Here is a 144,179-nt window from a genome sequence, read left to right on the forward strand (position 1 = left end):
AGCAGAGAAAAAGTGTCTCCTGCAAACCGTTCCCTTGGTGCTAGATGAACGAACGTCTCTCCACTTGCTCAGTTCTGAGAGATAAGTGTGTGTGAAAGCCGTCCTTCAGCTAGCTTGTTGGGAACACAAAGTTTCTTTTCAGTTGCAAACTCCATTCCATACATATATATGGGAGGTAAAAGCTCCAACTCGGTTTTACAGTGAAAACTGCAGGAACTTCAAACCGGCACTAGGAAATAGACTGAGAAAGCAGAGAAAAAGTGTCTCCTGCAACCCGTTCCCTTGGTGCTAGATGAACGAACGTCTCTCCACTTGCTCAGTTCTGAGAGATAAGTGTGTGTGAAAGCCGTCCTTCAGCTAGCTTGTTGGGAACACCAAGTTTCTTTTCAGTTGCAAACTCCATTCCATACATATATATGGGGAGGTACAAGCTCCAACTCGGTTTTACAGTGAAAACTGCAGGAACTTCAAACCGGCACTAGGAAACAAACTGAGAAAGCAGAGAAAAAGTGTCTCCTGCAACCCGTTCCCTTGGTGCTAGATGAACGAACGTCTCTCCACTTGCTCAGTTCTGAGAGATAAGTGTGTGTGAAAGCCGTCCTTCACCTAGCTTGTTGTGAACACAAAGTTTCTTTTCAGTTGCAAACTCCATTCCATACATATATATGGGGAGGTACAAGCTCCAACTCTGTTTTACAGTGAAAACTGCAGGAACTTCAAACCGGCACTAGGAAACAGACTGAGAAAGCTGAGAAAAAGTGTCTCCTGCAACCCGTTCCCTTGGTGCTAGATGAACGAACGTCTCTCCATTTGCTCAGTTCTGAGAGATAAGTGTGTGTGAAAGCCGTCCTTCAGCTAGCTTGTTTGGAACACAAAGTTTCTTTTCAGTTGCAAACTCCATTCCATACATATATATGGGAGGTACAAGCTCCAACTCGGTTTTACAGTGAAAACTGCAGGAACTTGAAACCGGCACTAGGAAATAGACTGAGAAAGCAGAGAAAAAGTGTCTCCTGCAACCCGTTCCCTTGGTGCTAGATGAACGAACGTCTCTCCACTTGCTCAGTTCTGAGAGATAAGTGTGTGTGAAACCCGTCCTTCAGCTAGCTTGTTGGGAACACAAAGTTTCTTTTCAGTTGCAAACTCCATTCCATACATATATATGGGGAGGTACAAGCTCCAAATCGGTTTTACAGTGAAAACTGCAGGAACTTCATACCGGCACTAGGAAACAGACTGAGAAAGCTGAGAAAAAGTGTCTCCTGCAACCCGTTCCCTTGGTGCTAGATGAACGAACGTCTCTCCACTTGCTCAGTTCTGAGAGATAAGTGTGTGTGAAAGCCGTCCTTCAGCTAGCTTGTTGGGAACACCAAGTTTCTTTTCAGTTGCAAACTCCATTCCATACATATATATGGGGAGGTACAAGCTCCAACTCGGTTTTACAGTGAAAACTGCAGGAACTTCAAACCGGCACTAGGAAACAGACTGAGAAAGCAGAGAAAAAGTGTCTCCTGCAACCCGTTCCCTTGGTGCTAGATGAACGAACGTCTCTACACTTGCTCAGTTCTGAGAGATAAGTGTGTGTGAAAGCCGTCCTTCACCTAGCTTGTTGGGAACACAAAGTTTCTTTTCAGTTGCAAACTCCATTCCATACATATATATGGGGAGGTACAAGCTCCAACTCGGTTTTACAGTGAAAACTGCAGGAACTTCAAACCGGCACTAGGAAACAGACTGAGAAAGCAGAGAAAAAGTGTCTCCTGCAACCCGTTCCCTTGGTGCTAGATGAACGAACGCCTCTCCACTTGCTCAGTTCTGAGAGATAAGTGTGTGTGAAAGCCGTCCTTCACCTAGCTTGTTGGGAACACAAAGTTTCTTTTCAGTTGCAAACTTCATTCCATACATATATATGGGGAGGTACAAGCTCCAACTCGGTTTTACAGTGAAAACTGCAGGAACTTCAAACCGGCACTAGGAAACAGACTGAGAAAGCAGAGAAAAAGTGTCTCCTGCAACCCGTTCCCATGGTGCTAGATGAACGAACGTCTCTCCACTTGCTCAGTTCTGAGAGATAAGTGTGTGTGAAAGCCGTCCTTCACCTAGCTTGTTGGGAACACAAAGTTTCTTTTCAGTTGCAAACTCCATTCCATACATATATATGGGGAGGTACAAGCTCCAACTCGGTTTTACAGTGAAAACTGCAGGAACTTCAAACCGGCACTAGGAAACAGACTGAGAAAGCAGAGAAAAACTGTCTCCTGCAACCCGTTCCCTTGGTGCTAGATGAACGAACGTCTCTCCACTTGCTCAGTTCTGAGAGATAAGTGTGTGTGAAAGCCGTCCTTCAGCTAGCTTGTTGGGAACACAAAGTTTCTTTTCAGTTGCAAACTCCATTCCATACATATATATGGGGAGGTACAAGCTCCAACTCGGTTTTACAGTGAAAACTGCAGGAACTTCAAACCGGCACTAGGAAACAGACTGAGAAACCTGAGAAAAAGTGTCTCCTGCAACCCGTTACCTTGGTGATAGATGAACGAAAGTCTCTCCACTTGCTCAGTTCTGAGAGATAAGTGTGTGTGAAAGCCGTCCTTCAGCTAGCTTGTTGGGAACACAAAGTTTCTTTTCAGTTGCAAACTCCATTCCATACATATATATGGGGAGGTACAAGCTCCAACTCGGTTTTACAGTGAAAACTGCAGGAACTTCAAACCGGCACTAGGAAACAGACTGGGAAAGCTGAGAAAAAGTGTCTCCTGCAACCCGTTCCCTTGGTGCTAGATGAACGAACGTCTCTCCACTTGCTCAGTTCTGAGAGATAAGTGTGTGTGAAAGCCGTCCTTCAGCTAGCTTGTTGGGAACACAAAGTTTCTTTTCAGTTGCAAACTCCATTCCATACATATATATGGGAGGTACAAGCTCCAACTCGGTTTTACAGTGAAAACTGCAGGAACTTCAAACCGGCACTAGGAAACAGACTGAGAAAGCAGAGAAAAAGTGTCTCCTGCAACCCGTTCCCTTGGTGCTAGATGAACGAACGTCTCTCCACTTGCTCAGTTCTGAGAGATAAGTGTGTGTGAAAGCCGTCCTTCAGCTAGCTTCTTGGGAACACAAAGTTTCTTTTCAGTTGCAAACTCCATTCCATACATATATATGGGAGGTACAAGCTCCAACTCGGTTTTACACTGAAAACTGCAGGAACTTCAAACCGGCACTAGGAAATAGACTGAGAAAGCAGAGAAAAAGTGTCTACTGCAACCCGTTCCCTTGGTGCTAGATGAACGAACGTCTCTCCACTTGCTCAGCTCTGAGAGATAAGTGTGTGTGAAAGCCGTCCTTCAGCTAGCTTGTTGGGAACACAAAGTTTCTTTTCAGTTGCAAACTTCATTCCATACATATATATGGGGAGGTACAAGCTCCAACTCGGTTTTACAGTGAAAACTGCAGGAACTTCAAACCGGCAATAGGAAACAGACTGAGAAAGCAGAGAAAAAGTGTCTCCTGCAACCCGTTCCCTTGGTGCTAGATGAACGAACGTCTCTCCACTTGCTCAGTTCTGAGAGATAAGTGTGTGTGAAAGCCGTCCTTCAGCTAGCTTGTTGGGAACACAAAGTTTCTTTTCAGTTGCAAACTCCATTCCATACATATATATGGGAGGTACAAGCTCCAACTAGGTTTTACAGTGAAAACTGCAGGAACTTCAAACCGGCACTAGGAAACAGACTGAGAAAGCTGAGAAAAAGTGTCTCCTGCAACCCGTTCCCTTGGTGCTAGATGAACGAACGTCTCTCCACTTGCTCAGTTCTGAGAGATAAGTGTGTGTGAAAGCCGTCCTTCAGCTAGCTTGTTGGGAACACAAAGATTCTTTTCAGTTGCAAACTCCATTCCATACATATATATGGGGAGTTACAAGCTCCAACACGGTTTTACAGTGAAAACTGCAGGAACTTCAAACCGGCACTAGGAAACAGATTGAGAAAGCAGAGAAAAACTGTCTCCTGCAACCCGTTCCCTTGGTGCTAGATGAACGAACGTCTCTCCACTTGCTCAGTTCTGAGAGATAAGTGTGTGTGAAAGCCGTCCTTCAGCTAGCTTGTTGGGAACACAAAGTTTCTTTTCAGTTGCAAACTCCATTCCATACATATATATGGGGAGTTACAAGCTCCAACACGGTTTTACAGTGAAAACTGCAGGAACTTCAAACCGGCACTAGGAAACAGATTGAGAAAGCAGAGAAAAACTGTCTCCTGCAACCCGTTCCCTTGGTGCTAGATGAACGAACGTCTGTCCACTTGCTCAGTTCTGAGAGATAAGTGTGTGTGAAAGCCGTCCTTCAGCTAGCTTGTTGGGAACACAAAGTTTCTTTTCAGTTGCAAACTCCATTCCATACATATATATGGGGAGGTACAAGCTCCAACTCGGTTTTACAGTGAAAACTGCAGAAACTTCATACCGGCACTAGGAAACAGACTGAGAAAGCTGAGAAAAAGTGTCTCCTGCAACCCGTTACCTTGGTGATAGATGAACGAACGTCTCTCCACTTGCTCAGTTCTGAGAGATAAGTGTGTGTGAAAGCCGTCCTTCAGCTAGCTTGTTGGGAACACAAAGTTACTTTTCAGTTGCAAACTCCATTCCATACATATATATGGGGAGGTACAAGCTCAAACTCGGTTTTACAGTGAAAACTGCAGGAACTTCAAACCGGCACTAGGAAAGAGACTGGGAAAGCTGAGAAAAAGTGTCTCCTGCAACCCGTTCCCTTGGTGCTAGATGAACGAACGTCTCTCCACTTGCTCAGTTCTGAGAGATAAGTGTGTGTGAAAGCCGTCCTTCAGCTAGCTTGTTGGGAACACAAAGTTTCTTTTCAGTTGCAAACTCCATTCCATACATATATATGGGGAGGTACAAGCTCCAACTCGGTTTTACAGTGAAAACTGCAGGAACTTCAAACCGGTACTAGGAAACAGACTGAGAAAGCAGAGAAAAAGTGTCTCCTGCAACCCGTTCCCTTGGTGCTAGATGAACGAACGTCTCTCCACTTGCTCAGTTCTGAGAGATAAGTGTGTGTGAAAGCCGTCCTTCAGCTAGCTTGTTGGGAACACCAAGTTTCTTTTCAGTTGCAAACTCCATTCCATACATATATATGAGAGGTACAAGCTCCAACTCGGTTTTACAGTGAAAACTGCAGGAACTTCAAACCGGCACTAGGAAATAGACTGAGAAAGCAGAGAAAAAGTGACTTCTGCAACCCATTCCCTTGGTGCTAGATGAACGAACGTCTCTCCACTTGCTCAGTTCTGAGAGATAAGTGTGTGTGAAAGCCGTCCTTCAGCTAGCTTGTTGGGAACACAAAGTTTCTTTTCAGTTGCAAACTCCATTCCATACATATATATGGGGAGGTACAAGCTCCAACTTGGTTTTACAGTGAAAACTGCAGGAACTTCAAACCGGCACTAGGAAACAGACTGAGAAACCTGAGAAAAAGTGTCTCCTGCAACCCGTTCCCTTGGTGCTAGATGAACGAACGTCTTTCCACTTGCTCAGTTCTGAGAGATAAGTGTGTGTGAAAGCCGTCCTTCAGCTAGCTTGTTGGGAACACAAAGTTTCTTTTCAGTTGCAAACTCCATTCCATACATATATATGGGGAGGTACAAGCTCCAACTCGGTTTTACAGTGAAAACTGCAGGAACTTCAAACCGGCACTAGGAAACAGACTGAGAAAGCAGAGAAAAGTGTCTCCTGCAACCCGTTCCCTTGCTGCTAGATGAACGAACGTCTCTCCACTTGCTCAGTTCTGAGAGATAAGTGTGTGTGAAAGCCGTCCTTCAACTAGCTTGTTGGGAACACAAAGTTTCTTTTCAGTTGCAAACTCCATTCCATACATATATATGGGGAGGTACAAGCTCCAACTAGGTTTTACAGTGAAAACTGCAGGAACTTCAAACCGGCACTAGGAAACAGACTGAGAAAGCTGAGAAAAAGTGTCTCCTGCAACCCGTTCCCTTGGTGCTAGATGAACGAACGTCTCTCCACTTGCTCATTTCTGAGAGATAAGTGTGTGTGAAAGCCGTCCTTCAGCTAGCTTGTTGGGAACACAAAGTTTCTTTTCAGTTGCAAACTCCATTCCATACATATATATGGGGAGTTACAAGCTCCAACTCGGTTTTACAGTGAAAACTGCAGGAACTTCAAACCGGCACTAGGAAACAGAGTGAGAAAGCAGAGAAAAACTGTCTCCTGCAACCCGTTCCCTTGGTGCTAGATGAACGAACGTCTCTCCACTTGCTCAGTTCTGAGAGATAAGTGTGTGTGAAAGCCGTCCTTCAGCTAGCTTGTTGGGAACACAAAGTTTCTTTTCAGTTGCAAAATCTAATCCATACATATACATGGGGAGGTACAAGCTCCAACTCGGTTTTACAGTGAAAACTGCAGGAACTTCAAACCGGCACTAGGAAATAGACTGAGAAAGCAGAGAAAAAGTGTCTCCTGCAACCCGTTCCCTTGGTGCTAGATGAACGAACGTCTCTCCACTTGCTCAGTTCTGAGAGATAAGTGTGTGTGAAAGCCGTCCTTCAGCTAGCTTGTTGGGAACACAAAGTTTCTTTTCAGTTGCAAACTCCATTTAATACATATATATGGGGAGTTACAAGCTCCAACTCGGTTTTACAGTGAAAACTGCAGGAACTTCAAACCGGCACTAGGAAACAGAGTGAGAAAGCAGAGAAAAACTGTCTCCTGCAACCCGTTCCCTTGGTGCTAGATGAACGAACGTCTCTTCACTTGCTCAGTTCTGAGAGATAAGTGTGTGTGAAAGCCGTCCTTCAGCTAGCTTGTTGGGAACACAAAGTTTCTTTTCAGTTGCCAACTCTATTCCATACATATATATGGGGAGGTACAAGCTCCAACTCGGTTTTACAGTGAAAACTGCAGGAACTTCAAACCGGCACTAGGAAATAGACTGAGAAAGCAGAGAAAAAGTGTCTCCTTCAACCCGTTCCCTTGGTGCTAGATGAACGAACGTCTCTCCACTTGCTCAGTTATGAGAGATAAGTGTGTGTGAAAGCCGTCCTTCAGCTAGCTTGTTGGGAACACAAAGTTTCTTTTCAGTTGCAAACTCCATTCCATACATATATATGGGGAGGTACAAGCTCCAACTCGGTTTTACAGTGAAAACTGCAGGAACTTCAAACATGCACTAGGAAACAGACTGAGAATGCTTAGAAAAAGTGTCTCCTGCAACCCGTTCCCTTGGTGCTAGATGAACGAACGTCTCTCCACTTGCTCAGTTCTGAGAGATAAGTGTGTGTGAAAGCCGTCCTTCAGCTAGCTTGTTGGGAACACAAAGTTTCTTTTCAGTTGCAAACTCCATTCCATACATATATATGGGGAGGTACAAGCTCCAACTCGGTTTTACAGTGAAAACTGCAGGAACTTCAAACCGGCACTAGGAAACAGACTGGGAAAGCTGAGAAAAAGTGTCTCCTGCAACCCGTTCCCTTGGTGCAAGATGAACGAACGTCTCTCCACTTGCTCAGTTCTGAGAGATAAGTGTGTGTGAAAGCCGTCCTTCAGCTAGCTTGTTGGGAACACAAAGTTTCTTTTCAGTTGCAAACTCCATTCCATACATATATATGGGGAGGTACAAGCTCCAACTCGGTTTTACAGTGAAAACTGCAGGAACTTCAAACCGGCACTAGGAAATAGACTGAGAAAGCAGAGAAAAAGTGTCTCCTGCAACCCGTTCCCTTGGTGATAGATGAACGAACGTCTCTCCACTTGCTCAGTTCTGAGAGATAAGTGTGTGTCTAAGCCGTCCTTCAGCTACCTTGTTGGGAACACAAAGTTTCTTTTCAGTTGCAAACTCCATTCCATACATATATATGAGAGGTACAAGTTCCAACTCCGTTTTACAGTGAAAACTGCAGGAACTTCAAACTGGCACTAGGAAATAGACTGAGAAAGCAGAGAAAAAGTGTCTCCTGCAACCCGTTCCCTTGGTGCTAGATGAACGAACGTCTCTCCACTTGCTCACTTCTGAGAGATAAGTGTGTGTGAAAGCCGTCCTTCAGCTAGCTTGTTGGGAACACAAAGTTTCTTTTCAGTTGCAAACTCCATTCCATACATATATATGGGAGGTACAAGCTCCAACTCGGTTTTACAGTGAAAACTGCAGGAACTTGAAACCGGCACTAGGAAATAGACTGAGAAAGCAGAGAAAAAGTGTCTCCTGCAACCCGTTCCCTTGGTGCTAGATGAACGAACGTCTCTCCACTTGCTCAGTTCTGAGAGATAAGTGTGTGTGAAAGCCGTCCTTCAGCTAGCTTGTTGGGAACACCAAGTTTCTTTTCAGTTGCAAACTCCATTCCATACATATATACGGGGAGGTACAAGCTCCAACTCGGTTTTACAGTGAAAACTGCAGGAACTTCAAACCGGCACTAGGAAACAGACTGAGAAAGCAGAGAAAAAGTGTCTCCTGCAACCCGTTCCCTTGGTGCTAGATGAACGAACGTCTCTCCATTTCCTCAGTTCTGAGAGATAAGTGTGTGTGAAAGCCGTCCTTCAGCTAGCTTGTTGGGAACACGAAGATTCTTTTCAGTTGCAAACTCCATTCCATACATATATATGGGGAGGTACAAGCTCCAACTCGGTTTTACAGTGAAAACTGCAGGAACTTCAAACCGGCACTAGCAAACAGACTGAGAAAGCAGAGAAAAAGTGTCTCGTGCAACCCGTTCCCTTGGTGCTAGATGAACGAACGTCTCTCCACTTGTTCAGTTCTGAGAGATAAGTGTGTGTGAAAGCCGTCCTTCAGCTAACTTGTTGGGAACACAAAGTTTCTTTTCAGTTGCAAACTCCATTCCATACATATATATGGGGAGGTACAAGCTCCAACTCGGTTTTACAGTGAAAACTGCAGGAACTTCAAACCGGCACTAGGAAACAGACTGAGAAAGCAGAGAAAAAGTGTCTCCTGCAACCCGTTCCCTTGGTGTTAGATGAACGAACGTCTCTCCACTTGCTCAGTTCTGAGAGATAAGTGTGTGTGAAAGCCGTCCTTCAGCTAGCTTGTTGGGAACACAAAGTTTCTTTTCAGTTGCAAACTCCATTCCATACATATATATGGGGAGGTACAAGCTCCAACTCGGTTTTACAGTGAAAACTGCAGGAACTTCAAACCGGCACTAGGAAACAGACTGAGAAAGCAGAGAAAAAGTGTCTCCTGCAACCCGTTCCCTTGGTGCTAGATGAACGAACGTCTCTCCACTTGCTCAGTTCTGAGAGATAAGTGTGTGTGAAAGCCGTCCTTCAGCTAGCTTGTTGGGAACACAAAGTTTCTTTTCAGTTGCAAACTCCATTCCATACATATATATGGGGAGGTACAAGCTCCAACTCGGTTTTACAGTGAAAACTGCAGGAACTTCAAACCGGCACTAGGAAACAGACTGAGAAAGCAGAGAAAAAGTGTCTCCTGCAACCCGTTCCCTTGGTGCTAGATGAACGAACGTCTCTCCACTTGCTCAGTTCTGAGAGATAAGTGTGTGTGAAAGCCGTCCTTCACCTAGCTTGTTGGGAACACAAAGTTTCTTTTCAGTTGCAAACTCCATTCCATACATATATATGGGGAGGTACAAGCTCCAACTCGGTTTTACAGTGAAAACTGCAGGAACTTCAAACCGGCACTAGGAAACAGACTGAGAAAGCAGAGAAAAACTGTCTCCTGCAACCCGTTCCCTTGGTGCTAGATGAACGAACGTCTCTCCACTTGCTCAGTTCTGAGAGATAAGTGTGCGTGAAAGCCGTCCTTCAGCTAGCTTGCTGGAAACACAAAGTTTCTTTTCAGTTGCAAACTCTATTCCATACATATATATGGGGAGGTACAAGCTCCAACTCGGTTTTACAGTGAAAACTGCAGGAACTTCAAACCGGCACTAGGAAACAAACTGAGAAAGCTGAGAAAAAGTGTCTCCTGCAACCCGTTCCCTTGGTGCTAGATGAACGAACGTCTCTCCACTTGCTCAGTTCTGAGAGATAAGTGTGTGTGAAAGCCGTCCTTCAGCTAGCTTGTTGGGAACACAAAGTTTCTTTTCAGTTGCAAACTCCATTCCATACATATATATGGGGAGGTACAAGCTCCAACTCGGGTTTACAGTGAAAACTGCAGGAACTTCAAAACGGCACTAGGAAATAGACTGAGAAAGCAGAGAAAAAGTGTCTCCTGCAACCCGTTCCCTTGGTGCTAGATGAACGAACGTCTCTCCACTTGCTCACTTCTGAGAGATAAGTGTGTGTGAAAGCCGTCCTTCAGCTAGCTTGTTGGGAACACAAAGTTTCTTTTCAGTTGCAAACTCCATTCCATACATATATATGGGGAGGTACAAGCTCCAACTCGGTTTTACAGTGAAAACTGCAGGAACTTGAAACCGGCACTAGGAAACTGACTGAGAAAGCAGAGAAAAAGTGTCTCCTGCAACCCGTTCCCTTGGTGATAGATGAACGAACGTCTCTCCACTTGCTCAGTTCTGAGAGATAAGTGTGTGTGAAAGCCGTCCTTCAGCTAGCTTGTTGGGAACACAAAGTTTCTTTTCAGTTGCAAACTCCATTCCATACATATATATGGGGAGGTACAAGCTCCAACTCGGTTTTACAGTGAAAACTGCAGGAACTTCAAACCGGCACTAGGAAACAGACTGAGAAAGCAGAGAAAAAGTGTCTCCTGCAACCCATTCCCTTGGTGCTAGATGAACGAACGTCTCTCCACTTGCTCAGTTCTGAGAGATAAGTGTGTGTGAAAGCCGTCCTTCACCTAGCTTGTTGGGAACACAAAGTTTCTTTTCAGTTGCAAACTCCATTCCATACATATATATGGGGAGGTACAAGCTCCAACTCGGTTTTACAGTAAAAACTGCACGAACTTCAAACCGGCACTAGGAAACAGTCTGAGAAAGCTGAGAAAAAGTGTCTCCTGCAACCCGTTCCCTTGGTGCTAGATGAACGAACATCTCTCCATTTCCTCAGTTCTGAGAGATAAGTGTGTGTGAAAGCCGTCCTTCAGCTAGCTTGTTGGGAACACAAAGTTTCTTTTCAGTTGCAAACTCCATTCCATACATATATATGGGGAGGTACAAGCTCCAACTCGGGTTTACAGTGAAAACTGCAGGAACTTCAAACCGGCACTAGCAAACAGACTGAGAAAGCAGAGAAAAAGTGTCTCCTGCAACCCGTTCCCTTGGTGCTAGATGAACGAACGTCTCTCCACTTGCTCAGTTCTGAGAGATAAGTGTGTGTGAAAGCCGTCCTTCAGCTAGCTTGTTGGGAACACAAAGTTTCTTTTCAGTTGCAAACTCCATTCCATACATATATATGGGGAGGTACAAGCTCCAACTCGGGTTTACAGTGAAAACTGCAGGAACTTCAAACCGGCACTAGGAAACAGACTGAGAAAGCAGAGAAAAAGTGTCTCCTGCAACCCGTTCCCTTGGTGCTAGATGAACGAACGTCTCTCCACTTGCTCAGTTCTGAGAGATAAGTGTGTGTGAAAGCCGTCCTTCAGCTAGCTTGTTGGGAACACAAAGTTTCTTTTCAGTTGCAAACTCCATTCCATACATATATATGGGGAGGTACAAGCTCCAACTCGGTTTTACAGTAAAAACTGCACGAACTTCAAACCGGCACTAGGAAACAGTCTGAAAAAGCTGAGAAAAAGTGTCTCCTGCAACCCGTTCCCTTGGTGCTAGATGAACGAACATCTCTCCATTTCCTCAGTTCTGAGAGATAAGTGTGTGTGAAAGCCGTCCTTCAGCTAGCTTGTTGGGAACACAAAGTTTCTTTTCAGTTGCAAACTCCATTCCATACATATATATGGGGAGGTACAAGCTCCAACTCGGGTTTACAGTGAAAACTGCAGGAACTTCAAACCGGCACTAGGAAACAGACTGAGAAAGCAGAGAAAAAGTGTCTCCTGCAACCCGTTCCCTTGGTGCTAGATGAACGAACGTCTCTCCACTTGCTCAGTTCTGAGAGATAAGTGTGTGTGAAAGCCGTCCTTCAGCTAGCTTGTTGGGAACACAAAGTTTCTTTTCAGTTGCAAACTCCATTCCATACATATATATGGGGAGGTACAAGCTCCAACTCGGGTTTACAGTGAAAACTGCAGGAACTTCAAACCGGCACTAGGAAACAGACTGAGAAAGCAGAGAAAAAGTGTCTCCTGCAACCCGTTCCCTTGGTGCTAGATGAACGAACGTCTCTCCACTTGCTCAGTTCTGAGAGATAAGTGTGTGTGAAAGCCGTCCTTCAGCTAGCTTGTTGGGAACACAAAGTTTCTTTTCAGTTGCAAACTCCATTCCATACATATATATGGGGAGGTACAAGCTCCAACTCGGTTTTACAGTAAAAACTGCAGGAACTTCAAACCGGCACTAGGAAACAGACTGAGAAAGCTGAGAAAAAGTGTCTCCTGCAACCCGTTCCCTTGGTGCTAGATGAACGAACGTCTCTCCACTTGTTCAGTTCTGAGAGATAAGTGTGTGTGAAAGCCGTCCTTCAGCTAGCTTGTTGGGAACACAAAGTTTCTTTTCAGTTTCAAACTCCATTCCATACATATATATGGGGAGGTACAAGCTCCAACTCGGTTTTACAGTGAAAACTGCAGGAACTTCAAACCGGCACTAGGAAACAGACTGAGAAAGCTGAGAAAAAGTGTCTCCTGCAACCCGTTCCCTTGGTGCTAGATGAACGAAAGTCTCTCCACTTGCTCAGTTCTGAGAGATAAGTGTGTGTGAAAGCCGTCCTTCAGCTAGCTTGTTGGGAACACAAAGTTTCTTTTCAGTTGCAAACTCCATTCCATACATATATATGGGGAGGTACAAGCTCCAACTAGGTTTTACAGTGAAAACTGCAGGAACTTCAAACCGGCACTAGGAAACAGACTGAGAAAGCAGAGAAAAAGTGTCTCCTGCAACCCGTTCCCTTGGTGCTAGATGAACGAACGTCTCTCCACTTGCTCAGTTCTGAGAGATAAGTGTGTGTGAAAGCCGTCCTTCAGCTAGCTTGTTGGGAACACAAAGTTTCTTTTCAGTTGCAAACTCCATTCCATACATATATATGGGAGGTACAAGCTCCAACTCGGTTTTACAGTGAAAACTGCAGGAACTTCAAACCGGCACTAGGAAATAGACTGAGAAAGCAGAGAAAAAGTGTCTCCTGCAACCCGTTCCTTTTGGTGCTAGATGAACGAACGTCTCTCCACTTGCTCAGTTCTGAGAGATAAGTGTGTGTGAAAGCCGTCCTTCAGCTAGCTTGTTGGGAACACAAAGTTTCTTTTCAGTTGCAAACTCCATTCCATACATATATATGGGAGGTACAAGCTCCAACTCGGTTTTACAGTGAAAACTGCAGGAACTTTAAACCAGCACTAGGAAATAGACTGAGAAAGCAGAGAAAAAGTGTCTCCTGCAACCCGTTCCCTTGGTGCTAGATGAACGAACGTCTCTCCACTTGCTCAGTTCTGAGAGATAAGTGTGTGTGAAAGCCGTCCTTCACCTAGCTTGTTGGGAACACCAAGTTTCTTTTCAGTTGCAAACTCCATTCCATACATATATATGGGGAGGTACAAGCTCCAACTCGGTTTTACAGTGAAAACTGCAGGAACTTCAAACCGGCACTAGGAAACAGACTGAGAAAGCAGAGAAAAAGTGTCTCCTGCAACCCGTTCCCTTGGTGCTAGATGAACGAACGTCTCTCCACTTGCTCAGTTCTGAGAGATAAGTGTGTGTGAAAGCCGTCCTTCACCTAGCTTGTTGGGAACACAAAGTTTCTTTTCAGTTGCAAACTCCATTCCATACATATATATGGGGAGGTACAAGCTCCAACTAGGTTTTACAGTGAAAACTGCAGGAACTTCAAACCGGCACTAGGAAACAGACTGAGAAAGCTGAGAAAAAGTGTCTCCTGCAACCCGTTCCCTTGGTGCTAGATGAACGAACGTCTCTCCATTTGCTCAGTTCTGAGAGATAAGTGTGTGTGAAAGCCGTCCTTCAGCTAGCTTGTTGGGAACACAAAGTTTCTTTTCAGTTGCAAACTCCATTCCATACATATATATGGGAGGTACAAGCTCCAACTCGGTTTTACAGTGAAAACTGCAGGAACTTGAAATCGGCAATAGGAAATACACTGAGAAAGCAGAGAAAAAGTGTCTCCTGCAACCCGTTCCCTTGGTGCTAGATGAACGAACGTCTCTCCACTTGCTCAGTTCTGAGAGATAAGTGTGTGTGAAAGCCGTCCTTCAGCTAGCTTGTTGGGAACACCAAGTTTCTTTTCAGTTGCAAACTCCATTCCATACATATATATGGGAGGTACAAGCTCCAACTCGGTTTTACAGTGAAAACTGCAGGAACTTCAAACCGGCACTAGGAAATAGACTGAGAAAGCAGAGAAAAAGTGTCTCCTGCAACCCGTTTCCTTGGTGATAGATGAACGAACGTCTCTCCACTTGCTCAGTTCTGAGAGATAAGTGTGTGTGAAAGCCGTCCTTCAGCTAGCTTGTTGGGAACACAAAGTTTCTTTTCAGTTGCAAACTCCATTCCATACATATATATGGGGAGGTACAAGCTCCAACTCGGTTTTACAGTGAAAACTGCAGGAACTTGAAACCGGCAATAGGAAATAGACTGAGAAAGCAGAGAAAAAGTGTCTCCTGCAACCCGTTCCCTTGGTGATAGATGAACGAACGTCTCTCGACTTGCTCAGTTCTGAGAGATAATTGTGTGTGAAAGCCGTCCTTCAGCTAGCTTGTTGGGAACACAAAGTTTCTTTTCAGTTGCAAACTCCATTCCATACATATATATGGGGAGGTACAAGCTCCGACTCGGTTTTACAGTGAAAACTGCAGGAACTTCAAACCGGCACTAGGAAACAGACTGAGAAAGCAGAGAAAAAGTGTCTCCTGCAACCCGTTCCCTTGGTGCTAGATGAACGAACGTCTCTCCACTTGCTCAGTTCTGAGAGATAAGTGTGTGTGAAAGCCGTCCTTCAGCTAGCTTGTTGGGAACACAAAGTTTCTTTTCAGTTGCAAACTCCTTTCCATACATATATATGGGGAGGTACAAGCTCCAACTCGGTTTTACAGTGAAAACTGCAGGAACTTCAAACCGGCACTAGGAAACAGACTGAGAAAGCAGAGAAATAGTGTCTCCTGCAACCCGTTCCCTTGGTGCTAGATGAACGAACGTCTCTCCACTTGCTCAGTTCTGAGAGATAAGTGTGTGTGAAAGCCATCCTTCAGCTAGCTTTTTGGGAACACAAAGTTTCTTTTCAGTTGCAAACTCCATTCCATACATATATATGGGAGGTACAAGCTCCAACACGGTTTTACAGTGAAAACTGCAGGAACTTCAAACCGGCACTAGGAAATAGACTGAGAAAGCAGAGAAAAAGTGTCTCCTGCAACCCGTTCCCTTGGTGCTAGATGAACGAACGTCTCTCCACTTGCTCAGTTCTGAGAGATAAGTGTGTGTGAAAGCCGTCCTTCAGCTAGCTTGTTGGGAACACAAAGTTTCTTTTCAGTTGCAAACTCCATTCCATACATATATATGGGAGGTACAAGCTCCAACTCGGTTTTACAGTGAAAACTGCAGGAACTTGAAACCGGCACTAGGAAATAGACTGAGAAAGCAGAGAATAAGTTTCTCCTGCAACCCGTTCCCTTGGTGCTAGATGAACGAACGTCTCTCCACTTGCTCAATTCTGAGAGATAAGTGTGTGTGAAAGCCGTCCTTCAGCTAGCTTGTTGGGAACACAAAGTTTCTTTTCAGTTGCAAACTCCATTCCATACATATATATGGGAGGTACAAGCTCCAACTCGGTTTTACAGTGAAAACTGCAGGAACTTCAAACCGGCACTAGGAAATAGACTGAGAAAGCAGAGAAAAAGTGTCTCCTGCAACCCGTTCCCTTGGTGCTAGATGAACGAACGTCTCTCCACTTGCTCAGTTCTGTGAGATAAGTGTGTGTGAAAGCCGTCCTTCAGCTAGCTTGTTGGGAACACAAAGTTTCTTTTCAGTTGCAAACTCCATTCCATACATATATATGGGAGGTACAAGCTCCAACTCGGTTTTATAGTGAAAACTGCAGGAACTTGAAACCGGCACTAGGAAATAGACTGAGAAAGCAGAGAAAAAGTGTCTCCTGCAACCCGTTCCCTTGGTGCTAGATGAACGAACGTCTCTCCACTTGCTCAGTTCTGAGAGATAAGTGTGTGTGAAAGCCGTCCTTCACCTAGCTTGTTGGGAACACCAAGTTTCTTTTCAGTTGCAAACTCCATTCCATACATATATATGGGGAGGTACAAGCTCCAACTCGGTTTTACAGTGAAAACTGCAGGAACTTCAAACCGGAACTAGGAAACAGACTGAGAAAGCAGAGAAAAAGTGTCTCCTGCAACCCGTTCCCTTGGTGCTAGATGAACGAACGTCTCTCCACTTGCTCAGTTCTGAGAGATAAGTGTGTGTGAAAGCCGTCCTTCACCTAGCTTGTTGGGAACACAAAGTTTCTTTTCAGTTGCATACTCCATTCCATACATATATATGGGGAGGTACAAGCTCCAACTAGGTTTTACAGTGAAAACTGCAGGAACTTCAAACCGGCACTAGGAAACAGACTGAGAAAGCTGAGAAAAAGTGTCTCCTGCAACACGTTCCCTTGGTGCTAGATGAACGAACGTCTCTCCATTTGCTCATTTCTGAGAGATAAGTGTGTGTGAAAGCCGTCCTTCAGCTAGCTTGTTGGGAACACAAAGTTTCTTTTCAGTTGCAAACTCTATTCCATACATATATATGGGAGGTACAAGCTCCAACTCGGTTTTACAGTGAAAACTGCAGGAACTTGAAACCGGCAATAGGAAATAGACTGAGAAAGCAGAGAAAAAGTGTCTCCTGCAACCCGTTCCCTTGGTGCTAGATGAACGAACGTCTCTCCACTTGCTCAGTTCTGAGAGATAAGTGTGTGTGAAAGCCGTCCTTCAGCTAGCTTGTTGGGAACACCAAGTTTCTTTTCAATTGCAAACTCCATTCCATACATATATATGGGAGGTACAATCTCCAACTCGGTTTTACAGTGAAAACTGCAGGAACTTCAAACCGGCACTAGGAAACAGACTGAGAAAGCTGAGAAAAAGTGTCTCCTGCAACCCGTTCCCTTGGTGTTAGATGAACGAACATCTCTCCACTTGCTCAGTTCTGAGAGATAAGTGTGTGTGAAACCCATCCTTCAGCTAGCTTGTTGGGAACACAAAGTTTCTTTTCAGTTGCAAACTCCATTCCATACATATATATGGGGAGGTACAAGCTCCAACTCGGTATTACAGTGAAAACTGCAGGAACTTCAAACCGGCCCTAGGAAACAGACTGAGAAAGCTAAGAAAAAGTGTCTCCTGCAACCCGTTCCCTTGGTGCTAGATGAACGAACGTCTCTCAACTTGCTCAGTTCTGAGAGATAAGTGTGTGTGAAACCCATCCTTCAGCTAGCTTGTTGGGAACACAAAGTTTCTTTTCAGTTGCAAACTCCATTCCATACATATATATGGGGAGGTACAAGCTCCAACTCGGTTTTACAGTGAAAACTGCAGGAACTTCAAAACGGCACTAGCAAACAGACTGAGAAAGCAGAGAAAAAGTGTCTCCTGCAACCCGTTCCCTTGCTGCTAGATGAACGAAAGTCTCTCCACTTGCTCAGTTCTGAGAGATAAGTGTGTGTGAAAGCCATCCTTCAGCTAGCTTGTTGGGAACACAAAGTTTCTTTTCAGTTGCAAACTCCATTCCATACATATATATGGGAGGTACAAGCTCCAACTCGGTTTTACAGTGAAAACTGCAGGAACTTCAAACCGGCACTAGGAAATAGACTGAGAAAGCAGAGAAAAAGTGTCTCCTGCAACCCGTTCCCTTGGTGCTAGATGAACGAACGTCTCTCCACTTGCTCAGTTCTGAGAGATAAGTGTGTGTGAAAGCCGTCCTTCAGCTAGCTTGTTGGGAACACAAAGTTTCTTTTCAGTTGCAAACTCCATTCCATACATATATATGGGTGGTACAAGCTCCAACTCGGTTTTACAGTGAAAACTGCAGGAACTTGAAACCGGCACTAGGAAATAGACTGAGAAAGCAGAGAAAAAGTGTCTCCTGCAACCCGTTCCCTTGGTGCTAGATGAACGAACGTCTCTCCACTTGCTCAGTTCTGAGAGATAAGTGTGTGTGAAAGCCGTCCTTCAGCTAGCTTGTTGGGAACACAAAGTTTCTTTTCAGTTGCAAACTCCATTCCATACATATATATGGGAGGTACAAGCTCCAACTCGGTTTTACAGTGAAAACTGCAGGAACTTCAAACCGGCACTAGGAAATAGACTGAGAAAGCAGAGAAAAAGTGTCTCCTGCAACCCGTTCCCTTGGTGCTAGATGAACGAACGTCTATCCACTTGCTCAGTTCTGAGAGATAAGTGTGTGTGAAAGCCGTCCTTCACCTAGCTTGTTGGGAACACAAAGTTTCTTTTCAGTTGCAAACTCCATTCCATAGATATATATGGGAGGTACAAGCTCCAACTCGGTTTTACAGTGAAAACTGCAGGAACTTGAAACCGGCACTAGGAAATAGACTGAGAAAGCAGAGAAAAAGTGTCTCCTGCAACCCGTTCCCTTGGTGCTAGATGAACGAACGTCTCTCCACTTGCTCAGTTCTGAGAGATAAGTGTGTGTGAAAGCCGTCCTTCACTTAGCTTGTTGTGAACACCAAGTTTTTTTTCAGTTGCAAACTCCATTCCATACATATATATGGGGACGTACAAGCTCCAACTCGGTTTTACAGTGAAAACTGCAGGAACTTCAAACCGGCACTAGGAAACAGACTGAGAAAACAGAGAAAAAGTGTCTCCTGCAACCCGTTCCCTTGGTGCTAGATGAACGAACGTCTCTCCACTTGCTCAGTTCTGAGAGATAAGTGTGTGTGAAAGCCGTCCTTCACCTAGCTTGTTGGGAACACCAAGTTTCTTTTCAGTTGCAAACTCCATTCCATACATATATATGGGAGGTACAAGCTCCAACTCGGTTTTACAGTGAAAACTGCAGGAACTTCAAACCGGCACTAGCAAACAGACTGAGAAAGCAGAGAAAAAGTGTCTCCTGCAACCCGTTCCCTTGGTGCTAGATGAACGAAAGTCTCTCCACTTGCTCAGTTCTGAGAGATAAGTGTGTGTGAAAGCCATCCTTCAGCTAGCTTGTTGGGAACACAAAGTTTCTTTTCAGTTGCAAACTCCATTCCATACATATATATGGGAGGTACAAGCTCCAACTCGGTTTTACAGTGAAAACTGCAGGAACTTCAAACCGGCACTAGGAAATAGACTGAGAAAGCAGAGAAAAAGTGTCTCCTGCAACCCGTTCCCTTGGTGCTAGATGAACGAACGTCTCTCCACTTGCTCAGTTCTGAGAGATAAGTGTGTGTGAAAGCCGTCCTTCAGCTAGCTTGTTGGGAACACAAAGTTTCTTTTCAGTTGCAAACTCCATTCCATACATATATATGGGTGGTACAAGCTCCAACTCGGTTTTACAGTGAAAACTGCAGGAACTTGAAACCGGCACTAGGAAATAGACTGAGAAAGCAGAGAAAAAGTGTCTCCTGCAACCCGTTCCCTTGGTGCTAGATGAACGAACGTCTCTCCACTTGCTCAGTTCTGAGAGATAAGTGTGTGTGAAAGCCGTCCTTCACCTAGCTTGTTGGGAACACCAAGTTTCTTTTCAGTTGCAAACTCCATTCCATACATATATATGGGGAGGTACAAGCTCCAACTCGGTTTTACAGTGAAAACTGCAGGAACTTCAAACCGGCACTAGGAAGCAGACTGAGAAAGCAGAGAAAAAGTGTCTCCTGCAACCCGTTCCCTTGGTGCTAAATGAACGAACGTCTCTCCACTTGCTCAGTTCTGAGGGATAAGTGTGTGTGAAAGCCGTCCTTCACCTAGCTTGTTGGGAACACAAAGTTTCTTTTCAGTTGCAAACTCCATTCCATACATATATATGGGGAGGTACAAGCTCCAACTAGGTTTTACAGTGAAAACTGCAGGAACTTCAAACCGGCACTAGCAAACAGACTGAGAAAGCTGAGAAAAAGTGTCTCCTGCAACCCGTTCCCTTGGTGCTAGATGAACGAAAGTCTCTCCATTTGCTCAGTTCTGAGAGATAAGTGTGTGTGAAAGCCGTCCTTCAGCTAGCTTGTTGGGAACACAAAGTTTCTTTTCAGTTGCAAACTCCATTCCATACATATATATGGGAGGTACAAGCTCCAACTCGGTTTTACAGTGAAAACTGCAGGAACTTGAAACCGGCAATAGGAAATAGACTGAGAAAGCAGAGAAAAAGTGTCTCCTGCAACCCGTTCCCTTGGTGCTAGATGAACGAACGTCTCTCCACTTGCTCAGTTCTGAGAGATAAGTGTGTGTGAAAGCCGTCCTTCAGCTAGCTTGTTGGGAACACCAAGTTTCTTTTCAGTTGCAAACTCCATTCCATACATATATATGGGAGGTACAAGCTCCAACTCGGTTTTACAGTGAAAACTGCAGGAACTTCAAACCGGCACTAGGAAACAGACTGAGAAAGCTGAGAAAAAGTGTCTCCTGCAACCCGTTCCCTTGGTGCTAGATGAACGAACATCTCTCCACTTGCTCAGTTCTGAGAGATAAGTGTGTGTGAAACCCATCCTTCAGCTAGCTTGTTGGGAACACAAAGTTTCTTTTCAGTTGCAAACTTCATTCCATACATATATATGGGGAGGTAGAAGCTCCAACTCGGTTTTACAGTGAAAACTGCAGGAACTTCAAACCGGCCCTAGGAAACAGACTGAGAAAGCTGAGAAAAAGTGTCTCCTGCAACCCGTTCCCTTGGTGCTAGATGAACGAACGTCTCTCAACTTGCTCAGTTCTGAGAGATAAGTGTGTGTGAAAGCCATCCTTCAGCTAGCTTGTTGGGAACACAAAGTTTCTTTTCAGTTGCAAACTCCATTCCATACATATATATGGGGAGGTACAAGCTCCAACTCGGTTTTACAGTGAAACTGCAGGAACTTCAAACCGGCACTAGCAAACAGACTGAGAAAGCAGAGAAAAAGTGTCTCCTGCAACCCGTTCCCTTGGTGCTAGATGAACGAAAGTCTCTCCACTTGCTCAGTTCTGAGAGATAAGTGTGTGTGAAAGCCATCCTTCAGCTAGCTTGTTGGGAACACAAAGTTTCTTTTCAGTTGCAAACTCCATTCCATACATATATATGGGAGGTACAAGCTCCAACTCGGTTTTACAGTGAAAACTGCAGGAACTTCAAACCGGCACTAGGAAATAGACTGAGAAAGCAGAGAAAAAGTGTCTCCTGCAACCCGTTCCCTTGGTGCTAGATGAACGAACGTCTCTCCACTTGCTCAGTTCTGAGGGATAAGTGTGTGTGAAAGCCGTCCTTCAGCTAGCTTGTTGGGAACACAAAGTTTCTTTTCAGTTGCAAACTACATTCCATACATATATATGGGTGGTACAAGCTCCAACTCGGTTTTACAGTGAAAACTGCAGGAACTTGAAACCGGCACTAGGAAATAGACTGAGAAAGCAGAGAAAAAGTGTCTCCTGCAACCCGTTCCCTTGGTGCTAAATGAACGAACGTCTCTCCACTTGCTCAGTTCTGAGAGATAAGTGTGTGTGAAAGCCGTCCTTCAGCTAGCTTGTTGGGAACACAAAGTTTCTTTTCAGTTGCAAACTCCATTCCATACATATATATGGGGAGGTAGAAGCTCCAACTCGGTTTTACAGTGAAAACTGCAGGAACTTCAAACCGGCCCTAGGAAACAGACTGAGAAAGCTGAGAAAAAGTGTCTCCTGCAACCCGTTCCCTTGGGGCTAGATGAACGAACGTCTCTCAACTTGCTCAGTTCTGAGAGATAAGTGTGTGTGAAAGCCATCCTTCAGCTAGCTTGTTGGGAACACAAAGTTTCTTTTCAGTTGCAAACTCCATTCCATACATATATATGGGGAGGTAGAAGCTCCAACTCGGTTTTACAGTGAAAACTGCAGGAACTTCAAACCGGCCCTAGGAAACAGACTGAGAAAGCAGAGAAATAGTGTCTCCTGCAACCCGTTCCCTTGGGGCTAGATGAACGAACGTCTCTCAACTTGCTCAGTTCTGAGAGATAAGTGTGTGTGAAAGCCATCCTTCAGCTAGCTTGTTGGGAACACAAAGTTTCTTTTCAGTTGCAAACTCCATTCCATACATATATATGGGGAGGTACAAGATCCAACTCGGTTTTACAGTGAAAACTGCAGGAACTTCAAACCGGCACTAGCAAACAGACTGAGAAAGCAGAGAAAAAGTGTCTCCTGCAACCCGTTCCCTTGGCGCTAGATGAACGAAAGTCTCTCCACTTGCTCAGTTCTGAGAGATAAGTGTGTGTGAAAGCCGTCCTTCAGCTAGCTTGTTGGGAACACAAAGTTTCTTTTCAGTTGCAAACTACATTCCATACATATATATGGGTGGTACAAGCTCCAACTCGGTTTTACAGTGAAAACTGCAGGAACTTCAAACCGGCACTAGGAAATAGACTGAGAAAGCAGAGAAAAAGTGTCTCCTGCAACCCGTTCCCTTGGTGCTAAATGAACGAACGTCTCTCCACTTGCTCAGTTCTGAGAGATAAGTGTGTGTGAAAGCCGTCCTTCAGCTAGCTTGTTGGGAACACAAAGTTTCTTTTCAGTTGCAAACTCCATTCCATACATATATATGGGAGGTACAAGCTCCAACTCGGTTTTAAAGTGAAAACTGCAGGAACTTCAAACCGGCACTAGGAAATAGACTGAGAAAGCAGAGAAAAAGTGTCCCCTGCAACCCTTTCCCTTGGTGCTAGATGAACGAACGTCTCTCCACTTGCTCAGTTCTGAGAGATAAGTGTGTGTGAAAGCCGTCCTTCAGCTTGCTTGTTGGGAACACAAAGTTTCTTTTCAGTTGCAAACTCCATTCCATACATATATATGGGAGGTACAAGCTCCAACTCGGTTTTACAGTGAAAACTGTAGGAACTTGAAACCGGCACTAGGAAATAGACTGAGAAAGCAGAGAAAAAGTGTCTCCTGCAACCCGTTCCCTTGGTGCTAGATGAACGAACGTCTCTCCACTTGCTCAGTTCTGAGAGATATGTGTGTGTGAAAGCCGTCCTTCACCTAGCTTGTTGGGAACACCAAGTTTCTTTTCAGTTGCAAACTCCATTCCATTCATATATATGGGGAGGTACAAGCTCCAACTCGGTTTTACAGTGAAAACTGCAGGAACTTCAAACCGGCACTAGGAAACAGACTGAGAAAGCAGAGAAAAAGTGTCTCCTGCAACCCGTTCCCTTGGTGCTAGATGAACGAACGTCTCTCCACTTGCTCAGTTCTGAGAGATAAGTGTGTGTGAAAGCCGTCCTTCAGCTAGCTTGTTGGGAACACAAAGTTTCTTTTCAGTTGCAAACTCCATTCCATACATTTATATGGGGATGTACAAGCTCCAACTCGGTTTTACAGTGAAAACTGCAGGAACTTCAAACCGGCACTAGGAAACAGACTGAGAAAGCTGAGAAAAAGTGTCTCCTGCAACCCGTTCCCTTGGTGCTAGATGAACGAACGTCTCTCAACTTGCTCAGTTCTGAGAGATAAGTGTGTGTGAAAGCCGTCCTTCAGCTAGCTTGTTGGGAACACAAAGTTTCTTTTCAGCTGCAAACTCCATTCCATACATATATATGGGGAGGTACAAGCTCCAACTCGGTTTTACAGTGAAAACTGCAGGAACTTGAAACCGGCACTAGGAAATAGACTGAGAAAGCAGAGAAAAAGTGTCTCCTGCAACCCGTTCCCTTGGTGCTAGATGAACGAACGTCTCTCCACTTGCTCAGTTCTGAGAGATATGTGTGTGTGAAAGCCGTCCTTCACATAGCTTGTTGGGAACACAAAGTTTCTTTTCAGTTGCAAAATTCATTCCATACATATATATGGGGAGGTAGAAGCTCCAACTCGGTTTTACAGTGAAAACTGCAGGAACTTCAAACCGGCCCTAGGAAACTGACTGAGAAAGCTGAGAAAAAGTGTCTCCTGCAACCCGTTCCCTTGGGGCTAGATGAACGAACGTCTCTCAACTTGCCCAGTTCTGAGAGATAAGTGTGTGTGAAAGCCATCCTTCAGCTAGCTTGTTGGGAACACAAAGTTTCTTTTCAGTTGCAAACTCCATTCCATACATATATATGGGGAGGTAGAAGCTCCAACTCGGTTTTACAGTGAAAACTGCAGGAACTTCAAACCGGCCCTAGGAAACAGACTGAGAAAGCTGAGAAAAAGTGTCTCCTGCAACCCGTTCCCTTCGGGCTAGATGAACGAACGTCTCTCAACTTGCTCAGTTCTGAGAGATAAGTGTGTGTGAAAGCCATCCTTCAGCTAGCTTGTTGGGAACACAAAGTTTCTTTTCAGTTGCAAACTCCATTCCATACATATATATGGGGAGGTACAAGCTCCAACTCGGTTTTACAGTGAAAACTGCAGGAACTTCAAACCGGCAGTAGCAAACAGACTGAGAAAGCAGAGAAAAAGTGTCTCCTGCAACCCGTTCCCTTGGTGCTAGATGAACGAAAGTCTCTCCACTTGCTCAGTTCTGAGAGATAAGTGTGTGTGAAAGCCATCCTTCAACTAGCTTGTTGGGAACACAAAGTTTCTTTTCAGTTGCAAACTCCATTCCATACATATATATGGGAGGTACAAGCTCCAACTCGGTTTTACAGTGAAAACTGCAGGAACTTCAAACCGGCACTAGGAAATAGACTGAGAAAGCAGAGAAAAAGTGTCTCCTGCAACCCGTTCCCTTGGTGCTAGATGAACGAACGTCTCTCCACTTGCTCAGTTCTGAGAGATAAGTGTCTGTGAAAGCCGTCCTTCAGCTAGCTTGTTGGGAACACAAAGTTTCTTTTCAGTTGCAAACTACATTCCATACATATATATGGGTGGTACAAGCTCCAACTCGGTTTTACAGTGAAAACTGCAGGAACTTCAAACCGGCACTAGGAAATAGACTGAGAAAGCAGAGAAAAAGTGTCTCCTGCAACCCGTTCCCTTGGTGCTAAATGAACGAACGTCTCTCCACTTGCTCAGTTCTGAGAGATAAGTGTGTGTGAAAGCCGTCCTTCAGCTAGCTTGTTGGGAACACAAAGTTTCTTTTCAGTTGCAAACTCCATTCCATACATATATATGGGAGGTACAAGCTCCAACTCGGTTTTACAGTGAAAACTGCAGGAACTTCAAACCGGCACTAGGAAATAGACTGAGAAAGCAGAGAAAAAGTGTCCCCTGCAACCCTTTCCCTTGGTGCTAGATGAACGAACGTCTCTCCACTTGCTCAGTTCTGAGAGATAAGTGTGTGTGAAAGCCGTCCTTCAGCTTGCTTGTTGGGAACACAAAGTTTCTTTTCAGTTGCAAACTCCATTCCATACATATATATGGGAGGTACAAGCTCCAACTCGGTTTTACAGTGAAAACTGTAGGAACTTGAAACCGGCACTAGGAAATAGAATGAGAAAGCAGAGAAAAAGTGTCTCCTGCAACCCGTTCCCTTGGTGCTAGATGAACGAACGTCTCTCCACTTGCTCAGTTCTGAGAGATATGTGTGTGTGAAAGCCGTCCTTCACCTAGCTTGTTGGGAACACCAAGTTTCTTTTCAGTTGCAAACTCCATTCCATTCATATATATGGGGAGGTACAAGCTCCAACTCGGTTTTACAGTGAAAACTGCAGGAACTTCAAACCGGCACTAGGAAACAGACTGAGAAAGCAGAGAAAAAGTGTCTCCTGCAACCCGTTCCCTTGGTGCTAGATGAACGAACGTCTCTCCACTTGCTCAGTTCTGAGAGATAAGTGTGTGTGAAAGCCGTCCTTCAGCTAGCTTGTTGGGAACACAAAGTTTCTTTTCAGTTGCAAACTCCATTCCATACATTTATATGGGGATGTACAAGCTCCAACTCGGTTTTACAGTGAAAACTGCAGGAACTTCAAACCGGCACTAGGAAACAGACTGAGAAAGCTGAGAAAAAGTGTCTCCTGCAACCCGTTCCCTTGGTGCTAGATGAACGAACGTCTCTCAACTTGCTCAGTTCTGAGAGATAAGTGTGTGTGAAAGCCGTCCTTCAGCTAGCTTGTTGGGAACACAAAGTTTCTTTTCAGTTGCAAACTCCATTCCATACATATATATGGGGAGGTACAAGCTCCAACTCGGTTTTACAGTGAAAACTGCAGGAACTTGAAACCGGCACTAGGAAATAGACTGAGAAAGCAGAGAAAAAATGTCTCCTGCAACCCGTTCCCTTGGTGCTAGATGAACGAACGTCTCTCCACTTGCTCAGTTCTGAGAGATATGTGTGTGTGAAAGCCGTCCTTCACATAGCTTGTTGGGAACACAAAGTTTCTTTTCAGTTGCAAAATTCATTCCATACATATATATGGGGAGGTAGAAGCTCCAACTCGGTTTTACAGTGAAAACTGCAGGAACTTCAAACCGGCCCTAGGAAACAGACTGAGAAAGCTGAGAAAAAGTGTCTCCTGCAACCCGTTCCCTTGGGGCTAGATGAACGAACGTCTCTCAACTTGCCCAGTTCTGAGAGATAAGTGTGTGTGAAAGCCATCCTTCAGCTAGCTTGTTGGGAACACAAAGTTTCTTTTCAGTTGCAAACTCCATTCCATACATATATATGGGGAGGTAGAAGCTCCAACTCGGTTTTACAGTGAAAACTGCAGGAACTTCAAACCGGCCCTAGGAAACAGACTGAGAATGCTGAGAAAAAGTGTCTCCTGCAACCCGTTCCCTTCGGGCTAGATGAACGAACGTCTCTCAACTTGCTCAGTTCTGAGAGATAAGTGTGTGTGAAAGCCATCCTTCAGCTAGCTTGTTGGGAACACAAAGTTTCTTTTCAGTTGCAAACTCCATTCCATACATATATATGGGGAGGTACAAGCTCCAACTCGGTTTTACAGTGAAAACTGCAGGAACTTCAAACCGGCACTAGCAAACAGACTGAGAAAGCAGAGAAAAAGTGTCTCCTGCAACCCGTTCCCTTGGTGCTAGATGAACGAAAGTCTCTCCACTTGCTCAGTTCTGAGAGATAAGTGTGTGTGAAAGCCGTCCTTCAGCTAGCTTGTTGGGAACACAAAGTTTCTTTTCAGTTGCAAACTCCATTCCATACATATATATGGGAGGTACAAGCTCCAACTCGGTTTTACAGTGAAAACTGCAGGAACTTCAAACCGGCACTAGGAAATAGACTGAGAAAGCAGAGAAAAAGTGTCCCCTGCAACCCTTTCCCTTGGTGCTAGATGAACGAACGTCTCTCCACTTGCTCAGTTCTGAGAGATAAGTGTGTGTGAAAGCCGTCCTTCAGCTTGCTTGTTGGGAACACAAAGTTTCTTTTCAGTTGCAAACTCCATTCCATACATATATATGGGAGGTACAAGCTCCAACTCGGTTTTACAGTGAAAACTGCAGGAACTTGAAACCGGCACTAGGAAATAGACTGAGAAAGCAGAGAAAAAGTGTCTCCTGCAACCCGTTCCCTTGGTGCTAGATGAACGAACGTCTCTCCACTTGCTCAGTTCTGAGAGATAAGTGTGTGTGAAAGCCGTCCTTCACCTAGCTTGTTGGGAACACCAAGTTTCTTTTCAGTTGCAAACTCCATTCCATACATATATATGGGGAGGTACAAGCTCCAACTCGGTTTTACAGTGAAAACTGCAGGAACTTCAAACCGGCACTAGGAAACAGACTGAGAAAGCTGAGAAAAAGTGTCTCCTGCAACCCGTTCCCTTGGTGCAAGATGAACGAACGTCTCTCAACTTGCTCAGTTCTGAGAGATAAGTGTGTGTGAAAACCGTCCTTCAGCTAGCTTGTTGGGAACACAAAGTTTCTTTTCAGTTGCAAACTCCATTCCATACATATATATGGGGAGGTACAAGCTCCAACTCGGTTTTACAGTGAAAACTGCAGGAACTTCAAACCGGCACTAGGAAACAGACTGAGAAAGCTGAGAAAAAGTGTCTCCTGCAACCCGTTCCCTTGGTGCTAGATGAACGAACGTCTCTCCACTTGCTCAGTTCTGAGAGATAAGTGTGTGTGAAAGCCGTCCTTCAGCTAGCTTGTTGGGAACACAAAGTTTCTTTTCAGTTGCAAACTCCATTCCATACATATATATGGGGAGGTACAAGCTCCAACTCGGTTTTACAGTGAAAACTGCAGGAAATTCAAACCGGCACTAGGAAACAGACTGAGAAAGCTGAGAAAAAGTGTCTCCTGCAACCCGTTCCCTTGGTGATAGATGAACGAACGTCTCTCCACTTGCTCAGTTCTGAGAGATAAGTGTGTGTGAAAGCCGTCCTTCAGCTAGCTTGTTGGGAACACAAAGTTTCTTTTCAGTTGCAAACTCCATTCCATACATATATATGGGGAGGTACAAGCTCCAACTCGGTTTTACAGTGAAAACTGCAGGAACTTCAAACCGGCACTAGGAAACAGACTGAGAAAACAGAGAAAAAATGTCTCCTGCAACCCTTTCCCTTGGTGCTAGATGAACGAACGTCTCTCAACTTGCTCAGTTCTGAGAGATAAGTGTGTGTGAAAGCCGTCCTTCAGCTAGCTTGTTGGGAACACAAAGTTTCTTTTCAGTTGCAAACTCCATTCCATACATATATATGGGGAGGTACAAGCTCCAACTCGGTTTTACAGTGAAAACTGCAGGAACTTCAAACCGGCACTAGGAAACAGACTGAGAAAGCAGAGAAAAAGTGTCTCCTGCAACCCGTTCCCTTGGTGCTAGATGAACGAAAGTCTCTCCACTTCCTCATTTCTGAGAGATAAGTGTGTGTGAAAGCCATCCTTCAGCTAGCTTGTTGGGAACACAAAGTTTCTTTTCAGTTGCAAACTCCATTCCATACATATATATGGGGAGGTACAAGCTCCAACTCGGTTTTACAGTGAAAACTGCAGGAACTTCAAACCGGCACTAGGAAACAGACTGAGAAAGCAGAGAAAAAGTGTCTCCTGCAACCCGTTCCCTTGGTGCTAGATGAACGAAAGTCTCTCCACTTCCTCATTTCTGAGAGATAAGTGTGTGTGAAAGCCATCCTTCAGCTAGCTTGTTGGGAACACAAAGTTTCTTTTCAGTTGCAAACTCCATTCCATACATATATATGGGAGGTACAAGCTCCAACTCGGTTTTACAGTGAAAACTGCAGGAACTTCAAACCGGCAGTAGGAAAGAGACTGAGAAAGCAGAGAAAAAGTGTCTCCTGCAACCCGTTCCCTTGGTGCTAGATGAACGAACGTCTCTCCACTTGCTCAGTTCTGAGAGATATGTGTGTGTGAAAGCCGTCCTTCACCTAGCTTGTTGGGAACACCAAGTTTCTTTTCAGTTGCAAACTCCATTCCATTCATATATATGGGGAGGTACAAGCTCCAACTCGGTTTTACAGTGAAAACTGCAGGAACTTCAAACCGGCACTAGGAAACAGACTGAGAAAGCAGAGAAAAAGTGTCTCCTGCAACCCGTTCCCTTGGTGCTAGATGAACGAACGTCTCTCCACTTGCTCAGTTCTGAGAGATAAGTGTGTGTGAAAGCCGTCCTTCAGCTAGCTTGTTGGGAACACAAAGTTTCTTTTCAGTTGCAAACTCCATTCCATACATTTATATGGGGATGTACAAGCTCCAACTCGGTTTTACAGTGAAAACTGCAGGAACTTCAAACCGGCACTAGGAAACAGACTGAGAAAGCTGAGAAAAAGTGTCTCCTGCAACCCGTTCCCTTGGTGCTAGATGAACGAACGTCTCTCAACTTGCTCAGTTCTGAGAGATAAGTGTGTGTGAAAGCCGTCCTTCAGCTAGCTTGTTGGGAACACAAAGTTTCTTTTCAGTTGCAAACTCCATTCCATACATATATATGGGGAGGTACAAGCTCCAACTCGGTTTTACAGTGAAAACTGCAGGAACTTGAAACCGGCACTAGGAAATAGACTGAGAAAGCAGAGAAAAAATGTCTCCTGCAACCCGTTCCCTTGGTGCTAGATGAACGAACGTCTCTCCACTTGCTCAGTTCTGAGAGATATGTGTGTGTGAAAGCCGTCCTTCACATAGCTTGTTGGGAACACAAAGTTTCTTTTCAGTTGCAAAATTCATTCCATACATATATATGGGGAGGTAGAAGCTCCAACTCGGTTTTACAGTGAAAACTGCAGGAACTTCAAACCGGCCCTAGGAAACAGACTGAGAAAGCTGAGAAAAAGTGTCTCCTGCAACCCGTTCCCTTGGGGCTAGATGAACGAACGTCTCTCAACTTGCCCAGTTCTGAGAGATAAGTGTGTGTGAAAGCCATCCTTCAGCTAGCTTGTTGGGAACACAAAGTTTCTTTTCAGTTGCAAACTCCATTCCATACATATATATGGGGAGGTAGAAGCTCCAACTCGGTTTTACAGTGAAAACTGCAGGAACTTCAAACCGGCCCTAGGAAACAGACTGAGAAAGCTGAGAAAAAGTGTCTCCTGCAACCCGTTCCCTTCGGGCTAGATGAACGAACGTCTCTCAACTTGCTCAGTTCTGAGAGATAAGTGTGTGTGAAAGCCATCCTTCAGCTAGCTTGTTGGGAACACAAAGTTTCTTTTCAGTTGCAAACTCCATTCCATACATATATATGGGGAGGTACAAGCTCCAACTCGGTTTTACAGTGAAAACTGCAGGAACTTCAAACCGGCACTAGCAAACAGACTGAGAAAGCAGAGAAAAAGTGTCTCCTGCAACCCGTTCCCTTGGTGCTAGATGAACGAAAGTCTCTCCACTTGCTCAGTTCTGAGAGATAAGTGTGTGTGAAAGCCGTCCTTCAGCTAGCTTGTTGGGAACACAAAGTTTCTTTTCAGTTGCAAACTCCATTCCATACATATATATGGGAGGTACAAGCTCCAACTCGGTTTTACAGTGAAAACTGCAGGAACTTCAAACCGGCACTAGGAAATAGACTGAGAAAGCAGAGAAAAAGTGTCCCCTGCAACCCTTTCCCTTGGTGCTAGATGAACGAACGTCTCTCCACTTGCTCAGTTCTGAGAGATAAGTGTGTGTGAAAGCCGTCCTTCAGCTTGCTTGTTGGGAACACAAAGTTTCTTTTCAGTTGCAAACTCCATTCCATACATATATATGGGAGGTACAAGCTCCAACTCGGTTTTACAGTGAAAACTGCAGGAACTTGAAACCGGCACTAGGAAATAGACTGAGAAAGCAGAGAAAAAGTGTCTCCTGCAACCCGTTCCCTTGGTGCTAGATGAACGAACGTCTCTCCACTTGCTCAGTTCTGAGAGATAAGTGTGTGTGAAAGCCGTCCTTCACCTAGCTTGTTGGGAACACCAAGTTTCTTTTCAGTTGCAAACTCCATTCCATACATATATATGGGGAGGTACAAGCTCCAACTCGGTTTTACAGTGAAAACTGCAGGAACTTCAAACCGGCACTAGGAAACAGACTGAGAAAGCAGAGAAAAAGTGTCTCCTGCAACCCGTTCCCTTGGTGCTAGATGAACGAACGTCTCTCCACTTGCTCAGTTCTGAGAGATAAGTGTGTGTGAAAGCCGTCCTGCAGCTAGCTTGTTGGGAACACAAAGTTTCTTTTCAGTTGCAAACTCCATTCCATACATTTATATGGGGAGGTACAAGCTCCAACTCGGTTTTACAGTGAAAACTGCAGGAACTTCAAACCGGCACTAGGAAACAGACTGAGAAAGCTGAGAAAAAGTGTCTCCTGCAACCCGTTCCCTTGGTGCAAGATGAACGAACGTCTCTCAACTTGCTCAGTTCTGAGAGATATGTGTGTGTGAAAACCGTCCTTCAGCTAGCTTGTTGGGAACACAAAGTTTCTTTTCAGTTGCAAACTCCATTCCATACATATATATGGGGAGGTACAAGCTCCAACTCGGTTTTACAGTGAAAACTGCAGGAACTTCAAACCGGCACTAGGAAACAGACTGAGAAAGCTGAGAAAAAGTGTCTCCTGCAACCCGTTCCCTTGGTGCTAGATGAACGAACGTCTCTCCACTTGCTCAGTTCTGAGAGATAAGTGTGTGTGAAAGCCGTCCTTCAGCTAGCTTGTTGGGAACACAAAGTTTCTTTTCAGTTGCAAACTCCATTCCATACATATATATGGGGAGGTACAAGCTCCAACTCGGTTTTACAGTGAAAACTGCAGGAAATTCAAACCGGCACTAGGAAACAGACTGAGAAAGCTGAGAAAAAGTGTCTCCTGCAACCCGTTCCCTTGGTGATAGATGAACGAACGTCTCTCCACTTGCTCAGTTCTGAGAGATAAGTGTGTGTGAAAGCCGTCCTTCAGCTAGCTTGTTGGGAACACAAAGTTTCTTTTCAGTTGCAAACTCCATTCCATACATATATATGGGGAGGTACAAGCTCCAACTCGGTTTTACAGTGAAAACTGCAGGAACTTCAAACCGGCACTAGGAAACAGACTGAGAAAACAGAGAAAAAATGTCTCCTGCAACCCGTTCCCTTGGTGCTAGATGAACGAACGTCTCTCAACTTGCTCAGTTCTGAGAGATAAGTGTGTGTGAAAGCCGTCCTTCAGCTAGCTTGTTGGGAACACAAAGTTTCTTTTCAGTTGCAAACTCCATTCCATACATATATATGGGGAGGTACAAGCTCCAACTCGGTTTTACAGTGAAAACTGCAGGAACTTCAAACCGGCACTAGGAAACAGACTGAGAAAGCAGAGAAAAAGTGTCTCCTGCAACCCGTTCCCTTGGTGCTAGATGAACGAAAGTCTCTCCACTTCCTCATTTCTGAGAGATAAGTGTGTGTGAAAGCCATCCTTCAGCTAGCTTGTTGGGAACACAAAGTTTCTTTTCAGTTGCAAACTCCATTCCATACATATATATGGGGAGGTACAAGCTCCAACTCGGTTTTACAGTGAAAACTGCAGGAACTTCAAACCGGCACTAGGAAACAGACTGAGAAAGCAGAGAAAAAGTGTCTCCTGCAACCCGTTCCCTTGGTGCTAGATGAACGAAAGTCTCTCCACTTCCTCATTTCTGAGAGATAAGTGTGTGTGAAAGCCATCCTTCAGCTAGCTTGTTGGGAACACAAAGTTTCTTTTCAGTTGCAAACTCCATTCCATACATATATATGGGAGGTACAAGCTCCAACTCGGTTTTACAGTGAAAACTGCAGGAACTTCAAACCGGCACTAGGAAATAGACTGAGAAAGCAGAGAAAAAGTGTCTCCTGCAACCCGTTCCCTTGGTGCTAGATGAACGAACGTCTCTCCACTTGCTCAGTTCTGAGAGATAAGTGTGTGTGAAAGCCGTCCTTCAGATAGCTTGTTGGGAACACAAAGTTTCTTTTCAGTTGCAAACTCCATTCCATACATATATATGGGGAGGTACAAGCTCCAACTCGGTTTTACAGTGAAAACTGCAGGAACTTCAAACCGGCACTAGGAAACAGACTGAGAAAGCAGAGAAAAAGTGTCTCCTGCAACCCGTTCCCTTGGTGCTAGATGAACGAACGTCTCTCCACTTGCTCAGTTCTGAGAGATAAGTGTGTGTGAAAGCCGTCCTTCAGCTAGCTTGTTGGGAACACAAAGTTTCTTTTCAGTTGCAAACTCCATTCCATACATATATATGGGGAGGTACAAGCTCCAACTCGGTTTTACAGTGAAAACTGCAGGAACTTCAAACCGGCACTAGGAAACAGACTGAGAAAGCAGAGAAAAAATGTCTCCTGCAACCCGTTCCCTTGGTGCTAGATGAACGAACGTCTCTCCACTTGCTCAGTTCTGAGAGATAAGTGTGTGTGAAAGCCGTCCTTCCGCTAGCTTGTTGGGAACACAAAGTTTCTTTTCAGTTGCAAACTCCATTCCATACATATATATGGGAGGTACAAGCTCCAACTCGGTTTTACAGTGAAAACTGCAGGAACTTGAAACCGGCACTAGGAAATAGACTGAGAAAGCAGAGAAAAAGTGTCTCCTGCAACCCGTTCCCTTGGTGCTAGATGAACGAACGTCTCTCCACTTGCTCAGTTCTGAGAGATAAGTGTGTGTGAAAGCCGTCCTTCAGCTAGCTTGTTGGGAACACCAAGTTTCTTTTCAGTTGCAAACTCCATTCCATACATATATATGGGGAGGTACAAGCTCCAACTCGGTTTTACAGTGAAAACTGCAGGAACTTCAAACCGGCACTAGGAAACAGACTGAGAAAGCAGAGAAAAAGTGTCTCCTGCAACCCGTTCCCTTGGTGCTAGATGAACGAACGTCTCTCCACTTGCTCAGTTCTGAGAGATAAGTGTGTGTGAAAGCCATCCTTCAGCTAGATTGTTGGGAACACAAAGTATCTTTTCAGTTGCAAACTTCATTCCATACATATATATGGGGAGGTACAAGCTCCAACTCGGTTTTACAGTGAAAACTGCAGGAACTTGAAACCGGCACTAAGAAATAGACTGAGAATGCAGAGAAAAAGTGTCTCCTGCAACCCGTTCCCTTGGTGCTAGATGAACGAACGTCTCTCCACTTGCTCAGTTCTGAGAGATAAGTGTGTGTGAAAGCCGTCCTTCAGCTAGCTTGTTGGGAACACCAAGTTTCTTTTCAGTTGCAAACTCCATTCCATACATATATATGGGGAGGTACAAGCTCCAACTCGGTTTTACAGTGAAAACTGCAGGAACTTCAAACCGGCACTAGGAAACAGACTGAGAAAGCAGAGAGAAATTGTCTCCTGCAACCCGTTCCCTTGGTGCTAGATGAACGAACGTCTCTCCACTTGCTCAGTTCTGAGAGATAAGTGTGTGTGAAAGCCATCCTTCAGCTAGCTTGTTGGGAACACAAAGTATCTTTTCAGTTGCAAACTTCATTCCATACATATATATGGGAGGTACAAGCTCCAACTCGGTTTTACAGTGAAAACTGCAGGAACTTCAAACCGGCACTAGGAAACAGACTGAGAAAGCTGAGAAAAAGTGTCTCCTGCAACCCGTTCCCTTGGTGCTAGATGAACGAACGTCTCTCAACTTGCTCATTTCTGAGAGATAAGTGTGTGTGAAAGCCGTCCTTCAGCTAGCTTGTTGGGAACACAAAGTTTCTTTTCAGTTGCAAACTCCATTCCATACATTTATATGGGGAGGTACAAGCTCCAACTCGGTTTAACAGTGAAAACTGCAGGAACTTCAAACCGGCACTAGGAAACAGACTGAGAAAGCTGACAAAAAGTGTCTCCTGCAACCCGTTCCCTTGGTGCTAGATGAACGAACGTCTCTCAACTTGCTCAGTTCTGAGAGATAAGTGTGTGTGAAAGCCGTCCTTCAGCTAGCTTGTTGGGAACACAAAGTTTCTTTTCAGTTGCAAACTCCATTCCATACATATATATGGGGAGGTACAAGCTCCAACTCGGTTTTACAGTGAAAACTGCAGGAACTTCAAACCGGCACTAGGAAACAGACTGAGAAAGCAGAGAAAAAGTGTCTCCTGCAACCCGTTCCCTTGGTGCTAGATGAACGAACGTCTCTCCACTTGCTCAGTTCTGAGAGATAAGTGTGAGTGAAAGCCATCCTTCAGCTAGCTTGTTGGGAACACAAAGTTTCTTTTCAGTTGCAAACTCCATTCCATACATATATATGGGGAGGTACAAGCTCCAACTCGGTTTTACAGTGAAAACTGCAGGAACTTCAAACCGGCACTAGGAAACAGACTGAGAAAGCTGAGAAAAAGTGTCTCCTGCAACCCGTTCCCTTGGTGCTAGATGAACGAACGTCTCTCAACTTGCTCAGTTCTGAGAGATAAGTGTGTGTGAAAGCCGTCCTTCAGCTAGCTTGTTGGGAACACAAAGTTTCTTTTCAGTTGCAAACTCCATTCAATACATTTATATGGGGAGGTACAAGCTCCAACTCGGTTTTACAGTGAAAACTGCAGGAACTTCAATCCGGCACTAGGAAACAGACTGAGAAAGCTGAGAAAAAGTGTCTCCTGCAACCCGTTCCCTTGGTGCTAGATGAACGAACGTCTCTCAACTTGCTCAGTTCTGAGAGATAAGTGTGTGTGAAAGCCATCCTTCAGCTAGCTTGTTGGGAACACAAAGTTTCTTTTCAGTTGCAAACTTAATTCCATACATATATATGGGGAGGTACAAGCTCCAACTCGGTTTTACAGTGAAAACTGCAGGAACTTCAAACCGGCACTAGGAAACAGACTGAGAAAGCTGAGAAAAAGTGTCTCCTGCAACCCGTTCCCTTGGTGCTAGATGAACGAACGTCTCTCAACTTGCTCAGTTCTGAGAGATAAGTGTGTGTGAAAGCCGTCCTTCAGCTAGCTTGTTGGGAACACAAAGTTTCTTTTCAGTTGCAAACTCCATTCCATACATATATATGGGGAGGTACAAGCTCCAACTCGGTTTTACAGTGAAAACTGCAGGAACTTCAAACCGGCACTAGGAAACAGAGTGAGAAAGCTGAGAAAAAGTGTCTCCTGCAACCCGTTCCCTTGGTGCTAGATGAACGAACGTCTCTCCACTTGCTCAGTTCTGAGAGATAAGTGTGTGTTAAAGCCGTCCTTCAGCTAGCTTGTTGGGAACACCAAGTTTCTTTTCAGTTGCAAACTCCATTCCATACATATATATGGGGAGGTACAAGCTCCAACTCGGTTTTACAGTGAAAACTGCAGGAACTTCAAACCGGCACTAGGAAACAGACTGAGAAAGCAGAGAGAAATTGTCTCCTGCAACCCGTTCCCTTGGTGCTAGATGAACGAACGTCTCTCCACTTGCTCAGTTCTGAGAGATAAGTGTGTGTGAAAGCCGTCCTTCAGCTAGCTTGTTGGGAACACAAAGTTTCTTTTCAGTTGCAAACTCCATTCCATACATATATATGGGGAGGTACAAGCTCCAACTCGGTTTTACAGTGAAAACTGCAGGAACTTCAAACCGGCACTAGGAAACAGACTGAGAAAGCTGAGAAAAAGTGTCTCCTGCAACCCGTTCCCTTGGTGCTAGATGAACGAACGTCTCTCAACTTGCTCAGTTCTGAGAGATAAGTGTGTGTGAAAGCCGTCCTTCAGCTAGCTTGTTGGGAACACAAAGTTACTTTTCAGTTGCAAACTCCATTCCATACATTTATATGGGGAGGTACAAGCTCCAACTCGGTTTTACAGTGAAAACTGCAGGAACTTCAAACCGGCACTAGGAAACAGACTGAGAAAGCTGAGAAAAAGTGTCTCCTGCAACCCGTTCCCTTGGTGCTAGATGAACGAAAGTCTCTCCACTTGCTCAGTTCTGAGAGATAAGTGTGTGTGAAAGCCATCCTTCAGCTAGCTTGTTGGGAACACAAAGTTTCTTTTCACTTGCAAACTTAATTCCATACATATATATGGGGAGGTACAAGCTCCAACTCGGTTTTACAGTGAAAACTGCAGGAACTTCAAACCGGCACTAGGAAACAGACTGAGAAACCTGAGAAAAAGTGTCTCCTGCAACCCGTTCCCTTGGTGCTAGATGAACGAACGTCTCTCCACTTGCTCAGTTCTGAGAGATAAGTGTGTGTGAAAGCCGTCCTTCAGCTAGCTTGTTGGGAACACAAAGTTTCTTTTCAGTTGCAAACTCCATTCCATACATATATATGGGGAGGTACAAGCTCCAACTCGGTTTTACAGTGAAAACTGCAGGAACTTCAAACCGGCACTAGGAAACAGACTGAGAAAGCTGAGAAAAAGTGTCTCCTGCAACCCGTTCCCTTGGTGCTAGATGAACGAACGTCTCTCAACTTGCTCAGTTCTGAGAGATAAGTGTGTGTGAAAGCCGTCCTTCAGCTAGCTTGTTGGGAACACAAAGTTTCTTTTCAGTTGCAAACTGCATTCCATACATTTATATGGGGAGGTACAAGCTCCAACTCGGTTTTACAGTGAAAACTGCAGGAACTTCAATCCGGCACTAGGAAACAGACTGAGAAAGCTGAGAAAAAGTGTCTCCTGCAACCCGTTCCCTTGGTGCTAGATGAACGAACGTCTCTCAACTTGCTCAGTTCTGAGAGATAAGTGTGTGTGAAAGCCATCCTTCAGCTAGCTTGTTGGGAACACAAAGTTTCTTTTCAGTTGCAAACTTAATTCCATACATATATATGGGGAGGTACAAGCTCCAACTCGGTTTTACAGTGAAAACTGCAGGAACTTCAAACCGGCACTAGGAAACAGACTGAGAAAGCTGAGAAAAAGTGTCTCCTGCAACCCGTTCCCTTGGTGCTAGATGAACGAACGTCTCTCAACTTGCTCAGTTCTGAGAGATAAGTGTGTGTGAAAGCCGTCCTTCAGCTAGCTTGTTGGGAACACAAAGTTTCTTTTCAGTTGCAAACTCCATTCCATACATATATATGGGGAGGTACAAGCTCCAACTCGGTTTTACAGTGAAAACTGCAGGAACTTCAAACCGGCACTAGGAAACAGAGTGAGAAAGCTGAGAAAAAGTGTCTCCTGCAACCCGTTCCCTTGGTGCTAGATGAACGAACGTCTCTCCACTTGCTCAGTTCTGAGAGATAAGTGTGTGTTAAAGCCGTCCTTCAGCTAGCTTGTTGGGAACACCAAGTTTCTTTTCAGTTGCAAACTCCATTCCATACATATATATGGGGAGGTACAAGCTCCAACTCGGTTTTACAGTGAAAACTGCAGGAACTTCAAACCGGCACTAGGAAACAGACTGAGAAAGCAGAGAGAAATTGTCTCCTGCAACCCGTTCCCTTGGTGCTAGATGAACGAACGTCTCTCCACTTGCTCAGTTCTGAGAGATAAGTGTGTGTGAAAGCCGTCCTTCAGCTAGCTTGTTGGGAACACAAAGTTTCTTTTCAGTTGCAAACTCCATTCCATACATATATATGGGGAGGTACAAGCTCCAACTCGGTTTTACAGTGAAAACTGCAGGAACTTCAAACCGGCACTAGGAAACAGACTGAGAAAGCTGAGAAAAAGTGTCTCCTGCAACCCGTTCCCTTGGTGCTAGATGAACGAACGTCTCTCAACTTGCTCAGTTCTGAGAGATAAGTGTGTGTGAAAGCCGTCCTTCAGCTAGCTTGTTGGGAACACAAAGTTACTTTTCAGTTGCAAACTCCATTCCATACATTTATATGGGGTGGTACAAGCTCCAACTCGGTTTTACAGTTAAAACTGCAGGAACTTCAAACCGGCACTAGGAAACAGACTGAGAAAGCTGAGAAAAAGTGTCTCCTGCAACCCGTTCCCTTGGTGCTAGATGAACGAAAGTCTCTCCACTTGCTCAGTTCTGAGAGATAAGTGTGTGTGAAAGCCATCCTTCAGCTAGCTTGTTGGGAACACAAAGTTTCTTTTCACTTGCAAACTTAATTCCATACATATATATGGGGAGGTACAAGCTCCAACTCGGTTTTACAGTGAAAACTGCAGGAACTTCAAACCGGCACTAGGAAACAGACTGAGAAACCTGAGAAAAAGTGTCTCCTGCAACCCGTTCCCTTGGTGCTAGATGAACGAACGTCTCTCAACTTGCTCAGTTCTGAGAGATAAGTGTGTGTGAAAGCCGTCCTTCAGCTAGCTTGTTGGGAACACAAAGTTTCTTTTCAGTTGCAAACTCCATTCCATACATATATATGGGGAGGTACAAGCTCCAACTCGGTTTTACAGTGAAAACTGCAGGAACTTCAAACCGGCACTAGGAAACAGACTGAGAAAGCTGAGAAAAAGTGTCTCCTGCAACCCGTTCCCTTGGTGCTAGATGAACGAACGTCTCTCCACTTGCTCAGTTCTGAGAGATAAGTGTGTGTGAAAGCCGTCCTTCACCTAGCTTGTTGGGAACACAAAGTTTCTTTTCAGTTGCAAACTCCATTCCATACATATATATGGGGAGGTACAAGCTCCAACTCGGTTTTACAGTGAAAACTGCAGGAACTTCAAACCGGCACTAGGAAACAGACTGAGAAAGCAGAGAAAAAGTGTCTCCTGCAACCCGTTCCCTTGGTGCTAGATGAACGAACGTCTCTCCACTTGCTCAGTTTTGAGAGATAAGTGTGTGTGAAAGCCGTCCTTCAGCTAGCTTGTTGGGAACACAAAGTTTCTTTTCAGTTGCAAACTCCATTCCATACATATATATGGGGAGGTACAAGCTCCAACTCGGTTTTACAGTGAAAACTGCAGGAACTTCAAACCGGCACTAGGAAACAGACTGAGAAAGCAGAGAAAAAGTGTCTCCTGCAACCCGTTCCCTTGGTGCTAGATGAACGAACGTCTCTCCACTTGCTCAGTTCTGAGAGATAAGTGTGTGTGAAAGCCGTCCTTCAGCTAGCTTGTTGGGAACACAAAGTTTCTTTTCAGTTGCAAACTCCATTCCATACATATATATGGGGAGGTACAAGCTCCAACTCGGTTTTACAGTGAAAACTGCAGGAACTTCAAACCGGCAATAGGAAATAGACTGAGAAAGCAGAGAAAAAGTGTCTCCTGCAACCCGTTCCTTTGGTGCTAGATGAACGAACGTCTCTCCACTTGCTCAGTTCTGAGAGATAAGTGTGTTTGAAAGCCGTCCTTCAGCTAGCTTCTTGGGAACACAAAGTTTCTTTTCAGTTGCAAACTGCATTCCATACATATATATGGGAGGTACAAGCTCCAACTCGGTTTTACAGTGAAAACTGCAGGAACTTCAAACCGGCACTAGGAAACAGACTGAGAAAGCAGAGAAAAAGTGTCTCCTGCAACCCGTTCCCTTGGTGCTAGATGAACGAACGTCTCTCCACTTGCTCAGTTCTGAGAGATAAGTGTGTTTGAAAGCCGTCCTTCAGCTAGCTTCTTGGGAACACAAAGTTTCTTTTCAGTTGCAAACTGCATTCCATACATATATATGGGAGGTACAAGCTCCAACTCGGTTTTACAGTGAAAACTGCAGGAACTTCAAACCGGCACTAGGAAACAGACTGAGAAAGCAGAGAAAAAGTGTCTCCTGCAACCCGTTCCCTTGGTGCTAGATGAACGAACGTCTCTCCACTTGCTCAGTTCTGAGAGATAAGTGTGTGTGAAAGCCGTCATTCAGCTAGCTTGTTTGGAATACCAAGTTTCTTTTCAGTTGCAAACTCCATTCCATACATATATATGGGGAGGTACAAGCTCCAACTCGGTTTTACAGTGAAAACTGCAGGAACTTCAAACCGGCACTAGGAAACAGACTGAGAAAGCAGAGAAAAAGTTTCTCCTGCAACCCGTTCCCTTGGTGCTAGATGAACGAACGTCTCTCCACTTGCTCAGTTCTGAGAGATAAGTGTGTGTGACAGCCATCCTTCAGCTAGCTTGTTGGGAACACAAAGTTTCTTTTCAGTTGCAAACTCCATTCCATACATATATATGGGGAGGTACAAGCTCCAACTCGGTTTTACAGTGAAAACTGCAGGAACTTCAAACCGGCACTAGGAAACAGACTGAGAAAGCTGAGAAAAAGTGTCTCCTGCAACCCGTTACCTTCGTGATAGATGAACGAACGTCTCTCCACTTGCTCAGTTCTGAGAGATAAGTGTGTGTGAAAGCCGTCCTTCAGCTAGCTTGTTGGGAACACAAAGTTTCTTTTCAGTTGCAAACTGCATTCCATACATATATATGGGAGGTACAGGCTCCAACTCGGTTTTACACTGAAAACTGCAGGAACTTCAAACCGGCAATAGGAAATAGACTGAGAAAGCAGAGAAAAAGTGTCTCCTGCAACACGTTCCCTTGGTGCTAGATGAACGAACGTCTCTCCATTTGCTCAGTTCTGAGAGATAAGTGTGTGTGAAAGCCGTCCTTCAGCTAGCTTGTTTGGAATACCAAGTTTCTTTTCAGTTGCAAACTCCATTCCATACATATATATGGGGAGGTACAAGCTCCAACTCGGTTTTACAGTGAAAACTGCAGGAACTTCAAACCGGCACTAGGAAACAGACTGAGAAACAGAGAAAAAGTGTCTCATGCAACCCGTTCCCTTGGTGCTAGATGAACGAACGTCTCTCCACTTGCTCAGTCCTGAGAGATAAGTGTGTGTGAAAGCCGTCCTTCACCTAGCTTGTTGGGAACACAAAGTTTCTTTTCAGTTGCAAACTCCATTCCATACATATATATGGGTAGGTACAAGCTCCAACTTGGTTTTACAGTAAAAACTGCAGGAACTTCAAACCGGCACTAGGAAATAGACTGAGAAAGCAGAGAAAAAGTGTCTCCTGCAACCCGTTCCCTTGGTGATAGATGAACGAACGTCTCTCCACTTGCTCAGTTCTGAGAGATAAGTGTGTGTGAAAGCCGTCCTTCAGCTAGCTTGTTGGGAACACAAAGTTTCTTTTCAGTTGCAAACTCCATTCCATACATATATATGGGGAGGTACAAGCTCCAACTCGGTTTTACAGTGAAAACTGCAGGAACTTCAAACCGGCACTAGGAAACAGACTGAGAAAGCTGAGAAAAAGTGTCTCCTGCAACCCGTTCCCTTGGTGCTAGATGAACGAACGTCTCTCCACTTGCTCAGTTCTGAGAGATAAGTGTGTGTGAAAGCCGTCCTTCACCTAGCTTGTTGGGAACACAAAGTTTCTTTTCAGTTGCAAACTCCATTCCATACATATATATGGGGAGGTACAAGCTCCAACTCGGTTTTACAGTGAAAACTGCAGGAACTTCAAACCGGCACTAGGAAACAGACTGAGAAAGCAGAGAAAAAGTGTCTCCTGCAACCCGTTCCCTTGGTGCTAGATGAACGAACGTCTCTCCACTTGCTCAGTTTTGAGAGATAAGTGTGTGTGAAAGCCGTCCTTCAGCTAGCTTGTTGGGAACACAAAGTTTCTTTTCAGTTGCAAACTCCATTCCATACATATATATGGGGAGGTACAAGCTCCAACTCGGTTTTACAGTGAAAACTGCAGGAACTTCAAACCGGCACAAGGAAACAGACTGAGAAAGCAGAGAAAAAGTGTCTCCTGCAACCCGTTCCCTTGGTGCTAGATGAACGAACGTCTCTCCACTTGCTCAGTTCTGAGAGATAAGTGTGTGTGAAAGCCGTCCTTCAGCTAGCTTGTTGGGAACACAAAGTTTCTTTTCAGTTGCAAACTCCATTCCATACATATATATGGGGAGGTACAAGCTCCAACTCGGTTTTACAGTGAAAACTGCAGGAACTTCAAACCGGCAATAGGAAATAGACTGAGAAAGCAGAGAAAAAGTGTCTCCTGCAACCCGTTCCTTTGGTGCTAGATGAACGAACGTCTCTCCACTTGCTCAGTTCTGAGAGATAAGTGTGTTTGAAAGCCGTCCTTCAGCTAGCTTCTTGGGAACACAAAGTTTCTTTTCAGTTGCAAACTGCATTCCATACATATATATGGGAGGTACAAGCTCCAACTCGGTTTTACAGTGAAAACTGCAGGAACTTCAAACCGGCACTAGGAAACAGACTGAGAAAGCAGAGAAAAAGTGTCTCCTGCAACCCGTTCCCTTGGTGCTAGATGAACGAACGTCTCTCCACTTGCTCAGTTCTGAGAGATAAGTGTGTGTGAAAGCCGTCCTTCAGCTAGCTTCTTGGGAACACAAAGTTTCTTTTCAGTTGCAAACTGCATTCCATACATATATATGGGAGGTACAAGCTCCAACTCGGTTTTACAGTGAAAACTGCAGGAACTTCAAACCGGCACTAGGAAACAGACTGAGAAAGCAGAGAAAAAGTGTCTCCTGCAACCCGTTCCCTTGGTGCTAGATGAACGAACGTCTCTCCACTTGCTCAGTTCTGAGAGAAAAGTGTGTGTGAAAGCCGACCTTCAGCTAGCTTGTTGGGAACACAAAGTTTCTTTTCAGTTGCAAACTCCATTCCATACATATATATGGGGAGGTACAAGCTCCAACTCGGTTTTACAGTGAAAACTGCAGGAACTTCAAACCGGCACTAGGAAACAGACTGAGAAAGCTGAGAAAAAGTGTCTCCTGCAACCCGTTCCCTTGGTGCTAGATGAACGAACGTCTCTCAATTTGCTCAGTTCTGAGAGATAAGTGTGTGTGAAAGCCGTCCTTCACCTAGCTTGTTGGGAACACAAAGTTTCTTTTCAGTTGCAAACTCCATTCCATACATATATATGGGGAGGTACAAGCTCCAACTCGGTTTTACAGTGAAAACTGCAGGAACTTCAAACCGGCACTAGGAAACAGACTGAGAAAGCAGAGAAAAAGTGTCTCCTGCAACCCGTTCCCTTGGTGCTAGATGAACGAACGTCTCTCCACTTGCTCAGTTCTGAGAGATAAGTGTGTGTGAAAGCCGTCCTTCAGCTAGCTTGTTGGGAACACAAAGTTTCTTTTCAGTTGCAAACTCCATTCCATACATATATATGGGGAGGTACAAGCTCCAACTCGGTTTTACAGTGAAAACTGCAGGAACATCAAACCGGCACTAGGAAATAGACTGAGAAAGCAGAGAAAAAGTGTCTCCTGCAACCCGTTCCCTTGGTGCTAGATGAACGAACGTCTCTCCACTTGCTTAGTTCTGAAAGAAAAGTGTGTGTGAAAGCCGTCCTTCAGCTAGCTTGTTGGGAACACAAAGTTTCTTTTCAGTTGCAAACTCCATTCCATACATATATATGGGGAGGTACAAGCTCCAACTCGGTTTTACAGTGAAAACTGCAGGAACTTCAAACCGGCACTAGGAAACAGACTGAGAAAGCAGAGAAAAAGTGTCTCCTGCAACCCGTTCCCTTGGTGCTAGATGAACGAACGTCTCTCCACTTGCTCAGTTCTGAGAGAAAAGTGTGTGTGAAAGCCGTCCTTCACCTAGCTTGTTGGGAACACAAAGTTTCTTTTCAGTTGCAAACTCCATTCCATACATATATATGGGGAGGTACAAGCTCCAACTAGGTTTTACAGTGAAAACTGCAGGAACTTCAAACCGGCACTAGGAAACAGACTGAGAAAGCTGAGAAAAAGTGTCTCCTGCAACCCGTTCCCTTGGTGCTAGATGAACGAACGTCTCTCCATTTGCTCAGTTCTGAGAGATAAGTGTGTGTGAAAGTCGTCCTTCACCTAGCTTGTTGGGAACACAAAGTTTCTTTTCAGTTGCAAACTCCATTCCATACATATATATGGGGAGGTACAAGCTCCAACTAGGTTTTACAGTGAAAACTGCAGGAACTTCAAACCGGCACTAGGTAACAGACTGAGAAAGCTGAGAAAAAGTGTCTCCTGCAACCCGTTCCCTTGGTGCTAGATGAACGAACGTCTCTCCATTTGCTCAGTTCTGAGAGATAAGTGTGTGTGAAAGCCGTCCTTCACCTAGCTTGTTGGGAACACAAAGTTTCTTTTCAGTTGCAAACTCCATTCCATACATATATATGGGGAGGTACAAGCTCCAACTCGGTTTTACAGTGAAAACTGCAGGAACTTCAAACCGGCACTAGGAAACAGACTGAGAAAGCAGAGAAAAAGTGTCTCCTGCAACCCATTCCCTTGGTGCTAGATGAACGAACGTCTCTCCACTTGCTCAGTTCTGAGAGATAAGTGTGTGTGAAAGCCGTCCTTCAGCTAGCTTGTTGGGAACACAAAGTTTCTTTTCAGTTGCAAACTCCATTCCATACATATATATGGGGAGGTACAAGCTCCAACTCGGTTTTACAGTGAAAACTGCAGGAACATCAAACCGGCACTAGGAAATAGACTGAGAAAGCAGAGAAAAAGTGTCTCCTGCAACCCGTTCCCTTGGTGCTAGATGAACGAACGTCTCTCCACTTGCTTAGTTCTGAAAGAAAAGTGTGTGTGAAAGCCGTCCTTCAGCTAGCTTCTTGGGAACACAAAGTTTCTTTTCAGTTGCAAACTCCATTCCATACATATATATGGGGAGGTACAAGCTCCAACTCGGTTTTACAGTGAAAACTGCAGGAACTTCAAACCGGCACTAGGAAACAGACTGAGAAAGCAGAGAAAAAGTGTCTCCTGCAACCCGTTCCCTTGGTGCTAGATGAACGAACGTCTCTCCACTTGCTCAGTTCTGAGAGAAAAGTGTGTGTGAAAGCCGTCCTTCACCTAGCTTGTTGGGAACACAAAGTTTCTTTTCAGTTGCAAACTCCATTCCATACATATATATGGGGAGGTACAAGCTCCAACTCGGTTTTACAGTGAAAACTGCAGGAACTTCAAACCGGCACTAGGAAACAGACTGAGAAAGCTGAGAAAAAGTGTCTCCTGCAACCCGTTACCTTCGTGATAGATGAACGAACGTCTCTCCACTTGCTCAGTTCTGAGAGATAAGTGTGTGTGAAAGCCGTCCTTCAGCTAGCTTGTTGGGAACACAAAGTTTCTTTTCAGTTGCAAACTGCATTCCATACATATATATGGGAGGTACAGGCTCCAACTCGGTTTTACACTGAAAACTGCAGGAACTTCAAACCGGCAATAGGAAATAGACTGAGAAAGCAGAGAAAAAGTGTCTCCTGCAACACGTTCCCTTGGTGCTAGATGAACGAACGTCTCTCCATTTGCTCAGTTCTGAGAGATAAATGTGTGTGAAAGCCGTCCTTCAGCTAGCTTGTTTGGAATACCAAGTTTCTTTTCAGTTGCAAACTCCATTCCATACATATATATGGGGAGGTACAAGCTCCAACTCGGTTTTACAGTGAAAACTGCAGGAACTTCAAACCGGCACTAGGAAACAGACTGAGAAAGCAGAGAAAAAGTGTCTCATGCAACCCGTTCCCTTGGTGCTAGATGAACGAACGTCTCTCCACTTGCTCAGTCCTGAGAGATAAGTGTGTGTGAAAGCCGTCCTTCACCTAGCTTGTTGGGAACACAAAGTTTCTTTTCAGTTGCAAACTCCATTCCATACATATATATGGGGAGGTACAAGCTCCAACTCGGTTTTACAGTAAAAACTGCAGGAACTTCAAACCGGCACTAGGAAATAGACTGAGAAAGCAGAGAAAAAGTGTCTCCTGCAACCCGTTCCCTTGGTGCTAGATGAACGAACGTCTCTCCATTTGCTCAGTTCTGAGAGATAAGTGTGTGTGAAAGCCGTCCTTCACCTAGCTTGTTGGGAACACAAAGTTTCTTTTCAGTTGCAAACTCCATTCCATACATATATATGGGGAGGTACAAGCTCCAACTCGGTTTTACAGTGAAAACTGCAGGAACTTCAAACCGGCACTAGGAAACAGACTGAGAAAGCAGAGAAAAAGTGTCTCCTGCAACCCGTTCCCTTGGTGCTAGATGAACGAACGTCTCTCCACTTGCTCAGTTCTGAGAGATAAGTGTGTGTGAAAGCCGTCCTTCAGCTAGCTTGTTGGGAACACAAAGTTTCTTTTCAGTTGCAAACTCCATTCCATACATATATATGGGGAGGTACAAGCTCCAACTCGGTTTTACAGTGAAAACTGCAGGAACATCAAACCGGCACTAGGAAATAGACTGAGAAAGCAGAGAAAAAGTGTCTCCTGCAACCCGTTCCCTTGGTGCTAGATGAACGAACGTCTCTCCACTTGCTTAGTTCTGAAAGAAAAGTGTGTGTGAAAGCCGTCCTTCAGCTAGCTTGTTGGGAACACAAAGTTTCTTTTCAGTTGCAAACTCCATTCCATACATATATATGGGGAGGTACAAGCTCCAACTCGGTTTTACAGTGAAAACTGCAGGAACTTCAAACCGGCACTAGGAAACAGACTGAGAAAGCAGAGAAAAAGTGTCTCCTGCAACCCGTTCCCTTGGTGCTAGATGAACGAACGTCTCTCCACTTGCTCAGTTCTGAGAGAAAAGTGTGTGTGAAAGCCGTCCTTCACCTAGCTTGTTGGGAACACAAAGTTTCTTTTCAGTTGCAAACTCCATTCCATACATTTATATGGGGAGGTACAAGCTCCAACTAGGTTTTACAGTGAAAACTGCAGGAACTTCAAACCGGCACTAGGAAACAGACTGAGAAAGCTGAGAAAAAGTGTCTCCTGCAACCCGTTCCCTTGGTGCTAGATGAACGAACGTCTCTCCATTTGCTCAGTTCTGAGAGATAAGTGTGTGTGAAAGTCGTCCTTCACCTAGCTTGTTGGGAACACAAAGTTTCTTTTCAGTTGCAAACTCCATTCCATACATATATATGGGGAGGTACAAGCTCCAACTAGGTTTTACAGTGAAAACTGCAGGAACTTCAAACCGGCACTAGGAAACAGACTGAGAAAGCTGAGAAAAAGTGTCTCCTGCAACCCGTTCCCTTGGTGCTAGATGAACGAACGTCTCTCCATTTGCTCAGTTCTGAGAGATAAGTGTGTGTGAAAGCCGTCCTTCACCTAGCTTGTTGGGAACACAAAGTTTCTTTTCAGTTGCAAACTCCATTCCATACATATATATGGGGAGGTACAAGCTCCAACTCGGTTTTACAGTGAAAACTGCAGGAACTTCAAACCGGCACTAGGAAACAGACTGAGAAAGCAGAGAAAAAGTGTCTCCTGCAACCCGTTCCCTTGGTGCTAGATGAACGAACGTCTCTCCACTTGCTCAGTTCTGAGAGATAAGTGTGTGTGAAAGCCGTCCTTCAGCTAGCTTGTTGGGAACACAAAGTTTCTTTTCAGTTGCAAACTCCATTCCATACATATATATGGGGAGGTACAAGCTCCAACTCGGTTTTACAGTGAAAACTGCAGGAACATCAAACCGGCACTAGGAAATAGACTGAGAAAGCAGAGAAAAAGTGTCTCCTGCAACCCGTTCCCTTGGTGCTAGATGAACGAACGTCTCTCCACTTGCTTAGTTCTGAAAGAAAAGTGTGTGTGAAAGCCGTCCTTCAGCTAGCTTGTTGGGAACACAAAGTTTCTTTTCAGTTGCAAACTCCATTCCATACATATATATGGGGAGGTACAAGCTCCAACTCGGTTTTACAGTGAAAACTGCAGGAACTTCAAACCGGCACTAGGAAACAGACTGAGAAAGCAGAGAAAAAGTGTCTCCTGCAACCCGTTCCCTTGGTGCTAGATGAACGAACGTCTCTCCACTTGCTCAGTTCTGAGAGAAAAGTGTGTGTGAAAGCCGTCCTTCACCTAGCTTGTTGGGAACACAAAGTTTCTTTTCAGTTGCAAACTCCATTCCATACATATATATGGGGAGGTACAAGCTCCAACTAGGTTTTACAGTGAAAACTGCAGGAACTTCAAACCGGCACTAGGAAACAGACTGAGAAAGCTGAGAAAAAGTGTCTCCTGCAACCCGTTCCCTTGGTGCTAGATGAACGAACGTCTCTCCACTTGCTCATTTCTGAGAGAAAAGTGTGTGTGAAAGCCGTCCTTCAGCTAGCTTGTTGGGAACACAAAGTTTCTTTTCAGTTGCAAACTCCATTCCATACATATATATGGGGAGGTACAAGCTCCAACTCGGTTTTACAGTTAAAACTGCAGGAACTTCAAACCGGCACTAGGAAACAGACTGAGAAAGCTGAGAAAAAGTGTCTCCTGCAACCCGTTACCTTGCTGATAGATGAACGAAAGTCTCTCCACTTGCTCAGTACTGAGAGATAAGTGTGTGTGAAAGCCGTCCTTCAGCTAGCTTGTTGGGAACACCAAGTTTCTTTTCAGTTGCAAACTCCATTCCATACATATATATGGGGAGGTACAAGCTCCAACTCGGTTTTACAGTGAAAACTGCAGGAACTTCAAACCGGCACTAGGAAACAGATTGAGAAAGCAGAGAAAAAGTGTCTCCTGCAACCCGTTCCCTTGGTGCTAGATGAACGAACGTCTCTCCACTTGCTCAGTTCTGAGAGATAAGTGTGTGTGAAAGCCGTCCTTCACCTAGCTTGTTGGGAACACAAAGTTTCTTTTCAGTTGCAAACTCCATTCCATACATATATATGGGGAGGTACAAGCTCCAACTAGGTTTTACAGTGAAAACTGCAGGAACTTCAAACCGGCACTAGGAAACAGACTGAGAAAGCTGAGAAAAAGTGTCTCCTGCAACCCGTTCCCTTTGTGCTAGATGAACGAACGTCTCTCCATTTGCTCATTTCTGAGAGATATGTGTGTGTGAAAGCCGTCCTTCAGCTAGCTTGTTGGGAACACAAAGTTTCTTTTCAGTTGCAAACTCCATTCCATACATATATATGGGAGGTACAAGCTCCAACTCGGTTTTACAGTGAAAACTGCAGGAACTTGAAACCGGCACTAGGAAATAGACTGAGAAAGCAGAGAAAAAGTGTCTCCTGCAACCCGTTCCCTTGGTGCTAGATGAACGAACGTCTCTCCACTTGCTCAGTTCTGAGAGATAAGTGTGTGTGAAAGCCGTCCTTCAGCTAGCTTGTTGGGAACACAAAGTTTCTTTTCAGTTGCAAACTCCATTCCATACATATATATGGGGAGGTACAAGCTCCAACTCGGTTTTACAGTGAAAACTGCAGGAACTTCAAACCGGCACGAGGAAACTGAGAAAGCTGAGAAAAAGTGTCTCCTGCAACCCGTTCCCTTGGTGCTAGATGAACGAACGTCTCTCCACTTGCTCAGTTCTGAGAGATAAGTGTGTGTGAAAGCCATCTTTCAGGTAGCTAGTTGGGAACACAAAGTTTCTTTTCAGTTGCAAACTTCATTCCATACATATATATGGGGAGGTACAAGCTCCAACTCGGTTTTACAGTGAAAACTGCAGGAACTTCAAAACGGCACTAGGAAACAGACTGAGAAAGCTGAGAAAAAGTGTCTCCTGCAACCCGTTCCCTTGGTGCTAGATGAACGAACGTCTCTCAACTTGCTCAGTTCTGAGAGATAAGTGTGTGTGAAAGCCGTCCTTCAGCTAGCTTGTTGGGAACACAAAGTTTCTTTTCAGTTGCAAACTCCATTCCATACATATATATGGGGAGGTACAAGCTCCAACTCGGTTTTACAGTGAAAACTGCAGGAACTTCAAACCGGCACTAGGAAACAGACTGAGAAAGCTGAGAAAAAGTGTCTCCTGCAACCCGTTCCCTTGGTGCTAGATGAACGAACGTCTCTCCACTTGCTCAGTTCTGAGAGATAAGTGTGTGTGAAAGCCGTCCTTCAGATAGCTTGTTGGGAACACAAAGTTTCTTTTCAGTTGCAAACTCCATTCCATACATATATATGGGGAGGTACAAGCTCCAACTCGGTTTTACAGTGAAAACTGCAGGAACTTCAAACCGGCACTAGGAAACAGACTGAGAAAGCAGAGAAAAAGTGTCTCCTGCCACCCGTTCCCTTGGTGCTAGATGAACGAACGTCTCTCCACTTGCTCAGTTCTGAGAGATAAGTGTGTGTGAAAGCCGTCCTTCAGCTAGCTTGTTGGGAACACAAAGTTTCTTTTCAGTTGCAAACTCCATTCCATACATATATATGGGGAGGTACAAGCTCCAACTCGGTTTTACAGTGAAAACTGCAGGAACTTCAAACCGGCACTAGGAAATAGACTGAGAAACAGAGAAAAAGTGTCTCCTGCAACCCGTTCCCTTGGTGCTAGATGAACGAACGTCTCTCAACTTGCTCAGTTCTGAGAGATTAGTGTGTGTGAAAGCCGTCCTTCAGCTAGCTTGTTGGGAACACAAAGTTTCTTTTCAGTTGCAAACTCCATTCCATACATATATATGGGGAGGTACAAGCTCCAACTCGGTTTTACAGTGAAAACTGCAGGAACTTCAAACCGGCACTAGGAAATAGACTGAGAAAGCAGAGAAAAAGTGTCTCCTGCAACCCGTTCCCTTGGTGATAGATGAACGAACTTCTCTCCACTTGCTCAGTTCTGAGAGATAAGTGTGTGTGAAAGCCGTCCTTCAGCTAGCTTGTTGGGAACACAAAGTTTCTTTTTAGTTGCAAACTCCATTCCATACATATATATGGGGAGGTACAAGCTCCAACTCGGTTTTACAGTGAAAACTGCAGGAACTTCAAACCGGCACTAGGAAACAGACTGAGAAAGCTGAGAAAAAGTGTCTCCTGCAACCCGTTCCCTTGGTGCTAGATGAACGAGCGTCTCTCCACTTGCTCAGTTCTGAGCGATAAGTGTGTGTGAAAGCCATCCTTCAGCTAGCTTGTTGGGAACACAAAGTTTCTTTTCAGTTGCAAACTCCATTCCATACATATATATGTGAGGTACAAGCTCCAACTCGGTTTTACAGTGAAAACTGCAGGAACTTCAAACCGGCACTAGGAAATAGACTGAGAAAGCAGAGAAAAAGTGTCTCCTGCAACCCGTTCCCTTGGTGCTAGATGAACGAACGTCTCTCCACTTGCTCAGTTCTGAGTGATAAGTGTGTGTGAAAGCGGTCCTTCAGCTAGCTTGTTGGGAACACAAAGTTTCTTTTCAGTTGCAAACTCCATTCCATACATATATATGGGAGGTACAAGCTCCAACTCGGTTTTACAGTGAAAACTGCAGGAACTTGAAACCGGCACTAGGAAATAGACTGAGAAAGCAGAGAAAAAGTGTCTCCTGCAACCCGTTCCCTTGGTGCTAGATGAACGAACGTCTCTCCACTTGCTCAGTTCTGAGAGATAAGTGTGTGTGAAAGCCGTCCTTCAGCTACCTTGTTGGGAACACCAAGTTTCTTTTCATTTGCAAACTCCATTCCATACATATATATGGGGAGGTACCAGCTCCAACTCTGTTTTACAGTGAAAACTGCAGGAACTTCAAACCGGCACTAGGAAACAGACTGAGAAAGCAGAGAAAAAGTGTCTCCTGCAACCCGTTCCCTTGGTGCTAGATGAACGAACGTCTCTCCACTTGCTCAGTTCTGAGAGATTAGTGTGTGTGAAAGCCGTCCTTCACCTAGCTTGTTGGGAACACAAAGTTTCTTTTCAGTTGCAAACTCCATTCCATACATATATATGGGAGGTACAAGCTCCAACTCGGTTTTACAGTGAAAACTGCAGGAACTTGAATCCGGCACTAGGAAATAGACTGAGAAAGCAGAGAAAAAGTTTCTCCTGCAACCCGTTCCCTTGGTGCTAGATGAACGAACGTCTCTCCACTTGCTCAGTTCTGAGAGATAAGTGTGTGTGAAAGCCGTCCTTCAGCTAGCTTGTTGGGAACACAAAGTTTCTTTTCAGTTGCAAACTCCATTCCATACATATATATGGGAGGTCCAAGCTCCAACTCGGTTTTACAGTGAAAACTGCAGGAACTTCAAACCGGCACTAGGAAACAGACTGAGAAAGCTGAGAAAAAGTGTCTCCTGCAACCCGTTCCCTTGGTGCTAGATGAACGAACGTCTCTCCACTTGCTCAGTTCTGAGAGATAAGTGTGTGTGAAAGCCGTCCTTCAGCTAGCTTGTTGGGAACACCAAGTTTCTTTTCAGTTGCAAACTTCATTCCATACATATATATGGGGAGGTACAAGCTCCAACTCGGTTTTACAGTGAAAACTGCAGGAACTTCAAACCGGCACTAGGAAACAGACTGAGAAAGCTGAGAAAAAGTGTCTCCTGCAACCCGTTCCCTTGGTGCTAGATGAACGAACGTCTCTCAACTTGCTCAGTTCTGAGAGATAAGTGTGTGTGAAAGCCGTCCTTCAGCTAGCTTGTTGGGAACACAAAGTTTCTTTTCAGTTGCAAACTCCATTCCATACATATATATGGGGAGGTACAAGCTCCAACTCGGTTTTACAGTGAAAACTGCAGGAACTTCAAACCGGCACTAGGAAACAGACTGAGAAAGCAGAGAAAAAGTGTCTCATGCAACCCGTTCCCTTGGTGCTAGATGAACGAACGTCTCTCCACTTGCTCAGTTCTGAGAGATAAGTGTGTGTGAAAGCCGTCCTTCAGATAGCTTGTTGGGAACACAAAGTTTCTTTTCAGTTGCAAACTCCATTCCATACATATATATGGGGAGGTACAAGCTCCAACTCGGTTTTACAGTGAAAACTGCAGGAACTTCAAACCGGCACTAGGAAACAGACTGAGAAAGCAGAGAAAAAGTGTCTCCTGCAACCCGTTCCCTTGGTGCTAGATGAATGAACGTCTCTCCACTTGCTCAGTTCTGAGAGATAAGTGTGTGTGAAAGCCGTCCTTCAGCTAGCTTGTTGGGAACACAAAGTTTCTTTTCAGTTGCAAACTCCATTCCATACATATATATGGGGAGGTACAAGCTCCAACTCGGTTTTACAGTGAAAACTGCAGGAACTTCAAACCGGCACTCGGAAATAGACTGAGAAAGCAGAGAAAAAGTGTCTCCTGCAACCCGTTCCCTTGGTGCTAGATTAACGAACGTCTCTCCACTTGCTCAGTTCTGAGAGATAAGTGTGTGTGAAAGCCGTCCTTCAGCTAGCTTGTTGGGAACACAAAGTTTCTTTTCAGTTGCAAACTCCATTCCATACATATATATGGGGAGGTACAAGCTCCAACACGGGTTTACAGTGAAAACTGCAGGAACTTCAAACCGGCACTAGCAAACAGACTGAGAAAGCAGACAAAAAGTGTCTCCTGCAACCCGTTCCCTTGGTGCTAGATGAAAGAACGTCTCTCCACTTGTTCAGTTCTGAGAGATAAGTGTGTGTGAAAGCCGTCCTTCAGCTAGCTTCTTGGGAACACAAAGTTTCTTTTCAGTTGCAAACTCCATTCCATACATATATATGGGGAGGTACAAGCTCCAACTAGGTTTTACAGTGAAAACTGCAGGAACTTCAAACCGGCACTAGGAAACAGACTGAGAAAGCTGAGAAAAAGTGTCTCCTGCAACCCGTTCCCTTGGTGCTAGATGAACGAACGTCTCTCAACTTGCTCAGTTCTGAGAGATAAGTGTGTGTGAAAGCCATCCTTCAGCTAGCTTGTTGGGATCACAAAGTTTCTTTTCAGTTGCAAACTCCATTCCATACATATATATGGGGAGGTACAAGCTCCAACTCGGTCTTACAGTGAAAACTGCAGGAACTTCAAACCGGCACTAGGAAACAGACTGAGAAAGCAGAGAAAAAGTGTCTACTGCAACCCGTTCCCTTGGTGCTAGATGAACGAAAGTCTCTCCACTTGCTCAGTTCTGAGAGATAAGTGTGTGTGAAAGCCATCCTTCAGCTAGCTTGTTGGGAACACAAAGTTTCTTTTCAGTTTCAAACTCCATTCCATACATATATATGGGAGGTACAAGCTCCAACTCGGTTTTACAGTGAAAACTGCAGGAACTTGAAACCGGCACTAGGAAATAGACTGAGAAAGCAGAGAAAAAGTGTCTCCTGCAACCCGTTCCCTTGGTGCTAGATGAACGAACGTCTCTCCACTTGCTCAGTTCTGAGAGATAAGTGTGTGTGAAAGCCGTCCTTCAGCTAGCTTGTTGGGAACACAAAGTTTCTTTTCAGTTGCAAACTCCATTCCATATATATATATGGGAGGTACAAGCTCCAACTCGGTTTTACAGTGAAAACTGCAGGAACTTGAAACCGGCACTAGGAAATAGACTGAGAAAGCAGAGAAAAAGTGTCTCCTGCAACCCGTTCCCTTGGTGCTAGATGAACGAACGTCTCTCCACTTGCTCAGTTCTGAGAGATAAGTGTGTGTGAAAGCCGTCCTTCAGCTAGCTTGTTGGGAACACAAAGTTTCTTTTCAGTTGCAAACTCCATTCCATACATATATATGGGAGGTACAAGCTCCAACTCGGTTTTACAGTGAAAACTGCAGGAACTTCAAACCGGCACTAGGAAATAGACTGAGAAAGCAGAGAAAAAGGGTCTCCTGCAACCCGTTCCCTTGGTGCTAGATGAACGAACGTCTCTCCACTTGCTCAGTTCTGAGAGATAAGTGTGTGTGACAGCCGTCCTTCAGCTAGCTTGTTGGGAACACAAAGTTTCTTTTCAGTTGCAAACTTCATTCCATACATATATATGGGGAGGTACAAGCTCCAACTCGGTTTTAAAGTGAAAACTGCAGGAACTTCAAACCGGCACTAGGAAATAGACTGAGAAAGCAGAGAAAAAGTGTCTCCTGCAACCCGTTCCCTTGGTGCTAGATGAACGAACGTCTCTCCACTTGCTCAGTTCTGAGAGATAAGTGTGTGTGAAAGCCGTCCTTCAGCTAGCTTGTTGGGAACACAAAGTTTCTTTTCAGTTGCAAACTCCATTCCATACATATATATGGGAGGTACAAGCTCCAACTCGGTTTTACAGTGAAAACTGCAGGAACTTGAAACCGGCACTAGGAAATAGACTGAGAAAGCAGAGAAAAAGTGTCTCCTGCAACCCGTTCCCTTGGTGCTAGATGAACGAACGTCTCTCCACTTGCTCAGTTCTGAGAGATAAGTGTGTGTGAAAGCCGTCCTTCAGCTACCTTGTTGGGAACACCAAGTTTCTTTTCATTTGCAAACTCCATTCCATACATATATATGGGGAGGTACCAGCTCCAACTCTGTTTTACAGTGAAAACTGCAGGAACTTCAAACCGGCACTAGGAAACAGACTGAGAAAGCAGAGAAAAAGTGTCTCCTGCAACCCGTTCCCTTGGTGCTAGATGAACGAACGTCTCTCCACTTGCTCAGTTCTGAGAGATTAGTGTGTGTGAAAGCCGTCCTTCACCTAGCTTGTTGGGAACACAAAGTTTCTTTTCAGTTGCAAACTCCATTCCATACATATATATGGGAGGTACAAGCTCCAACTCGGTTTTACAGTGAAAACTGCAGGAACTTGAATCCGGCACTAGGAAATAGACTGAGAAAGCTGAGAAAAAGTGTCTCCTGCAACCCGTTCCCTTGGTGCTAGATGAACGAACGTCTCTCCACTTGCTCAGTTCTGAGAGATAAGTGTGTGTGAAAGCCGTCCTTCAGCTAGCTTGTTGGGAACACAAAGTTTCTTTTCAGTTGCAAACTCCATTCCATACATATATATGGGAGGTCCAAGCTCCAACTCGGTTTTACAGTGAAAACTGCAGGAACTTCAAACCGGCACTAGGAAACAGACTGAGAAAGCTGAGAAAAAGTGTCTCCTGCAACCCGTTCCCTTGGTGCTAGATGAACGAACGTCTCTCCACTTGCTCAGTTCTGAGAGATAAGTGTGTGTGAAAGCCATCCTTCAGCTAGCTTGTTGGGAACACAAAGTTTCTTTTCAGTTGCAAACTCCATTCCATACATATATATGGGAGGTACAAGCTCCAACTCGGTTTTACAGTGAAAACTGCAGGAACTTGAAACCGGCACTAGGAAATAGACTGAGAAAGCAGAGAAAAAGTGTCTCCTGCAACCCGTTCCCTTGGTGCTAGATGAACGAACGTCTCTCCACTTGCTCAGTTCTGAGAGATAAGTGTGTGTGAAAGCCATCCTTCAGCTACCTTGTTGGGAACACCAAGTTTCTTTTCATTTGCAAACTCCATTCCATACATATATATGGGGAGGTACCAGCTCCAACTCTGTTTTACAGTGAAAACTGCAGGAACTTCAAACCGGCACTAGGAAACAGACTGAGAAAGCAGAGAAAAAGTGTCTCCTGCAACCCGTTCCCTTGGTGCTAGATGAACGAACGTCTCTCCACTTGCTCAGTTCTGAGAGATTAGTGTGTGTGAAAGCCGTCCTTCACCTAGCTTGTTGGGAACACAAAGTTTCTTTTCAGTTGCAAACTCCATTCCATACATATATATGGGAGGTACAAGCTCCAACTCGGTTTTACAGTGAAAACTGCAGGAACTTGAATCCGGCACTAGGAAATAGACTGAGAAAGCAGAGAAAAAGTGTCTCCTGCAACCCGTTCCCTTGGTGCTAGATGAACGAACGTCTCTCCACTTGCTCAGTTCTGAGAGATAAGTGTGTGTGAAAGCCGTCCTTCAGCTAGCTTGTTGGGAACACAAAGTTTCTTTTCAGTTGCAAACTCCATTCCATACATATATATGGGAGGTCCAAGCTCCAACTCGGTTTTACAGTGAAAACTGCAGGAACTTCAAACCGGCACTAGGAAACAGACTGAGAAAGCTGAGAAAAAGTGTCTCCTGCAACCCGTTCCCTTGGTGCTAGATGAACGAACGTCTCTCCACTTGCTCAGTTCTGAGAGATAAGTGTGTGTGAAAGCCGTCCTTCAGCTAGCTTGTTGGGAACACCAAGTTTCTTTTCAGTTGCAAACTTCATTCCATACATATATATGGGGAGGTACAAGCTCCAACTAGGTTTTACAGTGAAAACTGCAGGAACTTCAAACCGGCACTAGGAAACAGACTGAGAAAGCTGAGAAAAAGTGTCTCCTGCAACCCGTTCCCTTGGTGCTAGATGAACGAACGTCTCTCAACTTGCTCAGTTCTGAGAGATAAGTGTGTGTGAAAGCCGTCCTTCAGCTAGCTTGTTGGGAACACAAAGTTTCTTTTCAGTTGCAAACTCCATTCCATACATATATATGGGGAGGTACATGCTCCAACTCGGTTTTACAGTGAAAACTGCAGGAACTTCAAACCGGCACTCGGAAATAGACTGAGAAAGCAGAGAAAAAGTGTCTCCTGCAACCCGTTCCCTTGGTGCTAGATGAACGAACGTCTCTCCACTTGCTCAGTTCTGAGAGATAAGTGTGTGTGAAAGCCGTCCTTCAGCTAGCTTGTTGGGAACACAAAGTTTCTTTTCAGTTGCAAACTCCATTCCATACATATATATGGGGAGGTACAAGCTCCAACACGGGTTTACAGTGAAAACTGCAGGAACTTCAAACCGGCACTAGCAAACAGACTGAGAAAGCAGACAAAAAGTGTCTCCTGCAACCCGTTCCCTTGGTGCTAGATGAACGAACGTCTCTCCACTTGTTCAGTTCTGAGAGATAAGTGTGTGTGAAAGCCGTCCTTCAGCTAGCTTCTTGGGAACACAAAGTTTCTTTTCAGTTGCAAACTCCATTCCATACATATATATGGGGTGGTACAAGCTCCAACTAGGTTTTACAGTGAAAACTGCAGGAACTTCAAACCGGCACTAGGAAACAGACTGAGAAAGCTGAGAAAAAGTGTCTCCTGCAACCCGTTCCCTTGGTGCTAGATGAACGAACGTCTCTCAACTTGCTCAGTTCTGAGAGATAAGTGTGTGTGAAAGCCATCCTTCAGCTAGCTTGTTGGGATCACAAAGTTTCTTTTCAGTTGCAAACTCCATTCCATACATATATATGGGGAGGTACAAGCTCCAACTCGGTCTTACAGTGAAAACTGCAGGAACTTCAAACCGGCACTAGGAAACAGACTGAGAAAGCAGAGAAAAAGTGTCTACTGCAACCCGTTCCCTTGGTGCTAGATGAACGAAAGTCTCTCCACTTGCTCAGTTCTGAGAGATAAGTGTGTGTGAAAGCCATCCTTCAGCTAGCTTGTTGGGAACACTAAGTTTCTTTTCAGTTTCAAACTCCATTCCATACATATATATGGGAGGTACAAGCTCCAACTCGGTTTTACAGTGAAAACTGCAGGAACTTGAAACCGGCACTAGGAAATAGACTGAGAAAGCAGAGAAAAAGTGTCTCCTGCAACCCGTTCCCTTGGTGCTAGATGAACGAACGTCTCTCCACTTGCTCAGTTCTGAGAGATAAGTGTGTGTGAAAGCCGTCCTTCAGCTAGCTTGTTGGGAACACAAAGTTTCTTTTCAGTGGCAAACTCCATTCCATACATATATATGGGAGGTACAAGCTCCAACTCGGTTTTACAGTGAAAACTGCAGGAACTTGAAACCGGCACTAGGAAATAGACTGAGAAAGCAGAGAAAAAGTGTCTCCTGCAACCCGTTCCCTTGGTGCTAGATGAACGAACGTCTCTCCACTTGCTCAGTTCTGAGAGATAAGTGTGTGTGAAAGCCGTCCTTCAGCTAGCTTGTTGGGAACACAAAGTTTCTTTTCAGTTGCAAACTCCATTCCATACATATATATGGGAGGTACAAGCTCCAACTCGGTTTTACAGTGAAAACTGCAGGAACTTCAAACCGGCACTAGGAAATAGACTGAGAAAGCAGAGAAAAAGGGTCTCCTGCAACCCGTTCCCTTGGTGCTAGATGAACGAACGTCTCTCCACTTGCTCAGTTCTGAGAGATAAGTGTGTGTGAAAGCCGTCCTTCAGCTAGCTTGTTGGGAACACAAAGTTTCTTTTCAGTTGCAAACTCCATTCCATACATATATATGGGAGGTACAAGCTCCAACTCGGTTTTACAGTGAAAACTGCAGGAACTTCAAACCGGCACTAGGAAATAGACTGAGAAAGCAGAGAAAAAGGGTCTCCTGCAACCCGTTCCCTTGGTGCTAGATGAACGAACGTCTCTCCACTTGCTCAGTTCTGAGAGATTAGTGTGTGTGAAAGCCGTCCTTCACCTAGCTTGTTGGGAACACAAAGTTTCTTTTCAGTTGCAAACTCCATTCCATACATATATATGGGAGGTACAAGCTCCAACTCGGTTTTACAGTGAAAACTGCAGGAACTTGAATCCGGCACTAGGAAATAGACTGAGAAAGCTGAGAAAAAGTGTCTCCTGCAACCCGTTCCCTTGGTGCTAGATGAACGAACGTCTCTCCACTTGCTCAGTTCTGAGAGATAAGTGTGTGTGAAAGCCGTCCTTCAGCTAGCTTGTTGGGAACACAAAGTTTCTTTTCAGTTGCAAACTCCATTCCATACATATATATGGGAGGTCCAAGCTCCAACTCGGTTTTACAGTGAAAACTGCAGGAACTTCAAACCGGCACTAGGAAACAGACTGAGAAAGCTGAGAAAAAGTGTCTCCTGCAACCCGTTCCCTTGGTGCTAGATGAACGAACGTCTCTCCACTTGCTCAGTTCTGAGAGATAAGTGTGTGTGAAAGCCATCCTTCAGCTAGCTTGTTGGGAACACAAAGTTTCTTTTCAGTTGCAAACTCCATTCCATACATATATATGGGAGGTACAAGCTCCAACTCGGTTTTACAGTGAAAACTGCAGGAACTTGAAACCGGCACTAGGAAATAGACTGAGAAAGCAGAGAAAAAGTGTCTCCTGCAACCCGTTCCCTTGGTGCTAGATGAACGAACGTCTCTCCACTTGCTCAGTTCTGAGAGATAAGTGTGTGTGAAAGCCATCCTTCAGCTACCTTGTTGGGAACACCAAGTTTCTTTTCATTTGCAAACTCCATTCCATACATATATATGGGGAGGTACCAGCTCCAACTCTGTTTTACAGTGAAAACTGCAGGAACTTCAAACCGGCACTAGGAAACAGACTGAGAAAGCAGAGAAAAAGTGTCTCCTGCAACCCGTTCCCTTGGTGCTAGATGAACGAACGTCTCTCCACTTGCTCAGTTCTGAGAGATTAGTGTGTGTGAAAGCCGTCCTTCACCTAGCTTGTTGGGAACACAAAGTTTCTTTTCAGTTGCAAACTCCATTCCATACATATATATGGGAGGTACAAGCTCCAACTCGGTTTTACAGTGAAAACTGCAGGAACTTGAATCCGGCACTAGGAAATAGACTGAGAAAGCAGAGAAAAAGTGTCTCCTGCAACCCGTTCCCTTGGTGCTAGATGAACGAACGTCTCTCCACTTGCTCAGTTCTGAGAGATAAGTGTGTGTGAAAGCCGTCCTTCAGCTAGCTTGTTGGGAACACAAAGTTTCTTTTCAGTTGCAAACTCCATTCCATACATATATATGGGAGGTCCAAGCTCCAACTCGGTTTTACAGTGAAAACTGCAGGAACTTCAAACCGGCACTAGGAAACAGACTGAGAAAGCTGAGAAAAAGTGTCTCCTGCAACCCGTTCCCTTGGTGCTAGATGAACGAACGTCTCTCCACTTGCTCAGTTCTGAGAGATAAGTGTGTGTGAAAGCCGTCCTTCAGCTAGCTTGTTGGGAACACCAAGTTTCTTTTCAGTTGCAAACTTCATTCCATACATATATATGGGGAGGTACAAGCTCCAACTAGGTTTTACAGTGAAAACTGCAGGAACTTCAAACCGGCACTAGGAAACAGACTGAGAAAGCTGAGAAAAAGTGTCTCCTGCAACCCGTTCCCTTGGTGCTAGATGAACGAACGTCTCTCAACTTGCTCAGTTCTGAGAGATAAGTGTGTGTGAAAGCCGTCCTTCAGCTAGCTTGTTGGGAACACAAAGTTTCTTTTCAGTTGCAAACTCCATTCCATACATATATATGGGGAGGTACATGCTCCAACTCGGTTTTACAGTGAAAACTGCAGGAACTTCAAACCGGCACTCGGAAATAGACTGAGAAAGCAGAGAAAAAGTGTCTCCTGCAACCCGTTCCCTTGGTGCTAGATGAACGAACGTCTCTCCACTTGCTCAGTTCTGAGAGATAAGTGTGTGTGAAAGCCGTCCTTCAGCTAGCTTGTTGGGAACACAAAGTTTCTTTTCAGTTGCAAACTCCATTCCATACATATATATGGGGAGGTACAAGCTCCAACACGGGTTTACAGTGAAAACTGCAGGAACTTCAAACCGGCACTAGCAAACAGACTGAGAAAGCAGACAAAAAGTGTCTCCTGCAACCCGTTCCCTTGGTGCTAGATGAACGAACGTCTCTCCACTTGTTCAGTTCTGAGAGATAAGTGTGTGTGAAAGCCGTCCTTCAGCTAGCTTCTTGGGAACACAAAGTTTCTTTTCAGTTGCAAACTCCATTCCATACATATATATGGGGTGGTACAAGCTCCAACTAGGTTTTACAGTGAAAACTGCAGGAACTTCAAACCGGCACTAGGAAACAGACTGAGAAAGCTGAGAAAAAGTGTCTCCTGCAACCCGTTCCCTTGGTGCTAGATGAACGAACGTCTCTCAACTTGCTCAGTTCTGAGAGATAAGTGTGTGTGAAAGCCATCCTTCAGCTAGCTTGTTGGGATCACAAAGTTTCTTTTCAGTTGCAAACTCCATTCCATACATATATATGGGGAGGTACAAGCTCCAACTCGGTCTTACAGTGAAAACTGCAGGAACTTCAAACCGGCACTAGGAAACAGACTGAGAAAGCAGAGAAAAAGTGTCTACTGCAACCCGTTCCCTTGGTGCTAGATGAACGAAAGTCTCTCCACTTGCTCAGTTCTGAGAGATAAGTGTGTGTGAAAGCCATCCTTCAGCTAGCTTGTTGGGAACACTAAGTTTCTTTTCAGTTTCAAACTCCATTCCATACATATATATGGGAGGTACAAGCTCCAACTCGGTTTTACAGTGAAAACTGCAGGAACTTGAAACCGGCACTAGGAAATAGACTGAGAAAGCAGAGAAAAAGTGTCTCCTGCAACCCGTTCCCTTGGTGCTAGATGAACGAACGTCTCTCCACTTGCTCAGTTCTGAGAGATAAGTGTGTGTGAAAGCCGTCCTTCAGCTAGCTTGTTGGGAACACAAAGTTTCTTTTCAGTGGCAAACTCCATTCCATACATATATATGGGAGGTACAAGCTCCAACTCGGTTTTACAGTGAAAACTGCAGGAACTTGAAACCGGCACTAGGAAATAGACTGAGAAAGCAGAGAAAAAGTGTCTCCTGCAACCCGTTCCCTTGGTGCTAGATGAACGAACGTCTCTCCACTTGCTCAGTTCTGAGAGATAAGTGTGTGTGAAAGCCGTCCTTCAGCTAGCTTGTTGGGAACACAAAGTTTCTTTTCAGTTGCAAACTCCATTCCATACATATATATGGGAGGTACAAGCTCCAACTCGGTTTTACAGTGAAAACTGCAGGAACTTCAAACCGGCACTAGGAAATAGACTGAGAAAGCAGAGAAAAAGGGTCTCCTGCAACCCGTTCCCTTGGTGCTAGATGAACGAACGTCTCTCCACTTGCTCAGTTCTGAGAGATAAGTGTGTGTGACAGCCGTCCTTCAGCTAGCTTGTTGGGAACACAAAGTTTCTTTTCAGTTGCAAACTTCATTCCATACATATATATGGGGAGGTACAAGCTCCAACTCGGTTTTAAAGTGAAAACTGCAGGAACTTCAAACCGGCACTAGGAAATAGACTGAGAAAGCAGAGAAAAAGTGTCTCCTGCAACCCGTTCCCTTGGTGCTAGATGAACGAACGTCTCTCCACTTGCTCAGTTCTGAGAGATAAGTGTGTGTGAAAGCCGTCCTTCAGCTAGCTTGTTGGGAACACAAAGTTTCTTTTCAGTTGCAAACTCCATTCCATACATATATATGGGAGGTACAAGCTCCAACTCGGTTTTACAGTGAAAACTGCAGGAACTTGAAACCGGCACTAGGAAATAGACTGAGAAAGCAGAGAAAAAGTGTCTCCTGCAACCCGTTCCCTTGGTGCTAGATGAACGAACGTCTCTCCACTTGCTCAGTTCTGAGAGATAAGTGTGTGTGAAAGCCGTCCTTCAGCTACCTTGTTGGGAACACCAAGTTTCTTTTCATTTGCAAACTCCATTCCATACATATATATGGGGAGGTACCAGCTCCAACTCTGTTTTACAGTGAAAACTGCAGGAACTTCAAACCGGCACTAGGAAACAGACTGAGAAAGCAGAGAAAAAGTGTCTCCTGCAACCCGTTCCCTTGGTGCTAGATGAACGAACGTCTCTCCACTTGCTCAGTTCTGAGAGATTAGTGTGTGTGAAAGCCGTCCTTCACCTAGCTTGTTGGGAACACAAAGTTTCTTTTCAGTTGCAAACTCCATTCCATACATATATATGGGAGGTACAAGCTCCAACTCGGTTTTACAGTGAAAACTGCAGGAACTTGAATCCGGCACTAGGAAATAGACTGAGAAAGCAGAGAAAAAGTGTCTCCTGCAACCCGTTCCCTTGGTGCTAGATGAACGAACGTCTCTCCACTTGCTCAGTTCTGAGAGATAAGTGTGTGTGAAAGCCGTCCTTCAGCTAGCTTGTTGGGAACACAAAGTTTCTTTTCAGTTGCAAACTCCATTCCATACATATATATGGGAGGTCCAAGCTCCAACTCGGTTTTACAGTGAAAACTGCAGGAACTTCAAACCGGCACTAGGAAACAGACTGAGAAAGCTGAGAAAAAGTGTCTCCTGCAACCCGTTCCCTTGGTGCTAGATGAACGAACGTCTCTCCACTTGCTCAGTTCTGAGAGATAAGTGTGTGTGAAAGCCGTCCTTCAGCTAGCTTGTTGGGAACACCAAGTTTCTTTTCAGTTGCAAACTTCATTCCATACATATATATGGGGAGGTACAAGCTCCAACTCGGTTTTACAGTGAAAACTGCAGGAACTTCAAACCGGCACTAGGAAACAGACTGAGAAAGCTGAGAAAAAGTGTCTCCTGCAACCCGTTCCCTTGGTGCTAGATGAACGAACGTCTCTCAACTTGCTCAGTTCTGAGAGATAAGTGTGTGTGAAAGCCGTCCTTCAGCTAGCTTGTTGGGAACACAAAGTTTCTTTTCAGTTGCAAACTCCATTCCATACATATATATGGGGAGGTACAAGCTCCAACTCGGTTTTACAGTGAAAACTGCAGGAACTTCAAACCGGCACTAGGAAACAGACTGAGAAAGCAGAGAAAAAGTGTCTCATGCAACCCGTTCCCTTGGTGCTAGATGAATGAACGTCTCTCCACTTGCTCAGTTCTGAGAGATAAGTGTGTGTGAAAGCCGTCCTTCAGATAGCTTGTTGGGAACACAAAGTTTCTTTTCAGTTGCAAACTCCATTCCATACATATATATGGGGAGGTACAAGCTCCAACTCGGTTTTACAGTGAAAACTGCAGGAACTTCAAACCGGCACTAGGAAACAGACTGAGAAAGCAGAGAAAAAGTGTCTCCTGCAACCCGTTCCCTTGGTGCTAGATGAACGAACGTCTCTCCACTTGCTCAGCTCTGAGAGAAAAGTGTGTGTGAAAGCCGTCCTTCACCTAGCTTGTTGGGAACACAAAGTTTCTTTTCAGTTGCAAACTCCATTCCATACATATATATGGGGAGGTACAAGCTCCAACTCGGTTTTACAGTGAAAACTGCAGGAACTTCAAACCGGCACTCGGAAATAGACTGAGAAAGCAGAGAAAAAGTGTCTCCTGCAACCCGTTCCCTTGGTGCTAGATGAACGAACGTCTCTCCAGTTGCTCAATTCTGAGAGATAAGTGTGTGTGAAAGCCGTCCTTCAGCTAGCTTGTTGGGAACACAAAGTTTCTTTTCAGTTGCAAACTCCATTCCATACATATATATGGGGAGGTACAAGCTCCAACACGGGTTTACAGTGAAAACTGCAGGAACTTCAAACCGGCACTAGCAAACAGACTGAGAAAGCAGACAAAAAGTGTCTCCTGCAACCCGTTCCCTTGGTGCTAGATGAACGAACGTCTCTCCACTTGTTCAGTTCTGAGAGATAAGTGTGTGTGAAAGCCGTCCTTCAGCTAGCTTCTTGGGAACACAAAGTTTCTTTTCAGTTGCAAACTCCATTCCATACATATATATGGGGAGGTACAAGCTCCAACTAGGTTTTACAGTGAAAACTGCAGGAACTTCAAACCGGCACTAGGAAATAGACTGAGAAAGCAGAGAAAAAGGGTCTCCTGCAACCCGTTCCCTTGGTGCTAGATGAACGAACGTCTCTCCACTTGCTCAGTTCTGAGAGATAAGTGTGTGTGAAAGCCGTCCTTCAGCTAGCTTGTTGGGAACACAAAGTTTCTTTTCAGTTGCAAACTTCATTCCATACATATATATGGGGAGGTACAAGCTCCAACTCGATTTTACAGTGAAAACTGCAAGAACTTGAAACCGGCACTAGGATATAGACTGAGAAAGCAGAGAAAAAGTGTCTCCTGCAACCCGTTCCCTTGGTGCTAGATGAACGAACGTCTCTCCACTTGCTCAGTTCTGAGAGATAAGTGTGTGTGAAAGCCGTCCTTCACCTAGCTTGTTGGGAACACCAAGTTTCTTTTCAGTTGCAAACTCCATTCCATACATATATATGGGGAGGTACAAGCTCCAACTCGGGTTTACAGTGAAAACTGCAGGAACTTCAAACCGGCACTAGCAAACAGACTGAGAAAGCAGAGAAAAAGTGTCTCCTGCAAACCGTTCCCTTGGTGCTAGATGAACGAACGTCTCTCCACTTGCTCAGTTCTGAGAGATAAGTGTGTGTGAAAGCCGTCCTTCAGCTAGCTTGTTGGGAACACAAAGTTTCTTTTCAGTTGCAAACTCCATTCCATACATATATATGGGGAGGTACAAGCTCCAACTCGGTTTTACAGTAAAAACTGCAGGAACTTCAAACCAGCACTAGGAAACAGACTGAGAAAGCAGAGAAAAAGTGTCTCCTGCAACCCGTTCCCTTGGTGCTAGATGAACGAACGTCTCTCCACTTGCTCAGTTCTGAGAGAAAAGTGTGTGTGAAAGCCGTCCTTCACCTAGCTTGTTGGGAACACAAAGTTTCTTTTCAGTTGCAAACTCCATTCCATACATATATATGGGGAGGTACAAGCTCCAACTCGGTTTTACAGTGAAAACTGCAGGAACTTCAAACCGGCACTCGGAAATAGACTGAGAAAGCAGAGAAAAAGTGTCTCCTGCAACCCGTTCCCTTGGTGCTAGATGAACGAACGTCTCTCCACTTGCTCAGTTCTGAGAGATAATTGTGTGTGAAAGCCGTCCTTCAGCTAGCTTGTTGGGAACACAAAGTTTCTTTTCAGTTGCAAACTCCATTCCATACATATATATGGGGAGGTACAAGCTCCAACACGGGTTTACAGTGAAAACTGCAGGAACTTCAAACCGGCACTAGCAAACAGACTGAGAAAGCAGACAAAAAGTGTCTCCTGCAACCCGTTCCCTTGGTGCTAGATGAACGAACGTCTCTCCACTTGTTCAGTTCTGAGAGATAAGTGTGTGTGAAAGCCGTCCTTCAGCTAGCTTCTTGGGAACACAAAGTTTCTTTTCAGTTGCAAACTCCATTCCATACATATATATGGGGAGGTACAAGCTCCAACTAGGTTTTACAGTGAAAACTGCAGGAACTTCAAACCGGCACTAGGAAACAGACTGAGAAAGCTGAGAAAAAGTGTCTCCTGCAACCCGTTCCCTTGGTGCTAGATGAACGAACATCTCTCAACTTGCTCAGTTCTGAGAGATAAGTGTGTGTGAAACCCATCCTTCAGCTAGCTTGTTGGGATCACAAAGTTTCTTTTCAGTTGCAAACTCCATTCCATACATATATATGGGGAGGTACAAGCTCCAACTCGGTTTTACAGTGAAAACTGCAGGAACTTCAAACCGGCACTAGGAAACAGACTGAGAAAGCAGAGAAAAAGTGTCTACTGCAACCCGTTCCCTTGGTGCTAGATGAACGAAAGTCTCTCCACTTGCTCAGTTCTGAGAGATAAGTGTGTGTGAAAGCCATCCTTCAGCTAGCTTGTTGGGAACACAAAGTTTCTTTTCAGTTTCAAACTCCATTCCATACATATATATGGGAGGTACAAGCTCCAACTCGGTTTTACAGTGAAAACTGCAGGAACTTGAAACCGGCACTAGGAAATAGACTGAGAAAGCAGAGAAAAAGTGTCTCCTGCAACCCGTTCCCTTGGTGCTAGATGAACGAACGTCTCTCCACTTGCTCAGTTCTGAGAGATAAGTGTGTGTGAAAGCCGTCCTTCAGCTAGCTTGTTGGGAACACAAAGTTTCTTTTCAGTTGCAAACTCCATTCCATACATATATATGGGAGGTACAAGCTCCAACTCGGTTTTACAGTGAAAACTGCAGGAACTTGAAACCGGCACTAGGAAATAGACTGAGAAAGCAGAGAAAAAGTGTCTCCTGCAACCCGTTCCCTTGGTGCTAGATGAACGAACGTCTCTCCACTTGCTCAGTTCTGAGAGATAAGTGTGTGTGAAAGCCGTCCTTCAGCTAGCTTGTTGGGAACACAAAGTTTCTTTTCAGTTGCAAACTCCATTCCATACATATATATGTGAGGTACAAGCTCCAACTCGGTTTTACAGTGAAAACTGCAGGAACTTCAAACCGGCACTAGGAAATAGACTGAGAAAGCAGAGAAAAAGGGTCTCCTGCAACCCGTTCCCTTGGTGCTAGATGAACGAACGTCTCTCCACTTGCTCAGTTCTGAGAGATAAGTGTGTGTGAAAGCCGTCCTTCAGTTAGCTTGTTGGGAACACAAAGTTTCTTTTCAGTTGCAAACTTCATTCCATACATATATATGGGGAGGTACAAGCTCCAACTCGATTTTGCAGTGAAAACTGCAGGAACTTGAAACCGGCACTAGGATATAGACTGAGAAAGCAGAGAAAAAGTGTCTCCTGCAACCCGTTCCCTTGGTGCTAGATGAACGAACGTCTCTCCACTTGCTCAGTTCTGAGAGATAAGTGTGTGTGAAAGCCGTCCTTCACCTAGCTTGTTGGGAACACCAAGTTTCTTTTCAGTTGCAAACTCCATTCCATACATATATATGGGGAGGTACAAGCTCCAACTCGGGTTTACAGTGAAAACTGCAGGAACTTCAAACCGGCACTAGCAAACAGACTGAGAAAGCAGAGAAAAAGTGTCTCCTGCAAACCGTTCCCTTGGTGCTAGATGAACGAACGTCTCTCCACTTGCTCAGTTCTGAGAGATAAGTGTGTGTGAAAGCCGTCCTTCAGCTAGCTTGTTGGGAACACAAAGTTTCTTTTCAGTTGCAAACTCCATTCCATACATATATATGGGGAGGTACAAGCTCCAACTCGGTTTTACAGTAAAAACTGCAGGAACTTCAAACCAGCACTAGGAAACAGACTGAGAAAGCTGAGAAAAAGTGTCTCCTGCAACCCGTTCCCTTGGTGCTAGATGAACGAACGTCTCTCCACTTGCTCAGTTCTGAGAGATAAGTGTGTGTGAAAGCCGTCCTTCAGCTAGCTTGTTGGGAACACCAAGTTTCTTTTCAGTTGCAAACTCCATTCCATACATATATATGGGGAGGTACAAGCTCCAATTCGGGTTTACAGTGAAAACTGCAGGAACTTCAAACCGGCACTAGCAAACAAACTGAGAAAGCAGAGAAAAAGTGTCTCCTGCAACCCGTTCCCTTGGTGATAGATGAACGAACGTCTCTCCACTTGCTCAGTTCTGAGAGATAAGTGTGTGTGAAAGCCGTCCTTCAGCTAGCTTGTTGGGAACACAAAGTTTCTTTTCAGTTGCAAACTCCATTCCATACATATATATGGGGAGGTACAAGCTCCAACTCGGTTTTACAGTGAAAACTGCAGGAACTTCAAACCGGCACTAGGAAACAGACTGAGAATGCTGAGAAAAAGTGTCTCCTGCAACCCGTTCCCTTGGTGCTAGATGAACGAACGTCTCTCCACTTGCTCAGTTCTGAGAGATAAGTGTGTGTGAAAGCCGTCCTTCACCTAGCTTGTTGGGAACACAAAGTTTCCTTTCAGTTGCAAACTCCATTCCATACATATATATGGGGAGGTACAAGCTCCAACTCGGTTTTACAGTGAAAACTGCAGGAACTTCAAACCGGCACTAGGAAACAGACTGAGAAAGCAGAGAAAAAGTGTCTCCTGCAACCCGTTCCCTTGGTGCTAGATGAACGAACGTCTCTCCACTTGCTCAGTTCTGAGAGATAAGTGTGTGTGAAAGCCGTCCTTCAGCTAGCTTGTTGGGAACACAAAGTTTCTTTTCAGTTGCAAACTCCATTCCATACATATATATGGGGAGGTACAAGCTCCAACTCGGTTTTACAGTGAAAACTGCAGGAACTTCAAACCGGCACTAGGAAATAGACTGACAAAGCAGAGAAAAAGTGTCTCCTGCAACCCGTTCCCTTGGTGCTAGAAGAACGAACGTCTCTCCACTTGCTCAGTTCTGAGAGATAAGTGTGTGTGAAAGCCGTCCTTCAGCTAGCTTGTTGGGAACACAAAGTTTCTTTTCAGTTGCAAACTCCATTCCATACATATATATGGGGAGGTACAAGCTCCAACTCGGTTTTACAGTGAAAACTGCAGGAACTTCAAACCGGCACTAAGAAACAGACTGAGAAAGCTGAGAAAAAGTGTCTCCTGCAACCCGTTCCATTGGTGCTAGATGAACGAACGTCTCTCCACTTGCTCAGTTCTGAGAGATAAGTGTGTGTGAAAGCCGTCCTTCAGCTAGCTTGTTGGGAACACAAAGTTTCTTTTCAGTTGCAAACTCCATTCCATACATATATATGGGGAGGTACAAGCTCCAACTCGGTTTTACAGTGAAAACTGCAGGAACTTCAAACCGGCACTAGGAAACAGACTGAGAATGCTGAGAAAAAGTGTCTCCTGCAACCCGTTCCCTTGGTGCTAGATGAACGAACGTCTCTCCACTTGCTCAGTTCTGAGAGATAAGTGTGTGTGAAAGCCGTCCTTCACCTAGCTTGTTGGGAACACAAAGTTTCCTTTCAGTTGCAAACTCCATTCCATACATATATATGGGGAGGTACAAGCTCCAACTCGGTTTTACAGTGAAAACTGCAGGAACTTCAAACCGGCACTAGGAAACAGACTGAGAAAGCAGAGAAAAAGTGTCTCCTGCAACCCGTTCCCTTGGTGCTAGATGAACGAACGTCTCTCCACTTGCTCAGTTCTGAGAGATAAGTGTGTGTGAAAGCCGTCCTTCAGCTAGCTTGTTGGGAACACAAAGTTTCTTTTCAGTTGCAAACTCCATTCCATACATATATATGGGGAGGTACAAGCTCCAACTCGGTTTTACAGTGAAAACTGCAGGAACTTCAAACCGGCACTAGGAAATAGACTGACAAAGCAGAGAAAAAGTGTCTCCTGCAACCCGTTCCCTTGGTGCTAGAAGAACGAACGTCTCTCCACTTGCTCAGTTCTGAGAGATAAGTGTGTGTGAAAGCCGTCCTTCAGCTAGCTTGTTGGGAACACAAAGTTTCTTTTCAGTTGCAAACTCCATTCCATACATATATATGGGGAGGTACAAGCTCCAACTCGGTTTTACAGTGAAAACTGCAGGAACTTCAAACCGGCACTAAGAAACAGACTGAGAAAGCTGAGAAAAAGTGTCTCCTGCAACCCGTTCCATTGGTGCTAGATGAACGAACGTCTCTCCACTTGCTCAGTTCTGAGAGATAAGTGTGTGTGAAAGCCGTCCTTCAGCTAGCTTGTTGGGAACACAAAGTTTCTTTTCAGTTGCAAACTCCATTCCATACATATATATGGGGAGGTACAAGCTCCAACTCGGTTTTACAGTGAAAACTGCAGGAACTTCAAACCGGCACTAGGAAACAGACTGAGAAAGCAGAGAAAAAGTGTCTCCTGCAACCCGTTCCCTTGGTGCTAGATGAACGAACGTCTCTCCATTTCCTCAGTTCTGAGAGATAAGTGTGTGTGAAAGCCGTCCTTCAGCTAGCTTGTTGGGAACACCAAGTTTCTTTTCAGTTGCAAACTCCATTCCATACATATATATGGGGAGGTACAAGCTCCAACTCGGTTTTACAGTGAAAACTGCAGGAACTTCAAACCGGCACTAGGAAACAGACTGAGAAAGCTGAGAAAAAGTGACTCCTGCAACCCGTTCCCTTGGTGCTAGATGAACGAACGTCTCTCCACTTGCTCAGTTCTGAGAGATAAGTGTGTGTGAAAGCCGTCCTTCAGCTAGCTTGTTGGGAACACCAAGTTTCTTTTCAGTTGCAAACTCCATTCCATACATATATATGGGGAGGTACAAGCTCCAACTCGGTTTTACAGTGAAAACTGCAGGAACTTCAAACCGGCACTAGGAAACAGACTGAGAAAGCTGAGAAAAAGTGACTCCTGCAACCCGTTCCCTTGGTGCTAGATGAACGAACGTCTCTCCACTTGCTCAGTTCTGAGAGATAAGTGTGTGTGAAAGCCGTCCTTCAGCTAGCTTGTTGGGAACACCAAGTTTCTTTTCAGTTGCAAACTCCATTCCATACATATATATGGGGAGGTACAAGCTCCAACTCGGTTTTACAGTGAAAACTGCAGGAACTTCAAACCGGCACTAGGAAACAGACTGAGAAAGCTGAGAAAAAGTGACACCTGCAACCCGTTCCCTTGGTGCTAGATGAACGAACGTCTCTCCACTTGCTCAGTTCTGAGAGATAAGTGTGTGTGAAAGCCGTCCTTCAGCTAGCTTGTTGGGAACACAAAGTTTCTTTTCAGTTGCAAACTCCATTCCATACATATATATGGGAGGTACAAGCTCCAACTCGGGTTTACAGTGAAAACTGCAGGAACTTCAAACCGGCACTAGGAAACAGACTGAGAAAGCAGAGAAAAAGTGTCTCCTGCAACCCGTTCCCTTGGTGCTAGATGAACGAACGTCTCTCCACTTGCTCAGTTCTGAGAGATAAGTGTGTGTGAAAGCCGTCCTTCAGCTAGCTTGTTGGGAACACAAAGTTTCTTTTCAGTTGCAAACTCCATTCCATACATATATATGGGGAGGTACAAGCTCCAACTCGGTTTTACAGTGAAAACTGCAGGAACTTCAAACCGGCACTAGGAAACAGACTGAGAAAGCAGAGAAAAAGTGTCTCCTGCAACCCGTTCCCTTGGTGCTAGATGAACGAACGTCTCTCCACTTGCTCAGTTCTGAGAGATAAGTGTGTGTGAAAGCCGTCCTTCAGCTAGCTTGTTGGGAACACAAAGTTTCTTTTCAGTTGCAAACTCCATTCCATACATATATATGGGGAGGTACAAGCTCCAACTCGGTTTTACAGTGAAAACTGCAGGAACTTCAAACCGGCACTAGGAAACAGACTGAGAAAGCTGAGAAAAAGTGACTCCTGCAACCCGTTCCCTTGGTGCTAGATGAACGAACGTCTCTCCACTTGCTCAGTTCTGAGAGATAAGTGTGTGTGAAAGCCGTCCTTCAGCTAGCTTGTTGGGAACACCAAGTTTCTTTTCAGTTGCAAACTCCATTCCATACATATATATGGGGAGGTACAAGCTCCAACTCGGTTTTACAGTGAAAACTGCAGGAACTTCAAACCGGCACTAGGAAACAGACTGAGAAAGCTGAGAAAAAGTGACTCCTGCAACCCGTTCCCTTGGTGCTAGATGAACGAACGTCTCTCCACTTGCTCAGTTCTGAGAGATAAGTGTGTGTGAAAGCCGTCCTTCAGCTAGCTTGTTGGGAACACAAAGTTTCTTTTCAGTTGCAAACTCCATTCCATACATATATATGGGAGGTACAAGCTCCAACTCGGGTTTACAGTGAAAACTGCAGGAACTTCAAACCGGCACTAGCAAACAGACTGAGAAAGCAGAGAAAAAGTGTCTCCTGCAACCCGTTCCCTTGGTGCTAGATGAACGAACGTCTCTCCACTTGCTCAGTTCTGAGAGATAAGTGTGTGTGAAAGCCGTCCTTCAGCTAGCTTGTTGGGAACACAAAGTTTCTTTTCAGTTGCAAACTCCATTCCATACATATATATGGGGAGGTACAAGCTCCAACTCGGTTTTACAGTGAAAACTGCAGGAACTTCAAACCGGCACTAGGAAACAGACTGAGAAAGCTGAGAAAAAGTGACTCCTGCAACCCGTTCCCTCGGTGCTAGATGAACGAACGTCTCTCCACTTGCTCAGTTCTGAGAGATAAGTGTGTGTGAAAGCCGTCCTTCAGCTAGCTTGTTGGGAACACAAAGTTTCTTTTCAGTTGCAAACTCCATTCCATACATATATATGGGAGGTACAAGCTCCAACTCGGGTTTACAGTGAAAACTGCAGGAACTTCAAACCGGCACTAGCAAACAGACTGAGAAAGCAGAGAAAAAGTGTCTCCTGCAACCCGTTCCCTTGGTGCTAGATGAACGAACGTCTCTCCACTTGCTCAGTTCTGAGAGATAAGTGTGTGTGAAAGCCGTCCTTCAGCTAGCTTGTTGGGAACACAAAGTTTCTTTTCAGTTGCAAACTCCATTCCATACATATATATGGGGAGGTACAAGCTCCAACTCGGTTTTACAGTGAAAACTGCAGGAACTTCAAACCGGCACTAGGAAACAGACTGAGAAAGCAGAGAAAAAGTGTCTCCTGCAACCCGTTCCCTTGGTGCTAGATGAACGAACGTCTCTCCACTTGCTCAGTTCTGAGAGATAAGTGTGTGTGAAAGCCGTCCTTCAGCTAGCTTGTTGGGAACACAAAGTTTCTTTTCAGTTGCAAACTCCATTCCATACATATATATGGGGAGGTACAAGCTCCAACTCGGTTTTACAGTGAAAACTGCAGGAACTTCAAACCGGCACTAGGAAACAGACTGAGAAAGCAGAGAAAAAGTGTCTCCTGCAACCCGTTCCCTTGGTGCTAGATGAACGAACGTCTCTCCACTTGCTCAGTTCTGAGAGATAAGTGTGTGTGAAAGCCGTCCTTCAGCTAGCTTGTTGGGAACACAAAGTTTCTTTTCAGTTGCAAACTCCATTCCATACATATATATGGGGAGGTACAAGCTCCAACTCGGTTTTACAGTGAAAACTGCAGGAACTTCAAACCGGCACTAGGAAACAGACTGAGAAAGCAGAGAAAAAGTGTCTCCTGCAACCCGTTCCCTTGGTGCTAGATGAACGAACGTCTCTCCACTTGCTCAGTTCTGAGAGATAAGTGTGTGTGAAAGCCGTCCTTCAGCTAGCTTGTTGGGAACACAAAGTTTCTTTTCAGTTGCAAACTCCATTCCATACATATATATGGGGAGGTACAAGCTCCAACTCGGGTTTACAGTAAAAACTGCAGGAACTTCAAACCGGCACTAGGAAACAGACTGAGAAAGCTGAGAAAAAGTGACTCCTGCAACCCGTTCCCTTGGTGCTAGATGAACGAACGTCTCTCCATTTCCTCAGTTCTGAGAGATAAGTGTGTGTGAAAGCCGTCCTTCAGCTAGCTTGTTGGGAACACCAAGTTTCTTTTCAGTTGCAAACTCCATTCCATACATATATATGGGGAGGTACAAGCTCCAACTCGGTTTTACAGTGAAAACTGCAGGAACTTCAAACCGGCACTAGGAAACAGACTGAGAAAGCTGAGAAAAAGTGACTCCTGCAACCCGTTCCCTTGGTGCTAGATGAACGAACGTCTCTCCACTTGCTCAGTTCTGAGAGATAAGTGTGTGTGAAAGCCGTCCTTCAGCTAGCTTGTTGGGAACACCAAGTTTCTTTTCAGTTGCAAACTCCATTCCATACATATATATGGGGAGGTACAAGCTCCAACTCGGTTTTACAGTGAAAACTGCAGGAACTTCAAACCGGCACTAGGAAACAGACTGAGAAAGCTGAGAAAAAGTGACTCCTGCAACCCGTTCCCTTGGTGCTAGATGAACGAACGTCTCTCCACTTGCTCAGTTCTGAGAGATAAGTGTGTGTGAAAGCCGTCCTTCAGCTAGCTTGTTGGGAACACAAAGTTTCTTTTCAGTTGCAAACTCCATTCCATACATATATATGGGAGGTACAAGCTCCAACTCGGGTTTACAGTGAAAACTGCAGGAACTTCAAACCGGCACTAGCAAACAGACTGAGAAAGCAGAGAAAAAGTGTCTCCTGCAACCCGTTCCCTTGGTGCTAGATGAACGAACGTCTCTCCACTTGCTCAGTTCTGAGAGATAAGTGTGTGTGAAAGCCGTCCTTCAGCTAGCTTGTTGGGAACACAAAGTTTCTTTTCAGTTGCAAACTCCATTCCATACATATATATGGGAGGTACAAGCTCCAACTCGGTTTTACAGTGAAAACTGCAGGAACTTCAAACCGGCACTAGGAAACAGACTGAGAAAGCAGAGAAAAAGTGTCTCCTGCAACCCGTTCCCTTGGTGCTAGATGAACGAACGTCTCTCCACTTGCTCAGTTCTGAGAGATAAGTGTGTGTGAAAGCCGTCCTTCAGCTAGCTTGTTGGGAACACAAAGTTTCTTTTCAGTTGCAAACTCCATTCCATACATATATATGGGGAGGTACAAGCTCCAACTCGGTTTTACAGTGAAAACTGCAGGAACTTCAAACCGGCACTAGGAAACAGACTGAGAAAGCTGAGAAAAAGTGTCTCCTGCAACCCGTTCCCTTGGTGCTAGATGAACGAACGTCTCTCCACTTGCTCAGTTCTGAGAGATAAGTGTGTGTGAAAGCCGTCCTTCAGCTAGCTTGTTGGGAACACAAAGTTTCTTTTCAGTTGCAAACTCCATTCCATACATATATATGGGGAGGTACAAGCTCCAACTCGGTTTTACAGTGAAAACTGCAGGAACTTCAAACCGGCACTAGGAAACAGACTGAGAAAGCAGAGAAAAAGTGTCTCCTGCAACCCGTTCCCTTGGTGCTAGATGAACGAACGTCTCTCCACTTGCTCAGTTCTGAGAGATAAGTGTGTGTGAAAGCCGTCCTTCAGCTAGCTTGTTGGGAACACAAAGTTTCTTTTCAGTTGCAAACTCCATTCCATACATATATATGGGGAGGTACAAGCTCCATCTCGGGTTTACAGTAAAAACTGCAGGAACTTCAAACCGGCACTAGGAAACAGACTGAGAAAGCTGAGAAAAAGTGTCTCCTGCAACCCGTTCCCTTGGTGCTAGATGAACGAACGTCTCTCCATTTCCTCAGTTCTGAGAGATAAGTGTGTGTGAAAGCCGTCCTTCAGCTAGCTTGTTGGGAACACCAAGTTTCTTTTCAGTTGCAAACTCCATTCCATACATATATATGGGGAGGTACAAGCTCCAACTCGGTTTTACAGTGAAAACTGCAGGAACTTCAAACCGGCACTAGGAAACAGACTGAGAAAGCTGAGAAAAAGTGTCTCCTGCAACCCGTTCCCTTGGTGCTAGATGAACGAACGTCTCTCCACTTGCTCAGTTCTGAGAGATAAGTGTGTGTGAAAGCCGTCCTTCAGCTAGCTTGTTGGGAACACAAAGTTTCTTTTCAGTTGCAAACTCCATTCCATACATATATATGGGGAGGTACAAGCTCCAACTCGGTTTTACAGTGAAAACTGCAGGAACTTCAAACCGGCACTAGGAAACAGACTGAGAAAGCAGAGAAAAAGTGTCTCCTGCAACCCGTTCCCTTGGTGCTAGATGAACGAACGTCTCTCCACTTGCTCAGTTCTGAGAGATAAGTGTGTGTGAAAGCCGTCCTTCAGCTAGCTTGTTGGGAACACAAAGTTTCTTTTCAGTTGCAAACTCCATTCCATACATATATATGGGAGGTACAAGCTCCAACTCGGTTTTACAGTGAATACTGCAGGAACTTCAAACCGGCACTAGGAAATAGACTGAGAAAGCAGAGAAAAAGTGTCTCCTGCAACCCGTTCCCTTGGTGCTAGATGAACGAACGTCTCTCCACTTACTCAGTTCTGAGAGATAAGTGTGTGTGAAAGCCGTCCTTCAGCTAGCTTGTTGGGAACACAAAGTTTCTTTTCAGTTGCAAACTCCATTCCATACATATATATGGGAGGTACAAGCTCCAACTCGGGTTTACAGTGAAAACTGCAGGAACTTCAAACCGGCACTAGCAAACAGACTGAGAAAGCAGAGAAAAAGTGTCTCCTGCAACCCGTTCCCTTGGTGATAGATGAACGAACGTCTCTCCACTTGCTCAGTTCTGAGAGATAAGTGTGTGTGAAAGCCGTCCTTCAGCTAGCTTGTTGGGAACACAAAGTTTCTTTTCAGTTGCAAACTCCATTCCATACATATATATGGGGAGGTACAAGCTCCAACTCGGTTTTACAGTGAAAACTGCAGGAACTTCAAACCGGCACTAGGAAACAGACTGAGAAAGCAGAGAAAAAGTGTCTCCTGCAACCCGTTCCCTTGGTGCTAGATGAACGAACGTCTCTCCATTTCCTCAGTTCTGAGAGATAAGTGTGTGTGAAAGCCGTCCTTCAGCTAGCTTGTTGGGAACACAAAGTTTCTTTTCAGTTGCAAACTCCATTCCATACATATATATGGGAGGTACAAGCTCCAACTCGGTTTTACAGTGAAAACTGCAGGAACTTCAAACCGGCACTAGGAAATAGACTGAGAAAGCAGAGAAAAAGTGTCTCCTGCAACCCGTTCCCTTGGTGCTAGATGAACGAACGTCTCTCCACTTACTCAGTTCTGAGAGATAAGTGTGTGTGAAAGCCGTCCTTCAGCTAGCTTGTTGGGAACACAAAGTTTCTTTTCAGTTGCAAACTCCATTCCATACATATATATGGGAGGTACAAGCTCCAACTCGGTTTTACAGTGAAAACTGCAGGAACTTCAAACCGGCACTAGGAAACAGACTGAGAAAGCAGAGAAAAAGTTTCTCCTGCAACCCGTTCCCTTGGTGCTAGATGAACGATCGTCTCTCCACTTGCTCAGTTCTGAGAGATAAGTGTGTGTGAAAGCCGTCCTTCAGCTAGCTTGTTGGGAACACCAAGTTTCTTTTCAGTTGCAAACTCCATTCCATACATATATATGGGGAGGTACAAGCTCCAACTCGGTTTTACAGTGAAAACTGCAGGAACTTCAAACCGGCACTAGGAAACAGACTGAGAAAGCTGAGAAAAAGTGTCTCATGCAACACGTTCCCATGGTGCTAGATGAACGAACGTCTCTCCACTTGCTCAGTTCTGAGAGATAAGTGTGTGTGAAAGCCGTCCTTCACCTAGCTTGATGGGAACACAAAGTTTTTTTTCAGTTGCAAACTCCATTCCATACATATATATGGGGAGGTACAAGCTCCAACTCTGTTTTACAGTGAAAACTGCAGGAACTTCAAACCGGCACTAGGAAACAGATTGAGAAAGCAGAGAAAAAGTGTCTCCTGCAACCCGTTCCCTTGGTGATAGATGAATGAACGTCTCTCCACTTGCTCAGTTCTGAGAGATAAGTGTGTGTGAAAGCCGTCCTTCAGCTAGCTTGTTGGGAACACAAAGTTTCTTTTCAGTTGCAAACTTTATTCCATACATATATATGGGGAGGTACAAGCTCCAACTCGGTTTTACAGTGAAAACTGCAGGAACTTCAAACCGGCACTAGGAAACAGAATGAGAATGCTGAGAAAAAGTGTCTCCTGCAACCCGTTCCCTTGGTGCTAGATGAACGAACGTCTCTCCACTTGCTCAGTTCTGAGAGATAAGTGTGTGTGAAAGCCGTCCTTCACCTAGCTTGTTGGGAACACAAAGTTTCTTTTCAGTTGCAAACTCCATTCTATACATATATATGGGGAGGTACTAGCTCCAACTAGGTTTTACAGTGAAAACTGCAGGAACTTCAAACCGGCACTAGAAACAGACTGAGAAAGCTGAGAAAAAGTGTCTCCTGCAACCCGTTCCCTTGGTGCTAGATGCACGAACGTCTCTCCATTTGCTCAGTTCTGAGAGATAAGTGTGTGTGAAAGCCGTCCTTCAGCTAGCTTGTTGGGAACACAAAGTTTCTTTTCAGTTGCAAACTCCATTCCATACATATATATGGGAGGTACAAGCTCCAACTCGGGTTTACAGTGAAAACTGCAGGAACTTCAAACCGGCACTAGCAAACAGACTGAGAAAGCAGAGAAAAAGTGTCTCCTGCAACCCGTTCCCTTGGTGCTAGATGAACGAACGTCTCTCCACTTGCTCAGTTCTGAGAGATAAGTGTGTGTGAAAGCCGTCCTTCAGCTAGCTTGTTGGGAACACAAAGTTTCTTTTCAGTTGCAAACTCCATTCCATACATATATATGGGGAGGTACAAGCTCCAACTCGGTTTTACAGTGAAAACTGCAGGAACTTCAAACCGGCACTAGGAAACAGACTGAGAAAGCAGAGAAAAAGTGTCTCCTGCAACCCGTTCCCTTGGTGCTAGATGAACGAACGTCTCTCCACTTGCTCAGTTCTGAGAGATAAGTGTGTGTGAAAGCCGTCCTTCAGCTAGCTTGTTGGGAACACAAAGTTTCTTTTCAGTTGCAAACTCCATTCCATACATATATATGGGGAGGTACAAGCTCCAACTCGGTTTTACAGTGAAAACTGCAGGAACTTCAAACCGGCACTAGGAAACAGACTGAGAAAGCAGAGAAAAAGTGTCTCCTGCAACCCGTTCCCTTGGTGCTAGATGAACGAACGTCTCTCCACTTGCTCAGTTCTGAGAGATAAGTGTGTGTGAAAGCCGTCCTTCAGCTAGCTTGTTGGGAACACAAAGTTTCTTTTCAGTTGCAAACTCCATTCCATACATATATATGGGAGGTACAAGCTCCAACTCGGTTTTACAGTGAAAACTGCAGGAACTTCAAACCGGCACTAGGAAACAGACTGAGAAAGCAGAGAAAAAGTTTCTCCTGCAACCCGTTCCCTTGGTGCTAGATGAACGATCGTCTCTCCACTTGCTCAGTTCTGAGAGATAAGTGTGTGTGAAAGCCGTCCTTCAGCTAGCTTGTTGGGAACACCAAGTTTCTTTTCAGTTGCAAACTCCATTCCATACATATATATGGGGAGGTACAAGCTCCAACTCGGTTTTACAGTGAAAACTGCAGGAACTTCAAACCGGCACTAGGAAACAGACTGAGAAAGCTGAGAAAAAGTGTCTCATGCAACACGTTCCCATGGTGCTAGATGAACGAACGTCTCTCCACTTGCTCAGTTCTGAGAGATAAGTGTGTGTGAAAGCCGTCCTTCACCTAGCTTGATGGGAACACAAAGTTTTTTTTCAGTTGCAAACTCCATTCCATACATATATATGGGGAGGTACAAGCTCCAACTCTGTTTTACAGTGAAAACTGCAGGAACTTCAAACCGGCACTAGGAAACAGATTGAGAAAGCAGAGAAAAAGTGTCTCCTGCAACCCGTTCCCTTGGTGATAGATGAATGAACGTCTCTCCACTTGCTCAGTTCTGAGAGATAAGTGTGTGTGAAAGCCGTCCTTCAGCTAGCTTGTTGGGAACACAAAGTTTCTTTTCAGTTGCAAACTTTATTCCATACATATATATGGGGAGGTACAAGCTCCAACTCGGTTTTACAGTGAAAACTGCAGGAACTTCAAACCGGCACTAGGAAACAGAATGAGAATGCTGAGAAAAAGTGTCTCCTGCAACCCGTTCCCTTGGTGCTAGATGAACGAACGTCTCTCCACTTGCTCAGTTCTGAGAGATAAGTGTGTGTGAAAGCCGTCCTTCACCTAGCTTGTTGGGAACACAAAGTTTCTTTTCAGTTGCAAACTCCATTCTATACATATATATGGGGAGGTACTAGCTCCAACTAGGTTTTACAGTGAAAACTGCAGGAACTTCAAACCGGCACTAGAAACAGACTGAGAAAGCTGAGAAAAAGTGTCTCCTGCAACCCGTTCCCTTGGTGCTAGATGCACGAACGTCTCTCCATTTGCTCAGTTCTGAGAGATAAGTGTGTGTGAAAGCCGTCCTTCAGCTAGCTTGTTGGGAACACAAAGTTTCTTTTCAGTTGCAAACTCCATTCCATACATATATATGGGAGGTACAAGCTCCAACTCGGGTTTACAGTGAAAACTGCAGGAACTTCAAACCGGCACTAGCAAACAGACTGAGAAAGCAGAGAAAAAGTGTCTCCTGCAACCCGTTCCCTTGGTGCTAGATGAACGAACGTCTCTCCACTTGCTCAGTTCTGAGAGATAAGTGTGTGTGAAAGCCGTCCTTCAGCTAGCTTGTTGGGAACACAAAGTTTCTTTTCAGTTGCAAACTCCATTCCATACATATATATGGGGAGGTACAAGCTCCAACTCGGTTTTACAGTGAAAACTGCAGGAACTTCAAACCGGCACTAGGAAACAGACTGAGAAAGCAGAGAAAAAGTGTCTCCTGCAACCCGTTCCCTTGGTGCTAGATGAACGAACGTCTCTCCACTTGCTCAGTTCTGAGAGATAAGTGTGTGTGAAAGCCGTCCTTCAGCTAGCTTGTTGGGAACACAAAGTTTCTTTTCAGTTGCAAACTCCATTCCATACATATATATGGGGAGGTACAAGCTCCAACTCGGTTTTACAGTGAAAACTGCAGGAACTTCAAACCGGCACTAGGAAACAGACTGAGAAAGCAGAGAAAAAGTGTCTCCTGCAACCCGTTCCCTTGGTGCTAGATGAACGAACGTCTCTCCACTTGCTCAGTTCTGAGAGATAAGTGTGTGTGAAAGCCGTCCTTCAGCTAGCTTGTTGGGAACACAAAGTTTCTTTTCAGTTGCAAACTCCATTCCATACATATATATGGGGAGGTACAAGCTCCAACTCGGTTTTACAGTGAAAACTGCAGGAACTTCAAACCGGCACTAGGAAACAGACTGAGAAAGCAGAGAAAAAGTGTCTCCTGCAACCCGTTCCCTTGGTGCTAGATGAACGAACGTCTCTCCACTTGCTCAGTTCTGAGAGATAAGTGTGTGTGAAAGCCGTCCTTCAGCTAGCTTGTTGGGAACACAAAGTTTCTTTTCAGTTGCAAACTCCATTCCATACATATATATGGGGAGGTACAAGCTCCAACTCGGGTTTACAGTAAAAACTGCAGGAACTTCAAACCGGCACTAGGAAACAGACTGAGAAAGCTGAGAAAAAGTGACTCCTGCAACCCGTTCCCTTGGTGCTAGATGAACGAACGTCTCTCCACTTGCTCAGTTCTGAGAGATAAGTGTGTGTGAAAGCCGTCCTTCAGCTAGCTTGTTGGGAACACCAAGTTTCTTTTCAGTTGCAAACTCCATTCCATACATATATATGGGGAGGTACAAGCTCCAACTCGGTTTTACAGTGAAAACTGCAGGAACTTCAAACCGGCACTAGGAAACAGACTGAGAAAGCTGAGAAAAAGTGACTCCTGCAACCCGTTCCCTTGGTGCTAGATGAACGAACGTCTCTCTACTTGCTCAGTTCTGAGAGATAAGTGTGTGTGAAAGCCGTCCTTCAGCTAGCTTGTTGGGAACACCAAGTTTCTTTTCAGTTGCAAACTCCATTCCATACATATATATGGGGAGGTACAAGCTCCAACTCGGTTTTACAGTGAAAACTGCAGGAACTTCAAACCGGCACTAGGAAACAGACTGAGAAAGCTGAGAAAAAGTGACTCCTGCAACCCGTTCCCTTGGTGCTAGATGAACGAACGTCTCTCCACTTGCTCAGTTCTGAGAGATAAGTGTGTGTGAAAGCCGTCCTTCAGCTAGCTTGTTGGGAACACAAAGTTTCTTTTCAGTTGCAAACTCCATTCCATACATATATATGGGGAGGTACAAGCTCCAACTCGGTTTTACAGTGAAAACTGCAGGAACTTCAAACCGGCACTAGGAAACAGACTGAGAAAGCAGAGAAAAAGTGTCTCCTGCAACCCGTTCCCTTGGTGCTAGATGAACGAACGTCTCTCCATTTCCTCAGTTCTGAGAGATAAGTGTGTGTGAAAGCTGTCCTTCAGCTAGCTTGTTGGGAACACAAAGTTTCTTTTCAGTTGCAAACTCCATTCCATACATATATATGGGAGGTACAAGCTCCAACTCGGTTTTACAGTGAAAACTGCAGGAACTTCAAACCGGCACTAGGAAATAGACTGAGAAAGCAGAGAAAAAGTGTCTCCTGCAACCCGTTCCCTTGGTGCTAGATGAACGAACGTCTCTCCACTTACTCAGTTCTGAGAGATAAGTGTGTGTGAAAGCCGTCCTTCAGCTAGCTTGTTGGGAACACAAAGTTTCTTTTCAGTTGCAAACTCCATTCCATACATATATATGGGAGGTACAAGCTCCAACTCGGTTTTACAGTGAAAACTGCAGGAACTTCAAACCGGCACTAGGAAACAGACTGAGAAAGCAGAGAAAAAGTTTCTCCTGCAACCCGTTCCCTTGGTGCTAGATGAACGATCGTCTCTCCACTTGCTCAGTTCTGAGAGATAAGTGTGTGTGAAAGCCGTCCTTCAGCTAGCTTGTTGGGAACACCAAGTTTCTTTTCAGTTGCAAACTCCATTCCATACATATATATGGGGAGGTACAAGCTCCAACTCGGTTTTACAGTGAAAACTGCAGGAACTTCAAACCGGCACTAGGAAACAGACTGAGAAAGCTGAGAAAAAGTGTCTCATGCAACACGTTCCCATGGTGCTAGATGAACGAACGTCTCTCCACTTGCTCAGTTCTGAGAGATAAGTGTGTGTGAAAGCCGTCCTTCACCTAGCTTGATGGGAACACAAAGTTTTTTTTCAGTTGCAAGCTCCATTCCATACATATATATGGGGAGGTACAAGCTCCAACTCTGTTTTACAGTGAAAACTGCAGGAACTTCAAACCGGCACTAGGAAACAGATTGAGAAAGCAGAGAAAAAGTGTCTCCTGCAACCCGTTCCCTTGGTGATAGATGAATGAACGTCTCTCCACTTGCTCAGTTCTGAGAGATAAGTGTGTGTGAAAGCCGTCCTTCAGCTAGCTTGTTGGGAACACAAAGTTTCTTTTCAGTTGCAAACTTTATTCCATACATATATATGGGGAGGTACAAGCTCCAACTCGGTTTTACAGTGAAAACTGCAGGAACTTCAAACCGGCACTAGGAAACAGAATGAGAATGCTGAGAAAAAGTGTCTCCTGCAACCCGTTCCCTTGGTGCTAGATGAACGAACGTCTCTCCACTTGCTCAGTTCTGAGAGATAAGTGTGTGTGAAAGCCGTCCTTCACCTAGCTTGTTGGGAACACAAAGTTTCTTTTCAGTTGCAAACTCCATTCTATACATATATATGGGGAGGTACTAGCTCCAACTAGGTTTTACAGTGAAAACTGCAGGAACTTCAAACCGGCACTAGAAACAGACTGAGAAAGCTGAGAAAAAGTGTCTCCTGCAACCCGTTCCCTTGGTGCTAGATGCACGAACGTCTCTCCATTTGCTCAGTTCTGAGAGATAAGTGTGTGTGAAAGCCGTCCTTCAGCTAGCTTGTTGGGAACACAAAGTTTCTTTTCAGTTGCAAACTCCATTCCATACATATATATGGGGAGGTACAAAGCTCCAACTCGGGTTTACAGTGAAAACTGCAGGAACTTCAAACTGGCACTAGCAAACACACTGAGAAAGCAGAGAAAAAGTGTCTCCTGCAACCCGTTCCCTTGGTGCTAGATGAACGAACGTCTCTCCACTTGCTCAGTTCTGAGAGATAAGTGTGTGTGAAAGCCGTCCTTCAGCTAGCTTGTTGGGAACACAAAGTTTCTTTTCAGTTGCAAACTCCATTCCATACATATATATGGGGAGGTACAAGCTCCAACTCGTTTTTACAGTGAAAACTGCAGGAACTTCAAACCGGCACTAGGAAATAGACTGAGAAAGCAGAGAAAAAGTGTCTCCTGAAACCCGTTCCCTTGGTGCTAGATGAACGAACGTCTCTCCACTTGCTCAGTTCTGAGAGATAAGTGTGTGTGAAAGCCGTCCTTCACATAGCTTGTTGGGAACACAAAGTTTCTTTTCAGTTGCAAAATCCATTGAATACATATATATGGGGAGGTACAAGCTCCAACTCGGTTTTACAGTGAAAACTGCAGGAACTTCAAACCGGCACTAGGAAACAGACTGAGAAAGCTGAGAAAAAGTGTCTCCTGCAACCCGTTCCCTTGGTGCTAGATGAACGAACGTCTCTCCACTTGCTCAGTTCTGAGAGATAAGTGTGTGTGAAAGCCGTCCTTCAGCTAGCTTGTTGGGAACACAAAGTTTCTTTTCAGTTGCAAACTCCATTCCATACATATATATGGGAGGTACAAGCTCCAACTCGGTTTTACAGTGAAAACTGCAGGAACTTCAAACCGGCACTAGGAAACAGACTGAGAAAGCAGAGAAAAAGTGTCTCATGCAACCCGTTCCCTTGTTGCTAGATGAACGAACGTCTCTCCACTTGCTCAGTTCTGAGAGATAAGTGTGTGTGAAAGCCGTCCTTCACCTAGCCTGTTGGGAACACAAAGTTTCTTTTCAGTTGCAAACTCCATTCCATACATATATATGGGGAGGTACAAGCTCCAACTCGGTTTTACAGTGAAAACTGCAGGAACTTCAAACCGGCACTAGGAAACAGATTGAGAAAGCAGAGAAAAAGTGTCTCCTGCAACCCGTTCCCTTGGTGATAGATGAACGAACGTCTCTCCACTTGCTCAGTTCTGAGAGATAAGTGTGTGTGAAAGCCGTCCTTCAGCTAGCTTGTTGGGAACACAAAGTTTCTTTTCAGTTGCAAACTTCATTCCATACATATATATGGGGAGGTACAAGCTCCAACTCTGTTTTACAGTGAAAACTGCAGGAACTTCAAACCGGCACTAGGAAACAGACTGAGAAAGCAGAGAAAAAGTGTCTCCTGCAACCCATTCCCTTGGTGCTAGATGAACGAACGTCTCTCCACTTGCTCAGTTCTGAGAGATAAGTGTGTGTGAAAGCCGTCCTTCACCTAGCTTGTTGGGAACACAAAGTTTCTTTTCAGTTGCAAACTTCATTCCATACATATATATGGGGATGTACAAGCTCCAACTATGTTTTACCGTGAAAACTGCAGGAACTTCAAACCGGCACTAGGAAACAGACGGAGAAAGCTGAGAAAAAGTGTCTCCTGCAACCCGTTCCCTTGGTGCTAAATGAACGAACGTCTCTCCATTTGCTCAGTTCTGAGAGATAAGTGTGTGTGAAAGCCGTACTTCAGCTAGCTTGTTGGGAACACAAAGTTTCTTTTCAGTTGCAAACTCCATTCCATACATATATATGGGGAGGTACAAGCTCCAACTAGGGTTTACAGTGAAAACTGCTGGAACTTCAAACCGGCACTAGCAAACAGACTGAGAGCAGAGAAAAAGTGTCTCCTGCAACCCGTTCCCTTGGTGCTAGATGAACGAACGTCTCTCCACTTGCTCAGTTCTGAGAGATAAGTGTCTGTGAAAGCCGTCCTTCACCTAGCTTGTTGGGAACACAAAGTTTCTTTTCAGTTGCAAACTCCATTCCATACATATATATGGGGAGGTACAAGCTCCAACTCGGGTTTACAGTGAAAACTGCAGGAACTTCAAACCGGCACTAGGAAACAGATTGAGAAAGCAGAGAAAAAGTATCTCCTGCAACCCGTTCCCTTGGTGATAGATGAACGAACGTCTCTCCACTTGCTCAGTTCTGAGAGATAAGTGTGTGTGAAAGCCGTCCTTCAATTAGCTTGCTGGGAACACAAAGTTTCTTTTCAGTAGCAAACTCCACTCCATGCATATATATGGGGAAGTACTAGTTCCAACTCGGTTTTACAGTGAAAACTGAAGGAACTTCAAACCGGCACTAGGAATCAGAATGAGAAACCAGAGTAAAGTTTCTCCTGCAACCCGTTCCCTTGGTGCTAGATGAACGAACATCTCTCCACTTGCCCATTTCTGAGAGATAAGTGTGTGTGAAAGCCGTCCTTCACCTAGCTTGTTGGGAACACAAAGTTTCTTTTCAGTTCCAAACTCCATTCCATAAATTTATATGGGGAGGTACAAGCTCCAACTCAGTTTTACAGTGAAAACTGCAGGAACTTCAAACCGGCACTAGGAAACAGACTGAGAAAGGAGAGAAAAAGTGTCTCCTGCAACCCGTTCCCTTGGTGCTAGATGAACGAACATCTCTCCATTTGCTCAGTTCTGAGAGATAAGTGTGTGTGAAAGCCGTCCTTCAGGTAGCTTGTTGGGAACACAAAGTTTCTTTTCAGTTGCAAACTCCATTCCATACATATATATGGGGAGGTACAAGCTCCAACTCGGGTTTACAGTGAAAACTGCAGGAACTTCAAACCGGCACTAGCAAACAGACTGAGAAAGCAGAAAAAAAGTGTCTCCTGCAACCCGTTCCCTTGGTGCTAGATGAACGAACGTCTCTCCACTTGTTCAGTTCTGAGAGATAAGTGTGTGTGAAAGCCGTCCTTCAGCTAGCTTGTTGGGAACACAAAGTTTCTTTTCAGTTGCAAACTCCATTCCATACATATATATGGGGAGGTACAAGCTCCAACTCGGTTTTACAGTGAAAACTGCAGGAACTTCAAACCGGCACTAGGAAACAGACTGAGAAAGCAGAGAAAAAGTGACTCCTGCAACCCGTTCCCTTGGTGATAGATGAACGAACGTCTCTCCACTTCCTCAGTTCTGAGAGATAAGTGTGTGTGAAAGCCGTCCTTCAGCTAGCTTGTTGGGAACACAAAGTTTCTTTTCAGTTGCAAACTCCATTCCATACATATATATGGGGAGGTACAAACTCCAACTCGGTTTTACAGTGAAAACTGCAGGAACTTCAAACCGGCACTAGGAAACAGAATGAGAATGCTGAGAAAAAGTGTCTCCTGCAACCCGTTCCCTTGGTGCTAGATGAACGAACGTCTCTCCACTTGCTCAGTTCTGAGAGATAAGTGTGTGTGAAAGCCGTCCTTCAGCTAGCTTGTTGGGAACACAAAGTTTCTTTTCAGTTGCAAACTCCATTCCATACATATATATGGGAGGTACAAGCTCCAACTCGGTTTTACAGTGAAAACTGCAGGAACTTCAAAACGGCACTAGGATATAGACTGAGAAAGCAGAGAAAAAGTGTCTCCTGCAGCCCGTTCCCTTGGTGCTAGATGAACGAACGTCTCTCCACTTGCTCAGTTCTGAGAGATAAGTGTGTTTGAAAGCCGTCCTTCAGCTAGCTTGTTGGGAACACAAAGTTTCTTTTCAGTTGCAAACTCCATTCCATACATATATATGGGAGGTACAAGCTCCAACTCGGTTTTACAGTGAAAACTGCAGGAACTTCAAACCGGCACTAGGAAACAGACTGAGAAAGCAGAGAAAAAGTTTCTCCTGCAACCCGTTCCCTTGGTGCTAGATGAACGAACGTCTCTCCACTTGCTCAGTTCTGAGAGATAAGTGTGTGTGAAAGCCGTCCTTCACTTAGCTTGTTGGGAACACAAAGTTTCTTTTCAGTTGCAAACTCCATTCCATACATATATATGGGGAGGTACAAGCTCCAACTCGGTTTTACAGTGAAAACTGCAGGAACTTCAAAACGGCACTAGGAAACAGTCTGAGAAAGCTGAGAAAAAGTGTCTCATGCAACCCGTTCCCTTGGTGCTAGATGAACGAACGTCTCTCCACTTGCTCAGTTCTGAGAGATAAGTGTGTGTGAAAGCCGTCCTTCACCTAGCTTGATGGGAACACAAAGTTTCTTTTCAGTTGCAAACTCCATTCCATACATATATATGGGGAGGTACAAGCTCCAACTCTGTTTTACAGTGAAAACTGCAGGAACTTCAAACCGGCACTAGGAAACAGATTGAGAAAGCTGAGAAAAAGTGTCTCATGCAACCCGTTCCCTTGGTGCTAGATGAACGAACGTCTCTCCACTTGCTCAGTTCTGAGAGATAAGTGTGTGTGAAAGCCGTCCTTCACCTAGCTTGATGGGAACACAAAGTTTCTTTTCAGTTGCAAACTCCATTCCATACATATATATGGGGAGGTACAAGCTCCAACTCTGTTTTACAGTGAAAACTGCAGGAACTTCAAACCGGCACTAGGAAACAGATTGAGAAAGCAGAGAAAAAGTGTCTCCTGCAACCCGTTCCCTTGGTGATAGATGAACGAACGTCTCTCCACTTGCTCAGTTCTGAGAGATAAGTGTGTGTGAAAGCCGTCCTTCAGCTAGCTTGTTGGGAACACCAAGATTCTTTTCAGTTGCAAACTCCATTCCATACATATATATGGGAGGTACAAGCTCAAAATCGGTTTTACAGTGAAAACTGCAGGAACTTCAAAACGGCACTAGGAAATAGACTGAGAAAGCAGAGAAAAAGTGTCTCCTGCAGCCCGTTCCCTTGGTGCTAGATGAACGAACGTCTCTCCACTTGCTCAGTTCTGAGAGATAAGTGTGTTTGAAAGCCGTCCTTCAGCTAGCTTGTTGGGAACACAAAGTTTCTTTTCAGTTGCAAACTCCATTCCATACATATATATGGGAGGTACAAGCTCCAACAAGGTTTTACAGTGAAAACTGCAGGAACTTCAAACCGGCACTAGGAAACAGACTGAGAAAGCAGAGAAAAAGTTTCTCCTGCAACCCGTTCCCTTGGTGCTAGATGAACGAACGTCTCTCCACTTTCTCAGTTCTGAGAGATAAGTGTGTGTGAAAGCCGTCCTTCAGCTAGCTTGTTGGGAACACCAAGATTCTTTTCAGTTGCAAACTCCATTCCATACATATATATGGGGAGGTACAAGCTCAAACTCGTTTTACAGTGAAAACTGCAGGAACTTCAAACCGGCACTAGGAAACAGACTGAGAAAGCCTAGAAAAAGTGTCTCATGCAACCCGTTCCCTTGGTGCTAGATGAACGAACGTCTCTCCACTTGCTCAGTTCTGAGAGATAAGTTTGTTTGAAAGCCGTCCTTCAGCTAGCTTGTTGGGAACACAAAGTTTCTTTTCAGTTGCAAACTCCATTCCATACATATATATGGGGAGGTACAAGCTCCAACTCGGTTTTACACTGAAAACTGCAGGAACTTCAAACCGGCACTAGGAAATAGACTGAAAAAGCAGAGAAAAAGTGTCTCCTGCAAACCGTTCCCTTGGTGCTAGATGAACGAACGTCTCTCCACTTGCTCAGTTCTGAGAGATAAGTGTGTGTGAAAGCCGTCCTTCAGCTAGCTTGTTGGGAACACCAAGTTTCTTTTCAGTTGCAAACTCCATTCCATACATATATATGGGGAGGTACAAGCTCCAACTCGGTTTTACAGTGAAAACTGCAGGAACTTCAAACCGGCACTAGGAAACAGACTGAGAAAGCAGAGAAAAAGTTTCTCCTGCAACCCGTTCCCTTGGTGCTAGATGAACGAACGTCTCTCCACTTGCTCAGTTCTGAGAGATACGTGTGTGTGAAAGCCGTCCTTCAGCTAGCTTGTTGGGAACACCAAGTTTCTTTTCAGTTGCAAACTCCATTCCATACATATATATGGGGAGGTACAAGCTCCAACTCGGTTTTACAGTGAAAACTGCAGGAACTTCAAACCGGCACTAGGAAACAGACTGAGAAAGCCTAGAAAAAGTGTCTCATGCAACCCGTTCCCTTGGTGCTAGATGAACGAACGTCTCTCCACTTGCTCAGTTCTGAGAGATAAGTGTGTGTGAAAGCCGTCCTTCACCTAGCTTGATGGGAACACAAAGTTTGTTTTCAGTTGCAAACTCCATTCCATACATATATATGGGGAGGTACAAGCTCCAACTCTGTTTTACAGTGAAAACTGCAGGATCTTCAAACAGGCACTAGGAAACAGATTGAGAAAGCAGAGAAAAAGTGTCTCCTGCAACCCGTTCCCTTGGTGCTAGATGAACGAACGTCTCTCCACTTGCTCAGTTCTGAGAGATAAGTGTGTTTGAAAGCCGTCCTTCAGCTAGCTTGTTGGGAACACAAAGTTTCTTTTCAGTTGCAAACTCCATTCCATACATATATATGGGAGGTACAATCTCCAACTCGGTTTTACACTGAAAACTGCAGGAACTTCAAACTGGCACTAGGAAATAGACTGAAAAAGCAGAGAAAAAGTGTCTCCTGCAAACCGTTCCCTTGGTGCTAGATGAACGAACGTCTCTCCACTTGCTCAGTTCTGAGAGATAAGTGTGTGTGAAAGCCGTCCTTCAGCTAGCTTGTTGGGAACACCAAGTTTCTTTTCAGTTGCAAACTCCATTCCATACATATATATGGGGAGGTACAAGCTCCAACTCGGTTTTACAGTGAAAACTGCAGGAACTTCAAACCGGCACTAGGAAACAGACTCAGAAAGCAGAGAAAAAGTTTCTCCTGCAACCCGTTCCCTTGGTGCTAGATGAACGAACGTCTCTCCACTTGCTCAGTACTGAGAGATAAGTGTGTGTGAAAGCCGTCCTTCAGCTAGCTTGTTGGGAACACAAAGTTTCTTTTCAGTTGCAAACTCCAATCCATACATATATATGGGGAGGTACAAGCTCCAACTCGGTTTTACAGTGAAAACTGCAGGAACTTCAAACCGGCACTAGGAAATAGACTGAGAAAGCAGAGAAAAAAAGTGTCTCCTGCAACTCGTTCCCTTGGTGCTAGATGAACGAACGTCTCTCCACTTGCTCAGTTCTGAGAGATAAGTGTGTGTGAAAGCCGTCCTTCAGCTAGCTTGTTGGGAACACAAAGTTTCTTTTCAGTTGCAAACTCCATTCCATACATATATATGGGAGGTACAAGCTCCAACTCTGTTTTACAGTGAAAACTGCAGGAACTTGAAACCGGCACTAGGAAACAGACTGAGAAAGCAGAGAAAAATTGTCTCATGCAACCCGTTCCCTTGATGATAGATGAACGAACGTCTCTCCACTTGCTCAGTTCTGAGAGATAAGTGTGTGTGAAAGCCGTCCTTCAGCTAGCTTGTTGGGAACACAAAGTTTCTTTTCAGTTGCAAACTCCATTCCATACATATATATGGGGAGGTACAAGCTCCAACTCGGTTTTACACTGAAAACTGCAGGAACTTCAAACCGGCACTAGGAAATAGACTGAGAAAGCAGAGAAAAAGTGTCTCCTGCAATCCGTTCCCTTGGTGCTAGATGAACGAACGTCTCTCCACGTGCTCAGTTCTGAGAGATAAGTGTGTGTGAAAGCCGTCCTTCAGCTAGCTTGTTGGGAACACCAAGATTCTTTTCAGTTGCAAACTCCATTCCATACATATATATGGGGAGGTACAAGCTCAAACTCGGTTTTACAGTGAAAACTGCAGGAACTTCAAACCGGCACTAGGAAACAGACTGAGAAAGCAGAGAAAAAGTTTCTCCTGCAACCCGTTCCCTTGGTGCTAGATGAACGAACGTCTCTCCACTTGCTCAGTTCTGAGAGATAAGTGTGTGTGAAAGCCGTCCTTCAGGTAGCTTGTTGGGAACACAAAGTTTCCTTTCAGTTGCAAACCCCATTCCATACATATATATGGGGAGGTACAAGCTCCAACTCGGGTTTACAGTGAAAACTGCAGGAACTTCAAACCGGCGCTAGCAAACAGACTGAGATAGCAGAGAAATAGTGTCTCCTGCAACCCGTTCCCTTGGTGCTAGATGAACGAACGTCTCTCCACTTGCTCAGTTCTGAGAGATAAGTGTGTGTGAAAGCCGTCCTTCAGCTAGCTTGTTGGGAACACAAAGTTTCTTTTCAGTTGCAAACTCCATTCCATACATATATATGGGGAGGTACAAGCTCCAACTCGGTTTTACAGTGAAAACTGCAGGAACTTCAAACCGGCACTAGGAAATAGACTGAGAAAGCAGAGAAAAAGTGTCTCCTGCAACCCGTTCCCTTGGTGCTAGATGAACGAACGTCTCTCCACTTGCTCAGTTCTGAGAGATAAGTGTGTGTGAAAGCCGTCCTTCACCTAGCTTGTTGGGAACACAAAGTTTCTTTTCAGTTGCAAACTCCATTCCATACATATATATGGGGAGGTACAAGCTCCAACTCGGTTTTACAGTGAAAACTGCAGGAACTTCAAACCGGCACTAGGAAACAGACTGAGAAAGCTGAGAAAAAGTGTCTCCTGCAACCCGTTCCCTTGGTGCTAGATGAACGAACGTCTCTCAACTTGCTCAGTTCTGAGAGATAAGTGTGTGTGAAAGCCGTCCTTCAGCTAGCTTGTTGGGAACACAAAGTTTCTTTTCAGTTGCAAACTCCATTCCATACATATATATGGGGAGGTACAAGCTCCAACTCGGTTTTACAGTGAAAACTGCAGGAACTTCAAACCGGCACTAGGAAACAGACTGAGAAAGCAGAGAAAAAGTGTCTCATGCAACCCGTTCCCTTGGTGCTAGATGAACGAACGTCTCTCCACTTGCTCAGTTCTGAGAGATAAGTGTGTGTGAAAGCCGTCCTTCAGATAGCTTGTTGGGAACACAAAGTTTCTTTTCAGTTGCAAACTCCATTCCATACATATATATGGGGAGGTACAAGCTCCAACTCGGTTTTACAGTGAAAACTGCAGGAACTTCAAACCGGCACTAGGAAACAGACTGAGAAAGCAGAGAAAAAGTGTCTCCTGCAACCCGTTCCCTTGGTGCTAGATGAACGAACGTCTCTCCACTTGCTCAGCTCTGAGAGAAAAGTGTGTGTGAAAGCCGTCCTTCACCTAGCTTGTTGGGAACACAAAGTTTCTTTTCAGTTGCAAACTCCATTCCATACATATATATGGGGAGGTACAAGCTCCAACTCGGTTTTACAGTGAAAACTGCAGGAACTTCAAACCGGCACTCGGAAATAGACTGAGAAAGCAGAGAAAAAGTGTCTCCTGCAACCCGTTCCCTTGGTGCTAGATGAACGAACGTCTCTCCACTTGCTCAATTCTGAGAGATAAGTGTGTGTGAAAGCCGTCCTTCAGCTAGCTTGTTGGGAACACAAAGTTTCTTTTCAGTTGCAAACTCCATTCCATACATATATATGGGGAGGTACAAGCTCCAACACGGGTTTACAGTGAAAACTGCAGGAACTTCAAACCGGCACTAGCAAACAGACTGAGAAAGCAGACAAAAAGTGTCTCCTGCAACCCGTTCCCTTGGTGCTAGATGAACGAACGTCTCTCCACTTGTTCAGTTCTGAGAGATAAGTGTGTGTGAAAGCCGTCCTTCAGCTAGCTTCTTGGGAACACAAAGTTTCTTTTCAGTTGCAAACTCCATTCCATACATATATATGGGGAGGTACAAGCTCCAACTAGGTTTTACAGTGAAAACTGCAGGAACTTCAAACCGGCACTAGGAAATAGACTGAGAAAGCAGAGAAAAAGGGTCTCCTGCAACCCGTTCCCTTGGTGCTAGATGAACGAACGTCTCTCCACTTGCTCAGTTCTGAGAGATAAGTGTGTGTGAAAGCCGTCCTTCAGCTAGCTTGTTGGGAACACAAAGTTTCTTTTCAGTTGCAAACTTCATTCCATACATATATATGGGGAGGTACAAGCTCCAACTCGATTTTACAGTGAAAACTGCAGGAACTTGAAACCGGCACTAGGATATAGACTGAGAAAGCAGAGAAAAAGTGTCTCCTGCAACCCGTTCCCTTGGTGCTAGATGAACGAACGTCTCTCCACTTGCTCAGTTCTGAGAGATAAGTGTGTGTGAAAGCCGTCCTTCACCTAGCTTGTTGGGAACACCAAGTTTCTTTTCAGTTGCAAACTCCATTCCATACATATATATGGGGAGGTACAAGCTCCAACTCGGGTTTAAAGTGAAAACTGCAGGAACTTCAAACCGGCACTAGCAAACAGACTGAGAAAGCAGAGAAAATGTGTCTCCTGCAAACCGTTCCCTTGGTGCTAGATGAACGAACGTCTCTCCACTTGCTCAGTTCTGAGAGATAAGTGTGTGTGAAAGCCGTCCTTCAGCTAGCTTGTTGGGAACACAAAGTTTCTTTTCAGTTGCAAACTCCATTCCATACATATATATGGGGAGGTACAAGCTCCAACTCGGTTTTACAGTAAAAACTGCAGGAACTTCAAACCAGCACTAGGAAACAGACTGAGAAAGCAGAGAAAAAGTGTCTCCTGCAACCCGTTCCCTTGGTGCTAGATGAACGAACGTCTCTCCACTTGCTCAGTTCTGAGAGAAAAGTGTGTGTGAAAGCCGTCCTTCACCTAGCTTGTTGGGAACACAAAGTTTCTTTTCAGTTGCAAACTCCATTCCATACATATATATGGGGAGGTACAAGCTCCAACTCGGTTTTACAGTGAAAACTGCAGGAACTTCAAACCGGCACTCGGAAATAGACTGAGAAAGCAGAGAAAAAGTGTCTCCTGCAACCCGTTCCCTTGGTGCTAGATGAACGAACGTCTCTCCACTTGCTCAGTTCTGAGAGATAATTGTGTGTGAAAGCCGTCCTTCAGCTAGCTTGTTGGGAACACAAAGTTTCTTTTCAGTTGCAAACTCCATTCCATACATATATATGGGGAGGTACAAGCTCCAACACGGGTTTACAGTGAAAACTGCAGGAACTTCATACCGGCACTAGCAAACAGACTGAGAAAGCAGACAAAAAGTGTCTCCTGCAACCCGTTCCGTTGGTGCTAGATGAACGAACGTCTCTCCACTTGTTCAGTTCTGAGAGATAAGTGTGTGTGAAAGCCGTCCTTCAGCTAGCTTCTTGGGAACACAAAGTTTCTTTTCAGTTGCAAACTCCATTCCATACATATATATGGGGAGGTACAAGCTCCAACTAGGTTTTACAGTGAAAACTGCAGGAACTTCAAACCGGCACTAGGAAACAGACTGAGAAAGCTGAGAAAAAGTGTCTCCTGCAACCCGTTCCCTTGGTGCTAGATGAACGAACATCTCTCAACTTGCTCAGTTCTGAGAGATAAGTGTGTGTGAAAGCCATCCTTCAGCTAGCTTGTTGGGATCACAAAGTTTCTTTTCAGTTGCAAACTCCATTCCATACATATATATGGGGAGGTACAAGCTCCAACTCGGTTTTACAGTGAAAACTGCAGGAACTTCAAACCGGCACTAGGAAACAGACTGAGAAAGCAGAGAAAAAGTGTCTACTGCAACCCGTTCCCTTGGTGCTAGATGAACGAAAGTCTCTCCACTTGCTCAGTTCTGAGAGATAAGTGTGTGTGAAAGCCATCCTTCAGCTAGCTTGTTGGGAACACAAAGTTTCTTTTCAGTTTCAAACTCCATTCCATACATATATATGGGAGGTACAAGCTCCAACTCGGTTTTACAGTGAAAACTGCAGGAACTTGAAACCGGCACTAGGAAATAGAATGAGAAAGCAGAGAAAAAGTGTCTCCTGCAACCGGTTCCCTTGGTGCTAGATGAACGAACGTCTCTCCACTTGCTCAGTTCTCAGAGATAAGTGTGTGTGAAAGCCGTCCTTCAGCTAGCTTGTTGGGAACACAAAGTTTCTTTTCAGTTGCAAACTCCATTCCATACATATATATGGGAGGTACAAGCTCCAACTCGGTTTTACAGTGAAAACTGCAGGAACTTGAAACCGGCACTAGGAAATAGACTGAGAAAGCAGAGAAAAAGTGTCTCCTGCAACCCGTTCCCTTGGTGCTAGATGAACGAACGTCTCTCCACTTGCTCAGTTCTGAGAGATAAGTGTGTGTGAAAGCCGTCCTTCAGCTAGCTTGTTGGGAACACAAAGTTTCTTTTCAGTTGCAAACTCCATTCCATACATATATATGTGAGGTACAAGCTCCAACTCGGTTTTACAGTGAAAACTGCAGGAACTTCAAACCGGCACTAGGAAATAGACTGAGAAAGCAGAGAAAAAGGGTCTCCTGCAACCCGTTCCCTTGGTGCTAGATGAACGAACGTCTCTCCACTTGCTCAGTTCTGAGAGATAAGTGTGTGTGAAAGCCGTCCTTCAGCTAGCTTGTTGGGAACACAAAGTTTCTTTTCAGTTGCAAACTTCATTCCATACATATATATGGGGAGGTACAAGCTCCAACTCGATTTTGCAGTGAAAACTGCAGGAACTTGAAACCGGCACTAGGATATAGACTGAGAAAGCAGAGAAAAAGTGTCTCCTGCAACCCGTTCCCTTGGTGCTAGATGAACGAACGTCTCTCCACTTGCTCAGTTCTGAGAGATAAGTGTGTGTGAAAGCCGTCCTTCACCTAGCTTGTTGGGAACACCAAGTTTCTTTTCAGTTGCAAACTCCATTCCATACATATATATGGGGAGGTACAAGCTCCAACTCGGGTTTACAGTGAAAACTGCAGGAACTTCAAACCGGCACTAGCAAACAGACTGAGAAAGCAGAGAAAAAGTGTCTCCTGCAAACCGTTCCCTTGGTGCTAGATGAACGAACGTCTCTCCACTTGCTCAGTTCTGAGAGATAAGTGTGTGTGAAAGCCGTCCTTCAGCTAGCTTGTTGGGAACACAAAGTTTCTTTTCAGTTGCAAACTCCATTCCATACATATATATGGGGAGGTACAAGCTCCAACTCGGTTTTACAGTAAAAACTGCAGGAACTTCAAACCAGCACTAGGAAACAGACTGAGAAAGCTGAGAAAAAGTGTCTCCTGCAACCCGTTCCCTTGGTGCTAGATGAACGAACGTCTCTCCACTTGCTCAGTTCTGAGAGATAAGTGTGTGTGAAAGCCGTCCTTCAGCTAGCTTGTTGGGAACACCAAGTTTCTTTTCAGTTGCAAACTCCATTCCATACATATATATGGGGAGGTACAAGCTCCAATTCGGGTTTACAGTGAAAACTGCAGGAACTTCAAACCGGCACTAGCAAACAAACTGAGAAAGCAGAGAAAAAGTGTCTCCTGCAACCCGTTCCCTTGGTGATAGATGAACGAACGTCTCTCCACTTGCTCAGTTCTGAGAGATAAGTGTGTGTGAAAGCCGTCCTTCAGCTAGCTTGTTGGGAACACAAAGTTTCTTTTCAGTTGCAAACTCCATTCCATACATATATATGGGGAGGTACAAGCTCCAACTCGGTTTTACAGTGAAAACTGCAGGAACTTCAAACCGGCACAAGGAAACAGACTGAGAATGCTGAGAAAAAGTGTCTCCTGCAACCCGTTCCCTTGGTGCTAGATGAACGAACGTCTCTCCACTTGCTCAGTTCTGAGAGATAAGTGTGTGTGAAAGCCGTCCTTCACCTAGCTTGTTGGGAACACAAAGTTTCCTTTCAGTTGCAAACTCCATTCCATACATATATATGGGGAGGTACAAGCTCCAACTCGGTTTTACAGTGAAAACTGCAGGAACTTCAAACCGGCACTAGGAAACAGACTGAGAAAGCAGAGAAAAAGTGTCTCCTGCAACCCGTTCCCTTGGTGCTAGATGAACGAACGTCTCTCCACTTGCTCAGTTCTGAGAGATAAGTGTGTGTGAAAGCCGTCCTTCAGCTAGCTTGTTGGGAACACAAAGTTTCTTTTCAGTTGCAAACTCCATTCCATACATATATATGGGGAGGTACAAGCTCCAACTCGGTTTTACAGTGAAAACTGCAGGAACTTCAAACCGGCACTAGGAAATAGTCTGACAAAGCAGAGAAAAAGTGTCTCCTGCAACCCGTTCCCTTGGTGCTAGAAGAACGAACGTCTCTCCACTTGCTCAGTTCTGAGAGATAAGTGTGTGTGAAAGCCGTCCTTCAGCTAGCTTGTTGGGAACACAAAGTTTCTTTTCAGTTGCAAACTCCATTCCATACATATATATGGGGAGGTACAAGCTCCAACTCGGTTTTACAGTGAAAACTGCAGGAACTTCAAACCGGCACTAAGAAACAGACTGAGAAAGCTGAGAAAAAGTGTCTCCTGCAACCCGTTCCATTGGTGCTAGATGAACGAACGTCTCTCCACTTGCTCAGTTCTGAGAGATAAGTGTGTGTGAAAGCCGTCCTTCAGCTAGCTTGTTGGGAACACAAAGTTTCTTTTCAGTTGCAAACTCCATTCCATACATATATATGGGGAGGTACAAGCTCCAACTCGGTTTTACAGTGAAAACTGCAGGAACTTCAAACCGGCACTAGGAAACAGACTGAGAAAGCAGAGAAAAAGTGTCTCCTGCAACCCGTTCCCTTGGTGCTAGATGAACGAACGTCTCTCCATTTCCTCAGTTCTGAGAGATAAGTGTGTGTGAAAGCCGTCCTTCAGCTAGCTTGTTGGGAACACCAAGTTTCTTTTCAGTTGCAAACTCCATTCCATACATATATATGGGGAGGTACAAGCTCCAACTCGGTTTTACAGTGAAAACTGCAGGAACTTCAAACCGGCACTAGGAAACAGACTGAGAAAGCTGAGAAAAAGTGACTCCTGCAACCCGTTCCCTTGGTGCTAGATGAACGAACGTCTCTCCACTTGCTCAGTTCTGAGAGATAAGTGTGTGTGAAAGCCGTCCTTCAGCTAGCTTGTTGGGAACACCAAGTTTCTTTTCAGTTGCAAACTCCATTCCATACATATATATGGGGAGGTACAAGCTCCAACTCGGTTTTACAGTGAAAACTGCAGGAACTTCAAACCGGCACTAGGAAACAGACTGAGAAAGCTGAGAAAAAGTGACTCCTGCAACCCGTTCCCTTGGTGCTAGATGAACGAACGTCTCTCCACTTGCTCAGTTCTGAGAGATAAGTGTGTGTGAAAGCCGTCCTTCAGCTAGCTTGTTGGGAACACCAAGTTTCTTTTCAGTTGCAAACTCCATTCCATACATATATATGGGGAGGTACAAGCTCCAACTCGGTTTTACAGTGAAAACTGCAGGAACTTCAAACCGGCACTAGGAAACAGACTGAGAAAGCTGAGAAAAAGTGACACCTGCAACCCGTTCCCTTGGTGCTAGATGAACGAACGTCTCTCCACTTGCTCAGTTCTGAGAGATAAGTGTGTGTGAAAGCCGTCCTTCAGCTAGCTTGTTGGGAACACAAAGTTTCTTTTCAGTTGCAAACTCCATTCCATACATATATATGGGAGGTACAAGCTCCAACTCGGGTTTACAGTAAAAACTGCAGGAACTTCAAACCGGCACTAGCAAACAGACTGAGAAAGCAGAGAAAAAGTGTCTCCTGCAACCCGTTCCCTTGGTGCTAGATGAACGAACGTCTCTCCACTTGCTCAGTTCTGAGAGATAAGTGTGTGTGAAAGCCGTCCTTCAGCTAGCTTGTTGGGAACACAAAGTTTCTTTTCAGTTGCAAACTCCATTCCATACATATATATGGGGAGGTACAAGCTCCAACTCGGTTTTACAGTGAAAACTGCAGGAACTTCAAACCGGCACTAGGAAACAGACTGAGAAAGCAGAGAAAAAGTGTCTCCTGCAACCCGTTCCCTTGGTGCTAGATGAACGAACGTCTCTCCACTTGCTCAGTTCTGAGAGATAAGTGTGTGTGAAAGCCGTCCTTCAGCTAGCTTGTTGGGAACACAAAGTTTCTTTTCAGTTGCAAACTCCATTCCATACATATATATGGGGAGGTACAAGCTCCAACTCGGTTTTACAGTGAAAACTGCAGGAACTTCAAACCGGCACTAGGAAACAGACTGAGAAAGCAGAGAAAAAGTGTCTCCTGCAACCCGTTCCCTTGGTGCTAGATGAACGAACGTCTCTCCACTTGCTCAGTTCTGAGAGATAAGTGTGTGTGAAAGCCGTCCTTCAGCTAGCTTGTTGGGAACACAAAGTTTCTTTTCAGTTGCAAACTCCATTCCATACATATATATGGGGAGGTACAAGCTCCAACTCGGTTTTACAGTGAAAACTGCAGGAACTTCAAACCGGCACTAGGAAACAGACTGAGAAAGCTGAGAAAAAGTGACTCCTGCAACCCGTTCCCTTGGTGCTAGATGAACGAACGTCTCTCCACTTGCTCAGTTCTGAGAGATAAGTGTGTGTGAAAGCCGTCCTTCAGCTAGCTTGTTGGGAACACCAAGTTTCTTTTCAGTTGCAAACTCCATTCCATACATATATATGGGGAGGTACAAGCTCCAACTCGGTTTTACAGTGAAAACTGCAGGAACTTCAAACCGGCACTAGGAAACAGACTGAGAAAGCTGAGAAAAAGTGACTCCTGCAACCCGTTCCCTTGGTGCTAGATGAACGAACGTCTCTCCACTTGCTCAGTTCTGAGAGATAAGTGTGTGTGAAAGCCGTCCTTCAGCTAGCTTGTTGGGAACACAAAGTTTCTTTTCAGTTGCAAACTCCATTCCATACATATATATGGGAGGTACAAGCTCCAACTCGGGTTTACAGTGAAAACTGCAGGAACTTCAAACCGGCACTAGCAAACAGACTGAGAAAGCAGAGAAAAAGTGTCTCCTGCAACCCGTTCCCTTGGTGCTAGATGAACGAACGTCTCTCCACTTGCTCAGTTCTGAGAGATAAGTGTGTGTGAAAGCCGTCCTTCAGCTAGTTTGTTGGGAACACAAAGTTTCTTTTCAGTTGCAAACTCCATTCCATACATATATATGGGGAGGTACAAGCTCCAACTCGGTTTTACAGTGAAAACTGCAGGAACTTCAAACCGGCACTAGGAAACAGACTGAGAAAGCTGAGAAAAAGTGACTCCTGCAACCCGTTCCCTCGGTGCTAGATGAACGAACGTCTCTCCACTTGCTCAGTTCTGAGAGATAAGTGTGTGTGAAAGCCGTCCTTCAGCTAGCTTGTTGGGAACACAAAGTTTCTTTTCAGTTGCAAACTCCATTCCATACATATATATGGGAGGTACAAGCTCCAACTCGGGTTTACAGTGAAAACTGCAGGAACTTCAAACCGGCACTAGCAAACAGACTGAGAAAGCAGAGAAAAAGTGTCTCCTGCAACCCGTTCCCTTGGTGCTAGATGAACGAACGTCTCTCCACTTGCTCAGTTCTGAGAGATAAGTGTGTGTGAAAGCCGTCCTTCAGCTAGCTTGTTGGGAACACAAAGTTTCTTTTCAGTTGCAAACTCCATTCCATACATATATATGGGGAGGTACAAGCTTCAACTCGGTTTTACAGTGAAAACTGCAGGAACTTCAAACCGGCACTAGGAAACAGACTGAGAAAGCAGAGAAAAAGTGTCTCCTGCAACCCGTTCCCTTGGTGCTAGATGAACGAACGTCTCTCCACTTGCTCAGTTCTGAGAGATAAGTGTGTGTGAAAGCCGTCCTTCAGCTAGCTTGTTGGGAACACAAAGTTTCTTTTCAGTTGCAAACTCCATTCCATACATATATATGGGGAGGTACAAGCTCCAACTCGGTTTTACAGTGAAAACTGCAGGAACTTCAAACCGGCACTAGGAAACAGACTGAGAAAGCAGAGAAAAAGTGTCTCCTGCAACCCGTTCCCTTGGTGCTAGATGAACGAACGTCTCTCCACTTGCTCAGTTCTGAGAGATAAGTGTGTGTGAAAGCCGTCCTTCAGCTAGCTTGTTGGGAACACAAAGTTTCTTTTCAGTTGCAAACTCCATTCCATACATATATATGGGGAGGTACAAGCTCCAACTCGGTTTTACAGTGAAAACTGCAGGAACTTCAAACCGGCACTAGGAAACAGACTGAGAAAGCAGAGAAAAAGTGTCTCCTGCAACCCGTTCCCTTGGTGCTAGATGAACGAACGTCTCTCCACTTGCTCAGTTCTGAGAGATAAGTGTGTGTGAAAGCCGTCCTTCAGCTAGCTTGTTGGGAACACAAAGTTTCTTTTCAGTTGCAAACTCCATTCCATACATATATATGGGGAGGTACAAGCTCCAACTCGGGTTTACAGTAAAAACTGCAGGAACTTCAAACCGGCACTAGGAAACAGACTGAGAAAGCTGAGAAAAAGTGACTCCTGCAACCCGTTCCCTTGGTGCTAGATGAACGAACGTCTCTCCATTTCCTCAGTTCTGAGAGATAAGTGTGTGTGAAAGCCGTCCTTCAGCTAGCTTGTTGGGAACACCAAGTTTCTTTTCAGTTGCAAACTCCATTCCATACATATATATGGGGAGGTACAAGCTCCAACTCGGTTTTACAGTGAAAACTGCAGGAACTTCAAACCGGCACTAGGAAACAGACTGAGAAAGCTGAGAAAAAGTGACTCCTGCAACCCGTTCCCTTGGTGCTAGATGAACGAACGTCTCTCCACTTGCTCAGTTCTGAGAGATAAGTGTGTGTGAAAGCCGTCCTTCAGCTAGCTTGTTGGGAACACCAAGTTTCTTTTCAGTTGCAAACTCCATTCCATACATATATATGGGGAGGTACAAGCTCCAACTCGGTTTTACAGTGAAAACTGCAGGAACTTCAAACCGGCACTAGGAAACAGACTGAGAAAGCTGAGAAAAAGTGACTCCTGCAACCCGTTCCCTTGGTGCTAGATGAACGAACGTCTCTCCACTTGCTCAGTTCTGAGAGATAAGTGTGTGTGAAAGCCGTCCTTCAGCTAGCTTGTTGGGAACACAAAGTTTCTTTTCAGTTGCAAACTCCATTCCATACATATATATGGGAGGTACAAGCTCCAACTCGGGTTTACAGTGAAAACTGCAGGAACTTCAAACCGGCACTAGCAAACAGACTGAGAAAGCAGAGAAAAAGTGTCTCCTGCAACCCGTTCCCTTGGTGCTAGATGAACGAACGTCTCTCCACTTGCTCAGTTCTGAGAGATAAGTGTGTGTGAAAGCCGTCCTTCAGCTAGCTTGTTGGGAACACAAAGTTTCTTTTCAGTTGCAAACTCCATTCCATACATATATATGGGGAGGTACAAGCTCCAACTCGGTTTTACAGTGAAAACTGCAGGAACTTCAAACCGGCACTAGGAAACAGACTGAGAAAGCAGAGAAAAAGTGTCTCCTGCAACCCGTTCCCTTGGTGCTAGATGAACGAACGTCTCTCCACTTGCTCAGTTCTGAGAGATAAGTGTGTGTGAAAGCCGTCCTTCAGCTAGCTTGTTGGGAACACAAAGTTTCTTTTCAGTTGCAAACTCCATTCCATACATATATATGGGGAGGTACAAGCTCCAACTCGGTTTTACAGTGAAAACTGCAGGAACTTCAAACCGGCACTAGGAAACAGACTGAGAAAGCTGAGAAAAAGTGTCTCCTGCAACCCGTTCCCTTGGTGCTAGATGAACGAACGTCTCTCCACTTGCTCAGTTCTGAGAGATAAGTGTGTGTGAAAGCCGTCCTTCAGCTAGCTTGTTGGGAACACAAAGTTTCTTTTCAGTTGCAAACTCCATTCCATACATATATATGGGGAGGTACAAGCTCCAACTCGGTTTTACAGTGAAAACTGCAGGAACTTCAAACCGGCACTAGGAAACAGACTGAGAAAGCAGAGAAAAAGTGTCTCCTGCAACCCGTTCCCTTGGTGCTAGATGAACGAACGTCTCTCCACTTGCTCAGTTCTGAGAGATAAGTGTGTGTGAAAGCCGTCCTTCAGCTAGCTTGTTGGGAACACAAAGTTTCTTTTCAGTTGCAAACTCCATTCCATACATATATATGGGGAGGTACAAGCTCCATCTCGTGTTTACAGTAAAAACTGCAGGAACTTCAAACCGGCACTAGGAAACAGACTGAGAAAGCTGAGAAAAAGTGTCTCCTGCAACCCGTTCCCTTGGTGCTAGATGAACGAACGTCTCTCCATTTCCTCAGTTCTGAGAGATAAGTGTGTGTGAAAGCCGTCCTTCAGCTAGCTTGTTGGGAACACCAAGTTTCTTTTCAGTTGCAAACTCCATTCCATACATATATATGGGGAGGTACAAGCTCCAACTCGGTTTTACAGTGAAAACTGCAGGAACTTCAAACCGGCACTAGGAAACAGACTGAGAAAGCTGAGAAAAAGTGACTCCTGCAACCCGTTCCCTTGGTGCTAGATGAACGAACGTCTCTCCACTTGCTCAGTTCTGAGAGATAAGTGTGTGTGAAAGCCGTCCTTCAGCTAGCTTGTTGGGAACACAAAGTTTCTTTTCAGTTGCAAACTCCATTCCATACATATATATGGGAGGTACAAGCTCCAACTCGGGTTTACAGTGAAAACTGCAGGAACTTCAAACCGGCACTAGCAAACAGACTGAGAAAGCAGAGAAAAAGTGTCTCCTGCAACCCGTTCCCTTGGTGCTAGATGAACGAACGTCTCTCCACTTGCTCAGTTCTGAGAGATAAGTGTGTGTGAAAGCCGTCCTTCAGCTAGCTTGTTGGGAACACAAAGTTTCTTTTCAGTTGCAAACTCCATTCCATACATATATATGGGGAGGTACAAGCTCCAACTCGGTTTTACAGTGAAAACTGCAGGAACTTCAAACCGGCACTAGGAAACAGACTGAGAAAGCTGAGAAAAAGTGACTCCTGCAACCCGTTCCCTCGGTGCTAGATGAACGAACGTCTCTCCACTTGCTCAGTTCTGAGAGATAAGTGTGTGTGAAAGCCGTCCTTCAGCTAGCTTGTTGGGAACACAAAGTTTCTTTTCAGTTGCAAACTCCATTCCATACATATATATGGGAGGTACAAGCTCCAACTCGGGTTTACAGTGAAAACTGCAGGAACTTCAAACCGGCACTAGCAAACAGACTGAGAAAGCAGAGAAAAAGTGTCTCCTGCAACCCGTTCCCTTGGTGCTAGATGAACGAACGTCTCTCCACTTGCTCAGTTCTGAGAGATAAGTGTGTGTGAAAGCCGTCCTTCAGCTAGCTTGTTGGGAACACAAAGTTTCTTTTCAGTTGCAAACTCCATTCCATACATATATATGGGGAGGTACAAGCTCCAACTCGGTTTTACAGTGAAAACTGCAGGAACTTCAAACCGGCACTAGGAAACAGACTGAGAAAGCAGAGAAAAAGTGTCTCCTGCAACCCGTTCCCTTGGTGCTAGATGAACGAACGTCTCTCCACTTGCTCAGTTCTGAGAGATAAGTGTGTGTGAAAGCCGTCCTTCAGCTAGCTTGTTGGGAACACAAAGTTTCTTTTCAGTTGCAAACTCCATTCCATACATATATATGGGGAGGTACAAGCTCCAACTCGGTTTTACAGTGAAAACTGCAGGAACTTCAAACCGGCACTAGGAAACAGACTGAGAAAGCAGAGAAAAAGTGTCTCCTGCAACCCGTTCCCTTGGTGCTAGATGAACGAACGTCTCTCCACTTGCTCAGTTCTGAGAGATAAGTGTGTGTGAAAGCCGTCCTTCAGCTAGCTTGTTGGGAACACAAAGTTTCTTTTCAGTTGCAAACTCCATTCCATACATATATATGGGGAGGTACAAGCTCCAACTCGGTTTTACAGTGAAAACTGCAGGAACTTCAAACCGGCACTAGGAAACAGACTGAGAAAGCAGAGAAAAAGTGTCTCCTGCAACCCGTTCCCTTGGTGCTAGATGAACGAACGTCTCTCCACTTGCTCAGTTCTGAGAGATAAGTGTGTGTGAAAGCCGTCCTTCAGCTAGCTTGTTGGGAACACAAAGTTTCTTTTCAGTTGCAAACTCCATTCCATACATATATATGGGGAGGTACAAGCTCCAACTCGGGTTTACAGTAAAAACTGCAGGAACTTCAAACCGGCACTAGGAAACAGACTGAGAAAGCTGAGAAAAAGTGACTCCTGCAACCCGTTCCCTTGGTGCTAGATGAACGAACGTCTCTCCATTTCCTCAGTTCTGAGAGATAAGTGTGTGTGAAAGCCGTCCTTCAGCTAGCTTGTTGGGAACACCAAGTTTCTTTTCAGTTGCAAACTCCATTCCATACATATATATGGGGAGGTACAAGCTCCAACTCGGTTTTACAGTGAAAACTGCAGGAACTTCAAACCGGCACTAGGAAACAGACTGAGAAAGCTGAGAAAAAGTGACTCCTGCAACCCGTTCCCTTGGTGCTAGATGAACGAACGTCTCTCCACTTGCTCAGTTCTGAGAGATAAGTGTGTGTGAAAGCCGTCCTTCAGCTAGCTTGTTGGGAACACCAAGTTTCTTTTCAGTTGCAAACTCCATTCCATACATATATATGGGGAGGTACAAGCTCCAACTCGGTTTTACAGTGAAAACTGCAGGAACTTCAAACCGGCACTAGGAAACAGACTGAGAAAGCTGAGAAAAAGTGACTCCTGCAACCCGTTCCCTTGGTGCTAGATGAACGAACGTCTCTCCACTTGCTCAGTTCTGAGAGATAAGTGTGTGTGAAAGCCGTCCTTCAGCTAGCTTGTTGGGAACACAAAGTTTCTTTTCAGTTGCAAACTCCATTCCATACATATATATGGGAGGTACAAGCTCCAACTCGGGTTTACAGTGAAAACTGCAGGAACTTCAAACCGGCACTAGCAAACAGACTGAGAAAGCAGAGAAAAAGTGTCTCCTGCAACCCGTTCCCTTGGTGCTAGATGAACGAACGTCTCTCCACTTGCTCAGTTCTGAGAGATAAGTGTGTGTGAAAGCCGTCCTTCAGCTAGCTTGTTGGGAACACAAAGTTTCTTTTCAGTTGCAAACTCCATTCCATACATATATATGGGGAGGTACAAGCTCCAACTCGGTTTTACAGTGAAAACTGCAGGAACTTCAAACCGGCACTAGGAAACAGACTGAGAAAGCAGAGAAAAAGTGTCTCCTGCAACCCGTTCCCTTGGTGCTAGATGAACGAACGTCTCTCCACTTGCTCAGTTCTGAGAGATAAGTGTGTGTGAAAGCCGTCCTTCAGCTAGCTTGTTGGGAACACAAAGTTTCTTTTCAGTTGCAAACTCCATTCCATACATATATATGGGGAGGTACAAGCTCCAACTCGGTTTTACAGTGAAAACTGCAGGAACTTCAAACCGGCACTAGGAAACAGACTGAGAAAGCTGAGAAAAAGTGTCTCCTGCAACCCGTTCCCTTGGTGCTAGATGAACGAACGTCTCTCCACTTGCTCAGTTCTGAGAGATAAGTGTGTGTGAAAGCCGTCCTTCAGCTAGCTTGTTGGGAACACAAAGTTTCTTTTCAGTTGCAAACTCCATTCCATACATATATATGGGGAGGTACAAGCTCCAACTCGGTTTTACAGTGAAAACTGCAGGAACTTCAAACCGGCACTAGGAAACAGACTGAGAAAGCAGAGAAAAAGTGTCTCCTGCAACCCGTTCCCTTGGTGCTAGATGAACGAACGTCTCTCCACTTGCTCAGTTCTGAGAGATAAGTGTGTGTGAAAGCCGTCCTTCAGCTAGCTTGTTGGGAACACAAAGTTTCTTTTCAGTTGCAAACTCCATTCCATACATATATATGGGGAGGTACAAGCTCCATCTCGTGTTTACAGTAAAAACTGCAGGAACTTCAAACCGGCACTAGGAAACAGACTGAGAAAGCTGAGAAAAAGTGTCTCCTGCAACCCGTTCCCTTGGTGCTAGATGAACGAACGTCTCTCCATTTCCTCAGTTCTGAGAGATAAGTGTGTGTGAAAGCCGTCCTTCAGCTAGCTTGTTGGGAACACCAAGTTTCTTTTCAGTTGCAAACTCCATTCCATACATATATATGGGGAGGTACAAGCTCCAACTCGGTTTTACAGTGAAAACTGCAGGAACTTCAAACCGGCACTAGGAAACAGACTGAGAAAGCTGAGAAAAAGTGTCTCCTGCAACCCGTTCCCTTGGTGCTAGATGAACGAACGTCTCTCCACTTGCTCAGTTCTGAGAGATAAGTGTGTGTGAAAGCCGTCCTTCAGCTAGCTTGTTGGGAACACAAAGTTTCTTTTCAGTTGCAAACTCCATTCCATACATATATATGGGGAGGTACAAGCTCCAACTCGGTTTTACAGTGAAAACTGCAGGAACTTCAAACCGGCACTAGGAAACAGACTGAGAAAGCAGAGAAAAAGTGTCTCCTGCAACCCGTTCCCTTGGTGCTAGATGAACGAACGTCTCTCCACTTGCTCAGTTCTGAGAGATAAGTGTGTGTGAAAGCCGTCCTTCAGCTAGCTTGTTGGGAACACAAAGTTTCTTTTCAGTTGCAAACTCCATTCCATACATATATATGGGAGGTACAAGCTCCAACTCGGTTTTACAGTGAATACTGCAGGAACTTCAAACCGGCACTAGGAAATAGACTGAGAAAGCAGAGAAAAAGTGTCTCCTGCAACCCGTTCCCTTGGTGCTAGATGAACGAACGTCTCTCCACTTACTCAGTTCTGAGAGATAAGTGTGTGTGAAAGCCGTCCTTCAGCTAGCTTGTTGGGAACACAAAGTTTCTTTTCAGTTGCAAACTCCATTCCATACATATATATGGGAGGTACAAGCTCCAACTCGGGTTTACAGTGAAAACTGCAGGAACTTCAAACCGGCACTAGCAAACAGACTGAGAAAGCAGAGAAAAAGTGTCTCCTGCAACCCGTTCCCTTGGTGATAGATGAACGAACGTCTCTCCACTTGCTCAGTTCTGAGAGATAAGTGTGTGTGAAAGCCGTCCTTCAGCTAGCTTGTTGGGAACACAAAGTTTCTTTTCAGTTGCAAACTCCATTCCATACATATATATGGGGAGGTACAAGCTCCAACTCGGTTTTACAGTGAAAACTGCAGGAACTTCAAACCGGCACTAGGAAACAGACTGAGAAAGCAGAGAAAAAGTGTCTCCTGCAACCCGTTCCCTTGGTGCTAGATGAACGAACGTCTCTCCATTTCCTCAGTTCTGAGAGATAAGTGTGTGTGAAAGCCGTCCTTCAGCTAGCTTGTTGGGAACACAAAGTTTCTTTTCAGTTGCAAACTCCATTCCATACATATATATGGGAGGTACAAGCTCCAACTCGGTTTTACAGTGAAAACTGCAGGAACTTCAAACCGGCACTAGGAAATAGACTGAGAAAGCAGAGAAAAAGTGTCTCCTGCAACCCGTTCCCTTGGTGCTAGATGAACGAACGTCTCTCCACTTACTCAGTTCTGAGAGATAAGTGTGTGTGAAAGCCGTCCTTCAGCTAGCTTGTTGGGAACACAAAGTTTCTTTTCAGTTGCAAACTCCATTCCATACATATATATGGGAGGTACAAGCTCCAACTCGGTTTTACAGTGAAAACTGCAGGAACTTCAAACCGGCACTAGGAAACAGACTGAGAAAGCAGAGAAAAAGTTTCTCCTGCAACCCGTTCCCTTGGTGCTAGATGAACGATCGTCTCTCCACTTGCTCAGTTCTGAGAGATAAGTGTGTGTGAAAGCCGTCCTTCAGCTAGCTTGTTGGGAACACCAAGTTTCTTTTCAGTTGCAAACTCCATTCCATACATATATATGGGGAGGTACAAGCTCCAACTCGGTTTTACAGTGAAAACTGCAGGAACTTCAAACCGGCACTAGGAAACAGACTGAGAAAGCTGAGAAAAAGTGTCTCATGCAACACGTTCCCATGGTGCTAGATGAACGAACGTCTCTCCACTTGCTCAGTTCTGAGAGATAAGTGTGTGTGAAAGCCGTCCTTCACCTAGCTTGATGGGAACACAAAGTTTTTTTTCAGTTGCAAACTCCATTCCATACATATATATGGGGAGGTACAAGCTCCAACTCTGTTTTACAGTGAAAACTGCAGGAACTTCAAACCGGCACTAGGAAACAGATTGAGAAAGCAGAGAAAAAGTGTCTCCTGCAACCCGTTCCCTTGGTGATAGATGAATGAACGTCTCTCCACTTGCTCAGTTCTGAGAGATAAGTGTGTGTGAAAGCCGTCCTTCAGCTAGCTTGTTGGGAACACAAAGTTTCTTTTCAGTTGCAAACTTTATTCCATACATATATATGGGGAGGTACAAGCTCCAACTCGGTTTTACAGTGAAAACTGCAGGAACTTCAAACCGGCACTAGGAAACAGAATGAGAATGCTGAGAAAAAGTGTCTCCTGCAACCCGTTCCCTTGGTGCTAGATGAACGAACGTCTCTCCACTTGCTCAGTTCTGACAGATAAGTGTGTGTGAAAGCCGTCCTTCACCTAGCTTGTTGGGAACACAAAGTTTCTTTTCAGTTGCAAACTCCATTCTATACATATATATGGGGAGGTACTAGCTCCAACTAGGTTTTACAGTGAAAACTGCAGGAACTTCAAACCGGCACTAGAAACAGACTGAGAAAGCTGAGAAAAAGTGTCTCCTGCAACCCGTTCCCTTGGTGCTAGATGCACGAACGTCTCTCCATTTGCTCAGTTCTGAGAGATAAGTGTGTGTGAAAGCCGTCCTTCAGCTAGCTTGTTGGGAACACAAAGTTTCTTTTCAGTTGCAAACTCCATTCCATACATATATATGGGAGGTACAAGCTCCAACTCGGGTTTACAGTGAAAACTGCAGGAACTTCAAACCGGCACTAGCAAACAGACTGAGAAAGCAGAGAAAAAGTGTCTCCTGCAACCCGTTCCCTTGGTGCTAGATGAACGAACGTCTCTCCACTTGCTCAGTTCTGAGAGATAAGTGTGTGTGAAAGCCGTCCTTCAGCTAGCTTGTTGGGAACACAAAGTTTCTTTTCAGTTGCAAACTCCATTCCATACATATATATGGGGAGGTACAAGCTCCAACTCGGTTTTACAGTGAAAACTGCAGGAACTTCAAACCGGCACTAGGAAACAGACTGAGAAAGCAGAGAAAAAGTGTCTCCTGCAACCCGTTCCCTTGGTGCTAGATGAACGAACGTCTCTCCACTTGCTCAGTTCTGAGAGATAAGTGTGTGTGAAAGCCGTCCTTCAGCTAGCTTGTTGGGAACACAAAGTTTCTTTTCAGTTGCAAACTCCATTCCATACATATATATGGGGAGGTACAAGCTCCAACTCGGTTTTACAGTGAAAACTGCAGGAACTTCAAACCGGCACTAGGAAACAGACTGAGAAAGCAGAGAAAAAGTGTCTCCTGCAACCCGTTCCCTTGGTGCTAGATGAACGAACGTCTCTCCACTTGCTCAGTTCTGAGAGATAAGTGTGTGTGAAAGCCGTCCTTCAGCTAGCTTGTTGGGAACACAAAGTTTCTTTTCAGTTGCAAACTCCATTCCATACATATATATGGGGAGGTACAAGCTCCAACTCGGTTTTACAGTGAAAACTGCAGGAACTTCAAACCGGCACTAGGAAACAGACTGAGAAAGCAGAGAAAAAGTGTCTCCTGCAACCCGTTCCCTTGGTGCTAGATGAACGAACGTCACTCCACTTGCTCAGTTCTGAGAGATAAGTGTGTGTGAAAGCCGTCCTTCAGCTAGCTTGTTGGGAACACAAAGTTTCTTTTCAGTTGCAAACTCCATTCCATACATATATATGGGGAGGTACAAGCTCCAACTCGGGTTTACAGTAAAAACTGCAGGAACTTCAAACCGGCACTAGGAAACAGACTGAGAAACCTGAGAAAAAGTGACTCCTGCAACCCGTTCCCTTGGTGCTAGATGAACGAACGTCTCTCCACTTGCTCAGTTCTGAGAGATAAGTGTGTGTGAAAGCCGTCCTTCAGCTAGCTTGTTGGGAACACCAAGTTTCTTTTCAGTTGCAAACTCCATTCCATACATATATATGGGGAGGTACAAGCTCCAACTCGGTTTTACAGTGAAAACTGCAGGAACTTCAAACCGGCACTAGGAAACAGACTGAGAAAGCTGAGAAAAAGTGACTCCTGCAACCCGTTCCCTTGGTGCTAGATGAACGAACGTCTCTCTACTTGCTCAGTTCTGAGAGATAAGTGTGTGTGAAAGCCGTCCTTCAGCTAGCTTGTTGGGAACACCAAGTTTCTTTTCAGTTGCAAACTCCATTCCATACATATATATGGGGAGGTACAAGCTCCAACTCGGTTTTACAGTGAAAACTGCAGGAACTTCAAACCGGCACTAGGAAACAGACTGAGAAAGCTGAGAAAAAGTGACTCCTGCAACCCGTTCCCTTGGTGCTAGATGAACGAACGTCTCTCCACTTGCTCAGTTCTGAGAGATAAGTGTGTGTGAAAGCCGTCCTTCAGCTAGCTTGTTGGGAACACAAAGTTTCTTTTCAGTTGCAAACTCCATTCCATACATATATATGGGGAGGTACAAGCTCCAACTCGGTTTTACAGTGAAAACTGCAGGAACTTCAAACCGGCACTAGGAAACAGACTGAGAAAGCAGAGAAAAAGTGTCTCCTGCAACCCGTTCCCTTGGTGCTAGATGAACGAACGTCTCTCCATTTCCTCAGTTCTGAGAGATAAGTGTGTGTGAAAGCTGTCCTTCAGCTAGCTTGTTGGGAACACAAAGTTTCTTTTCAGTTGCAAACTCCATTCCATACATATATATGGGAGGTACAAGCTCCAACTCGGTTTTACAGTGAAAACTGCAGGAACTTCAAACCGGCACTAGGAAATAGACTGAGAAAGCAGAGAAAAAGTGTCTCCTGCAACCCGTTCCCTTGGTGCTAGATGAACGAACGTCTCTCCACTTACTCAGTTCTGAGAGATAAGTGTGTGTGAAAGCCGTCCTTCAGCTAGCTTGTTGGGAACACAAAGTTTCTTTTCAGTTGCAAACTCCATTCCATACATATATATGGGAGGTACAAGCTCCAACTCGGTTTTACAGTGAAAACTGCAGGAACTTCAAACCGGCACTAGGAAACAGACTGAGAAAGCAGAGAAAAAGTTTCTCCTGCAACCCGTTCCCTTGGTGCTAGATGAACGATCGTCTCTCCACTTGCTCAGTTCTGAGAGATAAGTGTGTGTGAAAGCCGTCCTTCAGCTAGCTTGTTGGGAACACCAAGTTTCTTTTCAGTTGCAAACTCCATTCCATACATATATATGGGGAGGTACAAGCTCCAACTCGGTTTTACAGTGAAAACTGCAGGAACTTCAAACCGGCACTAGGAAACAGACTGAGAAAGCTGAGAAAAAGTGTCTCATGCAACACGTTCCCATGGTGCTAGATGAACGAACGTCTCTCCACTTGCTCAGTTCTGAGAGATAAGTGTGTGTGAAAGCCGTCCTTCACCTAGCTTGATGGGAACACAAAGTTTTTTTTCAGTTGCAAGCTCCATTCCATACATATATATGGGGAGGTACAAGCTCCAACTCTGTTTTACAGTGAAAACTGCAGGAACTTCAAACCGGCACTAGGAAACAGATTGAGAAAGCAGAGAAAAAGTGTCTCCTGCAACCCGTTCCCTTGGTGATAGATGAATGAACGTCTCTCCACTTGCTCAGTTCTGAGAGATAAGTGTGTGTGAAAGCCGTCCTTCAGCTAGCTTGTTGGGAACACAAAGTTTCTTTTCAGTTGCAAACTTTATTCCATACATATATATGGGGAGGTACAAGCTCCAACTCGGTTTTACAGTGAAAACTGCAGGAACTTCAAACCGGCACTAGGAAACAGAATGAGAATGCTGAGAAAAAGTGTCTCCTGCAACCCGTTCCCTTGGTGCTAGATGAACGAACGTCTCTCCACTTGCTCAGTTCTGAGAGATAAGTGTGTGTGAAAGCCGTCCTTCACCTAGCTTGTTGGGAACACAAAGTTTCTTTTCAGTTGCAAACTCCATTCTATACATATATATGGGGAGGTACTAGCTCCAACTAGGTTTTACAGTGAAAACTGCAGGAACTTCAAACCGGCACTAGAAACAGACTGAGAAAGCTGAGAAAAAGTGTCTCCTGCAACCCGTTCCCTTGGTGCTAGATGCACGAACGTCTCTCCATTTGCTCAGTTCTGAGAGATAAGTGTGTGTGAAAGCCGTCCTTCAGCTAGCTTGTTGGGAACACAAAGTTTCTTTTCAGTTGCAAACTCCATTCCATACATATATATGGGGAGGTACAAAGCTCCAACTCGGGTTTACAGTGAAAACTGCAGGAACTTCAAACTGGCACTAGCAAACACACTGAGAAAGCAGAGAAAAAGTGTCTCCTGCAACCCGTTCCCTTGGTGCTAGATGAACGAACGTCTCTCCACTTGCTCAGTTCTGAGAGATAAGTGTGTGTGAAAGCCGTCCTTCAGCTAGCTTGTTGGGAACACAAAGTTTCTTTTCAGTTGCAAACTCCATTCCATACATATATATGGGGAGGTACAAGCTCCAACTCGGTTTTACAGTGAAAACTGCAGGAACTTCAAACCGGCACTAGGAAATAGACTGAGAAAGCAGAGAAAAAGTGTCTCCTGAAACCCGTTCCCTTGGTGCTAGATGAACGAACGTCTCTCCACTTGCTCAGTTCTGAGAGATAAGTGTGTGTGAAAGCCGTCCTTCACATAGCTTGTTGGGAACACAAAGTTTCTTTTCAGTTGCAAAATCCATTGAATACATATATATGGGGAGGTACAAGCTCCAACTCGGTTTTACAGTGAAAACTGCAGGAACTTCAAACCGGCACTAGGAAACAGACTGAGAAAGCTGAGAAAAAGTGTCTCCTGCCACCCGTTCCCTTGGTGCTAGATGAACGAACGTCTCTCCACTTGCTCAGTTCTGAGAGATAAGTGTGTGTGAAAGCCGTCCTTCAGCTAGCTTGTTGGGAACACAAAGTTTCTTTTCAGTTGCAAACTCCATTCCATACATATATATGGGAGGTACAAGCTCCAACTCGGTTTTACAGTGAAAACTGCAGGAACTTCAAACCGGCACTAGGAAACAGACTGAGAAAGCAGAGAAAAAGTGTCTCATGCAACCCGTTCCCTTGGTGCTAGATGAACGAACGTCTCTCCACTTGCTCAGTTCTGAGAGATAAGTGTGTGTGAAAGCCGTCCTTCACCTAGCCTGTTGGGAACACAAAGTTTCTTTTCAGTTGCAAACTCCATTCCATACATATATATGGGGAGGTACAAGCTCCAACTCGGTTTTACAGTGAAAACTGCAGGAACTTCAAACCGGCACTAGGAAACAGATTGAGAAAGCAGAGAAAAAGTGTCTCCTGCAACCCGTTCCCTTGGTGATAGATGAACGAACGTCTCTCCACTTGCTCAGTTCTGAGAGATAAGTGTGTGTGAAAGCCGTCCTTCAGCTAGCTTGTTGGGAACACAAAGTTTCTTTTCAGTTGCAAACTTCATTCCATACATATATATGGGGAGGTACAAGCTCCAACTCTGTTTTACAGTGAAAACTGCAGGAACTTCAAACCGGCACTAGGAAACAGACTGAGAAAGCAGAGAAAAAGTGTCTCCTGCAACCCATTCCCTTGGTGCTAGATGAACGAACGTCTCTCCACTTGCTCAGTTCTGAGAGATAAGTGTGTGTGAAAGCCGTCCTTCACCTAGCTTGTTGGGAACACAAAGTTTCTTTTCAGTTGCAAACTTCATTCCATACATATATATGGGGATGTACAAGCTCCAACTATGTTTTACCGTGAAAACTGCAGGAACTTCAAACCGGCACTAGGAAACAGACGGAGAAAGCTGAGAAAAAGTGTCTCCTGCAACCCGTTCCCTTGGTGCTAAATGAACGAACGTCTCTCCATTTGCTCAGTTCTGAGAGATAAGTGTGTGTGAAAGCCGTACTTCAGCTAGCTTGTTGGGAACACAAAGTTTCTTTTCAGTTGCAAACTCCATTCCATACATATATATGGGGAGGTACAAGCTCCAACTAGGGTTTACAGTGAAAACTGCTGGAACTTCAAACCGGCACTAGCAAACAGACTGAGAGCAGAGAAAAAGTGTCTCCTGCAACCCGTTCCCTTGGTGCTAGATGAACGAACGTCTCTCCACTTGCTCAGTTCTGAGAGATAAGTGTCTGTGAAAGCCGTCCTTCACCTAGCTTGTTGGGAACACAAAGTTTCTTTTCAGTTGCAAACTCCATTCCATACATATATATGGGGAGGTACAAGCTCCAACTCGGGTTTACAGTGAAAACTGCAGGAACTTCAAACCGGCACTAGGAAACAGATTGAGAAAGCAGAGAAAAGTATCTCCTGCAACCCGTTCCCTTGGTGATAGATGAACGAACGTCTCTCCACTTGCTCAGTTCTGAGAGATAAGTGTGTGTGAAAGCCGTCCTTCAATTAGCTTGCTGGGAACACAAAGTTTCTTTTCAGTAGCAAACTCCACTCCATGCATATATATGGGGAAGTACTAGTTCCAACTCGGTTTTACAGTGAAAACTGAAGGAACTTCAAACCGGCACTAGGAATCAGAATGAGAAACCAGAGTAAAGTTTCTCCTGCAACCCGTTCCCTTGGTGCTAGATGAACGAACATCTCTCCACTTGCCCATTTCTGAGAGATAAGTGTGTGTGAAAGCCGTCCTTCACCTAGCTTGTTGGGAACACAAAGTTTCTTTTCAGTTCCAAACTCCATTCCATAAATTTATATGGGGAGGTACAAGCTCCAACTCAGTTTTACAGTGAAAACTGCAGGAACTTCAAACCGGCACTAGGAAACAGACTGAGAAAGGAGAGAAAAAGTGTCTCCTGCAACCCGTTCCCTTGGTGCTAGATGAACGAACATCTCTCCATTTGCTCAGTTCTGAGAGATAAGTGTGTGTGAAAGCCGTCCTTCAGCTAGCTTGTTGGGAACACAAAGTTTCTTTTCAGTTGCAAACTCCATTCCATACATATATATGGGGAGGTACAAGCTCCAACTCGGGTTTACAGTGAAAACTGCAGGAACTTCAAACCGGCACTAGCAAACAGACTGAGAAAGCAGAAAAAAAGTGTCTCCTGCAACCCGTTCCCTTGGTGCTAGATGAACGAACGTCTCTCCACTTGTTCAGTTCTGAGAGATAAGTGTGTGTGAAAGCCGTCCTTCAGCTAGCTTGTTGGGAACACAAAGTTTCTTTTCAGTTGCAAACTCCATTCCATACATATATATGGGGAGGTACAAGCTCCAACTCGGTTTTACAGTGAAAACTGCAGGAACTTCAAACCGGCACTAGGAAACAGACTGAGAAAGCAGAGAAAAAGTGACTCCTGCAACCCGTTCCCTTGGTGATAGATGAACGAACGTCTCTCCACTTCCTCAGTTCTGAGAGATAAGTGTGTGTGAAAGCCGTCCTTCAGCTAGCTTGTTGGGAACACAAAGTTTCTTTTCAGTTGCAAACTCCATTCCATACATATATATGGGGAGGTACAAACTCCAACTCGGTTTTACAGTGAAAACTGCAGGAACTTCAAACCGGCACTAGGAAACAGAATGAGAATGCTGAGAAAAAGTGTCTCCTGCAACCCGTTCCCTTGGTGCTAGATGAACGAACGTCTCTCCACTTGCTCAGTTCTGAGAGATAAGTGTGTGTGAAAGCCGTCCTTCAGCTAGCTTGTTGGGAACACAAAGTTTCTTTTCAGTTGCAAACTCCATTCCATACATATATATGGGAGGTACAAGCTCCAACTCGGTTTTACAGTGAAAACTGCAGGAACTTCAAAACGGCACTAGGATATAGACTGAGAAAGCAGAGAAAAAGTGTCTCCTGCAGCCCGTTCCCTTGGTGCTAGATGAACGAACGTCTCTCCACTTGCTCAGTTCTGAGAGATAAGTGTGTTTGAAAGCCGTCCTTCAGCTAGCTTGTTGGGAACACAAAGTTTCTTTTCAGTTGCAAACTCCATTCCATACATATATATGGGAGGTACAAGCTCCAACTCGGTTTTACAGTGAAAACTGCAGGAACTTCAAACCGGCACTAGGAAACAGACTGAGAAAGCAGAGAAAAAGTTTCTCCTGCAACCCGTTCCCTTGGTGCTAGATGAACGAACGTCTCTCCACTTGCTCAGTTCTGAGAGATAAGTGTGTGTGAAAGCCGTCCTTCACTTAGCTTGTTGGGAACACAAAGTTTCTTTTCAGTTGCAAACTCCATTCCATACATATATATGGGGAGGTACAAGCTCCAACTCTGTTTTACAGTGAAAACTGCAGGAACTTCAAACCGGCACTAGGAAACAGATTGAGAAAGCTGAGAAAAAGTGTCTCATGCAACCCGTTCCCTTGGTGCTAGATGAACGAACGTCTCTCCACTTGCTCAGTTCTGAGAGATAAGTGTGTGTGAAAGCCGTCCTTCACCTAGCTTGATGGGAACACAAAGTTTCTTTTCAGTTGCAAACTCCATTCCATACATATATATGGGGAGGTACAAGCTCCAACTCTGTTTTACAGTGAAAACTGCAGGAACTTCAAACCGGCACTAGGAAACAGATTGAGAAAGCAGAGAAAAAGTTTCTCCTGCAACCCGTTCCCTTGGTTCCAGATGAACGAACGTCTCTCCACTTGCTCAGTTCTGAGAGATAAGTGTGTGTGAAAGCCGTCCTTCAGCTAGCTTGTTGGGAACACCAAGATTCTTTTCAGTTGCAAACTCCATTCCATACATATATATGGGAGGTACAAGCTCAAAATCGGTTTTACAGTGAAAACTGCAGGAACTTCAAAACGGCACTAGGAAATAGACTGAGAAAGCAGAGAAAAAGTGTCTCCTGCAGCCCGTTCCCTTGGTGCTAGATGAACGAACGTCTCTCCACTTGCTCAGTTCTGAGAGATAAGTGTGTTTGAAAGCCGTCCTTCAGGTAGCTTGTTGGGAACACAAAGTTTCTTTTCAGTTGCAAACTCCATTCCATACATATATATGGGAGGTACAAGCTCCAACAAGGTTTTACAGTGAAAACTGCAGGAACTTCAAACCGGCACTAGGAAACAGACTGAGAAAGCAGAGAAAAAGTTTCTCCTGCAACCCGTTCCCTTGGTGCTAGATGAACGAACGTCTCTCCACTTTCTCAGTTCTGAGAGATAAGTGTGTGTGAAAGCCGTCCTTCAGCTAGCTTGTTGGGAACACCAAGATTCTTTTCAGTTGCAAACTCCATTCCATACATATATATGGGGAGGTACAAGCTCAAACTCGTTTTACAGTGAAAACTGCAGGAACTTCAAACCGGCACTAGGAAACAGACTGAGAAAGCCTAGAAAAAGTGTCTCATGCAACCCGTTCCCTTGGTGCTAGATGAACGAACGTCTCTCCACTTGCTCAGTTCTGAGAGATAAGTTTGTTTGAAAGCCGTCCTTCAGCTAGCTTGTTGGGAACACAAAGTTTCTTTTCAGTTGCAAACTCCATTCCATACATATATATGGGGAGGTACAAGCTCCAACTCGGTTTTACACTGAAAACTGCAGGAACTTCAAACCGGCACTAGGAAATAGACTGAAAAAGCAGAGAAAAAGTGTCTCCTGCAAACCGTTCCCTTGGTGCTAGATGAACGAACGTCTCTCCAATTGCTCAGTTCTGAGAGATAAGTGTGTGTGAAAGCCGTCCTTCAGCTAGCTTGTTGGGAACACCAAGTTTCTTTTCAGTTGCAAACTCCATTCCATACATATATATGGGGAGGTACAAGCTCCAACTCGGTTTTACAGTGAAAACTGCAGGAACTTCAAACCGGCACTAGGAAACAGACTGAGAAAGCAGAGAAAAAGTTTCTCCTGCAACCCGTTCCCTTGGTGCTAGATGAACGAACGTCTCTCCACTTGCTCAGTTCTGAGAGATAAGTGTGTGTGAAAGCCGTCCTTCAGCTAGCTTGTTGGGAACACCAAGTTTCTTTTCAGTTGCAAACTCCATTCCATACATATATATGGGGAGGTACAAGCTCCAACTCGGTTTTACAGTGAAAACTGCAGGAACTTCAAACCGGCACTAGGAAACAGACTGAGAAAGCCTAGAAAAAGTGTCTCATGCAACCCGTTCCCTTGGTGCTAGATGAACGAACGTCTCTCCACTTGCTCAGTTCTGAGAGATAAGTGTGTGTGAAAGCCGTCCTTCACCTAGCTTGATGGGAACACAAAGTTTGTTTTCAGTTGCAAACTCCATTCCATACATATATATGGGGAGGTACAAGCTCCAACTCTGTTTTACAGTGAAAACTGCAGGATCTTCAAACAGGCACTAGGAAACAGATTGAGAAAGCAGAGAAAAAGTGTCTCCTGCAACCCGTTCCCTTGGTGCTAGATGAACGAACGTCTCTCCACTTGCTCAGTTCTGAGAGATAAGTGTGTTTGAAAGCCGTCCTTCAGCTAGCTTGTTGGGAACACAAAGTTTCTTTTCAGTTGCAAACTCCATTCCATACATATATATGGGAGGTACAATCTCCAACTCGGTTTTACACTGAAAACTGCAGGAACTTCAAACTGGCACTAGGAAATAGACTGAAAAAGCAGAGAAAAAGTGTCTCCTGCAAACCGTTCCCTTGGTGCTAGATGAACGAACGTCTCTCCACTTGCTCAGTTCTGAGAGATAAGTGTGTGTGAAAGCCGTCCTTCAGCTAGCTTGTTGGGAACACCAAGTTTCTTTTCAGTTGCAAACTCCATTCCATACATATATATGGGGAGGTACAAGCTCCAACTCGGTTTTACAGTGAAAACTGCAGGAACTTCAAACCGGCACTAGGAAACAGACTCAGAAAGCAGAGAAAAAGTTTCTCCTGCAACCCGTTCCCTTGGTGCTAGATGAACGAACGTCTCTCCACTTGCTCAGTTCTGAGAGATAAGTGTGTGTGAAAGCCGTCCTTCAGCTAGCTTGTTGGGAACACAAAGTTTCTTTTCAGTTGCAAACTCCAATCCATACATATATATGGGGAGGTACAAGCTCCAACTCGGTTTTACAGTGAAAACTGCAGGAACTTCAAACCGGCACTAGGAAATAGACTGAGAAAGCAGAGAAAAAAAGTGTCTCCTGCAACTCGTTCCCTTGGTGCTAGATGAACGAACGTCTCTCCACTTGCTCAGTTCTGAGAGATAAGTGTGTGTGAAAGCCGTCCTTCAGCTAGCTTGTTGGGAACACAAAGTTTCTTTTCAGTTGCAAACTCCATTCCATACATATATATGGGAGGTACAAGCTCCAACTCTGTTTTACAGTGAAAACTGCAGGAACTTGAAACCGGCACTAGGAAACAGACTGAGAAAGCAGAGAAAAATTGTCTCATGCAACCCGTTCCCTTGATGATAGATGAACGAACGTCTCTCCACTTGCTCAGTTCTGAGAGATAAGTGTGTGTGAAAGCCGTCCTTCAGCTAGCTTGTTGGGAACACAAAGTTTCTTTTCAGTTGCAAACTCCATTCCATACATATATATGGGGAGGTACAAGCTCCAACTCGGTTTTACACTGAAAACTGCAGGAACTTCAAACCGGCACTAGGAAATAGACTGAGAAAGCAGAGAAAAAGTGTCTCCTGCAATCCGTTCCCTTGGTGCTAGATGAACGAACGTCTCTCCACGTGCTCAGTTCTGAGAGATAAGTGTGTGTGAAAGCCGTCCTTCAGCTAGCTTGTTGGGAACACCAAGATTCTTTTCAGTTGCAAACTCCATTCCATACATATATATGGGGAGGTACAAGCTCAAACTCGGTTTTACAGTGAAAACTGCAGGAACTTCAAACCGGCACTAGGAAACAGACTGAGAAAGCAGAGAAAAAGTTTCTCCTGCAACCCGTTCCCTTGGTGCTAGATGAACGAACGTCTCTCCACTTGCTCAGTTCTGAGAGATAAGTGTGTGTGAAAGCCGTCCTTCAGGTAGCTTGTTGGGAACACAAAGTTTCTTTTCAGTTGCAAACTCCATTCCATACATATATATGGGGAGGTACAAGCTCCAACTCGGGTTTACAGTGAAAACTGCAGGAACTTCAAACCGGCGCTAGCAAACAGACTGAGATAGCAGAGAAATAGTGTCTCCTGCAACCCGTTCCCTTGGTGCTAGATGAACGAACGTCTCTCCACTTGCTCAGTTCTGAGAGATAAGTGTGTGTGAAAGCCGTCCTTCAGCTAGCTTGTTGGGAACACAAAGTTTCTTTTCAGTTGCAAACTCCATTCCATACATATATATGGGGAGGTACAAGCTCCAACTCGGTTTTACAGTGAAAACTGCAGGAACTTCAAACCGGCACTAGGAAATAGACTGAGAAAGCAGAGAAAAAGTGTCTCCTGCAACCCGTTCCCTTGGTGCTAGATGAACGAACGTCTCTCCACTTGCTCAGTTCTGAGAGATAAGTGTGTGTGAAAGCCGTCCTTCACCTAGCTTGTTGGGAACACAAAGTTTCTTTTCAGTTGCAAACTCCATTCCATACATATATATGGGGAGGTACAAGCTCCAACTCGGTTTTACAGTGAAAACTGCAGGAACTTCAAACCGGCACTAGGAAACAGACTGAGAAAGCAGAGAAAAAGTGTCTCCTGCAACCCGTTCCCTTGGTGCTAGATGAACGAACGTCTCTCCACTTGCTCAGTTCTGAGAGATAAGTGTGTGTGAAAGCCGTCCTTCAGCTAGCTTGTTGGGAACACAAAGTTTCTTTTCAGTTGCAAACTCCATTCCATACATATATATGGGGAGGTACAAGCTCCAACTCGGGTTTACAGTGAAAACTGCAGGAACTTCAAACCGGCACTAGCAAACAGACTGAGAAAGCAGAGAAATAGTGTCTCCTGCAACCCGTTCCCTTGGTGCTAGATGAACGAACGTCTCTCCACTTGCTCAGTTCTGAGAGATAAGTGTGTGTGAAAGCCGTCCTTCAGCTAGCTTGTTGGGAACACAAAGTTTCTTTTCAGTTGCAAACTTCATTCCATACATATATATGGGGAGGTACAAGCTCCAACTCGGTTTTACAGTGAAAACTGCAGGAACTTCAAACCGGCACTAGGAAATAGACTGAGAAAGCAGAGAAAAAGTGTCTCCTGCAACCCGTTCCCTTGGTGCTAGATGAACGAACGTCTCTCCACTTGCTCAGTTCTGAGAGATAAGTGTGTGTGAAAGCCGTCCTTCACCTAGCTTGTTGGGAACACAAAGTTTCTTTTCAGTTGCAAACTCCATTCCATACATATATATGGGGAGGTACAAGCTCCAACTCGGTTTTACAGTGAAAACTGCAGGAACTTCAAACCGGCACTAGGAAACAGACTGAGAAAGCAGAGAAATAGTGTCTCCTGCAACCCGTTCCCTTGGTGCTAGATGAACGAACGTCTCTCCACTTGCTCAGTTCTGAGAGATAAGTGTGTGTGAAAGCCGTCCTTCAGCTAGCTTGTTGGGAACACAAAGTTTCTTTTCAGTTGCAAACTCCATTCCATACATATATATGGGGAGGTACAAGCTCCAACTCGGTTTTACAGTGAAAACTGCAGGAACTTCAAAACGGCACTAGCAAACAGACTGAGAAAGCAGAGAAAAAGTGTCTCCTGCAACCCGTTCCCTTGGTGCTAGATGAACGAACGTCTCTCCACTTGCTCAGTTCTGAGAGATAAGTGTGTGTGAAAGCCGTCCTTCAGCTAGCATGTTGGGAACACCAAGTTTCTTTTCAGTTGCAAACTCCATTCCATACATATATATGGGAGGTACAAGCTCCAACTCGGTTTTACAGTGAAAACTGCAGGAACTTCAAACCGGCACTAGGAAATAGACTGAGAAAGCAGAGAAAAAGTGTCTCCTGCAACCCGTTCCCTTGGTGCTAGATGAACGAACGTCTCTCCACTTACTCAGTTCTGAGAGATAAGTGTGTGTGAAAGCCGTCCTTCAGCTAGCTTGTTGGGAACACAAAGTTTCTTTTCAGTTGCAAACTCCATTCCATACATATATATGGGGAGGTACAAGCTCCAACTCGGTTTTACAGTGAAAACTGCAGGAACTTGAAACCGGCACTAGGAAATAGACTGAGAAAGCAGAGAAAAAGTGTCTCCTGCAACCCGTTCCCTTGGTGCTAGATGAACGAACGTCTCTCCACTTACTCAGTTCTGAGAGATAAGTGTGTGTGAAAGCCGTCCTTCAGCTAGCTTGTTGGGAACACAAAGTTTCTTTTCAGTTGCAAACACAATTCCTTACATATATATGGGGAAGTACAAGCTCCAACTCGGTTTTACAGTGAAAACTGCAGGAACTTGAAACCGGCACTAGGAAATAAAATGAGAAAGCAGAGAAAAAGTGTCTCCTGCAACCCGTTCCCTTGGTGCTAGATGAACGAAAGTCTCTCCACTTGCTCAGTTCTGAGAGATAAGTGTGTGTGAAAGCCGAACTTCAGCTAGCTTGTTGGGAACACAAAGTTTCTTTTCAGTTGCAAACTCCATTCCATACATATATATGGAAGGTACAAGCTCCAACTCGGTTTTACAGTGAAAACTGCAGGAAATTGAAACCGGCACTAGGAAATAAAATGAGAAAGCAGAGAAAAAGTGTCTCCTGCAACCCGTTCCCTTGGTGCTAGATGAACGAACGTCTCTCCACTTGCTCAGTTCTGAGAGATAAGTGTGTGTGAAAGCCGAACTTCAGCTAGCTTGTTGGGAACACAAAGTTTCTTTTCAGTTGCAAACTCCATTCCATACATATATATGGAAGGTACAAGCTCCAACTCGGTTTTACAGTGAAAACTGCAGGAACTTCAAACCGGCACTAGGATATAGACTGAGAAAGCAGAGAAAAAGTGTCTCCTGCAGCCCGTTCCCTTGGTGCTAGATGAACGAACGTCTCTCCACTTGCTCAGTTCTGAGAGATAAGTGTGTTTGAAAGCCGTCCTTCAGCTAGCTTGTTGGGAACACAAAGTTTCTTTTCAGTTGCAAACTTCATTCCATACATATATATGGGGAGGTACAAGCTCCAACTCGGTTTTACAGTGAAAACTGCAGGAACTTCAAACCGGCACTAGGAAATAGACTGAGAAAGCAGAGAAAAAGTGTCTCCTGCAACCCGTTCCCTTGGTGCTAGATGAACGAACGTCTCTCCACTTGCTCAGTTCTGAGAGATAAGTGTGTGTGAAAGCCGTCCTTCACCTAGCTTGTTGGGAACACAAAGTTTCTTTTCAGTTGCAAACTCCATTCCATACATATATATGGGGAGGTACAAGCTCCAACTCGGTTTTACAGTGAAAACTGCAGGAACTTCAAACCGGCACTAGGAAACAGACTGAGAAAGCAGAGAAATAGTGTCTCCTGCAACCCGTTCCCTTGGTGCTAGATGAACGAACGTCTCTCCACTTGCTCAGTTCTGAGAGATAAGTGTGTGTGAAAGCCGTCCTTCAGCTAGCTTGTTGGGAACACAAAGTTTCTTTTCAGTTGCAAACTCCATTCCATACATATATATGGGGAGGTACAAGCTCCAACTCGGTTTTACAGTGAAAACTGCAGGAACTTCAAAACGGCACTAGCAAACAGACTGAGAAAGCAGAGAAAAAGTGTCTCCTGCAACCCGTTCCCTTGGTGCTAGATGAACGAACGTCTCTCCACTTGCTCAGTTCTGAGAGATAAGTGTGTGTGAAAGCCGTCCTTCAGCTAGCATGTTGGGAACACCAAGTTTCTTTTCAGTTGCAAACTCCATTCCATACATATATATGGGAGGTACAAGCTCCAACTCGGTTTTACAGTGAAAACTGCAGGAACTTCAAACCGGCACTAGGAAATAGACTGAGAAAGCAGAGAAAAAGTGTCTCCTGCAACCCGTTCCCTTGGTGCTAGATGAACGAACGTCTCTCCACTTACTCAGTTCTGAGAGATAAGTGTGTGTGAAAGCCGTCCTTCAGCTAGCTTGTTGGGAACACAAAGTTTCTTTTCAGTTGCAAACTCCATTCCATACATATATATGGGGAGGTACAAGCTCCAACTCGGTTTTACAGTGAAAACTGCAGGAACTTGAAACCGGCACTAGGAAATAGACTGAGAAAGCAGAGAAAAAGTGTCTCCTGCAACCCGTTCCCTTGGTGCTAGATGAACGAACGTCTCTCCACTTACTCAGTTCTGAGAGATAAGTGTGTGTGAAAGCCGTCCTTCAGCTAGCTTGTTGGGAACACAAAGTTTCTTTTCAGTTGCAAACACAATTCCTTACATATATATGGGGAAGTACAAGCTCCAACTCGGTTTTACAGTGAAAACTGCAGGAACTTGAAACCGGCACTAGGAAATAAAATGAGAAAGCAGAGAAAAAGTGTCTCCTGCAACCCGTTCCCTTGGTGCTAGATGAACGAAAGTCTCTCCACTTGCTCAGTTCTGAGAGATAAGTGTGTGTGAAAGCCGAACTTCAGCTAGCTTGTTGGGAACACAAAGTTTCTTTTCAGTTGCAAACTCCATTCCATACATATATATGGAAGGTACAAGCTCCAACTCGGTTTTACAGTGAAAACTGCAGGAACTTCAAACCGGCACTAGGATATAGACTGAGAAAGCAGAGAAAAAGTGTCTCCTGCAGCCCGTTCCCTTGGTGCTAGATGAACGAACGTCTCTCCACTTGCTCAGTTCTGAGAGATAAGTGTGTTTGAAAGCCGTCCTTCAGCTAGCTTGTTGGGAACACAAAGTTTCTTTTCAGTTGCAAACTCCATTCCATACATATATATGGGAGGTACAAGCTCCAACTCGGTTTTACAGTGAAAACTGCAGGAACTTCAAACCGGCACTAGGAAACAGACTGAGAAAGCAGAGAAAAAGTTTCTCCTGCAACCCGTTCCCTTGGTGCTAGATGAACGAACGTCTCTCCACTTGCTCAGTTCTGAGAGATAAGTGTGTGTGAAAGCCGTCCTTCACTTAGCTTGTTGGGAACACAAAGTTTCTTTTCAGTTGCAAACTCCATTCCATACATATATATGGGGAGGTACAAGCTCCAACTCTGTTTTACAGTGAAAACTGCAGGAACTTCAAACCGGCACTAGGAAACAGATTGAGAAAGCTGAGAAAAAGTGTCTCATGCAACCCGTTCCCTTGGTGCTAGATGAACGAACGTCTCTCCACTTGCTCAGTTCTGAGAGATAAGTGTGTGTGAAAGCCGTCCTTCACCTAGCTTGATGGGAACACAAAGTTTCTTTTCAGTTGCAAACTCCATTCCATACATATATATGGGGAGGTACAAGCTCCAACTCTGTTTTACAGTGAAAACTGCAGGAACTTCAAACCGGCACTAGGAAACAGATTGAGAAAGCAGAGAAAAAGTTTCTCCTGCAACCCGTTCCCTTGGTTCCAGATGAACGAACGTCTCTCCACTTGCTCAGTTCTGAGAGATAAGTGTGTGTGAAAGCCGTCCTTCAGCTAGCTTGTTGGGAACACCAAGATTCTTTTCAGTTGCAAACTCCATTCCATACATATATATGGGAGGTACAAGCTCAAAATCGGTTTTACAGTGAAAACTGCAGGAACTTCAAAACGGCACTAGGAAATAGACTGAGAAAGCAGAGAAAAAGTGTCTCCTGCAGCCCGTTCCCTTGGTGCTAGATGAACGAACGTCTCTCCACTTGCTCAGTTCTGAGAGATAAGTGTGTTTGAAAGCCGTCCTTCAGCTAGCTTGTTGGGAACACAAAGTTTCTTTTCAGTTGCAAACTCCATTCCATACATATATATGGGAGGTACAAGCTCCAACAAGATTTTACAGTGAAAACTGCAGGAACTTCAAACCGGCACTAGGAAACAGACTGAGAAAGCAGAGAAAAAGTTTCTCCTGCAACCCGTTCCCTTGGTGCTAGATGAACGAACGTCTCTCCACTTTCTCAGTTCTGAGAGATAAGTGTGTGTGAAAGCCGTCCTTCAGCTAGCTTGTTGGGAACACCAAGATTCTTTTCAGTTGCAAACTCCATTCCATACATATATATGGGGAGGTACAAGCTCAAACTCGTTTTACAGTGAAAACTGCAGGAACTTCAAACCGGCACTAGGAAACAGACTGAGAAAGCCTAGAAAAAGTGTCTCATGCAACCCGTTCCCTTGGTGCTAGATGAACGAACGTCTCTCCACTTGCTCAGTTCTGAGAGATAAGTTTGTTTGAAAGCCGTCCTTCAGCTAGCTTGTTGGGAACACAAAGTTTCTTTTCAGTTGCAAACTCCATTCCATACATATATATGGGGAGGTACAAGCTCCAACTCGGTTTTACACTGAAAACTGCAGGAACTTCAAACCGGCACTAGGAAATAGACTGAAAAAGCAGAGAAAAAGTGTCTCCTGCAAACCGTTCCCTTGGTGCTAGATGAACGAACGTCTCTCCACTTGCTCAGTTCTGAGAGATAAGTGTGTGTGAAAGCCGTCCTTCAGCTAGCTTGTTGGGAACACCAAGTTTCTTTTCAGTTGCAAACTCCATTCCATACATATATATGGGGAGGTACAAGCTCCAACTCGGTTTTACAGTGAAAACTGCAGGAACTTCAAACCGGCACTAGGAAACAGACTGAGAAAGCAGAGAAAAAGTTTCTCCTGCAACCCGTTCCCTTGGTGCTAGATGAACGAACGTCTCTCCACTTGCTCAGTTCTGAGAGATAAGTGTGTGTGAAAGCCGTCCTTCAGCTAGCTTGTTGGGAACACCAAGTTTCTTTTCAGTTGCAAACTCCATTCCATACATATATATGGGGAGGTACAAGCTCCAACTCGGTTTTACAGTGAAAACTGCAGGAACTTCAAACCGGCACTAGGAAACAGACTGAGAAAGCCTAGAAAAAGTGTCTCATGCAACCCGTTCCCTTGGTGCTAGATGAACGAACGTCTCTCCACTTGCTCAGTTCTGAGAGATAAGTGTGTGTGAAAGCCGTCCTTCACCTAGCTTGATGGGAACACAAAGTTTGTTTTCAGATGCAAACTCCATTCCATACATATATATGGGGAGGTACAAGCTCCAACTCTGTTTTACAGTGAAAACTGCAGGATCTTCAAACAGGCACTAGGAAACAGATTGAGAAAGCAGAGAAAAAGTGTCTCCTGCAACCCGTTCCCTTGGTGCTAGATGAACGAACGTCTCTCCACTTGCTCAGTTCTGAGAGATAAGTGTGTTTGAAAGCCGTCCTTCAGCTAGCTTGTTGGGAACACAAAGTTTCTTTTCAGTTGCAAACTCCATTCCATACATATATATGGGAGGTACAATCTCCAACTCGGTTTTACACTGAAAACTGCAGGAACTTCAAACTGGCACTAGGAAATAGACTGAAAAAGCAGAGAAAAAGTGTCTCCTGCAAACCGTTCCCTTGGTGCTAGATGAACGAACGTCTCTCCACTTGCTCAGTTCTGAGAGATAAGTGTGTGTGAAAGCCGTCCTTCAGCTAGCTTGTTGGGAACACCAAGTTTCTTTTCAGTTGCAAACTCCATTCCATACATATATATGGGGAGGTACAAGCTCCAACTCGGTTTTACAGTGAAAACTGCAGGAACTTCAAACCGGCACTAGGAAACAGACTCAGAAAGCAGAGAAAAAGTTTCTCCTGCAACCCGTTCCCTTGGTGCTAGATGAACGAACGTCTCTCCACTTGCTCAGTTCTGAGAGATAAGTGTGTGTGAAAGCCGTCCTTCAGCTAGCTTGTTGGGAACACAAAGTTTCTTTTCAGTTGCAAACTCCAATCCATACATATATATGGGGAGGTACAAGCTCCAACTCGGTTTTACAGTGAAAACTGCAGGAACTTCAAACCGGCACTAGGAAATAGACTGAGAAAGCAGAGAAAAAAAGTGTCTCCTGCAACTCGTTCCCTTGGTGCTAGATGAACGAACGTCTCTCCACTTGCTCAGTTCTGAGAGATAAGTGTGTGTGAAAGCCGTCCTTCAGCTAGCTTGTTGGGAACACAAAGTTTCTTTTCAGTTGCAAACTCCATTCCATACATATATATGGGAGGTACAAGCTCCAACTCTGTTTTACAGTGAAAACTGCAGGAACTTGAAACCGGCACTAGGAAACAGACTGAGAAAGCAGAGAAAAATTGTCTCATGCAACCCGTTCCCTTGATGATAGATGAACGAACGTCTCTCCACTTGCTCAGTTCTGAGAGATAAGTGTGTGTGAAAGCCGTCCTTCAGCTAGCTTGTTGGGAACACAAAGTTTCTTTTCAGTTGCAAACTCCATTCCATACATATATATGGGGAGGTACAAGCTCCAACTCGGTTTTACACTGAAAACTGCAGGAACTTCAAACCGGCACTAGGAAATAGACTGAGAAAGCAGAGAAAAAGTGTCTCCTGCAATCCGTTCCCTTGGTGCTAGATGAACGAACGTCTCTCCACGTGCTCAGTTCTGAGAGATAAGTGTGTGTGAAAGCCGTCCTTCAGCTAGCTTGTTGGGAACACCAAGATTCTTTTCAGTTGCAAACTCCATTCCATACATATATATGGGGAGGTACAAGCTCAAACTCGGTTTTACAGTGAAAACTGCAGGAACTTCAAACCGGCACTAGGAAACAGACTGAGAAAGCAGAGAAAAAGTTTCTCCTGCAACCCGTTCCCTTGGTGCTAGATGAACGAACGTCTCTCCACTTGCTCAGTTCTGAGAGATAAGTGTGTGTGAAAGCCGTCCTTCAGGTAGCTTGTTGGGAACACAAAGTTTCTTTTCAGTTGCAAACTCCATTCCATACATATATATGGGGAGGTACAAGCTCCAACTCGGGTTTACAGTGAAAACTGCAGGAACTTCAAACCGGCGCTAGCAAACAGACTGAGATAGCAGAGAAATAGTGTCTCCTGCAACCCGTTCCCTTGGTGCTAGATGAACGAACGTCTCTCCACTTGCTCAGTTCTGAGAGATAAGTGTGTGTGAAAGCCGTCCTTCAGCTAGCTTGTTGGGAACACAAAGTTTCTTTTCAGTTGCAAACTCCATTCCATACATATATATGGGGAGGTACAAGCTCCAACTCGGTTTTACAGTGAAAACTGCAGGAACTTCAAACCGGCACTAGGAAATAGACTGAGAAAGCAGAGAAAAAGTGTCTCCTGCAACCCGTTCCCTTGGTGCTAGATGAACGAACGTCTCTCCACTTGCTCAGTTCTGAGAGATAAGTGTGTGTGAAAGCCGTCCTTCACCTAGCTTGTTGGGAACACAAAGTTTCTTTTCAGTTGCAAACTCCATTCCATACATATATATGGGGAGGTACAAGCTCCAACTCGGTTTTACAGTGAAAACTGCAGGAACTTCAAACCGGCACTAGGAAACAGACTGAGAAAGCAGAGAAAAAGTGTCTCCTGCAACCCGTTCCCTTGGTGCTAGATGAACGAACGTCTCTCCACTTGCTCAGTTCTGAGAGATAAGTGTGTGTGAAAGCCGTCCTTCAGCTAGCTTGTTGGGAACACAAAGTTTCTTTTCAGTTGCAAACTCCATTCCATACATATATATGGGGAGGTACAAGCTCCAACTCGGGTTTACAGTGAAAACTGCAGGAACTTCAAACCGGCACTAGCAAACAGACTGAGAAAGCAGAGAAATAGTGTCTCCTGCAACCCGTTCCCTTGGTGCTAGATGAACGAACGTCTCTCCACTTGCTCAGTTCTGAGAGATAAGTGTGTGTGAAAGCCGTCCTTCAGCTAGCTTGTTGGGAACACAAAGTTTCTTTTCAGTTGCAAACTTCATTCCATACATATATATGGGGAGGTACAAGCTCCAACTCGGTTTTACAGTGAAAACTGCAGGAACTTCAAACCGGCACTAGGAAATAGACTGAGAAAGCAGAGAAAAAGTGTCTCCTGCAACCCGTTCCCTTGGTGCTAGATGAACGAACGTCTCTCCACTTGCTCAGTTCTGAGAGATAAGTGTGTGTGAAAGCCGTCCTTCACCTAGCTTGTTGGGAACACAAAGTTTCTTTTCAGTTGCAAACTCCATTCCATACATATATATGGGGAGGTACAAGCTCCAACTCGGTTTTACAGTGAAAACTGCAGGAACTTCAAACCGGCACTAGGAAACAGACTGAGAAAGCAGAGAAATAGTGTCTCCTGCAACCCGTTCCCTTGGTGCTAGATGAACGAACGTCTCTCCACTTGCTCAGTTCTGAGAGATAAGTGTGTGTGAAAGCCGTCCTTCAGCTAGCTTGTTGGGAACACAAAGTTTCTTTTCAGTTGCAAACTCCATTCCATACATATATATGGGGAGGTACAAGCTCCAACTCGGTTTTACAGTGAAAACTGCAGGAACTTCAAAACGGCACTAGCAAACAGACTGAGAAAGCAGAGAAAAAGTGTCTCCTGCAACCCGTTCCCTTGGTGCTAGATGAACGAACGTCTCTCCACTTGCTCAGTTCTGAGAGATAAGTGTGTGTGAAAGCCGTCCTTCAGCTAGCATGTTGGGAACACCAAGTTTCTTTTCAGTTGCAAACTCCATTCCATACATATATATGGGAGGTACAAGCTCCAACTCGGTTTTACAGTGAAAACTGCAGGAACTTCAAACCGGCACTAGGAAATAGACTGAGAAAGCAGAGAAAAAGTGTCTCCTGCAACCCGTTCCCTTGGTGCTAGATGAACGAACGTCTCTCCACTTACTCAGTTCTGAGAGATAAGTGTGTGTGAAAGCCGTCCTTCAGCTAGCTTGTTGGGAACACAAAGTTTCTTTTCAGTTGCAAACTCCATTCCATACATATATATGGGGAGGTACAAGCTCCAACTCGGTTTTACAGTGAAAACTGCAGGAACTTGAAACCGGCACTAGGAAATAGACTGAGAAAGCAGAGAAAAAGTGTCTCCTGCAACCCGTTCCCTTGGTGCTAGATGAACGAACGTCTCTCCACTTACTCAGTTCTGAGAGATAAGTGTGTGTGAAAGCCGTCCTTCAGCTAGCTTGTTGGGAACACAAAGTTTCTTTTCAGTTGCAAACACAATTCCTTACATATATATGGGGAAGTACAAGCTCCAACTCGGTTTTACAGTGAAAACTGCAGGAACTTGAAACCGGCACTAGGAAATAAAATGAGAAAGCAGAGAAAAAGTGTCTCCTGCAACCCGTTCCCTTGGTGCTAGATGAACGAAAGTCTCTCCACTTGCTCAGTTCTGAGAGATAAGTGTGTGTGAAAGCCGTCCTTCACCTAGCTTGTTGGGAACACAAAGTTTCTTTTCAGTTGCAAACTCCATTCCATACATATATATGGAAGGTACAAGCTCCAACTCGGTTTTACAGTGAAAACTGCAGGAACTTCAAACCGGCACTAGGAAACAGACTGAGAAAGCAGAGAAAAAGTGTCTCATGCAACCCGTTCCCTTGGTGCTAGATGAACGAACGTCTCTCCACTTGCTCAGTTCTGAGAGATAAGTGTGTGTGAAAGCCGTCCTTCAGCTAGCTTGTTGGGAACACAAAGATTCTTTTCAGTTGCAAACTCCATTCCATACATATATATGGGGAGGTACAAGCTCCAACTCGGTTTTACAGTGAAAACTGCAGGAACTTCAAACCGGCACTAGCAAACAGACTGAGAAAGCAGAGAAAAAGTGTCTCCTGCAACCCGTTCCCTTGGTGCTAGATGAACGAACGTCTCTCCACTTGCTCAGTTCTGAGAGATAAGTGTGTGTGAAAGCCGTCCTTCAGCTAGCATGTTGGGAACACCAAGTTTCTTTTCAGTTGCAAACTCCATTCCATACATATATATGGGAGGTACAAGCTCCAACTCGGTTTTACAGTGAAAACTGCAGGAACTTCAAACCGGCTCTAGGAAATAGACTGAGAAAGCAGAGAATAAGTGTCTCCTGCAACCCGTTCCCTTGGTGCTAGATGAACGAACGTCTCTCCACTTACTCAGTTCTGAGGGATAAGTGTGTGTGAAAGCCGTCCTTCAGCTAGCTTGTTGGGAACACAAAGTTTCTTTTCAGTTGCAAACTCCATTCCATACATATATATGGGGAGGTACAAGCTCCAACTCGGTTTTACAGTGAAAACTGCAGGAACTTGAAACCGGCACTAGGAAATAGACTGAGAAAGCAGAGAAAAAGTGTCTCCTGCAACCCGTTCCCTTGGTGCTAGATGAACGAAAGTCTCTCCACTTGCTCAGTTCTGAGAGATAAGTGTGTGTGAAAGCCGTCCTTCAGCTAGCTTGTTGGGAACACAAAGTTTCTTTTCAGTTGCAAACTCCATTCCATACATATATATGGGGAGGTACAAGCTCCAACTCGGTTTTACAGTGAAAACTGCAGGAACCTCAAACCGGCACTAGGAAATAGACTGAGAAAGCAGAGAAAAAGTGTCTCATGCAACCCGTTCCCTTGGTGATAGATGAACGAACGTCTCTCCACTTGCTCAGTTCTGAGAGATAAGTGTGTTTGAAAGCCGACCTTCAGCTAGCTTGTTGGGAACACAAAGTTTCTTTTCAGTTGCAAACTCCATTCCATATATATATATGGGAGGTACAAGCTCCAACTCGGTTTTACAGTGAAAACTGCAGGAACTTCAAACCGGCACTAGGAAACAGACTGAGAAAGCAGAGAAAAAGTGTCTCCTGCAACCCGTTCCCTTGGTGCTAGATGAACGAACGTCTCTCCACTTGCTCAGTTCTGAGAGATAAGTGTGTGTGAAAGCCGTCCTTCAGCTAGCTTGTTGGGAACACCAAGTTTCTTTTCAGTTGCAAACTCCATTCCATACATATATATGGGGAGGTACAAGCTCCAACTCGGTTTTACAGTGAAAACTGCAGGAACTTCAAACCGGCACTAGGAAACAGACTGAGAAAGCAGAGAAAAACTGTCTCATGCAACCCGTTCCCTTGCTGATAGATGAACTAACGTCTCTCCACTTGCTCAGTTCTGAGAGATAAGTGTGTTTGAAAGCCGTCCTTCAGCTAGCTTGTTGGGAACACAAAGTTTTTTTTCAGTTGCAATCTGCATTCCATACATATATATGGGAGGTACAAGCTCCAACTCGGTTTTACAGTGAAAACTGCAGGAACTTCAAACCGGCACTAGGAAACAGACTGAGAAAGCAGAGAAAAAGTGTCTCCTGCAACCCGTTCCCTTGGTGCTAGATGAACGAACGTCTCTCCACTTGCTCAGTTCTGAGAGATAAGTGTGTGTGAAAGCCGTCCTTCACCTAGCTTGTTGGGAACACAAAGTTTCTTTTCAGTTGCAAACTCCATTCCATACATATATATGGGGAGGTACAAGCTCCAACTCGGTTTTACAGTGAAAACTGCAGGAACTTCAAACCGGCACTAGGAAACAGACTGAGAAAGCAGAGAAAAAGTGTGTCCTGCAAACCGTTCCCTTGGTGCTAGATGAACGAACGTCTCTCCACTTGCTCAGTTCTGAGAGATAAGTGTGTGTGAAAGCCGTCCTTCAGCTAGCTTGTTGGGAACACAAAGTTTCTTTTCAGTTGCAAACTCCATTCCATACATATATATGGGGAGGTACAAGCTCCAACTCGGTTTTACAGTGAAAACTGCAGGAACTTCAAACCGGCACTAGGAAACAGACTGAGAAAGCAGAGAAAAATTGTCTCATGCAACCCGTTCCCTTGGTGATAGATGAACGAACGTCTCTCCACTTGCTCAGTTCTGAGAGATAAGTGTGTGTGAAAGCCGTCCTTCAGCTAGCTTGTTGGGAACACAAAGTTTCTTTTCAGTTGCAAACTCCATTCCATACATATATATGGGAGGTACAAGCTCCAACTCGGTTTTACAGTGAAAACTGCAGGAACTTCAAACCGGCACTAGGAAATAGACTGAGAAAGCAGAGAAAAAGTGTCTCCTGCAATCCGTTCCCTTGGTGCTAGATGAACGAAAGTCTCTCCACTTGCTCAGTTCTGAGAGATAAGTGTGTGTGAAAGCCGTCCTTCAGCTAGCTTGTTGGGAACACCAAGATTCTTTTCAGTTGCAAACTCCATTCCATACATATATATGGGGAGGTACAAGCTCAAACTCGGTTTTACAGTGAAAACTGCAGGAACTTCAAACCGGCACTAGGAAACAGACTGAGAAAGCAGAGAAAAAGTTTCTCCTGCAACCCGTTCCCTTGGTGCTAGATGAACGAACGTCTCTCCACTTGCTCAGTTCTGAGAGATAAGTGTGTGTGAAAGCCGTCCTTCAGCTAGCTTGTTGGGAACACAAAGTTTCTTTTCAGTTGCAAACTCCATTCCATACATATATATGGGGAGGTACAAGCTCCAACTCGGGTTTACAGTGAAAACTGCAGGAACTTCAAACCGGCACTAGCAAACAGACGGAGAAAGCAGAGAAATAGTGTCTCCTGCAACCCGTTCCCTTGGTGCTAGATGAACGAACGTCTCTCCACTTGCTCAGTTCTGAGAGATAAGTGTGTGTGAAAGCCGTCCTTCAGCTAGCTTGTTGGGAACACAAAGTTTCTTTTCAGTTGCAAACTCCATTCCATACATATATATGGGGAGGTACAAGCTCCAACTCGGTTTTACAGTGAAAACTGCAGGAACTTCAAACCGGCACTAGGAAATAGACTGAGAAAGCAGAGAAAAAGTGTCTCCTGCAACCCGTTACCTTGGTGCTAGATGAACGAACGTCTCTCCACTTGCTCAGTTCTGAGAGATAAGTGTGTGTGAAAGCCGTCCTTCACCTAGCTTGTTGGGAACACAAAGTTTCTTTTCAGTTGCAAACTCCATTCCATACATATATATGGGGAGGTACAAGCTCCAACTCGGTTTTACAGTGAAAACTGCAGGAACTTCAAACCGGCACTAGGAAACAGACTGAGAAAGCAGAGAAAAAGTTTCTCCTGCAACCCGTTCCCTTGGTGCTAGATGAACGAACGTCTCTCCACTTGCTCAGTTCTGAGAGATAAGTGTGTGTGAAAGCCGTCCTTCAGCTAGCTTGTTGGGAACACAAAGTTTCTTTTCAGTTGCAAACTCCATTCCATACATATATATGGGGAGGTACAAGCTCCAACTCGGGTTTACAGTGAAAACTGCAGGAACTTCAAACCGGCACTAGGAAACAGACTGAGAAAGCAGAGAAAAAGTGTCTCCTGCAACCCGTTCCCTTGGTGCTAGATGAACGAACGTCTCTCCACTTGCTCAGTTCTGAGAGATAAGTGTGTGTGAAAGCCGTCCTTCAGCTAGCTTGTTGGGAACACAAAGTTTCTTTTCAGTTGCAAACTCCATTCCATACATATATATGGGAGGTACAAACTCCAACTCTGTTTTACAGTGAAAACTGCAGGAACTTGAAACCGGCACTAGGAAACAGACTGAGAAAGCAGAGAAAAATTGTCTCATGCAACCCGTTCCCTTGGTGATAGATGAACGAACGTCTCTCCACTTGCTCAGTTCTGAGAGATAAGTGTGTGTGAAAGCCGTCCTTCAGCTAGCTTGTTGGGAACACAAAGTTTCTTTTCAGTTGCAAACTCCATTCCATACATATATATGGGAGGTAAAAGCTCCAACTCGGTTTTACACTGAAAACTGCAGGAACTTCAAACCGGCACTAGGAAATAGACTGAGAAAGCAGAGAAAAAGTGTCTCCTGCAATCCGTTCCCTTGGTGCTAGATGAACGAACGTCTCTCCACTTGCTCAGTTCTGAGAGATAAGTGTGTGTGAAAGCCGTCCTTCAGCTAGCTTGTTGGGAACACCAAGATTCTTTTCAGTTGCAAACTCCATTCCATACATATATATGGGGAGGTACAAGCTCAAAATCGGTTTTACAGTGAAAACTGCAGGAACTTCAAACCGGCACTAGGAAACAGACTGAGAAAGCAGAGAAAAAGTTTCTCCTGCAACCCGTTCCCTTGGTGCTAGATGAACGAACGTCTCTCCACTTGCTCAGTTCTGAGAGATAAGTGTGTGTGAAAGCCGTCCTTCAGGTAGCTTGTTGGGAACACAAAGTTTCTTTTCAGTTGCAAACTCCATTCCATACATATATATGGGAGGTACAAGCTCCAACTCGGTTTTACAGTGAAAACTGCAGGAACTTCAAACCGGCACTAGCAAACAGACTGAGAAAGCAGAGAAATAGTGTCTCCTGCAACCCGTTCCCTTGGTGCTAGATGAACGAACGTCTCTCCACTTGCTCAGTTCTGAGAGATAAGTGTGTGTGAAAGCCGTCCTTCACCTAGCTTGTTGGGAACACAAAGTTTCTTTTCAGTTGCAAACTCCATTCCATACATATATATGGGGAGGTACAAGCTCCAACTCGGTTTTACAGTGAAAACTGCAGGAACTTCAAACCGGCACTAGGAAACAGACTGAGAAAGCAGAGAAAAAGTTTCTCCTGCAACCCGTTCCCTTGGTGCTAGATGAACGAACGTCTCTCCACTTGCTCAGTTCTGAGAGATAAGTGTGTGTGAAAGCCGTCCTTCAGCTAGCTTGTTGGGAACACAAAGTTTCTTTTCAGTTGCAAACTCCAATCCATACATATATATGGGGAGGTACAAGCTCCAACTCGGTTTTACAGTGAAAACTGCAGGAACTTCAAACCGGCACTAGGAAATAGACTGAGAAAGCAGAGAAAAAGTGTCTCCTGCAACTCGTTCCCTTGGTGCTAGATGAACGAACGTCTCTCCACTTGCTCAGTTCTGAGAGATAAGTGTGTGTGAAAGCCGTCCTTCAGCTAGCTTGTTGGGAACACAAAGTTTCTTTTCAGTTGCAAACTCCATTCCATACATATATATGGGAGGTACAAGCTCCAACTCTGTTTTACAGTGAAAACTGCAGGAACTTGAAACCGGCACTAGGAAACAGACTGAGAAAGCAGAGAAAAATTGTCTCATGCAACCCGTTCCCTTGGTGATAGATGAACGAACGTCTCTCCACTTGCTCAGTTCTGAGAGATAAGTGTGTGTGAAAGCCGTCCTTCAGCTAGCTTGTTGGGAACACAAAGTTTCTTTTCAGTTGCAAACTCCATTCCATACATATATATGGGAGGTACAAGCTCCAACTCGGTTTTACAATGAAAACTGCAGGAACTTCAAACCGGCACTAGGAAATAGACTGAGAAAGCAGAGAAAAAGTGTCTCCTGCAATCCGTTCCCTTGGTGCTAGATGAACGAACGTCTCTCCACTTGCTCAGTTCTGAGAGATAAGTGTGTGTGAAAGCCGTCCTTCAGCTAGCTTGTTGGGAACACCAAGATTCTTTTCAGTTGCAAACTCCATTCCATACATATATATGGGGAGGTACAAGCTCAAACTCTGTTTTACAGTGAAAACTGCAGGAACTTCAAACCGGCACTAGCAAACAGACTGAGAAAGCAGAGAAAAAGTTTCTCCTGCAACCCGTTCCCTTGGTGCTAGATGAACGAACGTCTCTCCACTTGCTCAGTTCTGAGAGATAAGTGTGTGTGAAAGCCGTCCTTCAGGTAGCTTGTTGGGAACACAAAGTTTCTTTTCAGTTGCAAACTCCATTCCATACATATATATGGGGAGGTACAAGCTCCAACTCGGGTTTACAGTGAAAACTGCAGGAACTTCAAACCGGCGCTAGCAAACAGACTGAGAAAGCAGAGAAATAGTGTCTCCTGCAACCCGTTCCCTTGGTGCTAGATGAACGAACGTCTCTCCACTTGCTCAGTTCTGAGAGATAAGTGTGTGTGAAAGCCGTCCTTCAGCTAGCTTGTTGGGAACACAAAGTTTCTTTTCAGTTGCAAACTCCATTCCATACATATATATGGGGAGGTACAAGCTCCAACTCGGTTTTACAGTGAAAACTGCAGGAACTTCAAACCAGCACTAGGAAATAGACTGAGAAAGCAGAGAAAAAGTGTCTCCTGCATCCCGTTACCTTGGTGCTAGATGAACGAACGTCTCTCCACTTGCTCATTTCTGAGAGATAAGTGTGTGTGAAAGCCGTCCTTCACCTAGCTTGTTGGGAACACAAAGTTTCTTTTCAGTTGCAAACTCCATTCCATACATATATATGGGGAGGTACAAGCTCCAACTCGGTTTTACAGTGAAAACTGCAGGAACTTCAAACCGGCACTAGGAAACAGACTGAGAAAGCAGAGAAAAAGTTTCTCCTGCAACCCGTTCCCTTGGTGCTAGATGAACGAACGTCTCTCCACTTGCTCAGTTCTGAGAGATAAGTGTGTGTGAAAGCCGTCCTTCAGCTAGCTTGTTGGGAACACAAAGTTTCTTTTCAGTTGCAAACTCCATTCCATACATATATATGGGGAGGTACAAGCTCCAACTCGGGTTTACAGTGAAAACTGCAGGAACTTCAAACCGGCACTAGCAAACAGACTGAGAAAGCAGAGAAATAGTGTCTCCTGCAACCCGTTCCCTTGGTGCTAGATGAACGAACGTCTCTCCACTTGCTCAGTTCTGAGAGATAAGTGTGTGTGAAAGCCGTCCTTCAGCTAGCTTGTTGGGAACACAAAGTTTCTTTTCAGTTGCAAACTCCATTCCATACATATATATGGGGAGGTACAAGCTCCAACTCGGTTTTACAGTGAAAACTGCAGGAACTTCAAACCGGCACTAGGAAATAGACTGAGAAAGCAGAGAAAAAGTGTCTCCTGCAACCCGTTCCCTTGGTGCTAGATGAACGAACGTCTCTCCACTTGCTCAGTTCTGAGAGATAAGTGTGTGTGAAAGCCGTCCTTCACCTAGCTTGTTGGGAACACAAAGTTTCTTTTCAGTTGCAAACTCCATTCCATACATATATATGGGGAGGTACAAGCTCCAACTCGGTTTTACAGTGAAAACTGCAGGAACTTCAAACCGGCACTAGGAAACAGACTGAGAAAGCAGAGAAAAAGTGTCTCCTGCAACCCGTTCCCTTGGTGCTAGATGAACGAACGTCTCTCCACTTGCTCAGTTCTGAGAGATAAGTGTGTGTGAAAGCCGTCCTTCAGCTAGCTTGTTGGGAACACAAAGTTTCTTTTCAGTTGCAAACTCCATTCCATACATATATATGGGGAGGTACAAGCTCCAACTCGGGTTTACAGTGAAAACTGCAGGAACTTCAAATCGGCACTAGCAAACAGACTGAGAAAGCAGAGAAATAGTGTCTCCTGCAACCCGTTCCCTTGGTGCTAGATGAACGAACGTCTCTCCACTTGCTCAGTTCTGAGAGATAAGTGTGTGTGAAAGCCGTCCTTCAGCTAGCATGTTGGGAACACCAAGTTTCTTTTCAGTTGCAAACTCCATTCCATACATATATATGGGAGGTACAAGCTCCAAATCGGTTTTACAGTGAAAACTGCAGGAACTTCAAACCGGCACTAGGAAATAGACTGAGAAAGCAGAGAAAAAGTGTCTCCTGCAACTCGTTCCCTTGGTGCTAGATGAACGAACGTCTCTCCACTTACTCAGTTCTGAGAGATAAGTGTGTGTGAAAGCCGTCCTTCAGCTAGCTTGTTGGGAACATAAAGTTTCTTTTCAGTTGCAAACTCCATTCCATACATATATATGGGGAGGTACAAGCTCCAACTCGGTTTTACAGTGAAAACTGCAGGAACTTGAAACCGGCACTAGGAAATAGACTGAGAAAGCAGAGAAAAAGTGTCTCCTGCAACCCGTTCCCTTGGTGCTAGATGAACGAACGTCTCTCCACTTACTCAGTTCTGAGAGATAAGTGTGTGTGAAAGCCGTCCTTCAGCTAGCTTGTTGGGAACACAAAGTTTCTTTTCAGTTGCAAACACCATTCCATACATATATATGGGGAAGTACAAGCTCCAACTCGGTTTTACAGTGAAAACTGCAGGAACTTGAAACCGGCACTAGGAAATAAAATGAGAAAGCAGAGAAAAAGTGTCTCCTGCAACCCGTTCCCTTGGTGCTGGATGAACGAAAGTCTCTCCACTTGCTCAGTTCTGAGAGATAAGTGTGTGTGAAAGCCGACCTTCAGCTAGCTTGTTGGGAACACAAAGTTTCTTTTCAGTTGCAAACTCCATTCCATACATATATATGGAAGGTACAAGCTCCAACTCGGTTTTACAGTGAAAACTGCAGGAACTTCAAACCGGCACTAGGAAACAGACTGAGAAAGCAGAGAAAAAGTGTCTCCTGCAACCCGTTCCCTTGGTGCTAGATGAACGAACGTCTCTCCACTTGCTCAGTTCTGAGAGATAAGTGTGTGTGAAAGCCGTCCTTCAGCTAGCTTGTTGGGAACACAAAGATTCTTTTCAGTTGCAAACTCCATTCCATACATATATATGGGGAGGTACAAGCTCCAACTCGGTTTTACAGTGAAAACTGCAGGAACTTCAAACCGGCACTAGCAAACAGACTGAGAAAGCAGAGAAAAAGTGTCTCCTGCAACCCGTTCCCTTGGTGCTAGATGAACGAACGTCTCTCCACTTGCTCAGTTCTGAGAGATAAGTGTGTGTGAAAGCCGTCCTTCAGCTAGCATGTTGGGAACACCAAGTTTCTTTTCAGTGGCAAACTCCATTCCATACATATATATGGGAGGTACAAGCTCCAACTCGGTTTTACAGTGAAAACTGCAGGAACTTCAAACCGGCTCTAGGAAATACACTGAGAAAGCAGAGAAAAAGTGTCTCCTGCAACCCGTTCCCTTGGTGCTAGATGAACGAACGTCTCTCCACTTACTCAGTTCTGAGGGATAAGTGTGTGTGAAAGCCGTCCTTCAGCTAGCTTGTTGGGAACACAAAGTTTCTTTTCAGTTGCAAACTCCATTCCATACATATATATGGG

The sequence above is a fragment of the Camelus bactrianus genome, chromosome 31, assembly GCF_048773025.1.
Source record: "Camelus bactrianus isolate YW-2024 breed Bactrian camel chromosome 31, ASM4877302v1, whole genome shotgun sequence".
Taxonomy (NCBI): Eukaryota; Metazoa; Chordata; class Mammalia; order Artiodactyla; family Camelidae; genus Camelus; species Camelus bactrianus.